The 117,585-nt window shown below is 48.7% G+C and overlaps 11 protein-coding genes across 14 annotated transcripts; 1 reads left to right on the top strand and 10 right to left on the bottom strand.

Moving 5' to 3' along the window:
* Positions 1-12,869: 12,869 nt before the first annotated feature.
* Positions 12,870-40,207, bottom strand: C7 (complement C7). 4 transcript variants are annotated; one of them, XM_086771268.1, is made up of 19 exons: positions 40,098-40,207; positions 39,750-39,805; positions 38,931-39,006; positions 37,819-37,960; positions 36,852-36,993; positions 35,889-36,027; positions 35,118-35,252; positions 33,703-33,946; positions 32,975-33,088; positions 32,387-32,553; positions 31,165-31,393; positions 30,437-30,608; positions 29,981-30,068; positions 28,596-28,728; positions 27,387-27,578; positions 21,886-21,982; positions 16,870-17,054; positions 14,924-14,994; positions 12,870-13,061 (listed from the first exon to the last, which is right to left on the bottom strand). In XM_086771268.1, exons 1-19 carry the CDS (start codon positions 40,101-40,103, stop codon positions 12,984-12,986), a joined length of 2,466 nt encoding a protein of 821 aa, XP_086627394.1. In that variant the 5' UTR covers positions 40,104-40,207; the 3' UTR covers positions 12,870-12,983. The 4 variants fall into 4 exon arrangements, with proteins under 4 accessions (XP_086627394.1, XP_086627395.1, XP_086627393.1 ...); XM_086771269.1 differs by lacking the exon at positions 12,870-13,061 and adding an exon at positions 13,083-13,612; XM_086771267.1 differs by lacking the exon at positions 12,870-13,061 and having other exon boundaries at positions 13,644-14,994.
* Positions 40,208-56,124: 15,917 nt separating this feature from the next.
* Positions 56,125-58,951, top strand: RPL37 (ribosomal protein L37). Its single transcript, XM_086771182.1, has 4 exons — positions 56,125-56,245; positions 56,959-57,094; positions 57,494-57,578; positions 58,837-58,951. The coding sequence occupies exons 1-4, from the start codon at positions 56,243-56,245 to the stop codon at positions 58,904-58,906; spliced, it is 294 nt and encodes a 97-aa protein (XP_086627308.1). The 5' UTR covers positions 56,125-56,242; the 3' UTR covers positions 58,907-58,951.
* A 4,260-nt stretch (positions 58,952-63,211) lies between these two features.
* Positions 63,212-64,500, bottom strand: LOC147596271 (E3 ubiquitin-protein ligase Topors-like). The gene is made up of 2 exons (XM_086770558.1): positions 64,367-64,500; positions 63,212-64,244 (listed from the first exon to the last, which is right to left on the bottom strand). Exon 2 carries the CDS (start codon positions 64,157-64,159, stop codon positions 63,212-63,214), a length of 948 nt encoding a protein of 315 aa, XP_086626684.1. The 5' UTR covers positions 64,160-64,244; positions 64,367-64,500.
* A 3,504-nt stretch (positions 64,501-68,004) lies between these two features.
* On the bottom strand, positions 68,005-69,293 carry LOC147596270 (E3 ubiquitin-protein ligase Topors-like). The gene is made up of 2 exons (XM_086770557.1): positions 69,160-69,293; positions 68,005-69,037 (listed from the first exon to the last, which is right to left on the bottom strand). The coding sequence occupies exon 2, from the start codon at positions 68,950-68,952 to the stop codon at positions 68,005-68,007; it is 948 nt and encodes a 315-aa protein (XP_086626683.1). The 5' UTR covers positions 68,953-69,037; positions 69,160-69,293.
* Positions 69,294-72,797: 3,504 nt separating this feature from the next.
* Positions 72,798-74,083, bottom strand: LOC147596269 (E3 ubiquitin-protein ligase Topors-like). Its single transcript, XM_086770556.1, has 2 exons — positions 73,950-74,083; positions 72,798-73,827 (listed from the first exon to the last, which is right to left on the bottom strand). Exon 2 carries the CDS (start codon positions 73,740-73,742, stop codon positions 72,798-72,800), a length of 945 nt encoding a protein of 314 aa, XP_086626682.1. The 5' UTR covers positions 73,743-73,827; positions 73,950-74,083.
* Positions 74,084-77,583: 3,500 nt separating this feature from the next.
* Positions 77,584-78,869, bottom strand: LOC147596268 (E3 ubiquitin-protein ligase Topors-like). Its single transcript, XM_086770555.1, has 2 exons — positions 78,736-78,869; positions 77,584-78,613 (listed from the first exon to the last, which is right to left on the bottom strand). The coding sequence occupies exon 2, from the start codon at positions 78,526-78,528 to the stop codon at positions 77,584-77,586; it is 945 nt and encodes a 314-aa protein (XP_086626681.1). The 5' UTR covers positions 78,529-78,613; positions 78,736-78,869.
* A 3,500-nt stretch (positions 78,870-82,369) lies between these two features.
* On the bottom strand, positions 82,370-83,655 carry LOC147596267 (E3 ubiquitin-protein ligase Topors-like). Its single transcript, XM_086770551.1, has 2 exons — positions 83,522-83,655; positions 82,370-83,399 (listed from the first exon to the last, which is right to left on the bottom strand). Exon 2 carries the CDS (start codon positions 83,312-83,314, stop codon positions 82,370-82,372), a length of 945 nt encoding a protein of 314 aa, XP_086626677.1. The 5' UTR covers positions 83,315-83,399; positions 83,522-83,655.
* Positions 83,656-87,155: 3,500 nt separating this feature from the next.
* On the bottom strand, positions 87,156-88,441 carry LOC147596266 (E3 ubiquitin-protein ligase Topors-like). Its single transcript, XM_086770550.1, has 2 exons — positions 88,308-88,441; positions 87,156-88,185 (listed from the first exon to the last, which is right to left on the bottom strand). Exon 2 carries the CDS (start codon positions 88,098-88,100, stop codon positions 87,156-87,158), a length of 945 nt encoding a protein of 314 aa, XP_086626676.1. The 5' UTR covers positions 88,101-88,185; positions 88,308-88,441.
* A 3,500-nt stretch (positions 88,442-91,941) lies between these two features.
* LOC147596265 (E3 ubiquitin-protein ligase Topors-like) lies at positions 91,942-93,227 on the bottom strand. The gene is made up of 2 exons (XM_086770546.1): positions 93,094-93,227; positions 91,942-92,971 (listed from the first exon to the last, which is right to left on the bottom strand). Exon 2 carries the CDS (start codon positions 92,884-92,886, stop codon positions 91,942-91,944), a length of 945 nt encoding a protein of 314 aa, XP_086626672.1. The 5' UTR covers positions 92,887-92,971; positions 93,094-93,227.
* A 3,501-nt stretch (positions 93,228-96,728) lies between these two features.
* Positions 96,729-98,014, bottom strand: LOC147596264 (E3 ubiquitin-protein ligase Topors-like). The gene is made up of 2 exons (XM_086770543.1): positions 97,881-98,014; positions 96,729-97,758 (listed from the first exon to the last, which is right to left on the bottom strand). Exon 2 carries the CDS (start codon positions 97,671-97,673, stop codon positions 96,729-96,731), a length of 945 nt encoding a protein of 314 aa, XP_086626669.1. The 5' UTR covers positions 97,674-97,758; positions 97,881-98,014.
* A 3,500-nt stretch (positions 98,015-101,514) lies between these two features.
* LOC147596263 (E3 ubiquitin-protein ligase Topors-like) lies at positions 101,515-102,800 on the bottom strand. The gene is made up of 2 exons (XM_086770542.1): positions 102,667-102,800; positions 101,515-102,544 (listed from the first exon to the last, which is right to left on the bottom strand). The coding sequence occupies exon 2, from the start codon at positions 102,457-102,459 to the stop codon at positions 101,515-101,517; it is 945 nt and encodes a 314-aa protein (XP_086626668.1). The 5' UTR covers positions 102,460-102,544; positions 102,667-102,800.
* Between the last annotated feature and the right edge of the window lie 14,785 nt (positions 102,801-117,585).

The following is a 117,585-nucleotide window of genomic DNA, read 5'->3' as shown; positions in this document are numbered from 1 at the left end:
TGTATCATCCAGGCAGGCAGACTTCAGCATCACTGCACATTCCCTCTGACACCTAATCAGGTCAGGAAGGAGGCTACCTGACTGGGCCCTCATGGTATAAATTCAAGGAGAAATACAAAATACTGAACCCACAAATATACAATGATTGAGTGAAATCTTCAAAACAATGAGATTTTAAATCAGAGTAATTTCTACTTCCAGCCAGTTTAACTCCTTCTTGTAGCTGGGCCTTCTTGCCCTCCATGCCGGATCATTCCTGGGTCACAATTCACCACTGCTGAGCAGTTACAATTAGAATTTCCCCTTCAACACTCAGAATTTTATAGAACTAAGGATTGCAAACCTGCCTTCCAAGAAGGGGAAAGCTGAAAATCACTTTCTTTCACCAGCAGTCAGTAGAACAATGAAAATCTGGAAAAAAAGGCATGAGGAGTGTCCATTGATGAATAACCTACCCTAAATATAAGTGTCACACCTCGTGAGGGGCTGGGCAGAGTCACTTGGGAGCTGGGAGTGAGCTGGATGTGAAATGGTTGTTTTTCCTCCAAGGACATATCAAACCCCTGAATCTGGGATGTTGCCAAGCTTCCTAAATCTGCAGCTAGTCTCAACTGGATGGAGCCCAAGGAAAAGAGGCAATTAATCTTGCTGCTAAGTACAATAAAGTACTATGTTTTCTAGCTCAAAATATGATTATAAAAAAAACCTGGGATAGATATGCCTTTGTATTTCTATAGCCCTTTCCTCCAGCTTAAGATATATGCTAATACGCAGGTGATGGTCTAGGAGAGGGTTGCAAATTTAATTGCCCCCAGATTGCTTTTCAGTGCTCTTATTTCTCTTTGCTGGTTGGATTCTATGGGGGTATAATGACTGAGAATGCCTATGTATTCCTTCTGCATCCTCAAAAAGCAACGAAGATTTCTTGCTCCTGGCCCTCTATCCTTCATAGAATCACAGAGTCATAGAATACTTAAGGTTGGAAGGGACATTTAAAGGTCCAACCCCCCTGCAAGGAGCTGGGACATCTCTAACCAGATCAGGTTGCTCAGAGCCCCATCCAGCCTCCCCTTGAATGTTTCCACGGATCCACCACCTCTCTGGGCAACCTGTTCCAGTGCTTTACCATCCTTCATCTAAAAAACTTCTTCCTTATATCTAGTCTGAATCTACCTTATTTTAATTTAAAACCAACACCTCTTGTTGTATTGCTACAGACCTTACTAAAAATTCTGTCCCCTTCTTTCTTATAAGCCCCCTTTAAGTGTGGAGAGGCTGCAATACAGTCTCTGCAGAGCCTTCTCTTCTCCAGGCTGAACTGCCCCAACTCTCTCAGCCTGTCCTCACAGGAGAGGTGTTCCTGCCCTCTGATGATCTTTGTGGTCCTCCTCTGGACTTGCTTCAAGAGGTCTATGTCCTTATGTTGGGGGCTCCAGAGCTGGACGCAGTACTGCAGGTGGGGTCTCACCAAAGCAGAACAGGGGGACAGAATCACCTCCCTCAACCTGCTGGCCACACTTCTTTTGATGCAGCCCAGGATGCGGTTGGCTTTCTGGGCTACCAGCGCACATTGCCAGCTCCTGTCCAGCTTCTCGTCCACCAGCACCCTCAAGTCCATCTACTCAGGGCTGCTCTCGATCCATTCTCCGCCCAGCCTATATTTGTTCTTGAGATTGCCCCGACTCAGGTGCAGGACCTTGCACTTGGCCTTGTTGGACTTCATGAGTTTTGTGCGGGCCCACCTCTCCAGCCTGTCAAGGTCCCTCTGGATGGCATCCCTTCCCTCCAGTGTGTCAACTGCACCACACAGCTTGGTGGTGTTGGCAAACTTGTTGAGGGTGCATTGAGTCCCACTGTCCATGTCACCAACAAAGAAGCAATCTTAGAATCATAGAATCTTTAAGATTGGAAAAGACCTTAAAGTAACTTTAATACTAGCTTTTCATTACAAGACTCTGATTCCAATGTTACTATCTAGCAATTTTCTGATAGGAGCAATTTTTTTCCCTGACATTTCTCACCATTATAAATTGCCAGATGAAGCTATTTTCTGGTAAACAGAAGGCGGCCAAGAGGTCCCTGTGTGCCCTCATATCTCCAGCACCTCTGGTCTCAGAATGGTTGTGTGTTGTGTGAGCACCCGTGTTAAGACTTGCATTGTTCTCTCTTGCTGACGGGGATAACTCCTGTAGTTTCTGTTTTACAGTTGAGCATTATGGCACAGAGTGGAAACATCCTCTCACTAATAAGATGGTGATTCAGACATAAACTGAATCCAGAGGAAATCTTCAGCTTGCTGAAATTAGTGAGTTTTGCTGTTGGTTTCAATAGGGTCAGGACTGTACTCACAAGGACTTTGGATTTACTGCTATGCTCTGCCACAGGGGTCCCCAACCCTCACATCAAAGAATACAGCTCTTTAATGGTTCCTGCAACATCTATATTTTCTTGGATAAGCTCTCCTCTTCTACTGTGATAACTTGTATTAGGCAATGATAGAGTTTTCTTGTTCACTGGTGGCAGGAAATGCTGTCCCTTGTTTGCTCTTGTAAGCTCCAAGTAATGTTATCTGGCTTGATGGATCATTGCATTGGGTCATAAATTATAATTGGGAAGATGAAGTAAAACTGAACTGAATCTGTCAGGGCAAGAAGGGTCACAGAGACCTTACCAGTTCTCGAAGGACAGGTTTCTCATAATGCGGCTTCTCTACTGCACAGAAAAATCCCATCTATTTGTTCTTAACATCAGAGAGAAGGTATTACCCAAAATGAATATAATGAGCCTTTCCACTGATGTAAAGCTCCATACAACATCCCAGCATATCTAATTTTTCACTAGCACAAGAATATGTTAAGTGTATGTAGAATACCCTTACTGCAGTGAGACAGCTGAGGCACGATTCAACGGCTGGACAATTAGCAGCTGCTGTTGTGGGCTTCTGCATAAATAGTTATTGCCACTGTAACACAGAACGCAAAATTTGACCAAATATAGAAGAGAATTGAATATACCATAATATATGTAGTATCTGTTATAATGTTCATCCTTATGCACCCTCAGAAGGCAGTAATCCAGAGCTTGCTTCAAGGGTTTGAAGATAAGGCACATATATATGTTTAAATATTAACCACCAAACTTTTGCCAATGAGCCACTGCTTAGTTAGAGCAATTACTGTTTCCTGTTACAGCTATGAGAGAGAACATCTTGTATAAAATGTTTGAGTCCTGATGTCTTTTTTCAGCTGCTATGTGAAAGGTAAACATCTCTTAAGAATTTGGTTCAAAATATAAGTGTAACTATTAAATGCACAGTTGCACCAGAGAAGATGGGTAGCAGAGCTTTTTGCTTGTGCTTCCTTCCCAGTGAGTGATAAAGCCAGAGGCGATCTCAGACAAGTTTTCCCACTGGGTTCCTGCAGAGCTCATGGCTATCCAAGGCACTCTTGGGCTTACTTTCCAGGGAGTGCAGGGATGTATCTCCAGCAGCAGCATAATTTGTCATATTCGTGATAGATCCAGCTCAATGTTTACGTATTTAGAGGAAGAGGTCCATCATGTTTCTTCCCACACAGCGATCCCTGAGCAACAGGCTAGTTGTTTCAGAAAAGGGAAGGCTTCAGCTATAACTATAATAGAAATGACTCAGCTCTGCTGGTAGAGATGCTACAAATAGCATTATTTATGAGTTAAAACTTAAATGGATTTAATAAACTCTTTGTTCAGAAGTGTTGGTTTTACTATCAGGGATCTTTTAACTATCTCCCAGGGCCCTGTGTGTTTGTGTGTGAGTAGATGTGAAAGTTTCCAATGCAAGTGTGAGTAAGCTGATCTTCTTTCCTTGGTTACCAGGAGTGAGATGCTCCTAAAGGTGTATGTGTCACCCAAGCTAATAATCTTTGGCTGTCCTTTTAGTCAGTGGAGGGGAGAAACAGTCCCTTAGAGGATGGGATTTCTGTCTTCAGTAGATATCTAAAAACAGGCTGAATGAGTCTAGCCCTTAAGGTGACTGTCCTCCTCTGTTGACTGTGAAGGGAGCTGGAGGATGACTAGGTTGGATACAAATATTTATGCTATTGATGCCTAAAATTGGATTAAATTAATCCTACGTTTTCTGTTTTTAAAATTGTGTGAAGATATATATATATATATTTTAAAATACATGAATATATATACATATACACTCCTAACATTGAATTTCCAGCGGTGTTTTGTCTTCTAGATCAGCGCTACTTATATTGCCACTTTTCAGGAATAACTGACTCCATCCACAAAGGGTAAAGGGTGTTTTGGGGCTCAGCACTGCGATAGCTCAAGGTTAGAAACTGGCTCCCAAAACGGTGCTGAGGACCAAAGGAGGTGCCTGTGCTTCCTTCCCACCACCTGGTCTGTAAACCAGAAACCATTGACCATTATTCACTTGTGGGTGGAAGAGACAAGCGTGCCTGTATGAGACACAGCCAGCCACCAGCCACACGGTGATGGGATGGTTTCAGTGCATTGCACCCCACTCAATACCCTATGGAGTTTAGGGCCCAGTTGTTCCAGGAGCTGCAATAGCCAAAACCAGAGCAGAAAGGACTTGATTCTAACATGTTGCTTTTTAGATGGAACTCCTGCCCCTCACACCTTCCTAGAGTCCCATTACCTCCTAAGTTAAAAGTCAAGGGTCTCTAGCCTGACACAAACAAGCTTTTTGGAAGCTGTTGCTCCCATAACTTGCAGAGCAGCAGAACCTTTCATCCAACATCATTCTTAGGTGATGAAATAATTTACCTAGAGCATATAGGGTATCTCAAGTGTCAGGGCCTGAAGGCACCTGCCACACTTATGGCCCAGACCAACCTTGTGCAGGCCTCCCCACCCCTGCCTATGGCCCAGGATCCCATTTCAGCATCCTGAGGCCATCAAGTCCTGTCCTGCCTGGCCATGGGCCTCGTTGATTGGGACCCCTGCCAAGGTACCAGCCTGGCTTGTTCTGTCCCCATCCCCAGGGAGATGCCCAGGGCTGCCCGGATCTCTGGGTGTGAGGTGGGACAGGCCTGGGCTTCCAGGCACTGCCTGCCACCCTGGGGGGAACCCAGGGAGCCCCCAGCCCCTGCAACACCCTGACAGGACACTAAAGAAGTGCACATTTAGCTGAAAGTCATAGACATGCCAGTAAGTGCAAACTTCTAACGGTGTTTTCTTTATTGGGCATAAAACCTGGTTACCAGGGACTTTCTCCCTCTACTGCTCTCTCCTGCTGAGATCTTGCTAAAATAATAAAAATGGTCTTCCTCTTTTATCAGATCCTCCCACGAGCATAATGCAAATAGCGCAGCTGATAGGAGAGCCTTAGTTTTCCCGTGGTGGTATCTTACTTTACAGACAAATCAACTCCAAAAGCTATCACACATGAGTGATTGCGAGTAACTGGGCACCAACTGGGAATTTCAGGCCCCTGATGAACAAGTAGGTCTTGTCAATGCTGTCTTGGAGACTCCAGGCGCTGGTCAATGTGACCCATGTGTTAAAAACCACTCAGGGAGAAAATAAAGCTGATTATCTGTTGTTACTTCAGCTCACTGGCTGTTTACTTGTATCTCAGGAAGGCTTTCTGACATGGCACTGCAAAGCAGAGGAAATGTAACTTCATGCTACCAGTCTGGAGAGAGAGCTCCAATAAACAGCAGAGCAGAAATTAGAAGATCTGTTCCCGGAAATCAGCTTAGCTAGAGACAATTGAAACTTACAGGACAATAAGCCATAACTGGTTGAAAACACTTGAATTTTTTTTTCCTACTGCCCACAATTAGTGTTTACGATGCACACATGGTAAGTGTGACGCAGGTTATAGTAAGTCAGTGCCATAGGTGACATTGCCACAGTCTCTCTCCAGAAAGGAGCCACTGAACATGCCACCAGCCACTCTGAGGAAGGCCCTGACCACACTGAGACCCACTGATGTTCCCTGCCTGGAGCTGCGGTGTTTCCTGCCTGCCACCTTCTGCAGCCTTTTGGGGAGCTCAAGGGATAATTGTATTTTTGGACGAGGCAGGTTGGATCCCAAAGTATCTGTATGACTACAGCTGAGGACTGTAGGTAAGAATATGTGGGGAAGTTTGCTGTTTCCATTCCCTAAGATTATTATCACTTGGGCTAAAAACAACCAGAAGCCCTGAAATGGCTGTTCTAAAATAACCTGTTAAAAGTGATCCATACTTACAGCCAGGGTCAGGTGATTTCAAACTTGAATATGTGCCAGGTAGTGCTAGATTGCATTACAGAAAAATGGTGGTCTTGGTTCACCAGGGCCATGCACCAGGAAAAATATCTATGCAAAATAAAAGTGTTCAAGGACTGCAACAGGAGCAGGGACAAATAACCACGACACACTGGCCAGGCTGCTGGATTCAACAAGCTCGCTTTAGATTTCAGGAGGCAGAAGTGAACTGGACTTTTATCGAGTTTGGGGACTAAGGATTTTTTCCACTTCATTTTAAGTTTTTCTCTTTTGATAGTGACAGCTCTGGAGATAGTGACTCTGGAGACATCTGTGTCCTTGTCAAAGTTGCAGAATAGAAGAGAATGAAGCCACATTGACATTATTTGGTTAAAAATGTCTAAACAACCAGTAACTCCTCTTTCTATGTCCTGGTCCTTGTAGTAGTAACATCAGCATTAATTGGGTTGTTGAAAAGATAAAGTCTTCAGTGACGACTGGAAGGAAACAACCCTGCAGCTATGACTGCCTGCTACCGCTGGGAAATGCATTAGGCGTAACTTTCAAATGTCTTGATTTAGATCTCGCAATTTCAAAGCTGAATTGGTGGTCAGGCCTTGGATTCACAAAAGTTCTGTGATTGCTGGTTACAAAGCTTTGTACTGCATGTAATGACTTGCTGATTGCATTTGCAGAGGTTTGAAAGGTAGAGGTAAGTACTTCTCTTGTTAAACCATTTTGGGAGCTACAGTTATTAACAGTGACCATCCAAGAAGTAAAAATGATCTAGCAAATGAACAGCACTTTAGAGTTAGCTCTTAGCAATGGGCTACTTTTCTGGAATTATTTAAGAACTATTAATAAACCAGTTCTGCTTAAAATTTCATTGTTCGTGTAAGTTCAAGACATTTTGCAAGCGGAGTGGTTTTATTCCAGTGTCCCCAGAAGCAGCAGAGTGGGGTCACCGTAACACTGCAACCATTTCTGTCCTCGGTTGAGCAGCCTGGATGTCTCAGTGCTGCTTAAACAAAAGATGACCAGGTCAGGCGCCTCAGGAAAGGGCATATGATAATCTTCTCCGTTGAATTATTTAACGTGGTTTCGGTCTGTGCTACCTAGTCCTCCCTCAGAGAGCACTTGAGACCAATTCAACCTCTCACATGGGCCAAGGACTGTTTCCAGCAAGACAACTGGTTTTGTGGCAGGGGATTAGCTGGCTGGATGTGAGCTGACCTATAGCCCTTTGCCTCTGGGACTGCAAAATGAAGCCTGCCCAGTTTTATTTATTGTCATAAGCACTGATTATGTGCTCTTTCCCAAGAATTCCTAAACTTGATTTACTTTATTCACATGCCTGTATCTGTTTTGAAACTCTCTAGCACGAACTAGGGACAGACAACAGTCCAAAGGGTCACTGTTCAGGGTCAGAGAAATGTTCCAGTTTTTGAAGTATAAATGAAACTTAACAGAAGTGTTTCAGTCATCTGAGATCTCTAAATAAGGCTGGGAAATTTTAAGAAACCAAGATCTTTTTTTCAGTATTGGCCAAAACCTCAAGCAATACTCTGTATGTTCCTTCAAGCTCTCTTAAGTTAAACCTGCATAGTACAATACCTGATGGTATCAGATGATTTATGGTAATCATCTCAGATCCTTGGTTTAGTTCTCTAGGGAATAATTCCTTAATAAGTACATGTGAAATCCCAGGCTATTTTGTTAGCATCTGTGAATACACGGTTGTCTTGTCTGTGAAATTCCTCTGAGAGTTACTGGAATGTCAACACTTGTTGTGCAATGCTTTTACTGTGTAACAGGGTGAGAATAGCAGTGGTTTTCCTGTAAATGTGAATTTTTTCTTGGCTAACACAGTGTTCAGAGCCTTGTGAAGAAAAAGCTGGGTAGCGGCTGCATTCCTTACCGGCTTGGTGGGTGCCTTGGGTCTATGTGTGGGTATGTGTCTGCACACATGTGCAAAACCACACATTTACTGGAGGGGCTGAAAATGCTTTAGCACTGACCAACACCCACACATGCTCTCATCATTGATATAGCCATGGATGTTGCAGTCCCCATTTAAGCTGCAGCTGGCTTGCATGTGGAAGCATGCATGGCAGAGAGACTTCACCAAAGAGTTAATCATTTTTGCCCCTCTAGGTACAAACTCAGTGGCAGGACTTCGGCTTACATTTCAGCCTTACGATACATGTCCTCTCTTTCTAATGTCAACAAGACTTGTAAACACTGTGGAACATCTTGGGTGCAGCAGCAAAACAGCACAAGCAGTCGGTCCTTGTCGGATGCAGTTGTGGCTGGCTCTGTATTTGTGTATCTGTGTATTTTCAGCCTAAAAGCTGGCTCTAGTCTCAAAGCACTGCTTTATGCTTAAGTTAATCCATCCTGATTTCCCCAGGGCTGATTAGCTCAGCCACTGTATTACCCTAGCACAGCTACATGGTCCCCAGATCGGGCTATCTTGTGTCTAGACATCTTAAAGAGCTGGGAGACTAGATACGCGTAGCCTAAGGCCATGTTTGGGACTTACAGGGATTTGGCCTTCTTGGAAAGGCATTTTGTTGGTAAGCTTATATAAAATCTGGTAGAGGAAACAATATATAGAGAAAAAAAGAGTAAACCTCCAACTATGCTGTAGATAATGCCCCCAATTTTTTCTCCCACTGGGAGTCACAATATCTCTTCCTCTTGCTTCAGCCAGTGTTCCAAGGATTAGAAGCAATGTGATTGCATCTTGGTGGGAGCTTCATGCAGAAAGATAATGTCCAGTGTTTGTGTGCTGAGAACAATGATATGTACTCAAACAAAGACGGCAATCCTGCTTTCAGGGAGGTATCAGCATGTACATGGCCTGGGAGATGATCCAAATAAATTCATTCTCACTTGAGAAATGCCAGCCTTGGCGTCTTTTTCTATTTGGAGAGGATTTGCAGCACGTGTGGTATGTGTGCCCAGACTAATTGCACAAGTAGAATGCTGTAACCTGCTTTATGCATGTGACTGTACTTATGTAGCTCTCCTGTTCATAAGATTTGATCACCTGAGTAACACTTTGCAAAATACAAGAATATTGCTTGTGTTTGTTGATTGTCTTTAGATCAGTAAGACCTGTAGTATGAGCAAATTCAGTTATCATCACACATGATAATTATCCAGGAAGCGAATACTACAATCACTGTAAAAGTCTCTGTGTAATTGCTATCAACAGTAAAATATACGTTTTATGCAGCAGCTCTGACTTTGCTTTACCAGAAGCTAGTGATCAAGTCTAGTTAAACTACCACTCTGCTCAAAAGCACCATTTGCAACTGTTTGTCACTGCTTCCCTCTTGCTAAATTTTCTATGTATATTTACATTTAATAAAGTTCTTAGAGGTTTGAGTATTATAAAAATCCATTGGCAGAAGTGCCAAAATTAGTTGACAGTTTTCTCTTGCCCGCTGTGTGGCAGGACTCTGCCCACTGGCCCCTGACCATAAGAAATGAAAACAGCTGCCTAAGGAACATGTGCAGAAGAGCAGGATCTGGAGGCTGAGCCCCGAGTAGTTAACATGTCTCCTGAGTTTGACCAGAAGATCTGGGGAGCCAGCACCATTCTCCTGCTGGTCAGAGACAACTCTTCTGTGTTTTGCAGTAGAGAGAGAAAGAAATCAATAGCAGTTTGTGTTCCTGTGCCTCCTGTCATATGCAGTAATGGCTCTGCTGTTACTTCAAGTGGTGGCTTATCACAGTGAGCTCAGTCACAGTGTGATGGAAATGGAGCTGAGCTGTAACAACCTTATGCATATATAGATACAATTGCTTTAGGTGGTGACAAGACCAGGGCAGGTTATTGATTAAGGTTCTATTGGGGCTGGAGAGAGAAGAAACAAAGAAGCGATGCCACAGCTTCCAGGTTGGAACATACTGGGAAAATATCAGGTATAAAGATCTGTCCCCAAAGAAATTCCAAGTGTGTTTCATCAGGTTGTGAACTAGCAAGCGAGAGACAACAGAAAATTAAGGCCTATGAGAAGATGGGTGGAATAGTGGAAGTGCTTGACTGAATCTGTCTAGAGAAAACACTAACAGAATAGGAGAGAAAAGGAACTTCTCAGTGGTGAGGAATATATCCATTGTAAATGTTATTTGCACCAGCTCTTTAAGGTTTTCAAGTAAAGCTTTTCTTCAAAATATTTTTTTTTTTAGTTAGTGATATTTTGTTTTAGGCAGGGCACTAAAGTGCCCATCTGCTGTCACCTGGGAGGTTCCTGGCCAGGGTTGAACGTCAGGGAATGCTTCAGGATCCACAGCCTCCTGCTCCGTGTGTCTCTCGCCTTGAGAGGTGGAGGATACCTATAGGTGTCAAGGGTGGGCTCTAGGAGCCATGAGAAGCAAACCAGGAATGTTTAGTCTCCAGTGAAAAAGAGATTTGCAAATGATAGCTTATACTATGAGTGCTACTGTTATTAGTTTAACAATAGCAGCCTGGTGGACATTACTCGCTCTCCTTCAGTTAGTCTCCAGATGCTCTGGTCCCAAATCTTTTTCCATGCAGGCAGGCTCCCTTTTGGGAGGAAGCTAGGAAGCTTCTCCCATGTCACTGTATAGGAAGACAGTGTGTCACTCTTCAGGTGTTAATTTGCTACTCCCAGATTAGGAAATGGTACAGCAGAAAAGTTTTACTCTTTCCTAAGTTTCTGCCAGCTACTTGTCTGTTCTGCTTGGAAATATTCCAGATCTTATGCCTAACCTGGGGCCACTACTGCCCTGTGCCAGTCCCCCTGTATCCTTCCCACCTTTGCTTCTGGGGCATCTCCTTCTTCCTCTTCCAGCTTGCCATTTTGCAGAAAGGAAGCCTGTAACTGGGCCATTTGAGCAGGAGTTTATTTAATTACATATCTTGTCCCTTCAACAGTATTTGAATCTGTTGTCTACATTTTAACAACACATAACTGAAGGTCAGATGTCCCAAAGGTATTGATTCTTTAGTATCTTTCATGAAAATAGGCAGCTGGGTAGAGGAAGATATCTCCTGTGTCCCCAAGGGAAAGGACACAGTGCAGATTTATCTTATTCATTATAGAATCTGTTAAAAAAAAAAAAAAAACCTAGAAAAACAAGTCTTGATAGTGGTTGCTGCTCAGGTTCCTTCATTGCAAGGAAGCAACTAAGGCTGAATTTCACTCCATATGCTGGTACTGTTTACCAAATAATGTTAACTAGAACAAATTTTTTCAGTGCTATTTTTTTGTAAAGGTCCCTCCACTCTGTCCTTCTACCTGCTGATCTGCACCAGGCAAGCCTTTTTACTGAGCAGTTTGTGATGATATCTTCCAAGTAACTGACTCCAGATGATCCCATGAGTCTGGCTCATCAGTATGGATGACAAGTTTACGTCATTGCGATCTGAGTTAAATTTCATCTGCCACAGCATCGCTCAATGTCCCAGTTGCTTTCTGTCTCTCAGCAGCTTCTTACAGGGTAATATTATTTTTCAGTTGAATATCATTTGCAAAAATTTACCAGCTTATTGTGAGTTTTCTCCTTCATTCTTTCTCCTCTCTTCTTACAATATATGAAACTGTTGGTCCCTCTATGGATCCCTGGGAGGGTCTCATGTCATCGATAACAGGGCCAATATTTACAATACTGCATGAACATCAACATGAAGGTGCTCCCCCTTGGGACATGTACGCATTGTAGATCTCATTGAATCTGGCATCATAGACTGGGCAGAGTGATGCTCTCAGCAGCTTAAAAGAGCCCAGTTCCTGTCAAAGCCTGTTGTCTGCCATGGAAGTGTCCTGCAGCTCTCTATTACTGCTCTACACAGCTCAGCTGCACAAAGTTCAAATTCCTCCCAAGTATCCTGACACATAGTGATGGGGCAAATGCTCACTCAATGCTCAAGTAAAACAAAAGGGTTTACCACTCTCTGCCAGCTAATTTTGCTAAACTGATTGACTCCACGGAACCATGGTCCCCTCTTTGTTCTTTTCATCTGATGCTAGTTCAGCCGACTTTACTTTCTCACCAAGAGAAAACATGCTGCAGTTGCTTGTAAGGTTGACAACAGCATGGTGAAGAGGTGGACCACAGTGACTGGGAATACTTCTGTACTGAAAGGGACAGCAGATATGTGCACCATAGGGATGAATGAATGATTGGACATACCATCCTCCCAGCCACTGGTCCTACATGAACATGGTTTTCCTTCATTACACAGTCCTATAGCTTTGAAGAAGACTACTCATCTTCTTCTCCCTCCCTTCGAAGCAGCATTAGACAGTTGGTTTTTTGTTTGTTTGTGTTTGTTTGTTTGTTTTAAAAGGCATCATGTCTGTTCTAACATGCTGCTGGTCCTCAGATTTTGAGAAGGGATGATGGAACTGAAGAGCTTTCTGACCTGAGCAAATACAAGACTGAAAACAGTATGTGGCAGAAGCCAGGCAGTGCTACAGCACGAAGGCAAGCAGACCCTCGCTGGACACCCACCGGCAGGCGGCTGGGAGAGAAAAGGGTCTACGAGGTATTTATGAGGAAGGAGCTGGCTGGGCTGAGAAGTAAGAGGGGAAAAGATAGAGTGGGTAATTACAAAGAAAAAGCAGGGAAAAAGGATCCCTGCAAAGATCTAGATGGGCAAGTAAGCAATGAGATGTAAGAAACTGGATGAAGCATTTGAAACGTATCCTTTAATATTTTGTTTGTCTTATGTCAGATTAATTTATTTTACAGACATGGAGATCTGTTCCTGCTGATGTATCAAGATGATCATCAGGCAATCTTATTGATTTTTTGAACTGTTTCTCAGGCAGGAATTCTCAGTGTTTCTTGATGTCTTGTGTTGGTTTTCTACGTTTCCCTGTGTTTGAAGACATGAATCACCAAGTCACTATTATTTCTGTGCTATCTCTCACAAAATTTCCAGATTACTTTCTTTTGCTTCCAGCAGCTACAGAGGCTTTTGCTACCCAGTGAGCTAACAGTCAAATCACATGTGGTGCCAGCTGCCCTGAGAAAAAGACTAGAAGTTTTGGACAAGAGAGTTGAGAGTAACCAAGGGGCAAATATCCAGCTGCTCTCCAAACATACTACTCCTGAGCAAATAACTCAGAGCAAATAACTGATTAAATTCATTGTGCTTTTATTCTACCTGCTTTCATCTATAAGCTGTCTGCAAAAACATCTACAATTTGCTCAAATATGAAAAAGTGCCATTAAGTGCCAGAGAACATGAAGGTCAGGAAGACCTTTCAGTCAGTGCAGTGGCAACCTTGCCCTTCAAAACAGCTGCCTCCAGGAAAGGGAGTCTCCAAGAGAAAGCATGCCACTCCTGTTCTGGTTTAAGCCTCATTGCCAGCACCATAGAAAGCAAAGTTTTTTCCAGCCGAGGGTAAGGTTTCTGTGAGGAAGCTACAGGTACAAACATGAAAACCAAGGGAGATGTTTTATCTGGCAGGTATTTATTTGTAGTAAGAAGTAAAAACCTGTCACTTAAAAAGCAAACAGGCTTCCTGCTCATAGTACAGCACTTGCTTGATCATCCACTTGCTATCCAGCCCTTTGTCCTTTTTTGCATCTGAGTCCAGGAGGGACTGGACTGCCAGGACAGGAAGCCGAACGGACATGCAAGGTACACCGTATGCAAGCAAAGGCATTGCTGTCTGACTACACTTGACAGCTTGCTTAGCTGTGTAAGGAAAGAGTGTAAGAGACTTCTTTTATTTAGGAACAGTCTGAGGAGATGGTCCAAAGGTATCTGCAAGGGAACTGCATGTGTAGTGTCTCCATTTCTGTAAAGATACACTTTCCCCAATAGCTGCCTTTGAGAAAGTCTTGCTGTGCTGGAAGGCCTCTATGTGCAATGGCCTGTAAGCAAACTGGTGTCAGCACAAAGATAAATGCATGTTGCAAAACCAACTGAGTTACCTGCACTTACAAACGTAGCTTATGATGATAGCTATGACAGTGTAAAATGGCGATATTTCATAAAGTGTTTCTGTGTATAAGAAGCTGCAAGCATAGAAGTCTTCTCATTACTTTAAGCTAGCTTTACTGTTAATGCACATTGTTTTGACCTTTAGCAGCTTCAGGCTCAACGACAGACTCAATGCTGGGCACACTGTTTGCTTAACTGAAAAGGCACAGTAGAAAAAAGCTACTTTATTAAAAGAGGTGCCTACTTTTACTTTTTTTTTTGCTGTCTGAATCTACTCAGTGCATGCATATGTTTGTGTGGCTTTAAGAAAAATGTATTTACAATATCAGACGCTGTAATCCATCACTATACATGCTACTTTGGCAATTGCACTTCAGCAACATTTTTTAATTCTGATGGAAATGCGAAGTAAAGCTGCCAGTGCTAAGTCTGGGGCCAAAGCAAGAGCCCTGTCATAAGCAGCAGCGGTGAGTGCAGCTCTGCCTAACAAAGAGCCTCAGGCCCTGATTCAGAGCTGAGCAGAGCTAACGCACACAGTCTCATCAGCCACAACGGACTTCACAGCAGAGTTTACATTCAGTAGAGCAAGGTTTGAAGTATGTCCTGTCCAGGAGTTGACACATTTTGACATATCCCATGGCAATAAGCAAAATGAACCGTAACACATCTTATTTGCTCTGTACGTCGCAGGGCCTTATGCTGACAAGGGTGACAGCCTCCCCCTGGCATTTGAGCCGCCCTGCCTCACACTCAGTCATGGTCCGACGGGCAGTAGAGCCACTAACTTCGGCACAGATCTGGATGCCTCCCTCCTTGCATGGACTGTCTTCGTCACAAACACAGCTGTTGGATTGCACTAAGCAAAAAACAAGGAAAAACATTCAGGATGGCATCCAACTCAACAAAAAAATAGACTAAAATGTTTCCAGTGAAACTGTAGGATTGACAGCAATTTTCTGGAGCTTTCTCAGTACAAGAAATACATGGACCTGTTGGAGTCAGTCCAGATAAGAGTGACCAAAATGATCAGAGGGCTGGAGCACCTCTCCTTTGAGGACAGGCTGAGAGAGTTGGGGTCATTCAGCGTGGAGAGAGAAGGCTCCGGGGAGACTGTATTGCAGCCTTTCAATACTTAACGAGGGTTTAAAAGATAGATGGAGACAGACTTTTTAGCAGGACCTAAAGTGATAGGACAAGGGGTAATGGTTTTAACTACCAGGAGGTAGATTCAGACTGGATATAAGGAAGACCTTTGTTAGAATGAGGGTGGTGGAACACTGGAACAGGAGAGGTGGCTGATGGCCCATCCGTGGAAACATTCAAGGCCCCATTGGATGAGGCTCTGAGCAACCTGATCTGGTTGAAGATGTCCCTACCCCTTGCAGGAAGGTTGGACTAGATGACCTTTAAAGGTCCCTTCCAACCCAAACCATTGTATTATTCTATAATTCTTTTGCTAACCTGAAGTAACATTAGCTGATATTCAGGTTCAGTGGAAAAACTAGCGGTGGAAACAACTGGTGAGTTGCTGGAGCTTCCTCTGCTTGGAGAGGTGGATTATACTTGTGGCAAAAGCTTGCTCAAGGTGCCAGAGATACTGCTCTCAAAGACTTCTCTGGTGTTACTGCTTGAACCGGTTCATGTATCTACCGCTCCAGGACCCATATAACATGGAAGATGAGAGGTCTGTCCTTGGACAGCCACAAACTGATCATGCAAACACTTTACACTGGTATCTTTTTTTTACATACAGGCAGTTTCACTAAAGATCTACTCCTACAAATAAATATGCATAGTTGTATCAGTGAAAACAGCTAAATAATCAGATAAGAAGAAGGTCCCATCTGAGATTTATTTTTCATAACTGTGTCTTTGTTTTCATGTTGTATGGGTTGGTTTTTTTTGACTATGTTTGTCTCTGCTGAAGCTCTAGTCAGTATTGATTATCTTTTTGTTATTATTTTTTGTTTGTTCAACCCTGTTAGACGAAACAGATGAACCCCTATCAAGCAATCTTTTTAATTTTTAAAATACGACAATAACAGCGCCTCTATCTGGGGCACTTCTAAAAAGCTAATTTACTTCTTTATCTTCCCATTTCTGGCAGCCCTCCATTAAATGCAATGTAGCGTAAGACATTCAGGGAAATTAGATCAGGGAACTTGAAAACTTCCACTGCAGACAGATTGCCAAAGACTGGGACTATTCCCTCTGAGGGAAGAGACAGTCACCTTTAATCATATGAGAAACTGGGGATAGGCAGTGAAATACAAACAAAAGTAAGTGGCTTTCCTAGACAACATAGAATAAGATATTAAATTCCTTGCTGGAGAGACTGCTCAGCAAATTTCAGGAAAGTAATGACTACCACAGTTACTGCATTAAAGAACTGAAAATAGGTGGATACAGTGAAAATAGAGTAGGGCAAGGGTTTCACTCAAAACTTCCAGAGGAGCACCAGGGGAACCCCCTTAATAGGAACTAGAAATAAGCTTTTCCTGCAGATAGTACATGTTGTTATGATATCCTGCAGCATTTTCGTTTCCGTGGTTGAAGTTTCCTGCCATGTTTGGACACCAAACACTGGGCTGATGGTTTGAAGAGCTTAGCAGTGCCTGCTGCTTCTGTGAGATACTGTATGAGGACAGACCTACAGCTAACACATAACTAGGGACAAAGCATTTCATTGCTTATATAGCAATTTTGCTTACAATTGTGAAGAATCTCTTACCATTGCATTTTTCCCATGAACGGCATGATCCACATGGTATTTCAGCTGCCTGAAGTATTTTACAGTTTTCCACATTAGTAAGAGAATATTTTCTGCCCATACACTCCAAGGCATGCATCTTGCAAACAGTTAAAGGTGTGTTTCTCTTAGTTCTCTGATCTGTAGCACAGGTGTCCAGAGAAGGACTGAAAATGAAAGCAGAGATTGTGCTATTTAAATGCATTTTATCTCGGTACCTCTTACAAAGAGCTGAAGGACTGTGACATATTCAGGGTCCGGTTCCAATTTCCCCGTTCATTGAAGTACATAATAAGAGTGCAGCATGGGAACTCAAGACATAGACACGTAAATAATTCGGTCTTCCTTTTCCACGGGTTGCTGCATCAGAGCCAGGATCTGTCTCCTCCGAAGGACAGGGATATTACTGGGCATGTGCCATTGAACTCAGCAGCAGTGAGAGTGACACTTTAGTTAAAAAGAGTTCAGACCTCAATTATTCTCTAATATGTTTACACATGCATGCACCTAAGTACATACACAGAAGACATTCCATTAAAATATTTTATAAGTATTTCTTAATTATGAGACATTAGAATACACTTAAAGACTTTTTCTCTGCTGTCCCTTAAAAGCCTCAGCTCTTATTAGGTAAAATATTGTTATCCAACATCAGAGACCAAAGATATTTCTGGAAATGTGCATACATCTCCACAGAAATTTTATTAAAACCCCAATATTTATCCAGGGAATTTGCTTGTTTATTTTTAAAAATTTGGATATTGTTCTAACACCCACAAAAATTAGCCTGTAAAAGTAGTAACAACAATTATTAGACAACCTTAAACAGTATTTGCTTTGGGGACAATTCCAGTAAGTTGTTATCATTTGTATTACATGCTGTAAGTGTAGGAGGGGAGGAAAAAGCCCTTCCATTTTTTTCTGGATTTTCATCTCAACCCCCAGACTTGTTCTCAATGCAATCAGTGGCATCTTTGTGGAGTAAACAAAACATGTGCCTCTCCAGAGTAGGGCATGCCCATACTCTCCTGGATCTAGTTTACAGCCACAGATAAGGTGCTGCGCAGGCTACAAGAGAGCAGAGGCATGCTCCCAGGGGACAGAGCTTTGAAACACAGCACCAAAGACCTATTTTCAGCACAGCTCCTCCTTCTGAGCTCACAAACGCTCCCACAGAAACTTTTAGTGTCTAATGGGTCAGTTCTGAAGGTCAGCCTCAGCTGAAGAGTTGTTTGATGGGGAGGAGAGGCCAACAAGGAACGGGACAAATGGCCCTAACAAGCATCATGAGGCTGCCCAAAGGAGGTGGTAACAGTCCCTGTGAAAGTGGCTTGTCAGAGCAGGGAACAGGAACTGGGAAGAGGGAAGGTGTGGTACGAAAGTCCTGACTCAAACCTGGCTCACTTGCTGGCCAAGTGTAAAGGTAATTTTTCTTTTTTTTTTCTCCTGGGAATTAAGAAGTGGTTTTTGGTAGTTCTATAAATAAGGCACTGAAGAGAAGTGCCCACTCCAAGCTTTGTGAATGGTTCTTTGAGAGATTGTTTTGAAGCCTCCTAAAAGACCTGACTTTGCAGAAAGTTTAAGCTATCTGTAACATAGCGCACCTTTAAAATATTTAAAACTTGGCATAGAGTTCATCAGCTGAGCCTGAAAACTTCCCTGGATCTACCTGCAACCAAATATGTCTTCAAAGCTTATTAACTGTATTACATCTCCTACTTGAGTTAGCATCCTCCGCTGCAGTGCTGTGCTTAGTCAAAATACCAGCCACTAAATCCTTAGTAAAGTCTGTTGCCTGAGTTTTCCTTAATGCTTTTTTTTTGTTAACATTAGGAATGAGTTTAACGCTCTTATTCTGAGGCACAGCAAGAGGACAGACCAATGGATACACAACATTGAGCAGTTGATACAGGAAGCCAGAGCATTTGTCTGCATTCTATTGTTTGATTGTCTGGCTGCACAGCCTGTGAGTTGGTGGTACGCTGATTTACAGTGTGAAAGTTGCCTTTACAGACAGAGGTATAAGGAAAACTTAATCTTTAAATATAATCTTAAATTTGGAAGAACAAAGTGTGATCAAGGGAAAGCATCTAATCTGTAACTAAGTTGTTTATTATGTTTTAAATTGTTTAGAGGCCTTCTTTACTTGCCTGAATGACAAATCTCAATATCCAAGTCTTAATGTCAAAAACTTGTACACGAAGCAGCTTAATTTAGCTGAAAAGATTAAGGCCAGACAGAAGTGCACTAATTTCTCTGCTTTGCACCACTTTAGCAACACCCAAAAGAGGGGAGGGAGGCTGATTTAACCTTTAACCAGCTGCTGAAGGTTGAACCCAGGGAGTTCATGTTCCATGTTGCCGATCTCTAGCAACAGCATAATCCCTCAAACTGTCCTGAGAGCACTTCATGTGTTTGCTCTATAGCTAGGAGAAAGCCAGTGGAACTCAACATGTTCAGGTGCATAAGAAAAAGGATGAAGAATCTGTACTCATAAGAGAAATCAATAATTGGCACTTATTGCTGAGAAAGGTTATTACTGGGAGCATCACAGCGGTGCAATAAAAATTATTAGAGGCAAGAAAGAGTCCTTGTGTAAAGTAAATGTGAGAAATTCAATACCTTTTACCTGAAGAAAAAAGAAGGTTTGGGTAAGAAAAAGCTTATACTAAAGCATATATTGTGAGAAGTTAAATAGCAGATGTAAGTCAGCAAATACCTTATCTGTCGTTCACCTGTAATGAGAGGCAGACAACTTTCAGTGAAACGAAAAAGTGAAAAATCCATCATGCTGGAAATGATTTTAACTTCTTAAAATTATATTCAAGACCGTAAGTTTTAATATAACACAGACTAAGAACTCTTTTGAGAGACATAGATGCTATGTAAATAAATGTGGCAGGGTGGGGGGAGAGGGTATAGTATTAAAAATTATCAAATCTCATGTTTCATTGTGGAGATAATCTTTAGCTACTGGATGCTGAGGTTTCACATGTTTTAATACACTAGCTGTTCTCTGCCCCTTTCCATGCACTAGGGCCAATTCACACAGAATAGCCAGTGCCCATACTGTTAAACTCTCTTTGCCCCTGAGAGATGGGGACTGCACCAGACTGGAATGACTCTTGACTCCTCTTGGAATTATCCAGGATCATTCCCTTGCTCTAATTGTTGAGGACAGATGTAGCCTGAAGCACCACATCACAAGGGACAAATTACCCCTCACCAGCCTGCTGTGGGGTTCTCGTGCTGTCCCTGGAAGTCTCTGTTGCTAGTCTCTTGGAAATGGAAAGGATGTAGATGGAACTGAGATTATGGTGTTCCTGAATTCCCACATGAACTGTTCCCAGCTCTCTTCTGAGCAGAGGCTCCTGCTGAAGTCACTGCCAAAGAAAGCCAAGTTACTTCTGATCTCTGAGGAAGGACCAAGATCTGCTTACGTGCCTTACTCCTACAGCCTTAACAGGCTGGCAGATTAGTCTGCTTTGACAGCTCATGATTTATCCTTCTATTATTAGATGTGTTATTTCAAGACAGAGAGAAAAGATGGCATCAGGTAACAGAAATGACTGTTATCTATCTTCTTGCCATTTTGAATGTAATTTTGAAAAATAGAAACAGGCAATTAGTAGATTAATTATAACTGAAGCCTGAATGCATAACTGAATGTAATTCATTTAACTTCCAAGGTTATTGTGACTCTGCTCAAGGCCTTCCCTAGCATTGTGGACTCCCCTTGTCTTCTATGTACCTAATCTCAACACACCCATGATCCAGAGGAGGCATTGTTGCCTCACTTTAACAAGTATTGAGAAAAAAAAAAAAGAGTAGGAACAGATTATTTAAAATATTTATGTGTTTAAGGGTAAGAATAGAGTCTTAGGAGAGTTGTAACAAACTTGTCGCTTATCTTCACATGCAAGAAAATGGCCTCAGATCCTAGTGAATTCCCCAGTGGGCCTACGAAATCTGAATTAAGCTCACCAATATTAATTTTGAGCTGCTAAAAGTGCGCTCATGTGGACTTAGAATCAGAGTCACTGTGCAGGGTACTCTTGAACTATGTGGCTGGTGGAAAGTACATCTACTCCACTGAGGTTCTGCTACCTCAAAATAACTTGAGATGACTTAAACATTTCTTCTGCCTACTACACGAGAAAGAGGCAAATCTAGTCTGTTACCCTAGAATTTCCAAACTGCTCAGCTCCTGCTGTGGCATAAACCTGGCCAGATTTCATATCCAAAGCTCACACTCACTGTGATGACTTCATAGGTGACTTCATCCAGTTTATGAAAACCAGCCCAGATGCTGGAGTGCTGAGCTCCAGCACATCTGGCCCTCAGCACCAGGTGGCCTCAGGTGTCTTCTTGCTACTTCTCTGTTTTGATTCTATTACCTCTGTGTTTAACAGAGAACTGAGAGAGCTACTCACTTCCTTGCATTTCTCCTGTATTGCATAATGCAGTATATAGGCTTAGATCAAAAAGGAAACAATAAACTCAGGTCTGTAAGTTATGAGGTCAGGAAAGGTGACGTGACTGGCCTGTGAAAACTGCTGTGTAAATGGGAGATTACATTATTGTGCCTTTCATAACTCTCCAGTCTCTCAGCAGGGAAAAGAAATCTGCTTTATTTCACTAGCTTACTGCTTTGATGGTTTATGTCCCAAGGGTCTCTGCTCTAACTTTTTCTCAATCTTCTAAATCTTCAAAATACCATTTTATCTTTTTCCATCTATTTCACAGATCAAGTGGAGCTGAAATTATCCCTTCACCTTCTGTCATCCAACCGAATTCCATCATTGCTAAAACCCACTGACAGCTCTGACAAGGCAGAGTGATGAACGGGACATTGATAGAGCTGTAAAGCAAACAAAGTACAATGCCTTCTTCTCATATGAGTAAAGCTTTCTCATCTGTCATGGACTGAAGACTTAAGAAATTTAATTAGTCTTGAATAAAGTGAGAAAGTCATTGCCAAATTCAGCATGAACTTACCCACACTCATAGGGCAGTTTGCACACACATTGTGACTGATGCACTTTCTCCCATGGCTGACATTTAGGGTCTGTCACTTCTGGTTTCACACTGGGCACTGAAGTAGAAGAACACAGACAGTGCTATTAAGGGTCAGAAAAACAAGGGCTGTTAAAGGTCTATGCAGAAATTATCCTATCAGTTGAGCTTAAAAGGCACTGAATTATACAACCATGACATAGAGTCACGTCCTGCATGTTCAATAAAAGTATCTACTGCATGGAAGGAATCAACACTATTAAAAATATATGATACACTTTGCAAAGTTACCATTCAGTACTTTATCCATAGGTCATCAGTCAGACGGAAGGAGTCAGGTACTATGTTCAAGCTTAAACATTCATCTCATTTCTGCACCAGCTGTTTGTTTCTGTTAAACTTAGCAGTGCTGAATCACAGCCAGCAACACCTTCATCATTAGGTTTCAGAGTTACTGGCTTCACTATTAGCACTAGAAAACCTAGGGGTCCAAAGTCCTGTGTAGAAATGTGAACCTGAATATCTTATACACTGAAGGTAATGAAAGCTACAAGTTCCATCCTTAGTCCTCAATCTGCAATAACTTTAAAAATAAAAGCAATAGTGATTCTTGGGGAATTTTCATGATCGCAGATGTACTGTTCCTTGAGTGCTGAGTTGCATTCCAAGCTTGAAAATGAAAGAGGCCTTTGCTAAACATTCCTCTGGAGATTTCTGTATCAAGTAATGACAAAACTTTGCTAAATCTGTATGGACACACTTTCTGAGAAAGCTTTATCCTGATCTGTTTTGTAGATTAGGTGTCTGTAGTTTCCTACTTTAACATGAAATTTTAATACCCCCAAACATTGTTGCTTTTAATTTTTTCTTTTTTTTAAATCTCCCTTATAGATTTTTGCTGGGCAAAACAGACAGGCAGAAATTGCCAGAAAAGAAAACAAAAGAAAGTAGCAGTGCATTGCAATACAAACAGCAGACATAACCCTGTCTTCCTGCAGAGGGGAGATTTCCATTAAAAAATCACTGCATTGTCTCCACCCCGGCCATGTTGGTTGTGTAGTTGACTGTTACCGACACTGTTGCTGACTAAATACTCTCATCCAAACATGTGTGTGCCACTGTGTCTATGTGTTTACATCTTAATTTTTACCGTTCTTATCTCATACTCTTTGTTTTTCAAACTGTTATTCTAATTGTTATTCTAGTCTAATTTTTGTCCCTTTTTTTTTTTTTAAACTTTTGTACTAATGTAATGCTCCCATACAGCCAGGCACTAGCTGTTTCCAAAGATGGAAACATTTGAAACTGGTTCTAATTATTACTGTCTCCAAAAGGGAAACGGATACTTGCCCAGGATTTGGCGGGACTTATAGAGAGAGCTTTAAACTAGACAGGAAGGGGGAAGGGGATAAAGCCAGGCCTGCTAGAGATCGGCCTGGGGAAGTGGTATTGGGATTAGGAGAGAGGCGAGGGGCTCAGCTGAGGTGCGTCTACACTAATGCATGCAGCATGGGGAACAAGCAAGAAGAGTTGGAAGCCATAGTGCGGCAGGCAAACTATGACCTAGTTGCCATAACAGAAACGTGGTGGGATTGCTCCCATCACTGGAGCGCTGCAATGGATGGCTACAAACTCTTCAGGAGGGACAGGCAAGGAAGGAGGGGTGGTGGTGTGGCTCTCTACGTTAGGGAATCCTTTTCTGCTACTGAGATTGTGACTGGGGATGATAACATTGAATCCCTATGGGTAAAGATCAGAGGAAGGGCTGACAAGGCAGACATCCTGGTGGGTGTCTGTTATAGACCGCCAAACCAAGATGAAGAGACAGATGAGGTATTCTACAAGCAGCTGGCATGAGCTGCACGGTCGTCAGCCCTTGTCCTCATGGGGGACTTCAACTTCCCTGACATATGCTGGGAGTACAGCACAGCACAGAAGAAGCAGTCTAGGAGGTTTTTGGAGTGCATAGAGGATGCCTTCCTAATGCAGTTGGTCAGAGAGCCCACGAGAGGAACTGCCCCGCTAGACCTGCTGTTTGCAAACAGGGAAGGTCTGGTGGGAGATGTGGAGGTTGGGGGCTGCCTTGGACAGAGTGACCATGAAATGATAAATTTCTCAATTCATGGTGGAGCTTGGAGGGGGAATAGTAAAACTGCTACCTTGGACTTCCGGAGGGCAGACTTTGAATTGTTCAAGATACTAGTAGGGGGAGTCCCCTGGCATTCAGTCTTAGCGAACAAAGGGGTCCAAGAGAGCTGGTTGCTCTTCAAGAAGGGAGTCTTAAGGGCGCAGGAGCAGGCGGTCCCCCTGAGCCACAAAATGAGCCGGCGGGGAAGAAGACCGGCGTGGATGAATAGGGAGCTATTCTTGAGGCTCCGGGAGAAAAAGAGAATCTACCGCCTGTGGAAGGAGGGACGGGCAACTGAGAATGAATACAAGGAAGTCGTTAGGATGTGTAGAGGTGAAATCAGAAAGGCAAAAGCCCAGCTTGAATTTAACCTGGCCACTGGGGTGAAAAGGAATAAGAAACTCTTTTATAAATACATTAACAGTAAGAGGAGGACAAAGGAGAATATCCACTCTTTGCTGGACGAGGCTGGGAATGTCACCACTGAGGATAAGGAAAAGGCGGAGGTTCTGAATGCCTTCTTTACGTCTGTCTTTAAAGGTCAGACCAGTTATCCTCAGGGTACTCCTCTCTCTGACCTGGTAGTCTCGGCTGGGGAGCACGCTAACCCCTCTGTGATTCTGGAAGAAACGGTCAGAGACTTACTACTCCAACTGGACTGCCACAAGTCCATGGGGCCGGATGAGATCCACCCAAGAGTGCTGAGGGAACTGGCGGAGGTGATAGCCGAGCCGCTTTCCATCATCTATCAGCGCTCCTTGTTGACTGGTGAGGTCCCGGAAGACTGGAGGGACTCCCATTTACAAGAAAGGTTGTAAGGAGGATCCGGGGAACTACAGGCCTGTTAGCCTGACCTCGGTTACAGGGAAGGTTATGGAACAGATAGTCTTGAGGGAGATCATGCGGCATGTGCGGGATGGCCGGGGGATCAGGCCTAGCCAGCATGGGTTCATGAAGGGCAGGTCCTGTTTGACCAACCTGATCTCCTTTTATGATCAAGTGACCCATCTGCTGGATGAGGGAAAGGCTGTTGATGTGGTCTACCTAGACTTCAGCAAAGCCTTTGACACTGTCTCCCACGGTATTCTCCTGCAGAAGCTGGCAGCCCATGGCTTGGATGGGTACACTCTTGGCTGGGTAAGGAGCTGGCTGGAGGGCCGAGCTCAGAGAGTGGTGGTGAATGGAGTTAAATCCAGCTGGCTACCGGTCACAAGTGGTGTTCCCCAGGGGTCGGTGCTGGGGCCTGTCCTCTTCAATATCTTTATTGATGATCTGGATGAGGGCATTGAGTGCACCCTCAGTAAGTTCGCAGATGACACCAAATTGGCTGGGAGTGTGGATCTGCCTGGGGGTAGCGAGGCCCTCTAGAGGGATCTGGACAGGCTGGAGAGCTGGGCTGAAGCCAATGGGATGAGGTTCAACAAGACCAAATGCCGAGTCCTGCACTTCGGCCACAACAACCCCAGGCAGCGCTATAGGCTTGGGGCGGAGTGGCTGGAGGACTGTGTGGAGGAAACGGACCTGGGGGTACTGATTGATGCTCGGCTGAGCATGAGCCAACAGTGTGCCCGAGTGGCCAAGAAGGCCAACGGCATCCTGGCTTGCATCAAAAACAGTGTTACTAGCAGGAACAGGGAGGTAATTGTCCCCCTGTACTCGGCACTGGTGAGGCCACACCTCGAGTACTGTGTTCAGTTTTGGGCCCCTCACTGCAGGAAAGACATTGAGGCCCTGGAACGCGTTCAGAGGAGGGCTACGAAGCTGGTGAGGGGTCTGGAGCACAGGCCTTATGAGGAGCGGCTGAGGGAGCTGGGATTGTTCAGTCTGGAGAGGAGGAGGCTCAGGGGAGACCTTATAGCTCTCTATAACTTCCTGAAGGGAGGTTGTAGTGAGCTAGGGGTCGGCCTTTTCTCTCGTGTAGACAGTGATAGAACTAGAGGCAACGGTTTCAAGCTGCGCCAGGGGAGATTCAGGCTGGACACTAGGAAATATTACTTCTCGGAAAGGGTAGTCAGGCACTGGAATGCACTGCCCAGGAAGGTGGTGGAGTCACCGACCATGGGGGTGTTCAAGAAACGTTTGGATGTTGTGTTGAGGGATATGATTTAGCTGAGAAGTATTGGTGATGGTTGGACTGGATGATCTTTTAGGTCTTTTCCAATCTTGATAATTCTGTGATTCTGTGATTCTGGAATTTGAATACATGGTGTAACAAAAAAAATGAAAATCAGTCACTGAGGCTAAGCCTAAGGAGTAACTGGCAACAGTGCTTCAGCAGTGGTATTTTAGCTCTTCAGCAGCAGTGAGATGTTTATGTACAGCTATGTTATTCCTTCTGAAATCCTTGCGCTTCTTATGCACGTGGATATGACGCAGCGGCAGACAACTTACACTGGGAATCTCACAGGACCGATGCCTTTTGAGGTCTAAGCCTGACTGTCACCTGTCTCTTCGCTGAGGTCAGGCAATCTCAGGCAGCAGTCGGCTGATAAGGAGAGAACAGATGTGAAACGTAGGAGGCACGCCTCATCTTCCACAGCAGTGACTGTTATCCCCAAGCAAGGGTCTCCCCAGGGATATGAGAATATCTGGGTCCTCAGGTGAGGATGTGACTGGCCTGAAGCAGTAAACTGCTTCGACGTCTATATGTGACTGAGCAGCATCAGAGGAGTGCACAAGAGAAAGCCCTGTCTGCCTTCCGCAGCTGGAAAAGATGACTTAAACAGAGCTGCTGTGTGCTATAGCCCATTTCCCTCTCTGCCAGTGCCTGCCACTATCAACCCAGAGCTTAAACAGATGTTACCAGGAACTTGAAGCAGCATTTCCCCCTTGCTTCCAGTTCCTGGAGGTTTACTCCATATCAGCTTTGTGTCTGTCAGAGGAGCAAAAGGAGTCATCCAGCCCTGTCCTTCTCTTCCATGAGAGGCTGTGTTGCATTGAACAGCTTCCAGATAGAAAACTCTATGATGCAGCTTACTTGGCTGGTGGTGTTACACAAAATCGGTGGAAAAAAATCTGTGGAAAAAATCTGTGGAAAAATCTGCCACTTGGGTGGCAGAACAGGCAGCATACATCCCAAACAATCTTTTAAAATATTGTTAGTGGCAATACTTGATAGCAATAGGGGAGTAGGAAGCAAAAAGCCATAAGGAAACCTCACAAGAAATGTCTTAAGGCATCTTGTTTGAACAGCTCAAACCTATGCTCATGTTTTCTGCACGTCCTGATGGTGATACAAGTACAGCTTCTCTCTCACTGTATCAGCTATAGGTCTCTCTATATCTTATCTACATCAACCATGCTCTGTCCAGGAAAGAAACACCTGCACTGCACTTGGAGGACTGTAATGGCTTACCTGGTTGCTTGCACTGGATAGTCTTCATGTCAGGAGACCACTTGAGACTGGGCTCACACAAAAGGGAGCGTGCCCCTTCTAAGTGCATGCCATGTGGACAGGACAGAGTTATCCTCTCACCAATCTCATACACAGGTTTCCATGGCTCTCCTTGCAAACCCCCCTCCAAGATGGGGAGGAGACAAGCAGTTTCTAAGGACAGAAGCATTTGAGATAGCCACAGTGAATCAGTGGGTTGCAGAAAGCAGTCACATAATTTATCTTATCTAAAATTCTTTAATAAACTGAAAGGTAAGATGAGCTGATTTTCCTGTAGAAAAATATCAATCATGTTAGCACACGATATTAACAGATCACACTAGCAAAACATATGCAATACAAAGGACAGAGTGACAAGATCTTCTCCTACTCCATATAGGTCCAGCCCTAACTTGAAGATGGCTTCTCTGTTTTTAGGACCCATGCTTCTGTTGAGGGTTCATACTACAGAGTAACATCCTAGTAGAGAGAGGTCATACCTACAGAACTCTGGGAGACCATGTACTAACTCACAAAGAGATGGCATTTAAACAGTGTGGACTAGCATTTGTGGGCAGTCAGTCCTGTTTGGAAGAAGGAAAGGATGGTGTTGACCTACAGGTTCAAAAATTCCCAAGTCTATCTGATCACACTCAAAGTTGACTCACAAATAAAATGCGCAGGGAAAAGAAGAAACCCTAATAGTTACTGACTGGGTTAGAGAAAAAGACTGAAGTAGGGAGATCATGCAAGATGTAAAGTGATCCCTGGAGTTGTGTTCTTATGAGAAGGTGGTTATTTGAGAACTTTGTGGTTGCTCAGTGCTGTCCACTGGACCTTTTCCTCAGTTTGCTTTAGACATAGACCCAGATCATCCTCATGGTTCTTGGATATAGCCACAGGACTGAAATAAGGAATTAAGATTGTTTCCACAGGAAGTAATTCCAAGATTGGAATTTAGTCTCCCTCACTTCCAGCCTTCCATAAAACCAGACTTTATGAGTATACTCATAAATACTTCAGTATTACAGTATCTGGTTTGAAAAGTCAATATAGACTTGATCATGTCTAGGGAACTGGGAAACGCAGGTGTGTCTTTTTCCTCCATTTCTGGAAAACAGGGGTTCAGAGATGTTTCACTGGAATTCAGGAATAGAGTTGTAGTTCAAAACAAGAATCAATTAGACATACCCTGGCAATATCTGTCTCCAACTTGCCACTGTAAATTACTGCCACACTTAGCAACAGGGTCACCAACAAGAGAATATCCATGTCTGCAAGCATAAACAATGGTTTTCCCAACAAGGTATGAGTTTTCAGCATTCTGAAAGAAAAGGAACAGCTGTAATTTTTATATACAATCTGAGAACCACCAGCAGTGTTGAACTCTGTTTAATTCTGGGATGCAGGAGCTGAGGACGGTGAGAAGTATTAATGTCACTGATGAGAGTGTGTGGAGTAGCAGGGGCAATTCTGGTTATCAGTCTGGCAGTAGTACGTCAGTGATGGAATAGTGCTGTCCTGCCAGTGTATAAACTGACTGCAAATATGGCTGTTATCAAGCATTGAGGGGGGAACATAGCTCTTGAACAGCCTTCCAGAGGGATCAGTGGAGAGCATATGGCTTTGCTAGATCTTAGATCACATGTTATCAGCTTGCTAACAGTTAATGTGATATGGACCTGGGCTTGAGGACGCAGGTCTTTTCTCATTTTGTATCCCATTCTATTCTAAGAAGAGTGGGATATAAAATGAGAAATTGACACCATTTCACAAATTGCAAGATTTTACCTTTAGTTTGCGAACCAGCAATATCAATATGGGAGACAACTATTGATTACCAAAACCAAATCACTGGCAAAAGAGGGAGCACAAAACTTTGGATCTTGCCTCAGGTTGCAGTTGTGCTGATATAAGTAATGGATTTTGAACTAATCCTTTTATCTATTTATTGAGCAAAGAGTCTCTAGACAGCCTTATAACATAGACAAGGCATAATCCATTCCTCCAAGGGAGGAATTTAGTCTCACTTGTTAAATAGGCCCAAGTTACAGTCAGCCAAATACCTTGCCAGATCATATATCAGCAGGAAACAAGGAAGTGTAATGGCAAGCCAGAGGGTGTAGAGTGAAGAGTCCTAAAATATGTTTATAATTTTGCTATAGACTTGCTGAATGACCTTAGACAGCTTATTTTCTATGCTATTTTTTTCTCTAGTTTCCTGTGCTTTAATATGTAATTCATGTGGCACAGAAAAAATTTAATATGTGTATAGGGTAAAGGCCAAGTAGCTTACATTTTTCTGTAGGTACCATGGTCCAGAAAAGGAAAAATTTTGTTCCGGTTTGGCAGCTTTTTGTTTGTTTGCTTGTTTTCTTTTAGTTTTAGTAAGAACTCTTTGCTGATGTAATGTAAGCTTCAGCCACGGAGAAATGCTGAGAGAGCTGCTATACAGTAGCTCTAATACTAAGCTTACCAAGATAAACACAAATTTGCAAGTGAATATCTGTATTAACTGTAATAGAGACACTGCAGGTAGGGATAGGACAGATAATAGAGTACTACAAATAACTTACTTTAACAAATCCATTTTCCAAAAGAGGAGGAGGTGAACAGAATTCTGTAGGAGTTATGGATAAATCAAAACAGTGTGGTTCAATCACGCTATGAAGCAAACAAAAGTGCAATTTAGTTTGAATTTAGTCTCCTTTTCAAAACTCTGCATTTCTCGGTGAAGCCTATTTTCAAGGCTATTATGCGGCCCATTTACATCACAATTATTCTTAAATCAGGCACTGTCAGGCTATCAGAGAGAGTGCTACATAGAATGGTGTTCCCTTTACTGGCTTTTACTCCATTTTCTGGTCTTACCTTATATCACATTCATAGCTTCTGAATTTCATGCTGTTTCAACTTAAATATGAAAGCTCAGTAAGTGATCTTCTCCTCGAATTCAATAGCATAGGCACCCTTCTGAAATAATTTTTTAAATCTTCCCATAGTCGTGCTCCAAACAGTTTTTTAGTGCTTACCGAAAATGCTGCAGCTCTTCATCTTCACACGTTCTGCTCTCACGCTGCTCTCCTATGCAGGCCTTCCCACCACCACGCGGCGAGGGGTTGTTGCAAGTTCGACTCCTTGATTTCCTTCCCCCTGAACAAGAATTCCAGGAAGACCAGCAGCTCCAGTGTCCATCAACAACACCTATGCAACATTTGGGAATATTTCACATTAAACCACTCTGTAGGTGGTTTAAAGGCACAGGCTGTTCAAAGCAAGTGATGGTCCAAACTGTGCCCTTACAGACAATTCCAATTACAATGATCTAATCTTTCACCTTTCCCAAACTTGCCTTTTACGTAAGTGTAATTCCACCAAATCAACATGTTACCAATCTGAGAGAACATAAAAATAGCTATCAGATACAACTAATAACAAAATTAAAAAGCAAAAATTTTTGAAGTTATTGACACTTGTTCATCCAGTATATATACTTACTTACAGACAGTCACATTTTAAGTGGTTAGTACTGTCCACTGCCTTTAACAATAAGAATAAAATGAGTTATTTATGTTTGGACATGTTAAGCAGAGACTTAGGCTCAGCATGGCTCTCCCCATGCTCTGTGTCTGCAGCAATATCTGATTCGAGCAGCCACTGCGCATCAGCCACACGTTCAGGTGGTGCAGCGGGACAAACAGACTGGAAGCAGGAGACACTTTGCCACTTCTAAACTCTCACAGGTCTAAAGACTGCTGACCTGGCTGGTCTTGCACGAGAGTCCCCAGCTCGCAAGCTGCTCCAAAGGTGTAAGGCTTGCAGTAGCACACACACTGAGTTCCTTCCACGGCCGCCTCACCACCGTTCTGGCAAGGCTGGCATTTGCAGGGATCATTTTCTGCCAGATATTCTTCAATGGCTTGTTTCAGGTAATGCTTTTTGACTGAGGAGCAGGGCACTTCCTTTACCAGCTCATATAATGGTGTTAGCTATGCACAGGAGAAAAACATTTATATTAAATAGTTATAATTGGGACATAAGAGTTTGTAAGCACATTTCATCACGCACAAATAATTTGTGATATATGCTCCTGCACATGGGAGTTGACAGATGCTCTAATTCGCTAGCAAGATAGCTAAAACCTTACGTTAGTATTTAACATTATCCTTTTTCAGAAAAGTCAGCTCTGCTTAACAGCATCCCTTAAAACTAGTGGTTTAAACACATTTGAGCTGTGAGATTATGGTTGAGATGAAAGTGTAGTACAGACCACCAATGTACAGTAACCTGAATTCTCACCCTGCTATTCTCATCCTAAAAAGCTGGACATTTAAATAACCCATTTCGGTATTTCATTGAGCAGTGATTGAAGGTAACAGCAAGTGAAAATATTCTGCATTTGTATTGCCTATTTTATAATATTCTGTGTGCTTACATTTAATTGAAAACTTTCTCACAGAAACCTTTTGGGTTTATTTGACCCTTCAATATGTGGGCAGTTCCCAAAAGGGACTTAGACCCATGCCCACCTTTGAAGTGTCTGGCTTCCAGAATCTCCAGTTATGCTGAACTTCTGGAAGCAGAGACAAGGAGGAGGGATAAAGGGGATACACAGAAGCTGGCAAGCTGAGTGGAAGCCACACAGAACTGTGAATATGAATCTCAGGAAAGGGGCAATCTCAAATTGGCTTTCCCCTGTGCAAGGATGACCCTCTATTCTTAAGGAGAACTCCACTAAAGTCACTGAAAGCTGGGAAGATCGTAGGTATTGACCTGCCAAAGGACTTAGATATGTGTTGCAGCTGATCACCTTAGATTCATGGCATTTTCTTCCTGTAAACTCTTCTTTTCTTTTTTGTAAAGTAATCTGAAAACAAAATGATTGCAGACTACAGTCGGATTAATGACCAGCTATAGCGTAATCATTTCTCCCCTTGAGGTGATCTCATCTGCTCACCTCTGCTTCAGGAAAACAGCCTTACCTTTTGTTTAATTACTCTGGGATAGTCTGTCACTGATCTGGCCCAAAAGGAGTATCTCTGACTGTTCCCAGCAGGATTATTCAGCTCTAGATAACTAAGGCCAGCAACAGCACCTGGGCTTCCTCCTTCGATGTAGGGGTCTCCTTTAATCTTATTACCACTGCTTTCTGTAGATTCAGGATAAGAAATACAGAAAATACCAACATAGCTGTATTTACAAATGTAGATAGAAACAGTACTTGCAAAAAACTATGCTAGCAAGTAGTGAAAGGGCTCATTAGTGCAGAGCAACCACCTATGCCTGTATTAAGAGCTCCTACATTGATAATATATTAAGTATCTGGTTTTGGCAGTGTCTTTGCAGCCCTGACTTAAGGTGTCCAGAAAAGTACTAGCTACTGGGAAAGCATGAGCAATGATTAATGAGTGTTGGAGAGCCTATTAAACCAGGCACTTGGTGTCTGGGTTCAGCATGTTAAGATAGAGTTCAACAAAGCTATCAAAACCTGCTCCTCATTTTGGCAGCTATTTAGCAGGAGATGAAAGATGGAGACATGACAACTGTACAAGTCACTATTGAATATTTACCTGAAGAAGTCTGTAGCAGTTCATCCAGTTTGGAGCACTTTACTGTCTTCTTTTTCACAATGAATGCATTCCAGCCTGATGTGGTGCACTCATACATGTCTGTTATGCTCATACCTGCAGATAATCGATCCATTAACAATACTGTACACGCAAAGTGTGTTGGATAATTTTTCAGTTTGTCCCGTGACTTGACATGTCATGAAGTATTATGCCTAAAATAGAAGGCAACTTAGTACCACATCCTGTGGGAAGGTCCACGTGCTGCTAAAGCCTATAGATGGAGGCTGAGAGATGGGAGGTGCATCTGGAAAAGGTTATTGTTTCTTTCATATCTTTTCTCAGCAGTCCCTAATCCTTCATCACTGCTCCACACTGAGTACCATCACATGTGTCACTTTGGTATTTGCTCTGCTCCAAATTACTTTTAAGCTTTAACATTATTTGAGATTTAGTCTGGGAATAGAATTCAAGTTTAGCCTGATAAGAACCTGAACCAACTATCAAATTCTTGCTACTCAGAGCACTGCAGATCACAGATGTGGATCTATAATGAAATGTTATGGTTTGAGCACTTTTTTCTAATCCTCTTTCTTTTACCTGTGAAGATAATGTAGTGACTAGTAAAAGTCTCTTACTTGATTATAGATATTAGCTGGGAGAAGATGCAAATAAATTTTTATTCGTGTATATTCACTTTGTTTCGTGTAACAAACACTTTAGTACTTTACCTTCTGCTTTCATTTTGTCAGTATCCATATAAAAAATAACTTTGTAATGTCCTCCTAGAGATCCAGAGTGTAAGAAATGAGTCCCAAAATGTTCAATAAGTCTTCGGTAGGCGTTGTACTCGTACACAACAGGAAGGTTGGCCAGTTCCTTCCAGAAGGGCTCCGCAAGAGTGAGAAAGTCTGGGCGGTTGTTAATAAACTGAGCAACTTCCACACTGTTCTCGACAACCATCAGCTGCCTACTCTGGGGGAAGGAAAAGACATCAGTCATGCTCCATGTCACTATCAGGGTGGTTCCTACTAGCCAGATGGCACACACGTTATATCGGCTGCCAACTAACAGCTTTATAGAGCTGTTAGATATGTCTAAGCAACTCGGTGAATACCCTGAAGTTAGGAAATATCTTTTGGACCTTTATTTATGATTGCTATAACAGCTGTGTTTTCCTTGTGAGTACCTGAAAGCGAGCATAAGGACAAACAAGAATGGAAAATATCATTCTTCCAAGATAATGGTGGTTTGCAATACCAGAAGCCTGGCCGTAGCAGGTTAACAAGCCTTTTCTGAAAGCAAATCAGAGGCACTAGAGAGGTCTTCTTTGCACTCTGTTTTGTCTAGAGAAGCCTTTCTTTGTAAGAGGCTCCAGCCATTTTGAGGATGCTGCTGAATTACAGAATCCTATATGCCCATAAAATATTGTTCACCTTAGCCTCTCAAAGTTGCTTTTGAACTTCGTTATGCTAAGTCTCAAAATACGTCATTGTTAGCATGGTAAAATGAGGTTGTCCTCTCTCAGCCTGGGGGCCATAAAATGTATAAATTTGTTACTTGATTTTAGTTTAGATAGAGGTTGTACTTCATAATTGAGAGTTACTCTCAAATTATTTATCTAATGTTCCTTTTTAAGTAAGTCAAATGCAAAAGCTGTGACCTGGCTGTTTAAGACACCGTATCTCTCTTTTAATGGATTTCTACTAGTGGAAAATTTATTATAAAATGAATTAACTTTTATCACAGAACTACTTCTTTTTTTTTTTTTTTTTTCTCCAAGACACTTACAAAGGTAGTAGAAAAAAAAAGAGCAGTAAATTATTAGAAGAAAATGGAAAAGAGTAATCAATTATGAGAAGAAGCCAATGTTTTTCTTCCTCAAACAGGGAGGAAACCAATTAGTAAATAAATAAATTACTAATAATGAGGTAAAATGGAGAAAGTAAAAACAGCAGCCAACCCTTCTTAATTGATAACCAAACCAGTGATCTCTTTGCAAAGGTTTTGTGGATTTTTTGTCATGTACTTTGTGCCAAATGTATATAGATGAAATAAATATTTGCATCTCTCTATAAAAGCACATGAAAAAAACGATGAAAATGTTCATGCAAAATACTAAACCACAGTGACAACTTATACATACCTTTTGACTGTGTTCTAGAATTTTATTCTGTGAATTACTGTGTCCACTATTTGAACTTTCATACCTCTCTCGGTGTTTCATGTAAGACCAGCTGCTGTTGAAAAACTCGTGACTGAAATCATTCTGAATTTTAACCTAGAAGACGAAACATAGAATTCTGTATACATGGCTTCATGAAGGATGTTGAAAATTTTGACTTAGAGAGTAGAGCAAGTTCTTCCTGATGCAAAAAATCTGATGTGGTTTTGAGGCTGAATCCCTTTCAGATTTCATAAAAAGTTCTGAACACTACTGGAAAAGCATTATATATAGATATATATTTTTATATGTATTTGTATATTAAGTATTTATGTTATGAAGTAAAGTACATTAAAGATTGCTTCGCATGCTTTTGATAAAAGTGAGACAAACCAAATCTCTGAGACAGTTACTTCAAACAAAGCGTAAAGCACCTCAAAGCCTTGTGCACATAACATAGCTGAGGGGGATTCTGGCCACTGCTTATGCTAAGGAGGTGGCTTTATATTCACACTAACTGTGAGAGAATTAGAAACAACATCCAAGGAGTTACTTTTTTTTTTTCTCCCTTTCACTTTGGCAAGATATACAACAATTTGTATTTCAAAATAACAAGCATTTGCAGAGAAGGAACAGGTGTCATTCAACTGCGTTTAGGGAAACCTGTTTGCTAGAAGACCCTACAAGATTTGCATCATTCTTCCAGTTTTAATTATGACTCTAAATATAAAGCTGTGCTTAAGGGATACGTACCTGGAAAGTATAAGCAAGAACACTTTCACTCAGCCTGTAGTATTCTCTCCCATCGCCGCTAAAAACCTTTCTGCATTGTCCTCCAAAACTTTTTGTATGAATGACTCTTCCCCTAGTCTCACCAGTAATGGCATCAAAGCTATCAGAAGAAAAACATCAACGATCATTAAGACAGAGAGGTAGTAAATTATTTTACAGGAGGTCAAAATTACAGGGCCATTATAACTGAATGCCGTGTCTGCAGATTAAGAACATAAGCTGATTTACCCAAGAAAAGGGGATATCAACTGATAGACTTCTATACCTGCAGAACTGCACATGTTACAATACGGAAAGCAAAGTGTTGCCCTTGATTTGTCAACAAAAAATTAACACATCTCAGTATCTCTTAATCTTACAACATTCATATCTATCACAACTGATTTTATTAAGTTTTACTGTTCCAGCAAGTAATGCAACTCAGAAACAACAGGGCATCCATTCCAAAATGGTTTTTATATTATATCTGAATTACATTGCATACCAAGTGATACAACTACACTAAAGAAACTTAAGATAATTCTTTTTCTAGGTTGCAGATGGGATGTATAAACAGAAATCCATATGGATCCACAGTACTAAGTGCAATAGCAGTGAACAAAAAGAACGAACATTGCTCCCTCATTTTTTCCATGATGATGATCATGTGTTATTGGTTGACATTTAATTCCATATCTTAAAATATGTTTTTCAATAGCAGGAATGAAAGATAAGCTTTTTTTCTGTGCTTCAGATCAAAGGGCCTCGACCTCCTGGCTGCACTGAGCCACTACCATGATGGAGTCCATTGTACTGAACACTTTTGCATACGGGACGTTTTACCATAGGCCCAGGAAGCCTATATGTACAGCCAGAGTTTGTAAATACAACAAAAATGTAAATGCATTTCGCATCTGTACTGCCGAGCCTGGCACAGAACATTACCCTGTTCCTGTAAGTTCTGAATTCGGAGGTGTTTTATCAAGATCACATACAGTTGTCTTCTCTTCACACCGATCTTCATCTGCGCCATCTTCCTCACAATCCTGATCTCCATTGCACACAAGAGATCTGCTAATGCACTGACCTAAATCAGAACACAAAGGCACGGGGAAGGGAGGACCACTTGTTCATTTAAAAATAAATCACCTAAAATCAAAGAAGAAGTCCCACTTACCTACTACATTAATTAGCTTATTCACTCCCACAATGAACAGCCTATGCCCAGGAGGGCTTGTGAGACAACAGTAAATGTAGACATAAAGAAACAGGGTATAGTACACTTGAGGGAACCAGAGCCATTCAAGGCTTATGATATATTAATAAAACAGTAGACTTTAGATTAATTTCCTGAGCTTTCGTCCTTTGACCCTATCACTTGTGATTAACTGTGATTATCTCTCTGGTAGCACCAAAACATGTTTATCATATTGCTCTGTGATAAACATCTACCTACTGAGATAAAGTACTTTTTTTTTTTTTTGTGAAGGTAACGGAATCTGCTTAGATACGAGGGCTGTTTTAGGGAGCATTAATTTCCATGACCCAGGTGATTTCCAAGATGTTTGTATCTTGGAAGCAGCCTAGAACTGCTTTGAACAATCACATCTAAAGGTTGCATTCCTTAATTACCTTCCTGTAATTAAAAAAACCCCTGTACTCTGGAGCAAATTAGCAAGGCTGAATGACTCAGGGAGGCTACGAGGGCTACAGTATATTATCTGCAAAGCTCTGCAACACTCCAGATGAAATTAAAAACATGCATAGTTGAGGCTGGAAAAAAAGAAACACCTCTCTAAATCAAATTTATCTGGAGGGCAAAACCATTGCCCATTTACTAAAATTCAAAGATAACAAGGTTATCTTCTTAACTTTATAACTGGAAAATGGTGAAAAAGATCTTGGATGGTACCTGAGAAACACCTGAAGCGATCACCACAGCCATCCTCTGTTGGGCATCCCCTTGTGGGGGTGCAGGGTCTTGTTTCAGAGGCATCCCCAGAGCAGGGGTTTCCCCCATACTGGCCATAAACTGCAACTGTCCGTCTCCGAATCTGAATGCAAATGAAGGGAGATCTTAGAAAATAAAAATGCGAAGCAGGAATGGTTTACTCCTATCAAGACAATGCTACCGCTCTACTGCTGTAATGAAATGAGACATTCATTATTTTTCCCGAGAACAACCACACTTGGTATTACCACAACATGGTAACAAACTCTCAAGTTAATAGAAAGGCAACTATTTTAACTACAAGGTCTTTAGACTGATGCATAAGCTTGGCTGGTTTGTTCAAAAATCCAATATTGAACTGAAACTAAGAGAAAGTTGCTGACAAATTTCAGTTTTGTTTTACATTTTTAATGGACCAATCATGCTTGATATGAATTTGCTGAAGCTCTTCAAAGTAAATAATGTCATTAAGGAAGACGATAAAATCTAAAATTAAGTGGGCTACTTTTTGCTTGTAAACCGAATAAGTACTGTCTCATGGTGCATCTTTAATTTTGACTAATCCCTCCCTAATTGATGTGACATCAAAGTAAATGAGAAGGAAAATCAAAAGCAAGTGTCTTGCACATCAATACAGTTGCACTGTAAAAATTGTCAACTTGATTTCACTGAAGATAATATTTTACAACCAAGTTTTCTGTCCTTGAGACATGACTCCACTGATGAAAAATCAACAGAATTGGTACAAACCAGCATCAGAGGAAGAATGTCTCAGTTTACCAAGCAGTTTGATTGAGCTTTTGGAACTGTCACCAAAAAAAAAAAAAAAAAAAAAAAAAAAAAAGTGCACAAATTATTTTACGACATGAATATCATGCTTTGAAAGGGAACATATTTGGGACAGACCAGATGGTTTCCCTTCTGAGTTCTTTGTTCTTCAGCCTTCTCATTCTGCTGAGGCTTTTGTCTGACATCTGATTTGGGGTTTTAAAGCTATAGCTGCCCCTGAATTACCAGGAAAAAAGCACATGCTTCTGAGGTCATGAGTACAGGAAAGGTCTGTCCATCTATACCTGTTTTTGAGTACAGCCATCACACTCGGACCAAGGGCCAAAAGAATTCCAGCGGCAATGAACTGGAGAGGAAGGGCTGCTCCAGTAGTAGTTTTTGCATATTAAAAAAAAAAAAAAAGAGGAAAATCATCAGGGATTTCCATCCATAAGGATTAGTGCAAAACTTTAGTAAACAGCAAAGCAGGCCTTCAGTAACAATTAGGAGTATGATCAGGCTCCCTCTAAAACCATTTAGAGATTTGCTTTTCATGTCTAAGAATGAAATCAATCCCAGCTTGGGCTTTCTGGTGAGTGAAAAAAAAGAAACTAGATACATTCACCTATCCTGAAGATCAGGAAGGACTTTATGCAACCATAATACAAGCTTCAAAGACCAGCTTCATGTTGTGAAGCAGGGAGAGGCCAGACCACATCTGGAGATTGGCAGGGAGCTGCCAGGGGCTGCATGTGCCGTGGTGGCGTGCCGCAGACCTTCCTGCAGCAGCTCTCAGACAGCCAGTTAGACAATGCGAGGCACTGAGGATGCTGCCTGCCCTGCGATCAGAGCTGGCTCAGGGTAAGGTGTGCTGTGTTTCGCAGATGTGCGCTGCTGCAGCTCACACCATCACTGTGTGCACTTCTCCCGAAGGGCAGAGGTAAAGGACACCACAATGCCTCACTCTTGTCACCACTGATGGCGGTGGCAGCACTGACACAAAACAGAGTCTCCTCTCCCAGGAAATATATCTTTAAGCCCTGTCCTCTGTCACACACCAGAAGTTGTCTGTTAAATTAAACATGCTTAGTCTTCAGCATGGAATTTACTACAGAAATATTTACCCGGAAAAAACGGAAAAGAACCTTGAAACTTCCAGCAACAGAAAAATCCCCAGCACCTGAAAAAAGAGGAGCAAAAGCAAACTTACTTTGCTTTTCTGCTTTTTCTGTTAGCTCATACAGCTTTTCTAACTTTCAGCAATCTTTACCCTAATCAGCTTAGGAAATAAAGCAGAGCATCACTCTGATTTTCCTCAGCTTTATGGTGCAAGCTGTTGTTTTTCAGTTTTCTCCTGTCTTGAGATACTGCCCAATTACATTTTCAGCTAAGTATTTTTCCATATAAATTAATATTTCATTGCACTTGCCATATTCACTTATCAGTACAAATTAAGTAAGCAATTGTCTTACCTTCATGTTAGATCAAAAACTCAGATATCCAGCAATTACCAGGGAAAATGCACTTCCACTCAATTCAGCAGCTGAAGGAGTCTGTCAGTCTGTCTGCTACTGTATGTGTGTTCTCACTCTGCCTTGCTATTCAGCTTTTCCTTCCCTAAAAAGGCTGAATACTGCCAAGGAATTTTAATCTTAACCCATCTAGCCCTCTCCAGGGACACAGCCTGCTTTGGGAGCTGCTCAGTGTTTTTAAGACATATAAATCAAGGCTTGGATGTACTGACTGGCGCTGGCATAAAGTTGTGAACAGCGTTTACTGGAAGAAAAATAATCTTTTCCTTATCTTCTCTCTCACAGTTTCTTTCCTCAGAACAAGACTTTTCAGAGATCCCAGGCCAGTCCTGGTGTCACATACACTGCACCACAGCTGAGTCCCCAGCTTAAATAGGAAAGAGCTGCTCTAGAATTAAGCTGATGCTGCTAAGGTTTAATATTGATCATGAATCTTCAGTCTCTACTTCTGCAGACATGTTGATTTCTGCGTATCAGTTCTTGCACTAAAAAATCAGCTTACAGATCTGGATGCAAGTTTTGACCAATACTGGCATGGTCCTACCTACAAAAGAGTTCTGAAATCGTACACAGCCCTTAGTTTTAATGACACATCAACAGCTGGCTTTTTGTCGGGATGCTCTTACAGAACCAAGAGGACTCCATTTTCTCTTTCCTCACCCTGTCATGCCCTCTTTTTTTTTTTTTTTTCTTTTGACTTTATTCACTTTCCAGAGCTGATCTGGTCCAGTCACAGCAAGAAAATGCCACAGCTGGTGAAATTCACATAAATTTATCCTAGTGGATAAAGTGGCTCAAAGAAGCCTTCATGGAAAAGCAGCACCCCTATCAGGAAACTCTTCATATACTACATCTCAGATACTACATCTGTTTTGAACAGTTTAACACAGTTCTCAGAAAACTAAGTGCTTCATGTCACTGCATCAGTACATGGTGACTTTTAAACCCTCCACTCTGTTGGCATGGTCTGCTTTCTTTAAGAAGATGCCTAGATCTTGGGTCACATTACTCCACCCATGTGAGGGATGCCCATGCCCACTCCTCAGAAGTTAGCAACCCCAGAGTCAATCTACCTAAGCCAGAGACTGTCTTTGGGAGTTTCTAGGTTTAGTAACTATGAATCTTTAGGTAATGTAATTTACATGCTTTCATCACTTCTGTACATATTTTATTGCTTTTGATCGAAATCCTCATGCTCCTTTTAAGTTTTATGACCAATTTTTGCAATATTGTCAGTGGCCATTTGCCTGTGAAGGAAATTATTAAAACTGAGTTAAGCCCTTTAATAGCTGGCCCAGAATATGAGAATTCTGAAGAATATTTTATCTCTCCAGACACGTCTTGAACTTGCAGTTAGCTGTTTTAATGGCTTAGATAGCAATCTCACTTTCTGTAAGTATATCATTAGCTATAATAACCCTCAAGATAAAGACATACTCTGATTTGCTCACAAACAAAACATGCAAATAAACATAAAAGAGGACAAATACAACTGGCAAAGAAAGTATGTATGTATGGTGGTGGTGGGGAGTCTGCTTTTAATTAATGGGTAGTAAAACTATTGACAGTAACAGGTATCATAAAAATGAGTTCACATTGATGGAATGTCTTCTTGCAAGAAGCATTTCAGCAAGACAAAAGTGTTCCTTTGGCAGACGCTGTACAATAGTTCTTTTAGCACACATTTTCAGGTACTTCAGCCTAAAGACTTTACCTTCCTTCATTTGGAAGCAGGATCTCACTGCTTTATTGATTCTGGCTTCAGCAGTGACTAAGGCAGAGACTGAACTGTCATGGTGCAAAATGGATGGGGATTAGAGCTGGACTTGCATCGCTCGTAGGACTGCAAGTCCACAGGTCCCACAGCACGTTACTGGTTTGCAACAAGTGGATGTTCAGCCTCTTCTACAACAGGGGGATTGTGAACAGTTGATTCATTCCACAGGGTACTTATAGTAACTTCTTCCTACTCAGCATTCAGACTCTGGACCATTTAGATAGTTTCGTACTTTCATGTGTTATTGATACTTAGGGCTATGTGCAGTTGCATGATAATCTACTTACACTGCAATTTTGTGACAAGGGACTATGCAGCACCTAGCAGGGTCCCAGTCTCGCTGATAGGCACTTCTGCAATAACATGGATTATAATAAAAGGCCTGACTGAAGGAGCTCCCCAATTACTTCCCATGACTGCATGGTAAGGAGGGACAGAGTGTAACTCGCAGAGAAGATGGGGCTGATTTTCCCTCACTGTTTGTGAAAATGGCAACAATCTACTATACCATTTTGCAGTTAAAAATGTGTAGAATCATAGTAGCTTTAAGTTCCTGCTAAATATTTCTACTGTCTATTCAGAAATAAACTCTCTTTAGGCTTAAAACCAATGTTTTAGGGGGATAAAAGAGGAGTAGTTTGAGACATACAAGGGGTTAGCCATAAGGAAAGGCATTTCTTGTCTTGCACTAAATGATAATTCTAGCACAAGAATTATTAGTGCAATGCTTCACTTGCTGGGCTAATGATATCCTGCCTGGTCTGGAGACGGCATAAAATGGTATTGTCTGTATTTTACTTCACGCTAAGGTCAGCCAGAATATAATTATATCAGCGATATTTCCCTGGAGACTTCCAGCCTTTTATAGGATTGATGCTAAGGTTATTCAATAGTTTACCAAGCTTTAAATAGTTTTGCGTCTTCATTGTCCAAGTTCATTATGTTTTACGGCCCTAAAGACAGTCCATGCTCTGTGACTGCTGCAAATGCCAAGGATCCAGTGACAATTGAGTGGAGAAAGAACATCTTGTCATTATGGTTTTAAATTGTGAAACTGACTTGGAGAGGTTTTGGATTTGTTTCTGCTTGCTAATGCCATCTCACTTTTATTTTTTTTTAAAGCATTTTAATTGCCTGTTTTGCTTTTAATGTATTCGTCACGTTCCAAGGATTAATGACAATGCCTTGGGAAGTGTCTCTATGAAATATGACAAATAACATTAATGCTGCGCTAATTGTAATGCAAATAATTCTCTCTCGGGACATCATGGAAGGATATTGCCTTAGATACAGGAATCCATATGCTGCAGAAACTACGCCAAACAAATAAGGCCTGTAAGACTCCTGGTTTCAATGAACTGGGTTGGAAGATAAGAGCTCATGTTATAATGCAAAATTCAGAGAACTTTAGTAGTATAAAGGTAATAAATCAGACTTGTCTAGAGCATAGATATTTCAGCCTGTGTGTGCACAGAGGACTTCACTGGGCAAACAAATAATTACTGTTCTTTAGAGTTAGCGTCTGATCTTAGGACACAAGACATGGTGAACAAATTCAGCAGCTTGAAACTGCCCAAAATGGTGAGTTACTGTTCTGTTTCTTCCACATCTTTCCCTGCTTTCACTTCCACTCCCCACCATGTGTTCCTTCGGCACATTGTACTGGCTTTGGCATGTATCAGTCCTCTCTGTAAGCCAGTTTAATTTATTACAATGACAGAAAATAAATCCAACAAAAAATCTAGGTGGTTGTGTGCTGTTTTAATGAGTTGGATCATCTCCCAGGGAGGCCTGGTGGGCAACCAGCAAGAGGGTAAAAACATACAGCCATAGAAGAGACAGAGGGGAGAAAAGAGCCAGGAAGTGTGAGAGAAGGGAGGGCAGCGGGAGAGCCTTCTCCTTGGATGTGCAGCCAGCCGCTGCATCTGCTCAAGTGCCAGTGAACCACCAGCTCGTACAAACTTCTAGTTGCTCCTCATCCTAGACCAGCAGCTACAGACCACCATACTGCTCACTGCTTCACAGGACTCTCCTGGACAGGATGGCGGCATCCAAATTCACCATACTGTCTAGTGACTCGTTGCCCAGACAGGCCTGCATTAGGTGTTCATTGAAGCTGAATATTATTTTTCATTTCTGCCATTACTGGTACTCACCTGCCTGAGACATCCCACTTTCAGGCTAAAAAAACTGCTAAGGTTCAGATCATCAGTCTTTGGAGATGACTGTAGCCAAAGTATGGATATTAAATATAAATGAGATTTTCAATGGCTTTCATTACTGAGGGCTAGGAGCAGGCTTAGGTCCACCTTGAGTCTTCTGGACCTGAAAATCATGCCCACAGAGCTTATAGCGTCAGGGCTTACGCACAAACTCTTCTGAGAGCTCACCTGCCAGCTGTGTGCAGAAGCGGAGGTGCTGTGTCTGCCACAGATCTATACGTTCTCACATGCCTTCCCAGCAACAGAGGCTCACACATACATAAAACAGGTGAATTTAATGAACCTGAGAGCTGGTCTCATGATTTTAGCACTTTAAATAGGCTAACACAGACAGAGTCATCTGAAATGGGCTAAAGAGGGAGTATGATTGCATTTGTGTCAATCGTGACACAAAGCCATACACAGTGTACAAAGGGGTGTATCAGAGGTTAAACCACATGAAGGACTGCAGAGCCTATTCCAAGCAATTGACATGCAGAGCCAGACAAGGTCAATTTTTGACAAGTATTCAATTATTTAAGTTTTTGATGATTTTTTTCTTGCATTCTTCTACATTGTTTAACTGCAAATTTAATTCATACAGTTCAATAAATTCATAAGCAGCTTTATATGACCACCTGCGACAGCAGTATCTTGAGCTGATGATCCAGAAGGTTTCTTTTAGCCTTGCTGCTTTTCAAAATATCATCTCTTTCTGATTGTTCTTTGTAGAGTGCACAGAAAATCAAACGTCAGCCGTTAGCAACATTCCCTATGCTTTTATATTTCTGTTTCTTTCTGAATCAGTGGTATATGCATGTTATATATTTTAGAATTATTATTGTAACTAGTTGGAAAGCTGAAATGCTTCAGACAGCAAACTTTGAACAAAAATCTTTCATCAAAGGCCATCAGTCTCTCTCTGAAAATTTCCCCGTATCTTGAGATTAAAATCTAAAAAATGTTTTTCAATAAGCAGGACAAAGACTCCTCTCCTATAAAGGAGAGTTAGGGAAGAAAAATGAAGGCAGGACTTCAAAGAAACATCTTATTAGGATGTCTTTTCAAACGACAACATTTTTAGGACCATCTGATATTCATTAAAATTTTGTCAGCGTACTTGAGAAATCAGTAATTAACCCTAACTGCTACTGTGAAACTTTCTGGAATGAGCTTCTGTAGATACCTTCCAGATGGCACCAAAATTCAATAAATAAAGTAAGCTTTTGCAAGCTTTCATAGAGACAACAGAGATGCAGAAATGACACAGCGTTGACTTTTGCCCTCACTGATTCTGGGCTGGCTATGCATACAACCACCATCAGACTGCAATAAATGAAAACACATACCAGTAACAAGGAAGGGCTGATGTAGTTGCAGGGATTCACCTGAGCTCCAGAGAAAATTATGTGTGCTCAACATTTGTTACTTCTTCTATCATAAGCTTACAAGCCCTTAAATTTAATGTGATGTCCTTTTGCAAGTCATTCTGGCTTCTGTCTGTCCTTGCAGTAGTGCTGCAGCACAGGGTCAAAGTACTCCCTTAATATACATATTTCTGTGTGTGTGCGTGTGTGTGTAGGTGAATACATAGCTCCTTCTGTGCCTGTATTAATGCCATAGTTTGTTATTTCCAGATATAAAACTCTCAGACAATTTCTGCCTATCAAGCCATGCAATTACCGGTATGTACAAATTTTTATATGTATGGAAAAAGTTGATTTGGAGTTGTCTAAATCGGAAATGTTTTCATCTGGTAGTGGCGACCATATAGAATCATAGAATCATAGAATGGCTAAGGTTGGAAGGGACCTTCAAAGGTCATCCAGTCCAACCCCCCTGCAAGGAGCAGGGACATCCCCAACTAGATCAGGTTGCTCAGAGCCTCATCCAGCCTGGCCTTGAACGTTTCCAGGGACGGGGCCTCCACCACCTTTCTGGGCAACCTGTTCCAGTGTTCTATAACTCGCATCGTAAAAAAATTTTTCCTAATTTCCAATCTAAATCTACCTCCCTCTATTTTAAAACCATTACTCCTTGTCCTATCACAACAGGCCCTACTGAACAGCCTCTCCCCATCTTTCCTGTAGGCCCCCTTTAGGTACTGGAAGACCGCTATCAGGTCTCCCCGTGGCCTCCTCTTGTCCAGGCTGAACAGCTCCAACTCTCTCAGCCTGTCCTCATAGGAGAGGTGCTCCAGCCCTTTTATCATCTTCGTGGCCCTCCTCTGGACCTTCTCCAACTGGTCCGTGTCATTCTTGTGTTGGGGGCTCCAGAACTGGACACAGTACTCCAGGTGGGGTCTCACCAGGGCAGAGTAAAGGGGGAGAATCACCTCCCTCAACCTGCTGGCCACGCTCCTCTTGATGCAGCCCAGGATGCGGTTGGCCTTCTGGGCCACAAGGGCGCATTGCCAGCTCATGTTGAGCTTCTCATCCACCAGCACTCCCAAGTCCTTCTCCTCAGGGCTGGTCTCAATCCATTCTCTGCCCAGCCTGTATTTGTGCCTGGGATTGCCATGACCCAGGTGCAGGACCTTGCACTTGGCCTGGTTGAACTTCATGAGGTTGGCACAGGCCCACCTCTCCAGCCTGTCAAGGTCCCTCTGGATGGCATCCCTTCCTTCCAGCGTGTTGACGGCACCACACAGCTTGGTGTCATCGGCGAACTTGCTGAGAGTGCACTCTATCCCACTGTCCATGTCGCCGACAAAGATGTTGAACAGGGCTGGGCCCAGCACAGACCCCTGAGAGACGCCACTCATGACCGGTCTCCACATGGACATTGAGCCGTTGACCACCACTCTCTGAGTGCGGCCATCCAGCCAACTCCTTATCCACTGAGTGGTCTGTCCATCAAACCCATGTCTCTCTAGTTTAGAGAGAAGGATGTCATGCGGGACAGTGTCAAAAGCTTTGCACAAGTCCAGGTAGCTGATTTCTGTTGCTCGTCCCTTGTCCACCGATGCCGTCACCCCGTCATAGAAGGCCACCAAATTGGTCAGGCACGATCTGCCCCTGGTGAAGCCATGTTGGCTGTCACCCACCACCTCCTTGCTCTCCACGTGCCTTAGCATCGTCTCCAGGAGAAATCACTAGATATCTTTGAAAGATTCTGCATTTATGGAGACGGCACTTGTTCTTAATTAGCCTGTAAATGCATTCCATTCTGTGTTTATTTGGTTGAAAGACCACCATGAGTGTGATTAAAAATATGGTGTTTCTAATATGGGCAGAGGTTCTGCAGAAAAATTAATAGCTAGGAAAAAGTATTCAGCAAACAGAAATGTCTGGAATTTTCAGAGGTAGCACATGGCTTTGAGATTTGTATATATTATAAAAAAAAAAAAGATATAAATACTGATCATGCCAAGGAAAGAATGTAAAATGTTACCTTCATGGTGAGAGAGGTACACTCCTCTGCCCATTTATTGGTGACTATATATTGTGTCTTCTGAGACAGTAATTAAGGCAGGGCTGGGAAATACTGCCATGTAAAAAAAATGCATCAGCCATGAGAAAGGTACCTTGAAAAAGGCTGGTGGCCGGTTTTGACTGAAGTCAATAACAAACTTGTAAAATGGTTGAGAGACTCAGCAGAAAAAGTCAATTACCAATATTGTTGCTTCAAGGGTTACCACATTTTATTCTGCTGTTAAAACACAGTAAGACAGAATAAGTAGGCTTGGACTTGTCACAGTTTTGTGACCTTTTTACAGTGCAACATTCCTTCAGGCATTTTTTCCATCTCAAGCAGCCACATTTTAGGCTACACCTCTCCCTAACATATGCTCAAGCACAACTGAAAAACATTTCTTATTTAAAGCAATTAGTTAACAAGTACTAACTAACACAATAAACCAAATCTAAAACTGCCATGTTCTGCACCTTTTGGGTAAGTGCTGGCCAGGCTGAGTTCACCCTGCTTCATCGAAAGGCAACCTTTCAGAGACAGAAAGGTGCTAACATGTAGCTCCCATTATAATAATGGGAGCTAGTTAACTGGACATTGTGGAAAACCTTTCTGTGTGTCTGCTGCCTCGGCAGGTAGAGCAGTGACAGCATCTCCCTGTGCCTGGCTGGCTGGTGCTCAGCCTTCCCCTCCAGAAGACTGTGGCCGTGCTGCACGTGCTGGTCTAAGGCAGGTCTTGTGGCCATAGCATCCTGACCTCCCTGTCGTGATCAGATAAGAAAAAGTTCAAAAAGCTCCGTTTCTTTTCTGTGCCCTCTTTGCACACACTAAGCCCAGGCACTGTTTTGTCCTCTGGTTTTATTAAAGTGCAATAGCACAAAAGGGAAATTGTGCATGGGTGTTAGGGGAATTTCCTGATGGAGCCAGTATGCCTCAGTTCCAGTAAATGCAAAGCTGAAAATGCCTGATACAGGGAAAATACATTCCAGAATAAACAGAAGATAACATTTGTAATTGCAGAGTTGAGCTGACCTTTGTTAGCAATGCATTTGTACTTGGGGAAGGTTCTCAGCTGGTGAAAATAATAAAATGCAACAGTGATTTTGACAAGGAAGGTGAACTTATTTTACCAGGGGAAATAGGCTTTATCTTCAATAAATATAGAACTTATGTTTGTCCACTTCTTTCCACTGCAAAGCCTTTTTTCCCTGCAGTTTGTGTCTCACATCTGAATATTAAAGGTAAGGCCCACAATTCTATACAGGGTAAAGAGTTCTATGCAAGTGATGGCTTTTTCTACTTTAAAGTGAGCTTATATTTTTAGTTCTAGAGAAGAGACAGAGTGACCAGGGAAAGCAGTAATTTACCATAGTTCTAGAGCAAGATAAATATAAATTCTTTAGAATGCCTGAAGTGAAATGTGAGATAAAGTAAATAAATAACAAATAATATATTAAGCTTATTTGCTGATTTTCAGGTTTAAAAAGTGCCCTGCCTTTCTCCAGTGTTTTCTTCTCTGACTTTCTACTTTACCACAAATATTATTTTCGTATTTTTTCCCCCAAATGTTAAAGTAAAACTTGAAATGTATGAAGAGTAAATATTTGTGAGAAGTAAATACATATTTCTGAAAGAAAATCAGATATATTTACCTAACGCACATTTTGTGCACAGCTTTGTATTTATTCATGCACTTGGATACTTCTAATTGCAACATGCAGAAAAAATTTGGAAGTGTACTGTACCATGTACATGCTGTATCAGTGCTTTTAACACTAACAGATGCCAAACCAGGATGGGTCCTGTAAAACTGAATTACCTGTTTACCCTAGGTAAGCTGTGCCTAGAGACAGAAGGCACTACAAGGCATGCATGTCTGTTTCTCCAGCTACCTGGAAGTATTCCAGGAGGAGAACAACATCAAGTAATTTCTAAGGAATGGCTGGTGAGAAGGAACATCATGCACCTACTTTTACTAAAGATAAAATCATTCACATATACACTTGAAGCATAGCTGAGTAACACATGGAGGGAATGTGATGGCAAAGATACACGTAGGCAAGTGTGTAATTCCACACAAAAAGTGAGAAAATTGAGAAGGTAGTATAGCAGACTGTTTGAGTCTAACTTTACATTTAAGATGGCTTCCTTTCCTGAGCTTCTGACAAGGACTTTTATTTCAACATTTCTGCAGGAAATGTATTTTTTCCAACCAGTTGAAATTACATTTCTTTTTGAAAGACTATGCCCATGTATCATTCATACCAGACATCTGGAAGTGTAACAGAATTGACATTGTAAGTTATGTTTAGACACTAGGCTTACAAGTTAGCAAATTTCAGCCATAATCTCTAGGCTTACATATAGGCTGTGTCTACATACGAATCAGACAAGATTGTGATAGTTTTTTTTTTTTAGTAAAAAAAGAAAAGGAAATAAAACATTGCTAGTACTGCTAAGTGTGTACCATCCATGTGGATGTGCCTGCACAGAGATACACACATGCATACACATATGACTGGGCGACATTTGCTTTTCTTTTGTACAACAGTAAATCTTTTGAGTTTAATGTGCTTCAGAATAATTCTGAAAATGCAAGCCAGAGACCTACATTACCCTGGGGAAGGACAGATGTTTAAAACACAGGCCTGTCAGTGCAAGACAAGCTTGTAAAGCAGAGGCCATAGCATTTATTTGGCCAACCATCATAATGGGAAAAGCAGACAAAATTTGAAGGCAGAATTTGAGAAGACCTGACCTTTTCTTCCCAAGCATAAAATCGGTCAAATATGTTTGTCTGAGAACAGGAAGATTGGAGATACAGTTATGTTTTTATACTTAGAGGCCTCTTATGAAATGACAGCATTTCAAAAGTTTGGCTGGGAGGAGCCTCAGAAGATCATCCAGCCTATTTGTCTTCCCACTACCAGACCCCACTATACCAACCCATTTCAGATAAACATTTGCCCAGTCTTTTAACAAAAATTCCAGAATTGTCTGAAGAAAAATCAAGTCCAGTGCTTTGCAGTTTGTACTGGTACAAAGTTTTTCCTAACAACTAACTAAAATATTTTCTGCTGCAATGCAAGGGGAATATGGTCAGAAGCAAGGCCTTACCACCTGGAATGCGATGCAGACTACAATTCCAGACTGCGGTGGCTCAAATGCTTTTTGTGTGTTTCCAGGGAAATTTTGTTCTAGTCTTGTGTGTGCACACATTTGTGCTTGAATAACCACAGAATCATAGAATCATAGAATAGTATGGGTTGGAAGGAACCTTTAAAGGTCATCATGTCCAACTCCCCAGCAAAGAGCAGGGACATCTTCAACCAGATCAGGTTGTTCAGAGCCTCGTCCAACCTGGCCTTGAACGTTTCCAGGGATGGGGCACCCACCACCTCTCTGGGCCACCTGTTCCAGTATCTCACCACCTTCATTCTAAAAAATGTCTTCCTTACATTAAGTCTGAATCTATCTCCTTCTATTTTAAAACCATTACCTCTTGTCCTTTCACATCAGGCCCTGCTGAAATGTTTCTCCCCATCTTCCCTGAAGGCCCCCTTTAGGTAGTGGAACGCCACTATAAGGTCTCCCTGGAGGCTTCTCTTCTCCAGACTGAACAGCCCCAACTCTCTCAGCCTGTCCTCAATGCACCAAAGATTTAAGACAACAGTATTAAACAAAACAAGATCAATATAGGTTGTTTTTTATCAAAATAATACTAACAAGACAAGAATGTTTAGTTATTATACAACTGAGAAAAAAATAACTGTCACCTTGTAAAGGAACGTGTGGCTTTCTCCTATGCACCCCTTTCGGTGCTCAGCCCAAATTGCCACGCAATCACCTCTGCAAGCTGGAGGCTAGTCAGTGAAAATCCCTCTGAGATTTACTGCTTTGGTGCATTACAACTCTCTAATGTATCTAAGTATGAGCATAAGAAAAAACTTCGGGAAATTTTAAAATTCTGAATTATGCTGTTGCACTGTCTAACAGGTGTGTCCCAGGTTTGCAGCTACCTCTGCTGTAGAGAAGTATGCTCCCCCTGTTGCCCTAGCTAGACAGAAAAACAAATAAAGATTTTAGTGGGATTTCTGGTGGGGACCCAAGATGTTCTCCAGCTATCCTAAGGCAAAGGTTAAAGGCAGCTGAGGAAATGACTGGGGAGCTTTTGCTCCTGCTATGTTTGTGATGGTAGTCGTGCTTCAACCATCATCAGCCAACTATTAGTGCCACTCTCCAAGCACTTGCCAGTGGTCTGAAGACTATTGTCTGGTTTCTCTCTCCAATGCTAAAGAGTGGTAATAAAAAAATACTGCTCTTCTGATGTCACATACTTGTATGAACATTGCTCATGAGCATTGTAGAAGAGATGTTATGTGATCATCAGTATGAACATATCAATGCCATCATAAATAGAAAGGATGACTGACTATGACAATTTCTAGATCAGTATTGAGAAAAATACTTGGAGACTTCCTTTAATGTGAGTTTGAATAACTGATTTTTATTATTAAACTCTGGCATTGATTTCTGTGTGCTACATGTGAGGTCATGTTTTGTCCTGATTTTTATGGAGGAGTCTCAATGCGTGGAAACAGTATCTAGCTGTGATAAAGGGACTCTTCCCTTCCCATTCAGGACTGGTTTTAGGAAGCAACAGTGTCACTTTTATACACATGGTACAAGCTCTGTTATACAAAGGAGTTGTTTTTTTTTTTTTTTAATAATTTCCACTTTATTTTAACAAGCAATTTCACGGTAGTGACAACTGGTTTATTTTCTTATATCCACTTTCATCTTAAACAAATAGAAAGCCTTTTGTATTATACTCATTAGTTTCTTAGCAGGATGCAACAGCCTTTTTCATAAGCATTGCTGTTTGCCCATATTTTCTGCTATTGTCATAGAGATTTGAGAACTGTACAGAGAACATTGTTTTAAATTTATTAAGCTAATTTACTGTTACTGTTTAGAGAGTTTTTACAGAGTTGGTTAGGATAAAATTTTTAGTTGAACTATACTGTCATCTTGTGGCGACAATGTTTCTGGTTCAAATTCAAACATGACAGTTTTCTTTTAAAACTGAAGAATCTGGATACTCTACAAATAAAGTTATTTTTCTTGTGCCTGCTTCGTAACAGATACTCAGTGTAGTTTCTTCCCCACTAATTCCAACAAAGGTGTCTACCTCTGCAAATCAGTACGATATCCAGAAACAAAGGCATCCAAACTGACTCTCATTAAAATGTTGCCCTTGAATGCCTCAGTTCTCTTGCAGCCTTCCGGAGACATTTTTACCTAGGTCAAAGCAATCAATATCCAAGAGATTACTGAAAGGCATTCCTTTGCTCTAAGAGATCACATTTAGAAATACAGACTTCAGCTTGTCAGCACCTCTGAGGATAATCGGTATCAAGCCCTGACTAGCTTCTAGTATACGTCAAGCTTGAATCTTCACTATTCCGATCCCTTGAAGTTATCCCCACTTGTGCAAAGGGCACTACACATGTGCACAAATAAGCGATGCCATATGATGACATAAAACAGAAACTGCTTGGATATCAATCTTGCATTTGCCACACACAACTCATTCCAGCAGTGTTCAAGTTGTTGAACCAGTACAACTGCTCTGGGTTTTGGAGCAAGTCCCACCATGGCCACATCAGGGACTGTATGGTTGTACTGCGTGCTGGTGACAGCGTGATGTAGTAGCACGACACCAAACCTACGCAAAACAAGTGCCACCGAGGTTATTTCGTGCTTATACTCACCTTCCTCTCTGCTGCCTAGCTAGTCCTGGTTTTGTTTTTCCTGCTGCTGGCTGGACTTACCTGTAAGATTGCTCTGCTATAGATGTGGGAGGGACTGGAAGTGGGTGATTCGCCACTTTCCTAGCAAAGTGCCAGGGCAGAGCAAGGAGGTCAGGAAGGCCTATGGCGTGCGGGTGGGATCAGCTTGAGGCAGAGGGGCTAGTACCCCACAGGGATGGAAGAAAAAATGGATGGGCATATCCAGTGCTGCATTTTGCTTCATTTTTTCAACCCCAACCATATCAGACAGGCTGCAGAACACGGTGCTAGGGGACATAGAAAGGCACCCGCCTCCACAGTATTCAGCAAATCCTGATCTAGACGCTCAATAGGATCTGTGTTTGCTGGCACAACAAAGAGCTTCTCCCATCACCAGATTTGGCTGGACCAAAAGTGGTGTGCGGAAGCTGCAATGGGACACCAGTTGCACTGATAGGCTGCTGTTTCCTACATCAAAAAGACAGTGCTGAAATCCAGATGCACCGCCTTCTAAATTTTGGACTACTTCCTATGCATCAAAGAAGAAGGGTGAATTAACAAGTGCTGAATTTAGGCTGGTGCATTCAGCAGCTGCCAGTACATTAGTCTGTGGGTTTTGAGCAGGCTGGGGCTCACTATGGGCAGTTAACTCTGTCCTCACCTGTGATATGCATGGGGGCTAAGAGCTTCTAAGATGGTACTGGGCCAGCCAAAGCTCTATCCATTCTCCCCCCTAAAAGGATCCAGTGTTCCTGAATACTAAAGACAACTGCATGATGATATAAAAAATGTTTCTTTCCTAACAGGTTTGAAGACATGTAAATTAACGAGATTATTTTTATCCCACAAAAGATAAGAATAATTCCTTTGGCAGCATATCCTTGCAGGCAGCTAAACCAACATACTTCCTTTGGAGGCTGTTGCCATGGCACCTGTCCAATGTCTTCACAGCATCTTCCAGATTTCTGAGATCTAACGAGAAAGAAAGAGGAAAGGAGGCACTAGTTAAAAGACACACAGCAAGGTTGCTGGGAGAAATATGACTCCAGTCCAGCCTGTAGGATATATTGATGGCCTTTGAATTAACTGAGATTTTTTTTTTTTTTTCTGTATGGCATTTCATCCATAGGACACTGAGTTTTCTCTTTTGATTTTTGGCAAGGAAGACAGAATTGCTATAAAAATACTTTCATTAAGTCAGTCAGGGCAAAACTCATTTTACCTATGTGCCTACCTAAGGAGGCTGCTTGGCTCCTGTTAGAATTAATGGAAGAGGAAGGGTTCCTCCCAAGAATAATTTTTCCAGCCTACTTTAGACATCTAGTTTAAGATGGGATGATTTACCCTTTGGAACCGTTTCTCTCTCTCTTTTAACTACAGTAGGAACATGGATGAACTAAATGCCTGTATTTTCAGGTGAGGTAAAATGAACATGAGCAAAGACCTCTGCCTTAGATGTTATTCTGGTGATAGAAACTGTCAACCAAAAGGAAAAAGCTGAGTGAATAGCCTGGGCCACATGTTTGTGTGTCTGGAAACAATACAGCTAAAGTAAAAATGGCTTTTCGCCCCATCCCTCAAACTTAGCAGAGGTCAAAAGCCTCCCAGCACATAAATTACTGCCAAAGCAGCAAGAGGCCATGGTCATGAAACAAGTGAGGATAAATTAACAGAGACAACCGTACAAGGCTGGTTTGTCCACGAGTGAAAATGCAGCAGCTGGACACAGCTTCACTGCTTTGGGGGTTGTGCCATGGGATGATCTGGTTTTTCTGGACAACAAACTCCATATCACAGGGACTCAACTGTCCACACTTTCCTTGTGGGAGGGTTCCTCACAGTTTCCTGGCTTCTGGTAGGCCCAGACAGCTGCATTTTGGAATAACTGCATTTTTAGTCATTAAACCGGAAGCAGGAGTGAGATCTAGCCTGCCAGATAAATACATACTTTTGTCAAGTGCTGTTAGACAAGGTTATATAATTTTACAATCAAGGATAAATGAACTGGCTTTATCATCAATTTCTGGCTTTGTTTGAGATGAGAAGGTGTTGAACTGGTGACAAGACACAAATGATTTCTTCATTTTCTCTCTGTATATGTTATTTCCCCAAAATTAACCCTTCTAAGATAAAACTGCATCTAGATTGTGAGTCTACTGAAGATGTGTGTTAGGCTGGCATGTGAGAATTTAAGTGGTGCACCTGAATAAACCAAATTTTGCATTCATGGTGTCCCTTGTGATGCTTTCGACTGCAGGCAGACTGCCACGTTGCGTGCGAGGCCGGAGGGGTGGGGCAGCAAGCGCAGGAGGGGCTGCCTGTCTTTTACAGCAGATCCATTTGAAAGTATGTGTAACAGCCAAGAGTACCCTGACCCTGACTTAATTTAATGAAAATCATTTTCACTGACAGTGTTAAGCAGAGCCAGGACTTGACTGAGCAGCCTGAAGCAGAGGTGTGAACAGCAGCACGGCCACGACGGCAGAGCGGTGGCATTAACGTTAAAAACGACGTGGCAGTATGGCAGCTTAGGGGCACTAACCACCTTCTTCACCAGGCAGAGCCATATTCACACAGATATCCCTCAGCCGCCATTTCCAGCAGCTGCCGGGCCATGGCCTAGGACACACGGCGGCAGCCCACCCACCGGAGCTGTCACCGGGGGCATCCCAGTTTTCCGGGCCCGGGCCTCCCAGGGTTTCACCCGGGACACGAGAGCCTGCGTGGGCCTGGTCTGTCCCAGCAGGCCGGGCCTGGCGCGAAGGGCCCACGCAGCGGACGAGCTCCCGGACACAACCAGGCCGCGTCGGGCCCCATGCTCCCGCCGCGCCCCCGGAAGCAGTTGCGGGGCCATAGCGGAAGCGGGGCGGGGCCTGGTCTCTTTGGTGCTGGCGGCCGGGGAAGATGGTGAGCGCTGGGGAGCGGGCTGGGAGTATCCGCCGCCATCCGCCGCTGCGCCGGGCCTAGCGGGGCCGCCAGCCTCCTCTGGGGCGCAGGGCGGCCCTGTGCCCTCTGCAGCCGGGCTCGGCGGGGGGACGGCGCTGCGGGGCCGGGGCCTGAGGGCCTGGCGGCGGGTGCCGCCGTTTCTGGCCCGGGTTGGGGACCTGGGCGTTTCGCCTCGGGCGGGAAGGCCGCCGTGGGGTGCGGAGCCGTGCTGCCGCCCGGGCGCCTTTGCGGTCTCCTCCGGGATCTCTTCCCGGCTTGCTGCGGGCCGGGGCTCCCCCCGTGGCTGATAACGTAGCAAGAGGCAGTTTGCGTGATCTGCGTGAAGCAAATAAGTTTCCTTCGGGAAGGAGCGGCTCGCTGTTTATCAGTGAGGAGAGTGGGAGATGAGAAGGGAGCTGGAGATAACCGTTCCGTGGCTTCGTTTAATTTCAGCACAGGGCGGTGGGGCGGGGGAACAAGGAATAGTGACGAGAGGCGTAAGGAAATGGTTTCTAAAAATGGTGGCTACCTGTAGGCGAAATTGAGGTGGTGTTTCAGAGTTCACTGTGCCTCTGACGTGTTTATTGGGACTTTGTGGGCTTGTGCCTGTTTTGTAGAGGAGCTTATTCTTCTTTTGCATGACTTGCAAGTGTTAGTGATATTTCCAACATGCCATGTCTTGAAACACTTTTCAGACGAAGGGTACCTCGTCGTTTGGTAAGCGACGAAATAAGACGCACACGTTGTGTCGTCGATGTGGGTCCAAGGCGTACCATCTGCAGAAGTCTACCTGTGGGAAATGTGGTTATCCTGCTAAGCGTAAGAGAAAGTGTGAGTAACAAACTTTTAACTGACTTAAGTATAAAAACTTGTGTTTCTTTACCTTCAGTAGTCTGACTTTATTCCAACCAAAGAGAAATACTGTGTCATCTTGCAGTGTTTGGAGTTTTATTCAAATTAATGCTGATTTAACTATGTTTTTGCTAACGTGCAGTATTACTACATAGAAATTGATTTAATTTGCAGTTATTATTTTGCTTCTGTGCCCTGGTTTCGGCTGGGATGGAGCTCATTTTCTTCTCAGTAGCTGCTGTATTTTGGATTTAGTATGGTATTTGATATGTGAAGAATGTTGATAATAGACTGATGTTATGAGTTCTTGCTAAAGAGACCAAGGACTTTTTCCAGCTTTCCAGGTGTTGCTAATATGCAGTAACTTTTATGTTTTAGATAACTGGAGTGCAAAGGCTAAAAGACGCAACACCACTGGCACTGGTCGCATGAGGCACCTGAAAAAGGTCTACCGTCGATTCAGGTATAACGTTTTATTGCAAACTAGTGTGATGTGAAATCCTGCATAGATATCACTTAATTATAAAATTCATTATTCCAAGCTAACTTTATTTTAGTACACTTAATATGGTATGGCCTTTCTTCTTTATATCTTGAAATAAATGATGCCTTATATAATTGGCTGCATATTCCTCTGAGTATAAAAAAATCTCACTTCCTGTTAATACATAGGGTGTGTAACAAGCTGTGATGTTTCTATTAAGTGTAGATAGTGTAGAACACAGAGGTTATTGCGATAAAATGCCCACATTTAAAAATACATGCTTTGTGTAGTATTGCCTCTATTTGTGAGTCAATTAAATTGCCAGTTGCACTTAAGTGTGGGTTTTGTAAGAGACATGTCTTGAAATGTGTTCCAGTCCCGTTTTGCCCACAAAAAAAAAAGTTGAGGACTGGAGCAACTTCAGTAGTCACTCTGTTACTTGGAGTTCAGTTAGCAGTAAGTTGCTATAACATCATGTTCTGAATTACAGTTTTGTAAAACTTGCTGCAAAGCTTTGAGTTGCACTTAGAAGTTAACAGTGGGGATATGGTACTGTTAAACTCTTTCAGAATTCCTTTTGTATGACCTCCGTGTTCCAAAATTGAACTCCATAGCTGCTTGCCTAATACACAAGAAAGCTGGATGAAAAATACCAAGTAATTCAAGCATCTTGTGAAAATTTAATAGGATTTAATGGTGAAAAGTTGGAGTCTTTTAAGTCCCAGACCTGGGTGTAGTTGAGGAATGTATTTGTCTCTTTTGGTGAGTGCAGTCTTTCCCAGCAGTAGCCAGAAAATACCTTACAATGCACAGCTGTAGCCTGCTTTCCGCTGGATATTGCTGAAGGAGAAGTGTCATATCCAAAAGCGAGCTTGGGCTGACTCTTCTCTTGTCATGCCTGTCTGCTGAGTTGCTTAGGAGGAATGAACATAAAGTAAGACGTGCCCTCAGCAGGTGTGCTGTATGTGATGCAGACTTGCAGTGCTAACTCAGTTACTGGAATCTTCCAGTTTGAGGAAGTCAAGTTTAGCTCAGCAGAGAGAGCGAAAACCTACTGCTTATTCCAAACACCTGTTAATAAGATGTTTCTTATTAAAAATGTTGGAACGTAATGAACGTTGGTGCATTACTGAGATAAGCTGAAAACTTGGACTTAATCTAAAACATTACTTGTCAGAAAATAACCTGGAACAGGAATTGTCCTTTCAAAAAGTGGTAATCATATTTCTACTTGTAGGAATGGATTCCGTGAGGGAACCACTCCGAAGCCCAAGAGAGCAGCTGTTGCAGCCTCCAGTTCATCGTAAAGACTCATCACTTTGTTAAAATAAATGGTCTTATCCCGAAAATCTGTCACCTTTTATATGTCTTTTACCTTACTGAAATGCAGGATTCCTGAAAATAGCATATATTTACACACACAGTTTCTTGATGCTATATGTTGTAGCAACTCATTAAAAACAATTCTTTGATTGACTTTCATTTGCTGGCACCTCTGTATTGAAAAGGACCATTATCTCTGCGCTTGTCTTAAAAAGAGGCTTGTATGTGTTAATCGAAAGAGCTCGCCTGTAAAAGGAATGGAATAGTGGCACTGTGGATTTGGCCCGGTTGCCTCTGAGTTTTGTTGTGCCCCAGCATGGAGAGTCAGAATTTACCTGCTGTTGTGGGAGGCAATAGTTAAACAGGCATTTCCAGTCTTAGCCATTTTTCACTGCTCTGTAGTGCTGAAAGGTCTGCAAAAGTATTATGTATTCAGTGGGTCATTGCTTCTTGGGCAAAAAGAAACTCCCAAGCCTGGAGCGTACATACATACTGCCAGACACAAAGGCATTGCAGAACTGCTGCAGTTGGGACAGAAGTTGCCCAAACAGTCTGGAATGGTCAGTGTGGAAAGCTAATGCACAGAAAGATCTGAGTTAACTGTGCTGGGTGTAAACAATAAATGGTAGGTAGTATAGTACAAAAGTAAGTCACGTGGAGGTACACATGAATTGATGCCTGATGAATTTGTACTCTGCAGGATGTGTTTCTGGGCTACTCAGCTGGCTTTCAAACTCACCTTTTAACAAGTGGTCATAAGATGCCATTATGAAAGTTTAGGGAATTGCAGTAATGACTGCAAGAGTTTAGAGGGTTTTCAGATGCCTTGAAGAGAAAAATACTGAACTACTGAGGCTGCTCTTGTGATTCCTTCGGTTTCATCATGAACTACCAGAAGCAGCACGCCGCTTTGTAAGTAGTAGAAGGATCAGCAATTAAGGTATCGACTTGTGCAAATCACTGATGAAATTTTCAAGCAGGTTTGTAGTTGGAGTGCAGCTGACTGCATTTTCTTACGTTTTTAAATGAAGTAGAGTTAATGCTTTTGGATACTTACTTTGAGTGTTTCTAAACAAAAAAGTCTTGCCCTGCTGTTCTCTTAGTGTGTTACAGAAACACTGTACTCTGCTTTCAGATGGTCCTTTTGAGACAAGAGACTGAAAGTAAGGGGTGGTGAAGTTATTAAAATACACTGCGTATACTGTGTATATCCATGTGTTCCCAGGCCACAGGACTGCATCTGAAATGTGGTTTTTCGTGATACACTGGGAAACACATGTAGGAGGAAGTGATCATAAAAAGGTCTTGCTCTGACTCTCACTGTGAGAATTGCCCCTCAAAACAGCAAGTCTGTAAGGGCTTGTGGAGCCGTGGTACAGTTGCACAGTGGTACAGCAGGTATTCTGGTGATGGGCAGGAATGAAAGCCTTTGGGAAGCTGTACATGATATTTTTGAGCAGCCTGTTACATTGACCTGCAAACATGATACAAATACTGCAAGGGCAAGTGCTTAGCTATTTGCTTCTGCTACCTATTTGCTCCTCAGCATGAATTACACTCCTGAAAAATAAGAATTTGTGTCATATGTAACATATCAAGGTAATCGTGATTGAAACTTGCAGTGGCTTGCAGGTAACTTTGAAAACTTATAAACTTAATTTCAGGGGGAATTTTACCTACAGCAAGATGAATTTTATGTACAAGCAATTTGACAGCCACTGCATTTTCAGCAGCTTAAAAATTCTTGGTGAGGAGCAGGAAATCAGTTAGTTTGGGTTTGTTAGACGTGTTCACAAAGCTCAGGTGTCTCTTGTGTCAGTCATAGTTGGACTAAAAGCTTTACTGGATATAGATTCTGAAGGTTTTCAGCTCTGTCATGTTGAAGTGTTGAAAGCTAGACTGCCTTGGTGTTTTTTCAGTTTATAAGTCTTTTGCTGAGAACTTGATACAAGAATCTTAACTCAAGGGTTTATCAGTTGGAATTGAGTGTCTATTGGCAGTTTAGATGTAGCCCTTTTATGTGTAGAACTATTGCCGTACACAGTCAGACAGATATTTGATTTTTGCATCCTTCAGACTGATACATATGGCACAGTATATATATATATGTGCACACCACAGATGGTATAGTGTAAATTACATCAGAAATTATTGCGTTTCTTACTGTTCACTGTAGCAAGTCTCACTTTTTAGACCAAAGTGTATGAGATTAAGGTTTTTCAAAGGCAGGGAGGTGTTTGAATGACTGGTGGTGGAATATCGATCACCTTTGGTATGTCTAGCTCTAAAAGTGCAATGACATGCCTCAGTTTAAAAAGGAAAAAAAAAAAGGATCCTTGTCAGCTTCACTTGAGAGTCAGAGCTACTTTTTCAGTCTCAGACTTGTAAGTGGGAATTCTGCTTATTGCCATGGAGCAGTATTTAATCTGTGTTGGTTCATATTGAAAGGATGACAAGACCTAACCCAGCTGTTCAAAGTATAGCCGCAGGTATTGGGCAACTAACCAATCCCTCAAAGGTAATTTAGACTTCTACATCCTGCAAAGACATGTGAATAACAGTACCTGAGTGTAAACCAGCAAGCCCAAGAGCTACACCTTGTCAATATGAGATTGTTGACCCCACAGCAAGAACAGGGGGAGAAAGTGTTTCGTGCTTTCCGACTCACATCTGTTGATCATAGAATCAGAATCATAGAATGGTTTGGGTTGGAAGGGACCTTAACATCATCTAGTTCCAAACCCCCTGCTCTGGGCAGAGACGCCTCCCACCAGACCAGGTCACTGAAATCCCTGTCCAGCCTGACCTTGAACATTGCCGGGGATGGGACATTGTAGTTTAGCCCCGCTAGGGACCAGACTATGCAGTCTGTCTCTGACTTCACCCATCCTCTGAGGGAGTAGGGAGAGATAATATAAGAAAAAAAAGGCTTGATGTTTGAGATAAGGCCAGGGAGAGATCCTTAAAATTACCATTAAGGGCAACACAGACTTGACTTTGGGAAAGCTGTTTATTATTAAAAGCAAAGCAGGATAATGAGAAAGAGAACAAGATAACTTCCCCCAACCCCTCCCTCTTCCTAGACCTAACATTGTCACTTCCTCCTTCCCCCCGCAAGCAGCACAAGGGGGAAGACGGAATGGGGGCTGTGGTCAGTTCACCACTTTTTGCTTTATGCCCCTCCTTCCTCCTCAGGGGAAGAACTCCTCACATTCATCCCCTGCTTCAGTGTGGGGTCCCTCCCACGGGCTGCAGTCTTTCATGAACTGCTCCAGGGTGGGTCATCTCTTCCAACGGGGTGCAGTCCCTCTGGAACGGCTGCCCCAGCGGGCCCTCCCGGGGCTGCAGGTGGATCTCTGCTCCTCCGTGGGCCTCCATGGGCTGCAGGGGCACAGCCGGCCTCACCATGGGCTGCACCACGGGCTGCAGGGGAATCTCTGCCGGGAGCAGCGTTACTGCTCCCCCTCCTTCTGCACTGACCTTGACGTCGGCAGCCATTCCTCTCACCAGAAATTCTTCACAACTGGCTCAGGCAGACGCCTCTCAGGTTCCCTTCACATCTCATCTGCTCTCCACTTGCACCGGGCCAGGCTGAGTCGGGCCCAGTCGGCCGTCCGATTGGAGGCCAGAGGGTGAGGGCTGAAAATACCACAAGGCTCGAGCCTGTCCTCTCTGCCTTCCGCTTCAGCTTCTTCACATCTTCTCCATTTTTTTTTTCCTGTTTTTCCCTTCTTAAATAAGTTATTGAAGAGGCATTTTGCTACCAATGGCTTGGCACTGGCCAGCAGTGCACCTGCCCTGGGCCCGGCCGAGTCCACGGGACAAAGGGGAAAAAAATTCTAGAAGATGCTTGTAGAAGCTGCCACCATAGCCTTCCCTTATCAAATACAATCAAGAACCTGGGTCACTAAATGTCATCTCCTGCAGGTGAATCAAATGTGAAATTAGCATTTATTCCAGAAGAGATCAAAAAACAAAGGATTCTGGGCGCAGCAAGTAGCAGGGGCCAACAGACACGTGAGGAAACTGTGGGTGTAGCAGCAGGAGAAGGGGCAGAACGCAGCACAGGTGGGGAATGCAATGCCACCTGCATTGTTAGTAACACTGAGACTTTTTCTGCAGTTCTGCTGCCTTTAATTTATTTTATTGCACATGAATTAGATGCGGGAGTCCAAGATCTCTTGAGGACCAAATTGAGCCGGAGCTGCAGGCCCGAGTCCCAGCTGCCGGCCCAAGTGCCAGCTGCCATCCCAGCCATGGTTTAGCCAATCCCTGAGGCTGTGCCAGTGTCACTGATGGCGGGGTGGCTTCTTGCGGGGCTGGGAGGGGTCCTCAGGGCTGCCAGCCCTCCTCTTTGGGGCTCGGCGGGGCCCCCCACGGGAGCGTTGGCTGCCCCGGCTGCGAGTGGAAGGCCCGGGCACAGCTTGCTCTGGGTCCTCCTGTGGCTCTTCTCGCTCGCCGTGGGTGGGAACGGGGTCGTTGGTGGGGCTGCCGGCATCCCCATGAAGGGCTAGGCCCCCAGCAGGAGACCCTTCTCGAGCGGCAGCGTGGCTGGGAGCAGCCTCAGGGCTGCCCTCCCGCTCCTCGGCACCACGGACGTCCTCGAGGCCCAACCGATGTTGCACCTCCCTGCTGCACCGGCGCACGGCAGTTTCAATGAGCTGCTGGACAAAGCTCCTCGTGTGCCTGCCCAGGGAGACGCGCAGCAGCTGGATCAGAGCCTCCTCGTTTAGGCCAATGTAGCGCAGGCTGCCTATGACCAGCCTCTGCGCTGCTGCTGCTTGCTGGGCATCCTCAAAGAGTTGCCCCAGCTCCTGCTGCAGCCAGGGCAGCAGGGGATGGAGGACAGCAGGGTGGATGCGCAAGACGAATGCCCAGACGCAGGCATAGAAGCCGCCCACTGCAGGCATGGGCAGCGGCCCCGCGGCTGGTGGCTGGGGTGCTGCAGGACCATGGACGATGTGGGCAGCTGGCTGTCCGGCAGCTCCTCTGCTCAGGCGGATGACGAGCGGTGGTGCTGCAGGTGGTGGGACAACATGTTCCTCAAAGTCCCGGTCCCCTCCCACCGAGTGCAAGATGGATCTCACCCTCGTCCTGCACAGGGGGCACTCAGGCTTGCTCTCAGCCCACCGCACGATGCAGGGGTAGCAGAACTGGTGGCGGCACGGCAGGACGTAGCTGACCTCCTGCCAGCTGTCCAGGCAGATTGGACAGCGGTTCTCCAGCTCCGTGGCCATGCTCTGCACGGGCTGCGCTGGGCTCGGGGGAGCTGGGGATGTCGAGCCGCTCCCTCTCACAGGCGCTGCAGCAGCAGGTGTCACGCTAGAAAAGGAAGAGAGGCCACCGTCATTTGCTGCTCCAGGGAGGGGTGGAAGAAATGTCCAGGCCCCTCAAGAAGGAAACCCTCCCAGCTCCGCAGGGTGAGCTTTCCCTGCACAGCTCACCTCTGCGGCTGCGAGCGCGCCTCCTGGCTGCCCCGGCTGCCTGAACCTGGCAGGGCCGGGGAAAATCCTTCAACGGCTCTGGGGTCGCGCACTGAGAGTTGCAAGGAAGAACTCCCTGAGCACGACCTCAGCTCCAGCAACAGTCTCACTCCACACTCCAGCCTCGCGTACTCGCTCAGCTGCCGTTGGGCGTGAGACAACTGGGGAACCCTGGGTGCCTGGATACAAGCAGCAGGGGTCACAATCAGGAATCTCATCGATCATCACCTGGAGATGTCACAGTCCATCCCTTGGCGATGCCAGAACCCATCGCTAGGTGATGTCACCGTCCGTCACTCGAGGCTGTCTGCAATTGGCTGTCCTCACCCGCGCTGCCCGCACCTATGCCCAGCGTTACCGCAACGGCACTGCCCACTCCATTCCCCAGTCTCTCGTCTTGTGCTCAGCATGGCTGTTTCACGCCAGTCACCGAGGCCTCGGCCCTGTCTTCCCTGGGCCCTGTCAGGTGCCTCTGACCATGACTGACATCTCCAGGCACGTGTGGCAAGAGAGCCCATTCCATAACACCTCGTGCTCCCTTGGAGGCTGCAGAACAATGTCCCACAGGCTCTCGCCACAGCCCGGCACTGCTGGACAGCCCTCTGGGCTCCCCTGCCTCCCCCCACGGCGCGTTGCAGGCTCGCTCTTGGGGATCTTGTGCTGCCCAGGGTGGAGTCAAAGCGTGTGGCTGCTTCCCGCCCCAAGCCCTGCATGTCCAGTTGCCAAAGGTGGCTGCACCGCACGCACCCTGGTGCAGACAGCACAGGCCGCGGTCACTTTTCCAGAAGGGTTTTTGCATTCAGTTCCTGACGCCCCTTGGGCCAGGCTGGGGCTGGCTGGGGCCCAGCCTCCCCTTCTCAGAGTTTGCAGGCTGACGGGGAACAGAGCGCCAAACAGCCCCAGCGTCTCTGCTTGCCGTGAGCCATCCGAGCAGGCTTTGGGAAGAAGGTGGAGCCTTTTCCGTGTCAAACCTCAGCTTGGTCTGGGCACTCTTGGGCGGGAAGTGCTGGTAGTGCCCTTGGAGACAGGAAAGAAGACGGCCCTGTGCCGTGCCAGCAGCGTCCCTCCTCCCTGCCCGTGGCCGCTGTCCTCGGGCCTGGCCAGGCCTTTTCTGGGGGCTCTCCAGGCCGCCATAAGCCCCACCACAGCTGCCGCCCTGCGGCATGCCTCCAAGGCAGTCTCATCGCCCGGGACCGGCACTGCCACCAAGACGTTTCAGCATATGCTCGGGAGAGATCGGTATTTTCCTGAGTTCCAGCCAAAGCTCTCTGTTCAGTCAGGCCGATCTTCTTGCCCGCTCGCTCGTCTTTTGGCACATGGGGACGGCCTGCTCCTGTCGTCCTTTAAGATTTCCTTCTTGAAGAACGTCCAGCCTTCCCTGAGGCCTGCCTCCCAAGGGACTGTGTCAACCAGGCCTCTAAACAGGCCAAAGTCTGCCCTCCAGAAATCCAGCGTAGCAGTTCTGCTGACTCTCCTCCTGACTTCTACAAGAACTGAGAACTCCATCCTTTCACGGTCGCTGGGCCCAAGATGGCCTCCAGCTCCTCAACCTATTTGTCTCCTCCTGGAGCTCTGCCACTGAGCGCAGGGGTTCCTCTCCCTGGGCGCACCTCCCGCAGGTGTGCTCCCTGCAGCCGGTGGCACTGGCACAAGAGAGGGGCACGCCTGCAGCCGGACACACGTGGGTCGCAGCGTGTTCCCATCGGAGCTCTGTCTGGGAAGGCGCGTCAGTCACGGCGGGTGCAGAGTTTAGAGAGGATATGGCCTTCTGGCAGGTGGAGGCCATTGCTTCCTGACAGAGACGGCAGAGCTGTGGCACCGTTCCTGCAGGAACTGCCACACAAACTGCCGCACCACACCCTGGCATAAGATGGTCAGCTGCCCACCCGTTCTGCACGGCCCTTTCACTTACAGCCAAAGATGCATAAGACATTAAAGGCCTCACCACACCACTCTTGCTTTTGTCTAGAACAAAAGCCAAAACAAAATCCAAAAATTCACAGGGCTGAAAATGAGGCTGTATTTCCTCACTGTTACAAATTGCTTGGCCAAGCCCTGAGTGGATTACACCTCAAGTGGAGTTCTGCAGCAACGGGAACTTCCACGTTGCAGTTCCACTTGCAAATTCCACATTAGAAAGACATCTGCTTGCAGATGCACAGGTCCTGCCAAGTCACGGGTCCTGCCAAGTGCCTGGTCCAGCATGGGGCCCTCCCCTGGTAGTTCTGAAGTCAGAACAAGAACCCCAGGAGATTGAGGCTAGCCTGGTACTTGGGCCACCTGGATGTGCCTCCTCTTCGGGCCCTGATCCTTCAAGGGGTTCCACGCTTTTCATGGCAGACAGAGCTGTTCACTTCCACTGAACTCCTAGGAACAAGACAAGACAAAACCAGGGATTACCTGGCTCACTAAATCTCATCTCCTGCCCGTGCACCAACCGTGAAACGAGCATTTATTGCGGAAGAGCTCAAAGAACATCCTCCAGCCACTACGGAGCGTGCCTTCAGGACTCAAGAGCAAATGAAAGGCCTGTCACCAAGTGCAAGCTCCCAGGCCCCAGTCAACCTCCCCCAGGCAGCGGCCACCAGGAAAAAACTTTGTAGACCTGAAACAGAGGGCAGTGATAGAAGAAAAAGGAGAAACAAGGCAATTCTGAAAGTCTCAGAGCCATCCCGTCTCCAAAACTCATGCACTCGCGTAACTGTTTGGCCCTGTGCTGGGAATACCAGACCCTGCACAGCTCTGCACACAGATTTGCTCCTCCATTCTTGCTTTGAGGGGGGTTTTGGGGCTGTCCTTACAACCGTTCTGTAGTGACACCAAAGAAACTCCATAGCAGGTGCTGTTCCTTGTCTCAGACTCTCCCCATAGCAGAGGCAATGCCGAGACGAGCCCCAGATCTCAAGATGCACCAAAAAGATCTACTAAGTTTTCTTCTGGGAACAACCCTAATGGCTGGTAAAGCTCTGTGGTGACTGCATTATAGCGGCTCAGCAGGCGGAAATGCCCCTGAGCCCTGAAGGTGACTGAGTAAGACCAGCCAGACAGCTGAAGTGATTCTTGATTAGGCCTTTGGACTCTGTGCAGTTTTCCTCTTTTCTGACACCCAGTGGACAACGGGCTGACATGAATTAGGGAACGGGAGCTCTCGTCCCGTCTCTTGCCCCTGTTCCTGTACTCCAGGGAGCAAGAGGACCCACAGCGGGTCCACCCTATCCCTTGAGCCCCACAGGCCAGGACCACGGCACTGTTGTTGTTAGTACCAAAGTGCAGGCTCTGTCCTGAGTTTGCAAGGCTTCTGGGCGCAGCAAGTAGCAGGGGCCAACAGACACGTGAGGAAACTGTGGGTGTAGCAGCAGGAGAAGGGGCAGAACGCAGCACAGGTGGGGAATGCAATGCCACCTGCATTGTTAGTAACACTGAGACTTTTTCTGCAGTTCTGCTGCCTTTATTTTATTGCACATGAATTAGATGCGGGAGTCCAGGATCTCTTGAGGACCGAATTGAGCCGGAGCTGCAGGCCCGAGTCCCAGCTGCCGGCCCAAGTGCCAGCTGCCATCCCAGCCATGGTTTAGCCAATCCCTGAGGCTGTGCCAGTGTCACTGATGGCGGGGTGGCTTCTTGCGGGGCTGGGAGGGGTCCTCAGGGCTGCCAGCCCTCCTCTTTGGGGCTCGGCGGGGCCCCCCACGGGAGCGTTGGCTGCCCCGGCTGCGAGTGGAAGGCCCGGGCACAGCTTGCTCTGGGTCCTCCTGTGGCTCTTCTCGCTCGCCGTGGGTGGGAACGGGGTCGTTGGTGGGGCTGCCGGCATCCCCATGAAGGGCTAGGCCCCCAGCAGGAGACCCTTCTCGAGCGGCAGCGTGGCTGAGAGCAGCCTCAGGGCTGCCCTCCCGCTCCTCGGCACCACGGACGTCCTCGAGGCCCAACCGATGTTGCACCTCCCTGCTGCACCGGCGCACGGCAGTTTCAATGAGCTGCTGGACAAAGCTCCTCGTGTGCCTGCCCAGGGAGACGCGCAGCAGCTGGATCAGAGCCTCCTCGTTTAGGCCAATGTAGCGCAGGCTGCCTATGACCAGCCTCTGCGCTGCTGCTGCTTGCTGGGCATCCTCAAAGAGTTGCCCCAGCTCCTGCTGCAGCCAGGGCAGCAGGGGATGGAGGACAGCAGGGTGGATGCGCAAGACGAATGCCCAGACGCAGGCATAGAAGCCGCCCACTGCAGGCATGGGCAGCGGCCCCGCGGCTGGTGGCTGGGGTGCTGCAGGACCATGGACGATGTGGGCAGCTGGCTGTCCGGCAGCTCCTCTGCTCAGGCGGATGACGAGCGGTGGTGCTGCAGGTGGTGGGACAACATGTTCCTCAAAGTCCCGGTCCCCTCCCACCGAGTGCAAGATGGATCTCACCCTCGTCCTGCACAGGGGGCACTCAGGCTTGCTCTCAGCCCACCGCACGATGCAGGGGTAGCAGAACTGGTGGCGGCACGGCAGGACGTAGCTGACCTCCTGCCAGCTGTCCAGGCAGATTGGACAGCGGTTCTCCAGCTCCGTGGCCATGCTCTGCACGGGCTGCGCTGGGCTCGGGGGAGCTGGGGATGTCGAGCCGCTCCCTCTCACAGGCGCTGCAGCAGCAGGTGTCACGCTAGAAAAGGAAGAGAGGCCACCGTCATTTGCTGCTCCAGGGAGGGGTGGAAGAAATGTCCAGGCCCCTCAAGAAGGAAACCCTCCCAGCTCCGCAGGGTGAGCTTTCCCTGCACAGCTCACCTCTGCGGCTGCGAGCGCGCCTCCTGGCTGCCCCGGCTGCCTGAACCTGGCAGGGCCGGGGAAAATCCTTCAACGGCTCTGGGGTCGCGCACTGAGAGTTGCAAGGAAGAACTCCCTGAGCACGACCTCAGCTCCAGCAACAGTCTCACTCCACACTCCAGCCTCGCGTACTCGCTCAGCTGCCGTTGGGCGTGAGACAACTGGGGAACCCTGGGTGCCTGGATACAAGCAGCAGGGGTCACAATCAGGAATCTCATCGATCATCACCTGGAGATGTCACAGTCCATCCCTTGGCGATGCCAGAACCCATCGCTAGGTGATGTCACCGTCCGTCACTCGAGGCTGTCTGCAATTGGCTGTCCTCACCCGCGCTGCCCGCACCTATGCCCAGCGTTACCGCAACGGCACTGCCCACTCCATTCCCCAGTCTCTCGTCTTGTGCTCAGCATGGCTGTTTCACGCCAGTCACCGAGGCCTCGGCCCTGTCTTCCCTGGGCCCTGTCAGGTGCCTCTGACCATGACTGACATCTCCAGGCACGTGTGGCAAGAGAGCCCATTCCATAACACCTCGTGCTCCCTTGGAGGCTGCAGAACAATGTCCCACAGGCTCTCGCCACAGCCCGGCACTGCTGGACAGCCCTCTGGGCTCCCCTGCCTCCCCCCACGGCGCGTTGCAGGCTCGCTCTTGGGGATCTTGTGCTGCCCAGGGTGGAGTCAAAGCGTGTGGCTGCTTCCCGCCCCAAGCCCTGCATGTCCAGTTGCCAAAGGTGGCTGCACCGCACGCACCCTGGTGCAGACAGCACAGGCCGCGGTCACTTTTCCAGAAGGGTTTTTGCATTCAGTTCCTGACGCCCCTTGGGCCAGGCTGGGGCTGGCTGGGGCCCAGCCTCCCCTTCTCAGAGTTTGCAGGCTGACGGGGAACAGAGCGCCAAACAGCCCCAGCGTCTCTGCTTGCCGTGAGCCATCCGAGCAGGCTTTGGGAAGAAGGTGGAGCCTTTTCCGTGTCAAACCTCAGCTTGGTCTGGGCACTCTTGGGCGGGAAGTGCTGGTAGTGCCCTTGGAGACAGGAAAGAAGACGGCCCTGTGCCGTGCCAGCAGCGTCCCTCCTCCCTGCCCGTGGCCGCTGTCCTCGGGCCTGGCCAGGCCTTTTCTGGGGGCTCTCCAGGCCGCCATAAGCCCCACCACAGCTGCCGCCCTGCGGCATGCCTCCAAGGCAGTCTCATCGCCCGGGACCGGCACTGCCACCAAGACGTTTCAGCATATGCTCGGGAGAGATCGGTATTTTCCTGAGTTCCAGCCAAAGCTCTCTGTTCAGTCAGGCCGATCTTCTTGCCCGCTCGCTCGTCTTTTGGCACATGGGGACGGCCTGCTCCTGTCGTCCTTTAAGATTTCCTTCTTGAAGAACGTCCAGCCTTCCCTGAGGCCTGCCTCCCAAGGGACTGTGTCAACCAGGCCTCTAAACAGGCCAAAGTCTGCCCTCCAGAAATCCAGCGTAGCAGTTCTGCTGACTCTCCTCCTGACTTCTACAAGAACTGAGAACTCCATCCTTTCACGGTCGCTGGGCCCAAGATGGCCTCCAGCTCCTCAACCTATTTGTCTCCTCCTGGAGCTCTGCCACTGAGCGCAGGGGTTCCTCTCCCTGGGCGCACCTCCCGCAGGTGTGCTCCCTGCAGCCGGTGGCACTGGCACAAGAGAGGGGCACGCCTGCAGCCGGACACACGTGGGTCGCAGCGTGTTCCCATCGGAGCTCTGTCTGGGAAGGCGCGTCAGTCACGGCGGGTGCAGAGTTTAGAGAGGATATGGCCTTCTGGCAGGTGGAGGCCATTGCTTCCTGACAGAGACGGCAGAGCTGTGGCACCGTTCCTGCAGGAACTGCCACACAAACTGCCGCACCACACCCTGGCATAAGATGGTCAGCTGCCCACCCGTTCTGCACGGCCCTTTCACTTACAGCCAAAGATGCATAAGACATTAAAGGCCTCACCACACCACTCTTGCTTTTGTCTAGAACAAAAGCCAAAACAAAATCCGAAAATTCACAGGGCTGAAAATGAGGCTGTATTTCCTCACTGTTACAAATTGCTTGGCCAAGCCCTGAGTGGATTACACCTCAAGTGGAGTTCTGCAGCAACGGGAACTTCCACGTTGCAGTTCCACTTGCAAATTCCACATTAGAAAGACATCTGCTTGCAGATGCACAGGTCCTGCCAAGTCACGGGTCCTGCCAAGTGCCTGGTCCAGCATGGGGCCCTCCCCTGGTAGTTCTGAAGTCAGAACAAGAACCCCAGGAGATTGAGGCTAGCCTGGTACTTGGGCCACCTGGATGTGCCTCCTCTTCGGGCCCTGATCCTTCAAGGGGTTCCACGCTTTTCATGGCAGACAGAGCTGTTCACTTCCACTGAACTCCTAGGAACAAGACAAGACAAAACCAGGGATTACCTGGCTCACTAAATCTCATCTCCTGCCCGTGCACCAACCGTGAAACGAGCATTTATTGCGGAAGAGCTCAAAGAACATCCTCCAGCCACTACGGAGCGTGCCTTCAGGACTCAAGAGCAAATGAAAGGCCTGTCACCAAGTGCAAGCTCCCAGGCCCCAGTCAACCTCCCCCAGGCAGCGGCCACCAGGAAAAAACTTTGTAGACCTGAAACAGAGGGCAGTGATAGAAGAAAAAGGAGAAACAAGGCAATTCTGAAAGTCTCAGAGCCATCCCGTCTCCAAAACTCATGCACTCGCGTAACTGTTTGGCCCTGTGCTGGGAATACCAGACCCTGCACAGCTCTGCACACAGATTTGCTCCTCCATTCTTGCTTTGAGGGGGGTTTTGGGGCTGTCCTTACAACCGTTCTGTAGTGACACCAAAGAAACTCCATAGCAGGTGCTGTTCCTTGTCTCAGACTCTCCCCATAGCAGAGGCAATGCCGAGACGAGCCCCAGATCTCAAGATGCACCAAAAAGATCTACTAAGTTTTCTTCTGGGAACAACCCTAATGGCTGGTAAAGCTCTGTGGTGACTGCATTATAGCGGCTCAGCAGGCGGAAATGCCCCTGAGCCCTGAAGGTGACTGAGTAAGACCAGCCAGACAGCTGAAGTGATTCTTGATTAGGCCTTTGGACTCTGTGCAGTTTTCCTCTTTTCTGACACCCAGTGGACAACGGGCTGACATGAATTAGGGAACGGGAGCTCTCGTCCCGTCTCTTGCCCCTGTTCCTGTACTCCAGGGAGCAAGAGGACCCACAGCGGGTCCACCCTATCCCTTGAGCCCCACAGGCCAGGACCACGGCACTGTTGTTGTTAGTACCAAAGTGCAGGCTCTGTCCTGAGTTTGCAAGGCTTCTGGGCGCAGCAAGTAGCAGGGGCCAACAGACACGTGAGGAAACTGTGGGTGTAGCAGCAGGAGAAGGGGCAGAACGCAGCACAGGTGGGGAATGCAATGCCACCTGCATTGTTAGTAACACTGAGACTTTTTCTGCAGTTCTGCTGCCTTTATTTTATTGCACATGAATTAGATGCGGGAGTCCAGGATCTCTTGAGGACCGAATTGAGCCGGAGCTGCAGGCCCGAGTCCCAGCTGCCGGCCCAAGTGCCAGCTGCCATCCCAGCCATGGTTTAGCCAATCCCTGAGGCTGTGCCAGTGTCACTGATGGCGGGGTGGCTTCTTGCGGGGCTGGGAGGGGTCCTCAGGGCTGCCAGCCCTCCTCTTTGGGGCTCGGCGGGGCCCCCCACGGGAGCGTTGGCTGCCCCGGCTGCGAGTGGAAGGCCCGGGCACAGCTTGCTCTGGGTCCTCCTGTGGCTCTTCTCGCTCGCCGTGGGTGGGAATGGGGCTGGTGGGGCTGCCGGCATCCCCACGAAGGGCTGGGCTGGGGGCAGGAGACCCTTCTCGAGCGGCAGTGTGGCTGAGAGCAGCCTCAGGGCTGCCCTCCCGCTCCTCGGCACCATGGACGCCCTCGAGGCCCAACCGACGTTGCACCTCCCTGCGGCACTGGCGCACAGCAGTTTCAATGAGCTGCTGGACAAAGCTCCTCGTGTGCCTGCCCAGGGAGACGCGCAGCAGCTGGATCAGAGCCTCCTCATTTAGGCCAATGTAGCGCAGGCTGCCTATGACCAGCCTCTGCGCTGCTGCTGCTTGCTGGGCATCCTCAAAGAGTTGCCCCAGCTCCTGCTGCAGCCAGGGCAGCAGGGGATGGAGGACAGCAGGGTGGATGCGCAAGACGAATGCCCAGACGCAGGCATAGAAGCCGCCCACTGCAGGCACGGGCAGCGGCCCCGCGGCTGGTGGCTGGGGTGCTGCAGGACCATGGACGATGTGGGCAGCTGGCTGTCCGGCAGCTCCTCTGCTCAGGCGGATGACGAGTGGTGGTGCTGCAGGTGGTGGGACAACATGTTCCTCAAAGTCCCGGTCCCCTCCCACCGAGTGCAAGATGGACCTCACCCTCGTCCTGCACAGGGGGCACTCAGGCTTGCTCTCAGCCCACCGCACAATGCAGGGGTAGCAGAACTGGTGGCGGCACGGCAGGACGTAGCTGACCTCCTGCCAGCTGTCCAGGCAGATTGGACAGCGGTTCTCCAGCTCCATGGCCATGCTCTGCACGGGCTGCGCTGGGCTCGGGGGAGCTGGGGATGTCGAGCCGCTCCCTCTCACAGGCGCTGCAGCAGCAGGTGTCACGCTAGAAAAGGAAGAGAGGCCACCGTCGTTTGCTGCTCCAGGGAGGGGTGGAAGAAATGTCCAGGCCCCTCAAGAAGGAAACCCTCCCAGCTCCGCAGGGTGAGCTTTCCCTGCACAGCTCACCTCTGCGGCTGCGAGCGCGCCTCCTGGCTGCCCCGGCTGCCTGAACCTGGCAGGGCCGGGGAAAATCCTTCAACGGCTCTGGGGTCGCGCACTGAGAGTTGCAAGGAAGAACTCCCTGAGCACGACCTCAGCTCCAGCAACAGTCTCACTCCACACTCCAGCCTCGCGTACTCGCTCAGCTGCCGTTGGGCGTGAGACAACTGGGGAACCCTGGGTGCCTGGATACAAGCAGCAGGGGTCACAATCAGGAATCTCATCGATCATCACCTGGAGATGTCACAGTCCATCCCTTGGCGATGCCAGAACCCATCGCTAGGTGATGTCACCGTCCATCGCTCGAGGCTGTCCGCAATTGGCTGTCCTCACCCGCGCTGCCCGCACCTATGCCCAGCGTTACCGCAACGGCACTGCCCACTCCATTCCCCAGTCTCTCGTCTTGTGCTCAGCATGGCTGTTTCACGCCAGTCACCGAGGCCTCGGCCCTGTCTTCCCTGGGCCCTGTCAGGTGCCTCTGACCATGACTGACATCTCCAGGCACGTGTGGCAAGAGGGCCCATTCCATAACACCTCGTGCTCCCTTGGAGGCTGCAGAACAATGTCCCACAGGCTCTCGCCACAGCCCGGCACTGCTGGACAGCCCTCTGGGCTCCCCTGCCTCCCCCCACGGCGCGTTGCAGGCTCGCTCTTGGGGATCTTGTGCTGCCCAGGGTGGAGTCAAAGCGTGTGGCTGCTTCCCGCCCCAAGCCCTGCATGTCCAGTTGCCAAAGGTGGCTGCACCGCACGCACCCTGGTGCAGACAGCACAGGCCGCGGTCACTTTTCCAGAAGGGTTTTTGCATTCAGTTCCTGACGCCCCTTGGGCCAGGCTGGGGCTGGCTGGGGCCCAGCCTCCCCTGCTCAGAGTTTGCAGGCTGACGGGGAACAGAGCGCCAAACAGCCCCAGCGTCTCTGCTTGCCGTGAGCCATCCGAGCAGGCTTTGGGAAGAAGGTGGAGCCTTTTCCGTGTCAAACCTCAGCTTGGTCTGGGCACTCTTGGGCGGGAAGTGCTGGTAGTGCCCTTGGAGACAGGAAAGAAGACGGCCCTGTGCCGTGCCAGCAGCGTCCCTCCTCCCTGCCCGTGGCCGCTGTTCTCGGGCCTGGCCAGGCCTTTTCTGGGGGCTCTCCAGGCCGCCATAAGCCCCACCACAGCTGCCGCCCTGCGGCATGCCTCCAAGGCAGTCTCATCGCCCGGGACCGGCACTGCCACCAAGACGTTTCAGCATATGCTCGGGAGAGATCGGTATTTTCCTGAGTTCCAGCCAAAGCTCTCTGTTCAGTCAGGCCGATCTTGCCGCTCGCTCGTCTTTTGGCACATGGGGATGGCCTGCTCCTGCCGTCCTTTAAGATTTCCTTCTTGAAGAACGTCCAGCCTTCCCTGAGGCCTGCCTCCCAAGCGGCTGTGTCAACCAGGCCTCTAAACAGGCCAAAGTCTGCCCTCCAGAAATCCAGCGTAGCAGTTCTGCTGACTCTCCTCCTGACTTCTGCAAGAACTGAGAACTCCATCCTTTCACGGTCGCTGGGCCCAAGATGGCCTCCAGCTCCTCAACCTATTTGTCTCCTCCTGGAGCTCTGCCACTGAGCGCAGGGGTTCCTCTCCCTGGGCGCACCTCCCGCAGGTGTGCTCCCTGCAGCCGGTGGCACTGGCACAAGAGAGGGGCACGCCTGCAGCCGGACACACGTGGGTCGCAGCGTGTTCCCATCGGAGCTCTGTCTGGGAAGGCGCGTCAGTCACGGCGGGTGCAGAGTTTAGAGAGGATATGGCCTTCTGGCAGGTGGAGGCCATTGCTTCCTGACAGAGACGGCAGAGCTGTGGCACCGTTCTTGCAGGAACTGCCACACAAACTGCCGCACCACACCCTGGCATAAGATGGTCAGCTGCCCACCCGTTCTGCACGGCCCTTTCACTTACAGCCAAAGATGCATAAGACATTAAAGGCCTCACCACACCACTCTTGCTTTTGTCTAGAACAAAAGCCAAAACAAAATCCGAAAATTCACAGGGCTGAAAATGAGGCTGTATTTCCTCACTGTTACAAATTGCTTGGCCAAGCCCTGAGTGGATTACACCTCAAGTGGAGTTCTGCAGCAACGGGAACTTCCACGTTGCAGTTCCACTTGCAAATTCCACATTAGAAAGACATCTGCTTGCAGATGCACAGGTCCTGCCAAGTCACGGGTCCTGCCAAGTGCCTGGTCCAGCATGGGGCCCTCCCCTGGTAGTTCTGAAGTCAGAACAAGAACCCCAGGAGATTGAGGCTAGCCTGGTACTTGGGCCACCTGGATGTGCCTCCTCTTCGGGCCCTGATCCTTCAAGGGGTTCCACGCTTTTCATGGCAGACAGAGCTGTTCACTTCCACTGAACTCCTAGGAACAAGACAAGACAAAACCAGGGATTACCTGGCTCACTAAATCTCATCTCCTGCCCGTGCACCAACCGTGAAACGAGCATTTATTGCGGAAGAGCTCAAAGAACATCCTCCAGCCACTACGGAGCGTGCCTTCAGGACTCAAGAGCAAATGAAAGGCCTGTCACCAAGTGCAAGCTCCCAGGCCCCAGTCAACCTCCCCCAGGCAGCGGCCACCAGGAAAAAACTTTGTAGACCTGAAACAGAGGGCAGTGATAGAAGAAAAAGGAGAAACAAGGCAATTCTGAAAGTCTCAGAGCCATCCCGTCTCCAAAACTCATGCACTCGCGTAACTGTTTGGCCCTGTGCTGGGAATACCAGACCCTGCACAGCTCTGCACACAGATTTGCTCCTCCATTCTTGCTTTGAGGGGGGTTTTGGGGCTTTCCTTACAACCGTTCTGTAGTGACACCAAAGAAACTCCATAGCAGGTGCTGTTCCTTGTCTCAGACTCTCCCCATAGCAGAGGCAATGCCGAGACGAGCCCCAGATCTCAAGATGCACCAAAAAGATCTACTAAGTTTTCTTCTGGGAACAACCCTAATGGCTGGTAAAGCTCTGTGGTGGCTGCATTATAGCGGCTCAGCAGGCGGAAATGCCCCTGAGCCCTGAAGGCGACTGAGTAAGACCGGCCAGACAGCTGAAGTGATTCTTGATTAGGCCTTTGGACTCTGTGCAGTTTTCCTCTTTTCTGACACCCAGTGGACAACGGGCTGACATGAATTAGGGAACGGGAGCTCTCGTCCCGTCTCTTGCCCCTGTTACTGTACTCCAGGGAGCAAGAGGACCCACAGCGGGTCCACCCTATCCCTTGAGCCCCACAGGCCAGGACCACGGCACTGTTGTTGTTAGTACCAAAGTGCAGGCTCTGTCCTGAGTTTGCAAGGCTTCTGGGCGCAGCAAGTAGCAGGGGCCAACAGACACGTGAGGAAACTGTGGGTGTAGCAGCAGGAGAAGGGGCAGAACGCAGCACAGGTGGGGAATGCAATGCCACCTGCATTGTTAGTAACACTGAGACTTTTTCTGCAGTTCTGCTGCCTTTATTTTATTGCACATGAATTAGATGCGGGAGTCCAGGATCTCTTGAGGACCGAATTGAGCCGGAGCTGCAGGCCCGAGTCCCAGCTGCCGGCCCAAGTGCCAGCTGCCATCCCAGCCATGGTTTAGCCAATCCCTGAGGCTGTGCCAGTGTCACTGATGGCGGGGTGGCTTCTTGCGGGGCTGGGAGGGGTCCTCAGGGCTGCCAGCCCTCCTCTTTGGGGCTCGGCGGGGCCCCCCACGGGAGCGTTGGCTGCCCCGGCTGCGAGTGGAAGGCCCGGGCACAGCTTGCTCTGGGTCCTCCTGTGGCTCTTCTCGCTCGCCGTGGGTGGGAATGGGGCTGGTGGGGCTGCCGGCATCCCCACGAAGGGCTGGGCTGGGGGCAGGAGACCCTTCTCGAGCGGCAGTGTGGCTGAGAGCAGCCTCAGGGCTGCCCTCCCGCTCCTCGGCACCATGGACGCCCTCGAGGCCCAACCGACGTTGCACCTCCCCGCTGCACCGGCGCACGGCAGTTTCAATGAGCTGCTGGACAAAGCTCCTTGTGTGCCTGCCCAGGGAGACGCGCAGCAGCTGGATCAGAGCCTCCTCATTTAGGCCAATGTAGCGCAGGCTGCCTATGACCAGCCTCTGCACTGCTGCTGCTTGCTGGGCATCCTCAAAGAGTTGCCCCAGCTCCTGCTGCAGCCAGGGCAGCAGGGGATGGAGGACAGCAGGGTGGATGCGCAAGACGAATGCCCAGACGCAGGCATAGAAGCCGCCCACTGCAGGCACGGGCAGCGGCCCCGCGGCTGGTGGCTGGGGTGCTGCAGGACCATGGACGATGTGGGCAGCTGGCTGTCCGGCAGCTCCTCTGCTCAGGCGGATGACGAGCGGTGGTGCTGCAGGTGGTGGGACAACATGTTCCTCAAAGTCCCGGTCCCCTCCCACCGAGTGCAAGATGGATCTCACCCTCGTCCTGCACAGGGGGCACTCAGGCTTGCTCTCAGCCCACCGCACGATGCAGGGGTAGCAGAACTGGTGGCGGCACGGCAGGACGTAGCTGACCTCCTGCCAGCTGTCCAGGCAGATTGGACAGCGGTTCTCCAGCTCCGTGGCCATGCTCTGCACGGGCTGCGCTGGGCTCGGGGGAGCTGGGGATGTCGAGCCGCTCCCTCTCACAGGCGCTGCAGCAGCAGGTGTCACGCTAGAAAAGGAAGAGAGGCCACCGTCATTTGCTGCTCCAGGGAGGGGTGGAAGAAATGTCCAGGCCCCTCAAGAAGGAAACCCTCCCAGCTCCGCAGGGTGAGCTTTCCCTGCACAGCTCACCTCTGCGGCTGCGAGCGCGCCTCCTGGCTGCCCCGGCTGCCTGAACCTGGCAGGGCCGGGGAAAATCCTTCAACGGCTCTGGGGTCGCGCACTGAGAGTTGCAAGGAAGAACTCCCTGAGCACGACCTCAGCTCCAGCAACAGTCTCACTCCACACTCCAGCCTCGCGTACTCGCTCAGCTGCCGTTGGGCGTGAGACAACTGGGGAACCCTGGGTGCCTGGATACAAGCAGCAGGGGTCACAATCAGGAATCTCATCGATCATCACCTGGAGATGTCACAGTCCATCCCTTGGCGATGCCAGAACCCATCGCTAGGTGATGTCACCGTCCATCGCTCGAGGCTGTCCGCAATTGGCTGTCCTCACCCGCGCTGCCCACCCACATGTCCGGTGTTACCGCAACGGCACTGCCCACTCCATTCCCCAGTCTCTCGTCTTGTGCTCAGCATGGCTGTTTCACGCCAGTCACCGAGGCCTCGGCCCTGTCTTCCCTGGGCCCTGTCAGGTGCCTCTGACCATGACTGACATCTCCAGGCACGTGTGGCAAGAGGGCCCATTCCATAACACCTCGTGCTCCCTTGGAGGCCGCAGAACAATGTCCCACAGGCTCTCGCCACAGCCCGGCACTGCTGGACAGCCCTCTGGGCTCCCCTGCCTCCCCCCACGGCGCGTTGCAGGCTCGCTCTTGGGGATCTTGTGCTGCCCAGGGTGGAGTCAAAGCGTGTGGCTGCTTCCCGCCCCAAGCCCTGCATGTCCAGTTGCCAAAGGTGGCTGCACCGCACGCACCCTGGTGCAGACAGCACAGGCCGCGGTCACTTTTCCAGAAGGGTTTTTGCATTCAGTTCCTGACGCCCCTTGGGCCAGGCTGGGGCTGGCTGGGGCCCAGCCTCCCCTGCTCAGAGTTTGCAGGCTGACGGGGAACAGAGCGCCAAACAGCCCCAGCGTCTCTGCTTGCCGTGAGCCATCCGAGCAGGCTTTGGGAAGAAGGTGGAGCCTTTTCCGTGTCAAACCTCAGCTTGGTCTGGGCACTCTTGGGCGGGAAGTGCTGGTAGTGCCCTTGGAGACAGGAAAGAAGACGGCCCTGTGCCGTGCCAGCAGCGTCCCTCCTCCCTGCCCGTGGCCGCTGTTCTCGGGCCTGGCCAGGCCTTTTCTGGGGGCTCTCCAGGCCGCCATAAGCCCCACCACAGCTGCCGCCCTGCGGCATGCCTCCAAGGCAGTCTCATCGCCCGGGACCGGCACTGCCACCAAGACGTTTCAGCATATGCTCGGGAGAGATCGGTATTTTCCTGAGTTCCAGCCAAAGCTCTCTGTTCAGTCAGGCCGATCTTGCCGCTCGCTCGTCTTTTGGCACATGGGGATGGCCTGCTCCTGCCGTCCTTTAAGATTTCCTTCTTGAAGAACGTCCAGCCTTCCCTGAGGCCTGCCTCCCAAGGGGCTGTGTCAACCAGGCCTCTAAACAGGCCAAAGTCTGCCCTCCAGAAATCCAGCGTAGCAGTTCTGCTGACTCTCCTCCTGACTTCTGCAAGAACTGAGAACTCCATCCTTTCACGGTCGCTGGGCCCAAGATGGCCTCCAGCTCCTCAACCTATTTGTCTCCTCCTGGAGCTCTGCCACTGAGCGCAGGGGTTCCTCTCCCTGGGCGCACCTCCCGCAGGTGTGCTCCCTGCAGCCGGTGGCACTGGCACAAGAGAGGGGCACGCCTGCAGCCGGACACACGTGGGTCGCAGCGTGTTCCCATCGGAGCTCTGTCTGGGAAGGCGCGTCAGTCACGGCGGGTGCAGAGTTTAGAGAGGATATGGCCTTCTGGCAGGTGGATGCCATTGCTTCCTGACAGAGACGGCAGAGCTGTGGCACCGTTCCTGCAGGAACTGCCACACAAACTGCCGCACCACACCCTGGCATAAGATGGTCAGCTGCCCACCCGTTCTGCACGGCCCTTTCACTTACAGCCAAAGATGCATGAGACATTAAAGGCCTCACCACACCACTCTTGCTTTTGTCTAGAACAAAAGCCAAAACAAAATCCGAAAATTCACAGGGCTGAAAATGAGGCTGTATTTCCTCACTGTTACAAATTGCTTGGCCAAGCCCTGAGTGGATTACACCTCAAGTGGAGTTCTGCAGCAACGGGAACTTCCACGTTGCAGTTCCACTTGCAAATTCCACATTAGAAAGACATCTGCTTGCAGATGCACAGGTCCTGCCAAGTCACGGGTCCTGCCAAGTGCCTGGTCCAGCATGGGGCCCTCCCCTGGTAGTTCTGAAGTCAGAACAAGAACCCCAGGAGATTGAGGCTAGCCTGGTACTTGGGCCACCTGGATGTGCCTCCTCTTCGGGCCCTGATCCTTCAAGGGGTTCCACGCTTTTCATGGCAGACAGAGCTGTTCACTTCCACTGAACTCCTAGGAACAAGACAAGACAAAACCAGGGATTACCTGGCTCACTAAATCTCATCTCCTGCCCGTGCACCAACCGTGAAACGAGCATTTATTGCGGAAGAGCTCAAAGAACATCCTCCAGCCACTACGGAGCGTGCCTTCAGGACTCAAGAGCAAATGAAAGGCCTGTCACCAAGTGCAAGCTCCCAGGCCCCAGTCAACCTCCCCCAGGCAGCGGCCACCAGGAAAAAACTTTGTAGACCTGAAACAGAGGGCAGTGATAGAAGAAAAAGGAGAAACAAGGCAATTCTGAAAGTCTCAGAGCCATCCCGTCTCCAAAACTCATGCACTCGCGTAACTGTTTGGCCCTGTGCTGGGAATACCAGACCCTGCACAGCTCTGCACACAGATTTGCTCCTCCATTCTTGCTTTGAGGGGGGTTTTGGGGCTTTCCTTACAACCGTTCTGTAGTGACACCAAAGAAACTCCATAGCAGGTGCTGTTCCTTGTCTCAGACTCTCCCCATAGCAGAGGCAATGCCGAGACGAGCCCCAGATCTCAAGATGCACCAAAAAGATCTACTAAGTTTTCTTCTGGGAACAACCCTAATGGCTGGTAAAGCTCTGTGGTGGCTGCATTATAGCGGCTCAGCAGGCGGAAATGCCCCTGAGCCCTGAAGGCGACTGAGTAAGACCGGCCAGACAGCTGAAGTGATTCTTGATTAGGCCTTTGGACTCTGTGCAGTTTTCCTCTTTTCTGACACCCAGTGGACAACGGGCTGACATGAATTAGGGAACGGGAGCTCTCGTCCCGTCTCTTGCCCCTGTTACTGTACTCCAGGGAGCAAGAGGACCCACAGCGGGTCCACCCTATCCCTTGAGCCCCACAGGCCAGGACCACGGCACTGTTGTTGTTAGTACCAAAGTGCAGGCTCTGTCCTGAGTTTGCAAGGCTTCTGGGCGCAGCAAGTAGCAGGGGCCAACAGACACGTGAGGAAACTGTGGGTGTAGCAGCAGGAGAAGGGGCAGAACGCAGCACAGGTGGGGAATGCAATGCCACCTGCATTGTTAGTAACACTGAGACTTTTTCTGCAGTTCTGCTGCCTTTATTTTATTGCACATGAATTAGATGCGGGAGTCCAGGATCTCTTGAGGACCGAATTGAGCCGGAGCTGCAGGCCCGAGTCCCAGCTGCCGGCCCAAGTGCCAGCTGCCATCCCAGCCATGGTTTAGCCAATCCCTGAGGCTGTGCCAGTGTCACTGATGGCGGGGTGGCTTCTTGCGGGGCTGGGAGGGGTCCTCAGGGCTGCCAGCCCTCCTCTTTGGGGCTCGGCGGGGCCCCCCACGGGAGCGTTGGCTGCCCCGGCTGCGAGTGGAAGGCCCGGGCACAGCTTGCTCTGGGTCCTCCTGTGGCTCTTCTCGCTCGCCGTGGGTGGGAATGGGGCTGGTGGGGCTGCCGGCATCCCCACGAAGGGCTGGGCTGGGGGCAGGAGACCCTTCTCGAGCGGCAGTGTGGCTGAGAGCAGCCTCAGGGCTGCCCTCCCGCTCCTCGGCACCATGGACGCCCTCGAGGCCCAACCGACGTTGCACCTCCCCGCTGCACCGGCGCACGGCAGTTTCAATGAGCTGCTGGACAAAGCTCCTTGTGTGCCTGCCCAGGGAGACGCGCAGCAGCTGGATCAGAGCCTCCTCATTTAGGCCAATGTAGCGCAGGCTGCCTATGACCAGCCTCTGCACTGCTGCTGCTTGCTGGGCATCCTCAAAGAGTTGCCCCAGCTCCTGCTGCAGCCAGGGCAGCAGGGGATGGAGGACAGCAGGGTGGATGCGCAAGACGAATGCCCAGACGCAGGCATAGAAGCCGCCCACTGCAGGCACGGGCAGCGGCCCCGCGGCTGGTGGCTGGGGTGCTGCAGGACCATGGACGATGTGGGCAGCTGGCTGTCCGGCAGCTCCTCTGCTCAGGCGGATGACGAGCGGTGGTGCTGCAGGTGGTGGGACAACATGTTCCTCAAAGTCCCGGTCCCCTCCCACCGAGTGCAAGATGGATCTCACCCTCGTCCTGCACAGGGGGCACTCAGGCTTGCTCTCAGCCCACCGCACGATGCAGGGGTAGCAGAACTGGTGGCGGCACGGCAGGACGTAGCTGACCTCCTGCCAGCTGTCCAGGCAGATTGGACAGCGGTTCTCCAGCTCCGTGGCCATGCTCTGCACGGGCTGCGCTGGGCTCGGGGGAGCTGGGGATGTCGAGCCGCTCCCTCTCACAGGCGCTGCAGCAGCAGGTGTCACGCTAGAAAAGGAAGAGAGGCCACCGTCATTTGCTGCTCCAGGGAGGGGTGGAAGAAATGTCCAGGCCCCTCAAGAAGGAAACCCTCCCAGCTCCGCAGGGTGAGCTTTCCCTGCACAGCTCACCTCTGCGGCTGCGAGCGCGCCTCCTGGCTGCCCCGGCTGCCTGAACCTGGCAGGGCCGGGGAAAATCCTTCAACGGCTCTGGGGTCGCGCACTGAGAGTTGCAAGGAAGAACTCCCTGAGCACGACCTCAGCTCCAGCAACAGTCTCACTCCACACTCCAGCCTCGCGTACTCGCTCAGCTGCCGTTGGGCGTGAGACAACTGGGGAACCCTGGGTGCCTGGATACAAGCAGCAGGGGTCACAATCAGGAATCTCATCGATCATCACCTGGAGATGTCACAGTCCATCCCTTGGCGATGCCAGAACCCATCGCTAGGTGATGTCACCGTCCATCGCTCGAGGCTGTCCGCAATTGGCTGTCCTCACCCGCGCTGCCCACCCACATGTCCGGTGTTACCGCAACGGCACTGCCCACTCCATTCCCCAGTCTCTCGTCTTGTGCTCAGCATGGCTGTTTCACGCCAGTCACCGAGGCCTCGGCCCTGTCTTCCCTGGGCCCTGTCAGGTGCCTCTGACCATGACTGACATCTCCAGGCACGTGTGGCAAGAGGGCCCATTCCATAACACCTCGTGCTCCCTTGGAGGCCGCAGAACAATGTCCCACAGGCTCTCGCCACAGCCCGGCACTGCTGGACAGCCCTCTGGGCTCCCCTGCCTCCCCCCACGGCGCGTTGCAGGCTCGCTCTTGGGGATCTTGTGCTGCCCAGGGTGGAGTCAAAGCGTGTGGCTGCTTCCCGCCCCAAGCCCTGCATGTCCAGTTGCCAAAGGTGGCTGCACCGCACGCACCCTGGTGCAGACAGCACAGGCCGCGGTCACTTTTCCAGAAGGGTTTTTGCATTCAGTTCCTGACGCCCCTTGGGCCAGGCTGGGGCTGGCTGGGGCCCAGCCTCCCCTGCTCAGAGTTTGCAGGCTGACGGGGAACAGAGCGCCAAACAGCCCCAGCGTCTCTGCTTGCCGTGAGCCATCCGAGCAGGCTTTGGGAAGAAGGTGGAGCCTTTTCCGTGTCAAACCTCAGCTTGGTCTGGGCACTCTTGGGCGGGAAGTGCTGGTAGTGCCCTTGGAGACAGGAAAGAAGACGGCCCTGTGCCGTGCCAGCAGCGTCCCTCCTCCCTGCCCGTGGCCGCTGTTCTCGGGCCTGGCCAGGCCTTTTCTGGGGGCTCTCCAGGCCGCCATAAGCCCCACCACAGCTGCCGCCCTGCGGCATGCCTCCAAGGCAGTCTCATCGCCCGGGACCGGCACTGCCACCAAGACGTTTCAGCATATGCTCGGGAGAGATCGGTATTTTCCTGAGTTCCAGCCAAAGCTCTCTGTTCAGTCAGGCCGATCTTGCCGCTCGCTCGTCTTTTGGCACATGGGGATGGCCTGCTCCTGCCGTCCTTTAAGATTTCCTTCTTGAAGAACGTCCAGCCTTCCCTGAGGCCTGCCTCCCAAGGGGCTGTGTCAACCAGGCCTCTAAACAGGCCAAAGTCTGCCCTCCAGAAATCCAGCGTAGCAGTTCTGCTGACTCTCCTCCTGACTTCTGCAAGAACTGAGAACTCCATCCTTTCACGGTCGCTGGGCCCAAGATGGCCTCCAGCTCCTCAACCTATTTGTCTCCTCCTGGAGCTCTGCCACTGAGCGCAGGGGTTCCTCTCCCTGGGCGCACCTCCCGCAGGTGTGCTCCCTGCAGCCGGTGGCACTGGCACAAGAGAGGGGCACGCCTGCAGCCGGACACACGTGGGTCGCAGCGTGTTCCCATCGGAGCTCTGTCTGGGAAGGCGCGTCAGTCACGGCGGGTGCAGAGTTTAGAGAGGATATGGCCTTCTGGCAGGTGGATGCCATTGCTTCCTGACAGAGACGGCAGAGCTGTGGCACCGTTCCTGCAGGAACTGCCACACAAACTGCCGCACCACACCCTGGCATAAGATGGTCAGCTGCCCACCCGTTCTGCACGGCCCTTTCACTTACAGCCAAAGATGCATGAGACATTAAAGGCCTCACCACACCACTCTTGCTTTTGTCTAGAACAAAAGCCAAAACAAAATCCGAAAATTCACAGGGCTGAAAATGAGGCTGTATTTCCTCACTGTTACAAATTGCTTGGCCAAGCCCTGAGTGGATTACACCTCAAGTGGAGTTCTGCAGCAACGGGAACTTCCACGTTGCAGTTCCACTTGCAAATTCCACATTAGAAAGACATCTGCTTGCAGATGCACAGGTCCTGCCAAGTCACGGGTCCTGCCAAGTGCCTGGTCCAGCATGGGGCCCTCCCCTGGTAGTTCTGAAGTCAGAACAAGAACCCCAGGAGATTGAGGCTAGCCTGGTACTTGGGCCACCTGGATGTGCCTCCTCTTCGGGCCCTGATCCTTCAAGGGGTTCCACGCTTTTCATGGCAGACAGAGCTGTTCACTTCCACTGAACTCCTAGGAACAAGACAAGACAAAACCAGGGATTACCTGGCTCACTAAATCTCATCTCCTGCCCGTGCACCAACCGTGAAACGAGCATTTATTGCGGAAGAGCTCAAAGAACATCCTCCAGCCACTACGGAGCGTGCCTTCAGGACTCAAGAGCAAATGAAAGGCCTGTCACCAAGTGCAAGCTCCCAGGCCCCAGTCAACCTCCCCCAGGCAGCGGCCACCAGGAAAAAACTTTGTAGACCTGAAACAGAGGGCAGTGATAGAAGAAAAAGGAGAAACAAGGCAATTCTGAAAGTCTCAGAGCCATCCCGTCTCCAAAACTCATGCACTCGCGTAACTGTTTGGCCCTGTGCTGGGAATACCAGACCCTGCACAGCTCTGCACACAGATTTGCTCCTCCATTCTTGCTTTGAGGGGGGTTTTGGGGCTTTCCTTACAACCGTTCTGTAGTGACACCAAAGAAACTCCATAGCAGGTGCTGTTCCTTGTCTCAGACTCTCCCCATAGCAGAGGCAATGCCGAGACGAGCCCCAGATCTCAAGATGCACCAAAAAGATCTACTAAGTTTTCTTCTGGGAACAACCCTAATGGCTGGTAAAGCTCTGTGGTGGCTGCATTATAGCGGCTCAGCAGGCGGAAATGCCCCTGAGCCCTGAAGGTGACTGAGTAAGACCAGCCAGACAGCTGAAGTGATTCTTGATTAGGCCTTTGGACTCTGTGCAGTTTTCCTCTTTTCTGACACCCAGTGGACAACGGGCTGACATGAATTAGGGAACGGGAGCTCTCGTCCCGTCTCTTGCCCCTGTTCCTGTACTCCAGGGAGCAAGAGGACCCACAGCGGGTCCACCCTATCCCTTGAGCCCCACAGGCCAGGACCACGGCACTGTTCTTGTTAGTACCAAAGTGCAGGCTCTGTCCTGAGTTTGCAAGGCTTCTGGGCGCAGCAAGTAGCAGGGGCCAACAGACACGTGAGGAAACTGTGGGTGTAGCAGCAGGAGAAGGGGCAGAACGCAGCACAGGTGGGGAATGCAATGCCACCTGCATTGTTAGTAACACTGAGACTTTTTCTGCAGTTCTGCTGCCTTTATTTTATTGCACATGAATTAGATGCGGGAGTCCAGGATCTCTTGAGGACCGAATTGAGCCGGAGCTGCAGGCCCGAGTCCCAGCTGCCGGCCCAAGTGCCAGCTGCCATCCCAGCCATGGTTTAGCCAATCCCTGAGGCTGTGCCAGTGTCACTGATGGCGGGGTGGCTTCTTGCGGGGCTGGGAGGGGTCCTCAGGGCTGCCAGCCCTCCTCTTTGGGGCTCGGCGGGGCCCCCCACGGGAGCGTTGGCTGCCCCGGCTGCGAGTGGAAGGCCCGGGCACAGCTTGCTCTGGGTCCTCCTGTGGCTCTTCTCGCTCGCCGTGGGTGGGAATGGGGCTGGTGGGGCTGCCGGCATCCCCACGAAGGGCTGGGCTGGGGGCAGGAGACCCTTCTCGAGCGGCAGTGTGGCTGAGAGCAGCCTCAGGGCTGCCCTCCCGCTCCTCGGCACCATGGACGCCCTCGAGGCCCAACCGACGTTGCACCTCCCCGCTGCACCGGCGCACGGCAGTTTCAATGAGCTGCTGGACAAAGCTCCTCGTGTGCCTGCCCAGGGAGACGCGCAGCAGCTGGATCAGAGCCTCCTCATTTAGGCCAATGTAGCGCAGGCTGCCTATGACCAGCCTCTGCGCTGCTGCTGCTTGCTGGGCATCCTCAAAGAGTTGCCCCAGCTCCTGCTGCAGCCAGGGCAGCAGGGGATGGAGGACAGCAGGGTGGATGCGCAAGACGAATGCCCAGACGCAGGCATAGAAGCCGCCCACTGCAGGCACGGGCAGCGGCCCCGCGGCTGGTGGCTGGGGTGCTGCAGGACCATGGACGATGTGGGCAGCTGGCTGTCCGGCAGCTCCTCTGCTCAGGCGGATGACGAGCGGTGGTGCTGCAGGTGGTGGGACAACATGTTCCTCAAAGTCCCGGTCCCCTCCCACCGAGTGCAAGATGGATCTCACCCTCGTCCTGCACAGGGGGCACTCAGGCTTGCTCTCAGCCCACCGCACAATGCAGGGGTAGCAGAACTGGTGGCGGCACGGCAGGACGTAGCTGACCTCCTGCCAGCTGTCCAGGCAGATTGGACAGCGGTTCTCCAGCTCCGTGGCCATGCTCTGCACGGGCTGCGCTGGGCTCGGGGGAGCTGGGGATGTCGAGCCGCTCCCTCTCACAGGCGCTGCAGCAGCAGGTGTCACGCTAGAAAAGGAAGAGAGGCCACCGTCATTTGCTGCTCCAGGGAGGGGTGGAAGAAATGTCCAGGCCCCTCAAGAAGGAAACCCTCCCAGCTCCGCAGGGTGAGCTTTCCCTGCACAGCTCACCTCTGCGGCTGCGAGCGCGCCTCCTGGCTGCCCCGGCTGCCTGAACCTGGCAGGGCCGGGGAAAATCCTTCAACGGCTCTGGGGTCGCGCACTGAGAGTTGCAAGGAAGAACTCCCTGAGCACGACCTCAGCTCCAGCAACAGTCTCACTCCACACTCCAGCCTCGCGTACTCGCTCAGCTGCCGTTGGGCGTGAGACAACTGGGGAACCCTGGGTGCCTGGATACAAGCAGCAGGGGTCACAATCAGGAATCTCATCGATCATCACCTGGAGATGTCACAGTCCATCCCTTGGCGATGCCAGAACCCATCGCTAGGTGATGTCACCGTCCATCGCTCGAGGCTGTCCGCAATTGGCTGTCCTCACCCGCGCTGCCCACCCACATGTCCGGTGTTACCGCAACGGCACTGCCCACTCCATTCCCCAGTCTCTCGTCTTGTGCTCAGCATGGCTGTTTCACGCCAGTCACCGAGGCCTCGGCCCTGTCTTCCCTGGGCCCTGTCAGGTGCCTCTGACCATGACTGACATCTCCAGGCACGTGTGGCAAGAGGGCCCATTCCATAACACCTCGTGCTCCCTTGGAGGCTGCAGAACAATGTCCCACAGGCTCTCGCCACAGCCCGGCACTGCTGGACAGCCCTCTGGGCTCCCCTGCCTCCCCCCACGGCGCGTTGCAGGCTCGCTCTTGGGGATCTTGTGCTGCCCAGGGTGGAGTCAAAGCGTGTGGCTGCTTCCCGCCCCAAGCCCTGCATGTCCAGTTGCCAAAGGTGGCTGCACCGCACGCACCCTGGTGCAGACAGCACAGGCCGCGGTCACTTTTCCAGAAGGGTTTTTGCATTCAGTTCCTGACGCCCCTTGGGCCAGGCTGGGGCTGGCTGGGGCCCAGCCTCCCCTGCTCAGAGTTTGCAGGCTGACGGGGAACAGAGCGCCAAACAGCCCCAGCGTCTCTGCTTGCCGTGAGCCATCCGAGCAGGCTTTGGGAAGAAGGTGGAGCCTTTTCCGTGTCAAACCTCAGCTTGGTCTGGGCACTCTTGGGCGGGAAGTGCTGGTAGTGCCCTTGGAGACAGGAAAGAAGACGGCCCTGTGCCGTGCCAGCAGCGTCCCTCCTCCCTGCCCGTGGCCGCTGTTCTCGGGCCTGGCCAGGCCTTTTCTGGGGGCTCTCCAGGCCGCCATAAGCCCCACCACAGCTGCCGCCCTGCGGCATGCCTCCAAGGCAGTCTCATCGCCCGGGACCGGCACTGCCACCAAGACGTTTCAGCATATGCTCGGGAGAGATCGGTATTTTCCTGAGTTCCAGCCAAAGCTCTCTGTTCAGTCAGGCCGATCTTGCCGCTCGCTCGTCTTTTGGCACATGGGGATGGCCTGCTCCTGCCGTCCTTTAAGATTTCCTTCTTGAAGAACGTCCAGCCTTCCCTGAGGCCTGCCTCCCAAGCGGCTGTGTCAACCAGGCCTCTAAACAGGCCAAAGTCTGCCCTCCAGAAATCCAGCGTAGCAGTTCTGCTGACTCTCCTCCTGACTTCTGCAAGAACTGAGAACTCCATCCTTTCACGGTCGCTGGGCCCAAGATGGCCTCCAGCTCCTCAACCTATTTGTCTCCTCCTGGAGCTCTGCCACTGAGCGCAGGGGTTCCTCTCCCTGGGCGCACCTCCCGCAGGTGTGCTCCCTGCAGCCGGTGGCACTGGCACAAGAGAGGGGCACGCCTGCAGCCGGACACACGTGGGTCGCAGCGTGTTCCCATCGGAGCTCTGTCTGGGAAGGCGCGTCAGTCACGGCGGGTGCAGAGTTTAGAGAGGATATGGCCTTCTGGCAGGTGGAGGCCATTGCTTCCTGACAGAGACGGCAGAGCTGTGGCACCGTTCTTGCAGGAACTGCCACACAAACTGCCGCACCACACCCTGGCATAAGATGGTCAGCTGCCCACCCGTTCTGCACGGCCCTTTCACTTACAGCCAAAGATGCATAAGACATTAAAGGCCTCACCACACCACTCTTGCTTTTGTCTAGAACAAAAGCCAAAACAAAATCCGAAAATTCACAGGGCTGAAAATGAGGCTGTATTTCCTCACTGTTACAAATTGCTTGGCCAAGCCCTGAGTGGATTACACCTCAAGTGGAGTTCTGCAGCAACGGGAACTTCCACGTTGCAGTTCCACTTGCAAATTCCACATTAGAAAGACATCTGCTTGCAGATGCACAGGTCCTGCCAAGTCACGGGTCCTGCCAAGTGCCTGGTCCAGCATGGGGCCCTCCCCTGGTAGTTCTGAAGTCAGAACAAGAACCCCAGGAGATTGAGGCTAGCCTGGTACTTGGGCCACCTGGATGTGCCTCCTCTTCGGGCCCTGATCCTTCAAGGGGTTCCACGCTTTTCATGGCAGACAGAGCTGTTCACTTCCACTGAACTCCTAGGAACAAGACAAGACAAAACCAGGGATTACCTGGCTCACTAAATCTCATCTCCTGCCCGTGCACCAACCGTGAAACGAGCATTTATTGCGGAAGAGCTCAAAGAACATCCTCCAGCCACTACGGAGCGTGCCTTCAGGACTCAAGAGCAAATGAAAGGCCTGTCACCAAGTGCAAGCTCCCAGGCCCCAGTCAACCTCCCCCAGGCAGCGGCCACCAGGAAAAAACTTTGTAGACCTGAAACAGAGGGCAGTGATAGAAGAAAAAGGAGAAACAAGGCAATTCTGAAAGTCTCAGAGCCATCCCGTCTCCAAAACTCATGCACTCGCGTAACTGTTTGGCCCTGTGCTGGGAATACCAGACCCTGCACAGCTCTGCACACAGATTTGCTCCTCCGTTCTTGCTTTGAGGGGGGTTTTGGGGCTGTCCTTACAACCGTTCTGTAGTGACACCAAAGAAACTCCATAGCAGGTGCTGTTCCTTGTCTCAGACTCTCCCCATAGCAGAGGCAATGCCGAGACGAGCCCCAGATCTCAAGATGCACCAAAAAGATCTACTAAGTTTTCTCCTGGGAACAACCCTAATGGCTGGTAAAGCTCTGTGGTGACTGCATTATAGCGGCTCAGCAGGCGGAAATGCCCCTGAGCCCTGAAGGTGACTGAGTAAGACCGGCCAGACAGCTGAAGTGATTCTTGATTAGGCCTTTGGACTCTGTGCAGTTTTCCTCTTTTCTGACACCCAGTGGACAACGGGCTGACATGAATTAGGGAACGGGAGCTCTCGTCCCGTCTCTTGCCCCTGTTCCTGTACTCCAGGGAGCAAGAGGACCCACAGCGGGTCCACACTATCCCTTGAGCCCCACAGGCCAGGACCACGGCACTGTTCTTGTTAGTACCAAAGTGCAGGCTCTGTCCTGAGTTTGCAAGGCTTCTGGGCGCAGCAAGTAGCAGGGGCCAACAGACACGTAAGGAAACTGTGGGTGTAGCAGCAGGAGAAGGGGCAGAACGCAGCACAGGTGGGGAATGCAATGCCACCTGCATTGTTAGTAACACTGAGACTTTTTCTGCAGTTCTGCTGCCTTTATTTTATTGCACATGAATTAGATGCGGGAGTCCAGGATCTCTTGAGGACCGAATTGAGCCGGAGCTGCAGGCCCGAGTCCCAGCTGCCGGCCCAAGTGCCAGCTGCCATCCCAGCCATGGTTTAGCCAATCCCTGAGGCTGTGCCAGTGTCACTGATGGCGGGATGGCTTCTTGCGGGGCTGGGAGGGGTCCTCAGGGCTGCCAGCCCTCCTCTTTGGGGCTCGGCGGGGCCCCCCACGGGAGCGTTGGCTGCCCCGGCTGCGAGTGGAAGGCCCGGGCACAGCTTGCTCTGGGTCCTCCTGTGGCTCTTCTCGCTCGCCGTGGGTGGGAATGGGGCTGGTGGGGCTGCCGGCATCCCCACGAAGGGCTGGGCTGGGGGCAGGAGACCCTTCTCGAGTGGCAGTGTGGCTGAGAGCAGCCTCAGGGCTGCCCTCCCGCTCCTCGGCACCACGGACGTCCTCGAGGCCCAACCGACGTTGCACCTCCCCGCTGCACCGCCGCACGGCAGTTTCAATGAGCTGCTGGACAAAGCTCCTCGTGTGCCTGCCCAGGGAGACGCGCAGCAGCTGGATCAGAGCCTCCTCATTTAGGCCAATGTAGCGCAGGCTGCCTATGACCAGCCTCTGCGCTGCTGCTGCTTGCTGGGCATCCTCAAAGAGTTGCCCCAGCTCCTGCTGCAGCCAGGGCAGCAGGGGATGGAGGACAGCAGGGTGGATGCGCAAGACGAATGCCCAGACGCAGGCATAGAAGCCGCCCACTGCAGGCACGGGCAGCGGCCCCGCGGCTGGTGGCTGGGGTGCTGCAGGACCATGGACGATGTGGGCAGCTGGCTGTCCGGCAGCTCCTCTGCTCAGGCGGATGACGAGCGGTGGTGCTGCAGGTGGTGGGACAACATGTTCCTCAAAGTCCCGGTCCCCTCCCACCGAGTGCAAGATGGATCTCACCCTCGTCCTGCACAGGGGGCACTCAGGCTTGCTCTCAGCCCACCGCACGATGCAGGGGTAGCAGAACTGGTGGCGGCACGGCAGGACGTAGCTGACCTCCTGCCAGCTGTCCAGGCAGATTGGACAGCGGTTCTCCAGCTCCGTGGCCATGCTCTGCACGGGCTGCGCTGGGCTCGGGGGAGCTGGGGATGTCGAGCCGCTCCCTCTCACAGGCGCTGCAGCAGCAGGTGTCACGCTAGAAAAGGAAGAGAGGCCACCGTCACTTGCTGCTCCAGGGAGGGGTGGAAGAAATGTCCAGGCCCCTCAAGAAGGAAACCCTCCCAGCTCCGCAGGGTGAGCTTTCCCTGCACAGCTCACCTCTGCGGCTGCGAGCGCGCCTCCTGGCTGCCCCGGCTGCCTGAACCTGGCAGGGCCGGGGAAAATCCTTCAACGGCTCTGGGGTCGCGCACTGAGAGTTGCAAGGAAGAACTCCCTGAGCACGACCTCAGCTCCAGCAACAGTCTCACTCCACACTCCAGCCTCGCGTACTCGCTCAGCTGCCGTTGGGCGTGAGACAACTGGGGAACCCTGGGTGCCTGGATACAAGCAGCAGGGGTCACAATCAGGAATCTCATCGATCATCACCTGGAGATGTCACAGTCCATCCCTTGGCGATGCCAGAACCCATCGCTAGGTGATGTCACCGTCCATCGCTCGAGGCTGTCCGCAATTGGCTGTCCTCACCCGCACTGCCCGCACCTATGCCCAGCGTTACCGCAACGGCACTGCCCACTCCATTCCCCAGTCTCTCGTCTTGTGCTCAGCATGGCTGTTTCACGCCAGTCACCGAGGCCTCGGCCCTGTCTTCCCTGGGCCCTGTCAGGTGCCTCTGACCATGACTGACATCTCCAGGCACGTGTGGCAAGAGGGCCCATTCCATAACACCTCGTGCTCCCTTGGAGGCTGCAGAACAATGTCCCACAGGCTCTCGCCACAGCCCGGCACTGCTGGACAGCCCTCTGGGCTCCCCTGCCTCCCCCCACGGCGCGTTGCAGGCTCGCTCTTGGGGATCTTGTGCTGCCCAGGGTGGAGTCAAAGCGTGTGGCTGCTTCCCGCCCCAAGCCCTGCATGTCCAGTTGCCAAAGGTGGCTGCACCGCACGCACCCTGGTGCAGACAGCACAGGCCGCGGTCACTTTTCCAGAAGGGTTTTTGCATTCAGTTCCTGACGCCCCTTGGGCCAGGCTGGGGCTGGCTGGGGCCCAGCCTCCCCTGCTCAGAGTTTGCAGGCTGACGGGGAACAGAGCGCCAAACAGCCCCAGCGTCTCTGCTTGCCGTGAGCCATCCGAGCAGGCTTTGGGAAGAAGGTGGAGCCTTTTCCGTGTCAAACCTCAGCTTGGTCTGGGCACTCTTGGGCGGGAAGTGCTGGTAGTGCCCTTGGAGACAGGAAAGAAGACGGCCCTGTGCCGTGCCAGCAGCGTCCCTCCTCCCTGCCCGTGGCCGCTGTCCTCGGGCCTGGCCAGGCCTTTTCTGGGGGCTCTCCAGGCCGCCATAAGCCCCACCACAGCTGCCGCCCTGCGGCATGCCTCCAAGGCAGTCTCATCGCCTGGGACCGGCACTGCCACCAAGACGTTTCAGCATATGCTCGGGAGAGATCGGTATTTTCCTGAGTTCCAGCCAAAGCTCTCTGTTCAGTCAGGCCGATCTTGCCCGCTCGCTCGTCTTTTGGCACATGGGGACGGCCTGCTCCTGCCGTCCTTTAAGATTTCCTTCTTGAAGAACGTCCAGCCTTCCCTGAGGCCTGCCTCCCAAGGGACTGTGTCAACCAGGCCTCTAAACAGGCCAAAGTCTGCCCTCCAGAAATCCAGCGTAGCAGTTCTGCTGACTCTCCTCCTGACTTCTACAAGAACTGAGAACTCCATCCTTTCACGGTCGCTGGGCCCAAGATGGCCTCCAGCTCCTCAACCTATTTGTCTCCTCCTGGAGCTCTGCCACTGAGAGCAGGGGTTCCTCTCCCTGGGCGCACCTCCCGCAGGTGTGCTCCCTGCAGCCGGTGGCACTGGCACAAGAGAGGGGCACGCCTGCAGCCGGACACACGTGGGTCGCAGCGTGTTCCCATCGGAGCTCTGTCTGGGAAGGCGCGTCAGTCACGGCGGGTGCAGAGTTTAGAGAGGATATGGCCTTCTGGCAGGTGGAGGCCATTGCTTCCTGACAGAGACGGCAGAGCTGTGGCACCGTTCCTGCAGGAACTGCCACACAAACTGCCGCACCACACCCTGGCATAAGATGGTCAGCTGCCCACCCGTTCTGCACGGCCCTTTCACTTACAGCCAAAGATGCATAAGACATTAAAGGCCTCACCACACCACTCTTGCTTTTGTCTAGAACAAAAGCCAAAACAAAATCCGAAAATTCACAGGGCTGAAAATGAGGCTGTATTTCCTCACTGTTACAAATTGCTTGGCCAAGCCCTGAGTGGATTACACCTCAAGTGGAGTTCTGCAGCAACGGGAACTTCCACGTTGCAGTTCCACTTGCAAATTCCACATTAGAAAGACATCTGCTTGCAGATGCACAGGTCCTGCCAAGTCACGGGTCCTGCCAAGTGCCTGGTCCAGCATGGGGCCCTCCCCTGGTAGTTCTGAAGTCAGAACAAGAACCCCAGGAGATTGAGGCTAGCCTGGTACTTGGGCCACCTGGATGTGCCTCCTCTTCGGGCCCTGATCCTTCAAGGGGTTCCACGCTTTTCATGGCAGACAGAGCTGTTCACTTCCACTGAACTCCTAGGAACAAGACAAGACAAAACCAGGGATTACCTGGCTCACTAAATCTCATCTCCTGCCCGTGCACCAACCGTGAAACGAGCATTTATTGCGGAAGAGCTCAAAGAACATCCTCCAGCCACTACGGAGCGTGCCTTCAGGACTCAAGAGCAAATGAAAGGCCTGTCACCAAGTGCAAGCTCCCAGGCCCCAGTCAACCTCCCCCAGGCAGCGGCCACCAGGAAAAAACTTTGTAGACCTGAAACAGAGGGCAGTGATAGAAGAAAAAGGAGAAACAAGGCAATTCTGAAAGTCTCAGAGCCATCCCGTCTCCAAAACTCATGCACTCGCGTAACTGTTTGGCCCTGTGCTGGGAATACCAGACCCTGCACAGCTCTGCACACAGATTTGCTCCTCCGTTCTTGCTTTGAGGGGGGTTTTGGGGCTGTCCTTACAACCGTTCTGTAGTGACACCAAAGAAACTCCATAGCAGGTGCTGTTCCTTGTCTCAGACTCTCCCCATAGCAGAGGCAATGCCGAGACGAGCCCCAGATCTCAAGATGCACCAAAAAGATCTACTAAGTTTTCTCCTGGGAACAACCCTAATGGCTGGTAAAGCTCTGTGGTGACTGCATTATAGCGGCTCAGCAGGCGGAAATGCCCCTGAGCCCTGAAGGTGACTGAGTAAGACCGGCCAGACAGCTGAAGTGATTCTTGATTAGGCCTTTGGACTCTGTGCAGTTTTCCTCTTTTCTGACACCCAGTGGACAACGGGCTGACATGAATTAGGGAACGGGAGCTCTCGTCCCGTCTCTTGCCCCTGTTCCTGTACTCCAGGGAGCAAGAGGACCCACAGCGGGTCCACACTATCCCTTGAGCCCCACAGGCCAGGACCACGGCACTGTTCTTGTTAGTACCAAAGTGCAGGCTCTGTCCTGAGTTTGCAAGGCTTCTGGGCGCAGCAAGTAGCAGGGGCCAACAGACACGTAAGGAAACTGTGGGTGTAGCAGCAGGAGAAGGGGCAGAACGCAGCACAGGTGGGGAATGCAATGCCACCTGCATTGTTAGTAACACTGAGACTTTTTCTGCAGTTCTGCTGCCTTTATTTTATTGCACATGAATTAGATGCGGGAGTCCAGGATCTCTTGAGGACCGAATTGAGCCGGAGCTGCAGGCCCGAGTCCCAGCTGCCGGCCCAAGTGCCAGCTGCCATCCCAGCCATGGTTTAGCCAATCCCTGAGGCTGTGCCAGTGTCACTGATGGCGGGATGGCTTCTTGCGGGGCTGGGAGGGGTCCTCAGGGCTGCCAGCCCTCCTCTTTGGGGCTCGGCGGGGCCCCCCACGGGAGCGTTGGCTGCCCCGGCTGCGAGTGGAAGGCCCGGGCACAGCTTGCTCTGGGTCCTCCTGTGGCTCTTCTCGCTCGCCGTGGGTGGGAATGGGGCTGGTGGGGCTGCCGGCATCCCCACGAAGGGCTGGGCTGGGGGCAGGAGACCCTTCTCGAGTGGCAGTGTGGCTGAGAGCAGCCTCAGGGCTGCCCTCCCGCTCCTCGGCACCACGGACGTCCTCGAGGCCCAACCGACGTTGCACCTCCCCGCTGCACCGCCGCACGGCAGTTTCAATGAGCTGCTGGACAAAGCTCCTCGTGTGCCTGCCCAGGGAGACGCGCAGCAGCTGGATCAGAGCCTCCTCATTTAGGCCAATGTAGCGCAGGCTGCCTATGACCAGCCTCTGCGCTGCTGCTGCTTGCTGGGCATCCTCAAAGAGTTGCCCCAGCTCCTGCTGCAGCCAGGGCAGCAGGGGATGGAGGACAGCAGGGTGGATGCGCAAGACGAATGCCCAGACGCAGGCATAGAAGCCGCCCACTGCAGGCACGGGCAGCGGCCCCGCGGCTGGTGGCTGGGGTGCTGCAGGACCATGGACGATGTGGGCAGCTGGCTGTCCGGCAGCTCCTCTGCTCAGGCGGATGACGAGCGGTGGTGCTGCAGGTGGTGGGACAACATGTTCCTCAAAGTCCCGGTCCCCTCCCACCGAGTGCAAGATGGATCTCACCCTCGTCCTGCACAGGGGGCACTCAGGCTTGCTCTCAGCCCACCGCACGATGCAGGGGTAGCAGAACTGGTGGCGGCACGGCAGGACGTAGCTGACCTCCTGCCAGCTGTCCAGGCAGATTGGACAGCGGTTCTCCAGCTCCGTGGCCATGCTCTGCACGGGCTGCGCTGGGCTCGGGGGAGCTGGGGATGTCGAGCCGCTCCCTCTCACAGGCGCTGCAGCAGCAGGTGTCACGCTAGAAAAGGAAGAGAGGCCACCGTCACTTGCTGCTCCAGGGAGGGGTGGAAGAAATGTCCAGGCCCCTCAAGAAGGAAACCCTCCCAGCTCCGCAGGGTGAGCTTTCCCTGCACAGCTCACCTCTGCGGCTGCGAGCGCGCCTCCTGGCTGCCCCGGCTGCCTGAACCTGGCAGGGCCGGGGAAAATCCTTCAACGGCTCTGGGGTCGCGCACTGAGAGTTGCAAGGAAGAACTCCCTGAGCACGACCTCAGCTCCAGCAACAGTCTCACTCCACACTCCAGCCTCGCGTACTCGCTCAGCTGCCGTTGGGCGTGAGACAACTGGGGAACCCTGGGTGCCTGGATACAAGCAGCAGGGGTCACAATCAGGAATCTCATCGATCATCACCTGGAGATGTCACAGTCCATCCCTTGGCGATGCCAGAACCCATCGCTAGGTGATGTCACCGTCCATCGCTCGAGGCTGTCCGCAATTGGCTGTCCTCACCCGCACTGCCCGCACCTATGCCCAGCGTTACCGCAACGGCACTGCCCACTCCATTCCCCAGTCTCTCGTCTTGTGCTCAGCATGGCTGTTTCACGCCAGTCACCGAGGCCTCGGCCCTGTCTTCCCTGCGCCCTGTCAGGTGCCTCTGACCATGACTGACATCTCCAGGCACGTGTGGCAAGAGGGCCCATTCCATAACACCTCGTGCTCCCTTGGAGGCTGCAGAACAATGTCCCACAGGCTCTCGCCACAGCCCGGCACTGCTGGACAGCCCTCTGGGCTCCCCTGCCTCCCCCCACGGCGCGTTGCAGGCTCGCTCTTGGGGATCTTGTGCTGCCCAGGGTGGAGTCAAAGCGTGTGGCTGCTTCCCGCCCCAAGCCCTGCATGTCCAGTTGCCAAAGGTGGCTGCACCGCACGCACCCTGGTGCAGACAGCACAGGCCGCGGTCACTTTTCCAGAAGGGTTTTTGCATTCAGTTCCTGACGCCCCTTGGGCCAGGCTGGGGCTGGCTGGGGCCCAGCCTCCCCTGCTCAGAGTTTGCAGGCTGACGGGGAACAGAGCGCCAAACAGCCCCAGCGTCTCTGCTTGCCGTGAGCAATCCGAGCAGGCTTTGGGAAGAAGGTGGAGCCTTTTCCGTGTCAAACCTCAGCTTGGTCTGGGCACTCTTGGGCGGGAAGTGCTGGTAGTGCCCTTGGAGACAGGAAAGAAGACGGCCCTGTGCCGTGCCAGCAGCGTCCCTCCTCCCTGCCCGTGGCCGCTGTCCTCGGGCCTGGCCAGGCCTTTTCTGGGGGCTCTCCAGGCCGCCATAAGCCCCACCACAGCTGCCGCCCTGCGGCATGCCTCCAAGGCAGTCTCATCGCCCGGGACCGGCACTGCCACCAAGACGTTTCAGCATATGCTCGGGAGAGATCGGTATTTTCCTGAGTTCCAGCCAAAGCTCTCTGTTCAGTCAGGCCGATCTTGCCGCTCGCTCGTCTTTTGGCACATGGGGATGGCCTGCTCCTGCCGTCCTTTAAGATTTCCTTCTTGAAGAACGTCCAGCCTTCCCTGAGGCCTGCCTCCCAAGGGACTGTGTCAACCAGGCCTCTAAACAGGCCAAAGTCTGCCCTCCAGAAATCCAGCGTAGCAGTTCTGCTGACTCTCCTCCTGACTTCTACAAGAACTGAGAACTCCATCCTTTCACGGTCGCTGGGCCCAAGATGGCCTCCAGCTCCTCAACCTATTTGTCTCCTCCTGGAGCTCTGCCACTGAGAGCAGGGGTTCCTCTCCCTGGGCGCACCTCCCGCAGGTGTGCTCCCTGCAGCCGGTGGCACTGGCACAAGAGAGGGGCACGCCTGCAGCCGGACACACGTGGGTCGCAGCGTGTTCCCATCGGAGCTCTGTCTGGGAAGGCGCGTCAGTCACGGCGGGTGCAGAGTTTAGAGAGGATATGGCCTTCTGGCAGGTGGAGGCCATTGCTTCCTGACAGAGACGGCAGAGCTGTGGCACCGTTCCTGCAGGAACTGCCACACAAACTGCCGCACCACACCCTGGCATAAGATGGTCAGCTGCCCACCCGTTCTGCACGGCCCTTTCACTTACAGCCAAAGATGCATAAGACATTAAAGGCCTCACCACACCACTCTTGCTTTTGTCTAGAACAAAAGCCAAAACAAAATCCGAAAATTCACAGGGCTGAAAATGAGGCTGTATTTCCTCACTGTTACAAATTGCTTGGCCAAGCCCTGAGTGGATTACACCTCAAGTGGAGTTCTGCAGCAACGGGAACTTCCACGTTGCAGTTCCACTTGCAAATTCCACATTAGAAAGACATCTGCTTGCAGATGCACAGGTCCTGCCAAGTCACGGGTCCTGCCAAGTGCCTGGTCCAGCATGGGGCCCTCCCCTGGTAGTTCTGAAGTCAGAACAAGAACCCCAGGAGATTGAGGCTAGCCTGGTACTTGGGCCACCTGGATGTGCCTCCTCTTCGGGCCCTGATCCTTCAAGGGGTTCCACGCTTTTCATGGCAGACAGAGCTGTTCACTTCCACTGAACTCCTAGGAACAAGACAAGACAAAACCAGGGATTACCTGGCTCACTAAATCTCATCTCCTGCCCGTGCACCAACCGTGAAACGAGCATTTATTGCGGAAGAGCTCAAAGAACATCCTCCAGCCACTACGGAGCGTGCCTTCAGGACTCAAGAGCAAATGAAAGGCCTGTCACCAAGTGCAAGCTCCCAGGCCCCAGTCAACCTCCCCCAGGCAGCGGCCACCAGGAAAAAACTTTGTAGACCTGAAACAGAGGGCAGTGATAGAAGAAAAAGGAGAAACAAGGCAATTCTGAAAGTCTCAGAGCCATCCCGTCTCCAAAACTCATGCACTCGCGTAACTGTTTGGCCCTGTGCTGGGAATACCAGACCCTGCACAGCTCTGCACACAGATTTGCTCCTCCGTTCTTGCTTTGAGGGGGGTTTTGGGGCTGTCCTTACAACCGTTCTGTAGTGACACCAAAGAAACTCCATAGCAGGTGCTGTTCCTTGTCTCAGACTCTCCCCATAGCAGAGGCAATGCCGAGACAAGCCCCAGATCTCAAGATGCACCAAAAAGATCTACTAAGTTTTCTTCTGGGAACAACCCTAATGGCTGGTAAAGCTCTGTGGTGACTGCATTATAGCGGCTCAGCAGGCGGAAATGCCCCTGAGCCCTGAAGGTGACTGAGTAAGACCGGCCAGACAGCTGAAGTGATTCTTGATTAGGCCTTTGGACTCTGTGCAGTTTTCCTCTTTTCTGACACCCAGTGGACAACGGGCTGACATGAATTAGGGAACGGGAGCTCTCGTCCCGTCTCTTGCCCCTGTTCCTGTACTCCAGGGAGCAAGAGGACCCACAGCGGGTCCACACTATCCCTTGAGCCCCACAGGCCAGGACCACGGCACTGTTCTTGTTAGTACCAAAGTGCAGGCTCTGTCCTGAGTTTGCAAGGCTTCTGGGCACAGCAAGTAGCAGGGGCCAACAGACACGTGAGGAAACTGTGGGTGTAGCAGCAGGAGAAGGGGCAGAACGCAGCACAGGTGGGGAATGCAATGCCACCTGCATTGTTAGTAACACTGAGACTTTTTCTGCAGATCTGCTGCCTTTATTTTATTGCACATGAATTAGATGCGGGAGTCCAGGATCTCTTGAGGACCGAATTGAGCCGGAGCTGCAGGCCCGAGTCCCAGCTGCTGGCCCAAGTGCCAGCTGCCATCCCAGCCATGGTTTAGCCAATCCCTGAGGCTGTGCCAGTGTCACTGATGGCGGGGTGGCTTCTTGCGGGGCTGGGAGGGGTCCTCAGGGCTGCCAGCCCTCCTCTTTGGGGCTCGGCGGGGCCCCCCACGGGAGCGTTGGCTGCCCCGGCTGCGAGTGGAAGGCCCGGGCACAGCTTGCTCTGGGTCCTCCTGTGGCTCTTCTCGCTCGCCGTGGGTGGGAATGGGGCTGGTGGGGCTGCCGGCATCCCCACGAAGGGCTGGGCTGGGGGCAGGAGACCCTTCTCGAGCGGCAGCGTGGCTGAGAGCAGCCGCAGGGCTGCCCTCCCGCTCCTCGGCACCATGGACGCCCTCGAGGCCCAACCGACGTTGCACCTCCCCGCGGCACTGGCGCACAGCAGTTTCAATGAGCTGCTGGACAAAGCTCCTCGTGTGCCTGCCCAGGGAGACGCGCAGCAGCTGGATCAGAGCCTCCTCATTTAGGCCAATGTAGCGCAGGCTGCCTATGACCAGCCTCTGCGCTGCTGCTGCTTGCTGGGCATCCTCAAAGAGTTGCCCCAGCTCCTGCTGCAGCCAGGGCAGCAGGGGATGGAGGACAGCAGGGTGGATGCGCAAGACGAATGCCCAGACGCAGGCATAGAAGCCGCCCACTGCAGGCACGGGCAGCGGCCCCGCGGCTGGTGGCTGGGGTGCTGCAGGACCATGGACGATGTGGGCAGCTGGCTGTCCGGCAGCTCCTCTGCTCAGGCGGATGACGAGCGGTGGTGCTGCAGGTGGTGGGACAACATGTTCCTCAAAGTCCCGGTCCCCTCCCACCGAGTGCAAGATGGATCTCACCCTCGTCCTGCACAGGGGGCACTCAGGCTTGCTCTCAGCCCACCGCACGATGCAGGGGTAGCAGAACTGGTGGCGGCACGGCAGGACGTAGCTGACCTCCTGCCAGCTGTCCAGGCAGATTGGACAGCGGTTCTCCAGCTCCGTGGCCATGCTCTGCACGGGCTGCGCTGGGCTCGGGGGAGCTGGGGATGTCGAGCCGCTCCCTCTCACAGGCGCTGCAGCAGCAGGTGTCACGCTAGAAAAGGAAGAGAGGCCACCGTCACTTGCTGCTCCAGGGAGGGGTGGAAGAAATGTCCAGGCCCCTCAAGAAGGAAACCCTCCCAGCTCCGCAGGGTGAGCTTTCCCTGCACAGCTCACCTCTGCGGCTGCGAGCGCGCCTCCTGGCTGCCCCGGCTGCCTGAACCTGGCAGGGCCGGGGAAAATCCTTCAACGGCTCTGGGGTCGCGCACTGAGAGTTGCAAGGAAGAACTCCCTGAGCACGACCTCAGCTCCAGCAACAGTCTCACTCCACACTCCAGCCTCGCGTACTCGCTCAGCTGCCGTTGGGCGTGAGACAACTGGGGAACCCTGGGTGCCTGGATACAAGCAGCAGGGGTCACAATCAGGAATCTCATCGATCATCACCTGGAGATGTCACAGTCCATCCCTTGGTGATGCCAGAACCCATCGTTCGGTGATGCCACCGTCCGTCACTCGAGGCTGTCTGCAATTGGCTGTCCTCACCCGCACTGCCCGCACCTATGCCCAGCGTTACCGCAACGGCACTGCCCACTCCATTCCCCAGTCTCTCGTCTTGTGCTCAGCATGGCTGTTTCACGCCAGTCACCGAGGCCTGGGCCCTGTCTTCCCTGGGCCCTGTCAGGTGCCTCTGACCATGACTGACGTCTCAAGCTCCCCAGTGGTATATGTGAGAGAAGTGGGAAGAAATGAAAACTCCACTGTGTGGATGAATACAGTTTACTAGAATAGCAAAGGAATATTACAATAATGACAAAATGTAAGGATACTAAAATATACAAAATGAATAATGGATCATTTCTCACCATGTAATGTCCCAATGACCAATACAGCCTGTCCCAAGCATCGGTCACGGAAACGACTCTGAACAGCAAGCAAGGCAGCTAGTGAGGGGGAGAGTGATGCCCCCCTCCCGCCCCCGCCAACCCGCACTTATATACTGAGTATGACGTTTATGGCATGGAATACTCTCTTTGGCCAGTTTGGGTCAACTGTTCTGGCTGTATCCCTCCCAGCTTCCTGCACCTGCACATTAACAAGACTTGCAAAGCCAGACAGTGTCCTTGGTCTCATTAGCAACAACTCATAACATCTGTGTGTTTATCAACATTCTTCACACACAGGAAATCCAAAACACATCAGCTACTGAGAGGAAAGTTATCTCCGTCCCTGCTCGAACCAGGACAGTAACCATCAGTCAGCACTGGCACTCTTCTCCCCTGGAACCGTGTGTGATGTGGCCTGGAGACGCTTCACTGCAAGCCCTGAGAAGGATCTGCCAAGGTGATCTGCAGGGAGGTGACAACAAAAGGCACCCTGTTAGCATCCCTATTTAAGCAGCACCCATGCAGTCAGCCATACAGCTGATACACAGCATAAGTCATAAATTCAAATACAATCAAGAGAACTCAGAGAAATCTCTGTACTAGTCTGGTGTACTCTAAAAATTATCTAGTGGGTAATATGGGCATGTGCAAAGGAGAAGCTATGAAATTAAAAAGATAATTTAGAATAGATTAGACTGGACTAGGCTAGACTAGAATAGAATATTTCAGTTGGAAGGGACCCAGAACAATCATCTAGCCCAACTGTCTGACCAGTTCAGGGCTGACCAAAAGTTAAATCATTTTACTAAGGGCATTGTCCAAATGCCTCTTAGACACTGACAGGCTTGGGGCATCCAACACTTTTCTTGCAAGCCTGTTCCAGTGTTTGACCACTCTCTTGGTAAAAAAAAATGCTTCCTAATGTCCAGTCTAAACCTCCCCTGGTGCAGCTTTGAACCATTTGCACACATCCTATCACTGGATACCAAGGAGAAGAGACCAGTACCTCCTTCTCCACCTCCACTCCTCAGAAAGCTGTGAAGAGCAATGAAGTCAGCCCTCAGGTTCCTTTTCTCCAAACTAGACGAGCCCAAAGTCCTTAGCCACTCCTCATAGGACATTCCTTCCAGCCCTTTCCCCAGCTTTGTTGCCCTCCTCTGGATACATTCAAGTCCCTTCACATCCTTCTTAAACTGTTGGGCCCAGAACTGCAGACAGCGCTCAAAGTGACACCGCACCAATGCTGAACACAGCGGGATGATCACCTCTTGTGACCGGCTGGTTGTGCTGTGTTTGATGCACCCCAGAATGCTGTTTGCCTTCTTGGCTGCCAGGTCACACTGCTGACTCCTGTTGAGCCTGCTGTCGACCAGCACCCCCAGATCCCTTTCTGCAGGGCTGCTCTCCAGCCATTTCTCTTCCAGTCTATACTTGTGCCCAGCATTACTCTGTCCTAGGTGTAAAATCTGGCATTTTGACTTGTTAAATTTCATCCCATTAATGATGGCCCAATGCTTCAATCTATCTAGATACCTCTGCAAGACATCTTGTCCCTCAAGAGAGTAAACAGCACCTCCAGATTGATATCAACAGCAAACTTGCTAATGATGCATGTAACTCTTGTGTCCAGATCATTGATAAATACATTGAACAGAACAGGCCCTAGAATTGAACCCTGAGGAACACTACTGGTGACTAGTCACCAGCCAGATGTTGCCCATTCACTACAACCCTTTGAGCACTGCCCTTCAGCCAGTTCTTCACCCAGCACAGTGTGAACCTGCTGATCCCACGGTGGGACAATTTGTCCAGAAAGAATGCTGTGAGGGACAGTAAAGCCTTACTAAGATCCAGAAAAAATATATCCACCACCTTCCCTTCATCCACTAGGTAGGTGACCTTATCATAGAAGGATATCTAATTAGCTAAACAGGACTTTCCCTTTGTGAACCCATGTTGACTGTGCATGATGATTACATTATTCTTTAAATGCCTTTCAACAGCACCCAGTAAAATCTTCTCCATAATTTTGCCATTAACTGAGGTTAAACTAACCAGCTCCCTGGGTCTTTCCTCACATCCTTTTTGTAAACTGGATTCCCAACAACTTTGGTAGGTGATCAAGAAGGGTCATAGAATGATAGAATCATAGAATGGTTAGAGTTGGAAGGGACCTTCAAAGGTCATCTAGTCCAACCCCCCTGCAAGGAGCAGGGACATCCCCAACTAGATCAGGTTGCTCAGAGCCTCATCCAGCCTGGCCTTGAACGTTTCCAGGGATGGGGCTTCCACCACCTCTCTGGGCAACCTGTTCCAGTGTTCTATAACTCGCATTGTAAAAAAATTTTTCCTAATTTCCAATCTAAATCTACCTCCCTCTATTTTAAAACCATTACTCCTTGTCCTATCGCAACAGGCCCTACTGAACAGCCTCTCCCCATCTTTCTTGTAGGCCCCCTTGAGGTACTGGAAGACCGCTATCAGGTCTCCCCGGAGCCTCCTCTTCTCCAGGCTGAACAGCCCCAACTCTCTCAGCCTGTCCTCATAGGAGAGGTGCTCCAGCCCTTTTATCATCTTCGTGGCCCTCCTCTGGACCTTCTCCAACTGGTCCATGTCCTTCTTGTGCTGGGGGCTCCAGAACTGGACACAGTACTCCAGGTGGGGTCTCACCAGAGCACAGGGGCAGAATCACCTCCCTCGACCTGCTGGCCGTGCTTCTCTTGATGCAGCCCAGGATGCAGTTGGCCTTCTGGGCCGCAAGGGTGCATTGCCAGCTCATGTTGAGCTTCTCATCCACCAGCACTCCCAAGTCCTTCTCCTCAGGGCCGCTCTCAATCCATTCCCCGCCCAGCCTGTATTTGTGTCTGGGATTGCCATGACCCAGGTGCAGGACCTTGCACTTGGCCTGGTTGAACTTCATGAGGTTGGCACAGGCCCACCTCTCCAGCCTGTCAAGGTCCCTCTGGATGGCATCCCTCCCTTCCAGTGTGTCGATGGCACCACACAACTTGGTGTCGTCGGCAAACTTGCTGAGGGTGCACTCTATCCCACTGTCCATGTCTCCAACATAGATGTTGAACAGGGCTGGGCCCAGCATGGACCCCTGAGAGACGCCACTTGTGACCGGTCTCCACATGGACATTGAGCCGTTGACCACCACTCTCTGAGTGCGGCCATCCAGCCAACTCCTTATCCACCGAGTGGTCCATCCATCAAACCCATGTCTCTCTGGTTTAGAGAGAAGGATGTCATGTGGGACAGTGTCAAAAGCTTTGCACAAGTCCAGGTAGATGATATCTGTTGCTCGTCCCTTGTCCACCGATGCTGTCACCCCGTCATAGAAAGCCACCAAATTGGTCAAGCACGATCTGCCCTTGGTGAAGCCATTTGGCTGTCACCAACTACCTCCTTGCTCTCCATGTGCCTTAGCATGGTTTCCAGGAGAATCTGCTCCATGACCTTGCCAGGCACAGAGCTGAGGCTGACCGGCCTGTAGTTACCCGGGTCTTCCTTGTTCCCCTTTTTAAAAATTGGGGTTATATTCCCTCTCTTCCAGTCATCGGGGACCTCACCAGACCGCCACAGCTTCTTAAATATGATGGCCAGTTGCTTGGCAACTTCATCCGCCAGTTCCCTCAGGACCCGCGGATGGATCTCATCAGGTCCCATGGACTTGTGCACCTTTAAGTTCCTCAGATGACCCCGAACCTGCTCTTCGAGTACAGTGGGCGGTTTTTCATCCTCGCAGTCCCTGCTTGCACCTTCTACAGCTTGGGTGGTGGAACAAGAGCCCTTATCGGTGAAGACTGAGGCAAAAAAGTCATTGAGTACCTCAGCCTTCTCTATAGGTCCTGCCATAACATTTGCTAACTCCTTCAGTACTCTAGAATGAATCCCATCAGGCCCCATGGACATGTGAACATTCAGCTGATACAGCAGGTCCCTTATAATTTCAGTGTCCAAAATGGAAAGCCACTATTCCTACACTTGTGTTTCCCCAGCTCGGGGGACTGGGCAGCCCAAGGTCTGACTGAAGCACAAAAAAGCATTGAACACCTCTACTTTTTATTCATCACTATTAGTCAGATGACCATCTTCAACAGGTATTGGTCCAATGCTTTATTTAGACCTCCTCTTGCTGTTAAAGGGCTTTAAAAAGCCAGTCTTGTTATCTGACAAAACACTGGCCAGTTTCAACTCTAATGGAGCTTTGGCCTTTTCTGTCTTCTCCCTGCATATACAGACCACAGCTCTGTAATTCTCCTGTGAAGCCTGACTTAACTTCCAGAGATCATACAATTTCTTTTTCCTCTTGAGCTCCATAAGGAGTTCCCTGTTCAGCCAAGCTGGTCTTCTACCCCACCTGCTTGACTTAGGACACAATGCGATTGTCTGCTCCTGTGCTTCTAAAAGAAGGTTCTTAGAGATTGACCAGCACTCGTGGACTCCTAAGTCCTCATAAGAAGATTCCCAGCTTCCTGAGTTTGCTCTCCTAAAGTCCAAGGTAGCAACTCTGCTGTTATTTTTCCTCATTACTCTGAGAATTTTAAACTCAACCATTTCATGATTACTGTGGCCAAGACAACCACCTACCACCACATCTCCCACAAATCCTTCTCTATTCACAAACAGGAAGTCTAGGAGGGCATCTTTCCTAGTTTTCTCACTGAGTGCTTGTGACAAGAAGTTATCTCCTACAAACGTCAAGGATTTCCAATACCTGCCCATCACAGCAGTATGGTATTCCTAGCTGATGTCTAGGAAGTTGAAATCTCCCATAAGGACAAGGGCTCCCCATCCAGAAATTTCTCCTGCCTGCCTGCAGGATGACTCACCAGTGCTAACATCCTGGCTGGGCCATCGATAGTACACACCCACTACAACATCTCCTTTGTTTCCCATCCCACTAATCCTCACCCAGAGGCTCTCAGCCACATCATCACTAACTGCACAGCCTTGGTTGCAAGGGCTGTACAATCAAACACCTTCTTTACATTTAGAGCGACACCTCCACCTCGCCTGCCCTGCCTATCCCTCCTGAGCAGCCTGTAGCCCTCCATCCCAGCCCTCCAACCGTGGGAATCATCCCACCAAGTCTCTCTAATATCAATGATATTGTAGCTCTGGGAGCTGATCAACGCTTCCAGTTCATCTTGTTTGTTTCTCATACTGTGTGCGTTGGTGTACAAGCATTTCAGACAAACTCCTGTGCACTCCGTGCACCCAGGAGCAGTTTAAGTGTTCCCACGAGCATTGCCACCCTCAGGTGATGCCATGCCAATCTCTGGCTTACTTCCTGCAATCCTGTTGGTATTCTCTTTCCCCACTGATTGTAATTTAAAGCTCTCCTGATCAATCAATCCTGCCAGCTTACACCCAAAGATGCATTTTCTCCATCAAGACAGAAGGATCCCGTTAGGCCCCAGCATACCTTCTGCCTCAAAGGCTCCTCCATGGTTTAAATCCCAAAGTTTTGGTGGAGGCACCAGTCCTGGAGGCAGGTATTGATATCCTGGGCTCACCTGTTTCTTCCAAAGTCTCCCCCCATTACTGGGAGGATTGAGGAAGACACTACCTGTGTTCCTGAATATTTTAGCATTCTTCCAGGGCTCTGAAATGTCTTTGCTTGACCTCAGAATTTTTGCTGTGACATCGTTTCTACCCATGTGAAAGAGCAGGAATGGATAGTAGTCTGAAGGTTGAACTAGGTTCTTCAGCCTTGTGGTGACATCCTTAGTTCAGGCCCCAGGGAGACAGCAAAAGAAGGTCCAATTTGTAAACAAGTCCTTCCATTCCACACAGGAGGGAATCACCAATGACCATAACTTGCCATGGTTTCTTCTCGGAGCTGATCTTAATGCAGGTTTCGTTGTGAGGAGTTGGTCGCTCTGACCTTGGCAAGACTTCTTGTGCAGGTTTCTCCTCTATCTCATGACGCGTTTCATCTATCATACCCAGGGCCTCATACCTGTTCTGTAAGGATATCTCGAGGGTAAGTGTGAGAGAATGAATTACAGGACTTTTGTCTCAAAGCTTGCTTGCATATGAGAGATTGAACTGTAGAGTTTTTGTCTCAAAGGATTGCTTAGTCAAGTGAGAAGTTCCTCCAACTACTTGATAAGATGTCCTGGTTCTGGCTAGGATAGAGTTAAAATTCACCTGAACTGGGAGGAGAACTGGAGCTGGTGGCCCCTATGGCTGGGGCACCCAGCTGGGATAGTTAACTAATTAGGTAACAGCTGGGGTTAATTTACCCAAATTAGCCAAAGGGCTATTCCACCCCATCTGACATCATGCCCAGTATAGAAGTGAGGAGGGTGCTGAGGAGAGTCTCCTGCTATGTGGGAAGAAACTGTGTATACTTTGTTGTAAACCATTGTACTGTATTTGTTTTCCATCACTGTTTTGTTTTCTTCTGTTATTGCTGTTAAATTTATTTTTTGTTTCATCTCAACGCATGTGTTTTTGCTGTCTTTTGTTTACCAGTTCTCCCTTCTGTCCCACTGGCGGGTGGGGGGAGTGAGAGAGAGGCTGTGTAGTCTGGTCCCAACCAGGGCTAAACTACGGCATAAGATAAGGACAACTGCAAGACCACAGAGACCCCTGGTTTGGAATTGTTTATCTAAGTGGGAGATTCCTCCAGCTTCTAGACAAGATACAACTGCAAGGCTGCAGAGATGCCTGGTTTGTGATTTATGTAACAACTGTGTGAACAGCAGGGCCAGGGTTGTGAAGTGTGTACATGCAGCTGGTCAGAAGCCGGAGGCCTTGAGCGGCGATAAAAGGACTATTGAGTCAAACACTGATGTGATCACCCACCACCAAAGACAAACACTGGCGTGATCGCCCACTGCCAAAGCCAAACACCAATGCAATCGCCCACTGCCAAAGCACTGAGATATATGGACCCCTGGGACACCAGCACAATCGCCCACTGCCAAAGCACCGAGATATATGGACCCCTGGGCCACCAGTGCAATTGCCCACCGCCAAAGCACTGAGATGTATGGACCCCTGGGACACCAGCACAATTGCCCACTGCCAAAGCACTGAGATATTTGGACCCCCAGGATGCTGCAGATCCTTGGTGCTGACTATTCTTGCAACTCTGTCCTAAATGCGTTCTTAATTTCTACCTTTTCTTTTCACTCTGTCCTGTCACTATTATCATTCACCTTTTTATAATAAAACTAAGTTTGGTTGCACAGCATTTGACCTCATTTGTGTCTTAATCTCACTCGAAGTGATGGAACCTGCAGTGAGAGGTTGGTCCAGCTGCCCCTAGCCTCCCAACCTTGTCTGAGGTCGGCTAGAATGCAAGGGGACCTTCCTCCCATCCGAAACTGGATCACAACAGTAAGTCAGAGGGTAAGAAGAGTAAGGAAGGCATTCTCTTACCGCTCTGTGCTGTAACCTTCTTCCGCCCCTCTGTATACTTTGTGATGCTGCCTTTTACTACTTTTGCTGCTTTTGCACATTGCTGTATAAGAAAGAAAATATCCTCTGAATGTTTAAAATGAAGTTTTTTACATAGGATACTCCTTGCAGTAACTGATCTGCATCATGCAAATTGAAGACCAGACAAATGGTGAGGAGTTCTTCCCCTGACCACGAAGCAGCGGCGTGAAACAACGCGTGATGAACTGACCGCAACCCCCATTCCCTCTTTCCCCCTGTGCCGCTCGGGAGGGGAAGGTAGTAGAGATAATGTTAAGCTTGGGAAGAGGGAGGGGTGGGGGGAGGTTGTCTTGTTCTCTGTCTCATTATCCTGCTGTTTGTAGTAATAAATGAATAGTTTTCCCCAAATCGAGTCTGTTTTGCCCATAACGGTAACTTTAAGGATTTCTCCCTGTCCTTATCTCAAACCTCGAGCCGTTTTTCCTTATATTTTCTCTCCCTGTTCTCTCGGAGGGTGGGGGGAGTGAGAGAGAGATTGCGTAGTCTGGTCCTGATCAGGGCTGAACTACGACAGTTGGGTAGACATGAACCTAGTTTTCACTAAGGGACTGGAAAACATGTCTCTGAGTATCAGCAAAATGTCATTCTATAGTTGTAGGTGACGCACCACTGATTGCCAAAAGCAGATTTGTAGCAATTGTGGACATCAAAACTACTGAGATGTTTGCAGATGTCAGTGCACTGCTGGGCTCAAAGAGAACAAAACGTAATTTCAATATTGAATTCATAGGAAAGCACTTAAATAAAGAGAGCAACAGGTCTCTGTGTGTGCTTTGCATCCTGCATGGTGGTTAAGGTAACAGGGCCAGGTTCTAGCCATAAGGAAATGTCATTTCATTGAGTCAGAAAGACTGGCACAGGGTACTCTGAACCTGTTTAAAACCTCATCTTTAAGAACTTCCAGACATATTGAGGGATGAAAAGTCCAAGGACCATTAGGCAGGAAGACACTTTCTCCGGTTGCAGAGGTCTGAGTCCATGACACTCAGAAGCTAAGACTCAATGGAAGAAAGACTGCGAGCTACTTGCTGTGTTCTTCTGGTCTTTCCCCATGTGCTGCTGTCAGATAGGACACTGGCTTGCATGGGGCTTTGGTCTTGGTAGTAGTAGTACAGCTACCAGTTTTTCCTTCTCAATGCACTGGAACAGGTTGCCCAGAAAGGTGGTGGAGGCCCCATCTCTGGAAACGTTCAAGGCCAGGCTGGATGAGGCTCTGAGCAACCTGACCTAGTCAGGGATGTCCCTGCTCCTGGCAGGGGGGTTGGACTAGATGACCTTTGAAGGTCCCTTCCAACTCTAACCATTCTATGATTCTATGATTCTATGCTTCTCATCAGTCCTTGGGCCACTAAGGCCATGGTCTCAGGCACACTTTCTCTCCTTAGTTCATGTAGCTTTGTAACAAAAGACAGGACAACTGATTTACTTTTCATCCTCACCTTGGGACCAAAGGCAATGGTATGCAGAGAAGCTGAATCTGAAAGACATTTTCCTTCTGAAGAGATTGCAGCATCTCTGCAGTTCTGAGACTGTCACATTTCCAAAATGCGAAGAACAGAGGGATTTCAACCCCAGCTACAAAACACTTCAGCAGCTATGGGCTCTCTCTGTTCCCCCTCTCCCATTTTACTGGATTCTTCCTTAAACCCGGAAGTGACGGCATTGAAGACACTGAGGAAGACCCTGGAGAGAAATGGAATGCCTAACAGTGGAAGGAGGAAAGCAGAATCCAGCATTTCCATAATTAAAATTGAGCGCACTAATGTGAGGAGACTCTTAAAGTCTTAATTTTGCTCCTTACCACAGACTGTGTGTTGATTTCCCAGAAGAAAACAGCAATTACTGCAACAGAACTGTTTGAAGAAAACAAAAAAGAAAATTTAGAAGGAAATTAAATACCCCGAGTGCTCCTACCACTTGGTTATATTGTCAAGGCCAGAAAAAAAACTGTGACTTGACTGCAATAGGTAAATGATTTGTCCAAACTTGACTTAGAAGGAGGGGTTCTAGGTCACTGAAGCTTACCTAATATTTGCTTGCCAAGATTGTGGTACAAGCAAACCAAAAATAAAGAGAAGTCTCCAGAGGAAAACTGGAGCAAGTAGACATGGAAGACAGATTATGACTCCTTTCAGTTTTACTGCTGATTTCTTCCCATCTGAAATGTTGCATCAGGAATGTTGATACCACCAACACCCAGAGCAGCTTTTCTAGTTGCTCAATATAAAATGGCATGAAACCATGGGAAGTAGGGAACAGTGGTTGCTATCATATGATGGACAGCTACATATCAACTAGATTTGCACTTCAGATTGAAGAAGATAGAGACAAATCTGTTACAGCACTCTCTGTGAGACTAAATTTACACTGGTAATTGGAATATTTCAGATGGAGATGTTAATGAATGCATTCGTCAGATCACTACAGTCCTGCAGGCTCCTGAGGAAGTGCCAGCCTGGCATCAGTGCACATGCATCCGGATTCCCACCACTCTTTAAGTGATGCATTTTTAATGATAAGATGTAAAACTACTGACTTAATCCACTAGGCCAGAGGAAAGATCACTCCTATCCATATCTGCTCTTGCAGGCAACGATGGGATGGGAAGGAGCACCTCAGGTACTTTCTGAATGAGCTCTACCAGTTTCCTTCACTTCCTTCATGGAAGTAACTCACAAAAAAAAGGTAAGGTCTAAAATTATAAATGCAAGGATTTGTCTCAATATATATTAGGTTGGAATTGGGATGTTGGGGTCTCTTTCCATAAGTATCTAGAACACAAAATTTCCATAGCATAAGAAATCCAAACAGGTGGAAAGTTTAAAATTACTTATTTTTAAAGAAGCAGCAAGATATTGCTGTAACTGTTAGCACTTTCATAAAAAAAAAAAGAATGCTTTTTGGGTCAGGGAAGGAAGGTAGGGAGAAGGGAGCAGACTGTGGACAGCTGCCATACGTATTTCCATGAGCAAGAGACTGGGAAGAATTAAAGATAAAATGGTTTTATTACAAAATACCTGTACTAGCTAACTGGGCTCAAAACTACGATTTTGAGATACTTTCCTGTAGTGCAGTCATCTCTTGGTGATACCCATTATTCATGCAGAAAAACTTAACGAAGTCTAGAAATTGTGCATTTATGCCTAGGAGTAAGAGAATAAGGGAAAAGGAAAGAAGCTGATTCCCTCTTCACGGGTGCTGCAGGCTATGTTCAGGCAACTCCAAAGCTGTCTGGGGTACCCTAGTTAGTGCTAAACACAGAGTCTTCCTTGAAATTTCATGGATAGCATTATCAGGGTGTTTTGTTTAAGGAGAATAATGGATTTCACATTGTACCATGAAAGGGTACATCTTTTGAGGTACAGGAAGAACCTGCTGTCTGCCTGGTAATCTGGCATCTTAGGATGTCACTCTGTTAAATCCAGCTTCAGCTTATCCTTTGGTCAGAAACCCACCTATACGGGAACCGGCAGCTGCTCACCTTGCCTCTGGCTCCAGAGACACAAACCAGGCATTCAAAAGACTTGCACTGCAGTTGCTGTTGTCCACCCTATTCCTTGCACCATACCAGTGGCTGCAATTCCTCAGCACTCCAGAATCTGTCATTTACAGGAATTTTCTTTATTCATTATCTTCTGACAAACCTCTTCAGAGTAGTTTCCTTAAAATTGCTGTGCATATACTTGAACTATCTTAGACCAGCTTTCCTTCACTGTACTTGGATTTTAGCAAAACTTTTGATACTCTCTTTCACAGTACCCTTCTGGACAAAACATCCAGCACAGAGCTAGACAAGTTCATAATATGTTGGGTGAGCCACTGGCTGATGGGTCGGGCTCAAAGAGTTATAGTAAATGGGGTTACATTAGTCTAGTTGCCAGTCACCAGTGGGGTTTCCCAGGGCTCAATTTTAGGACTAGTACTCTTCAATGTTTTTATAAATGATCTGGATGCAGGAATCAAGTGTACATTAAGTTTGCCAATGATACTAAATGAGGGAGAGCTATAGACCCCCTCGAGGTTAAAGAGGTCTTACAGAGGGATCTGGAGAGACTGTTTTCCCAGAGCTGGGTACAAGGAGAGCGGTAAGTAGACGGAACCTTTCAGCTGTCCTTTCCATTGGGAAGCTGAATTACCTTAGTGCACAGCATGGAGAAGGAAGAAATAAAGAGATTCTTCATAAAAGAAGGACTTCCTGAAGTAGTGCTCTCCTTAAGGGTGCATAGTTTATACATCATCCTATAGATATTAAGTCACAGACTAATTTGTTGGAGCTTGCAATGTAGAAACACGTAAACTCTTTTTCAGATGAGTCTTGTGTAGAATGGACTGTAAAAAAAATTGTAATGGTTTACCTGTTCTTGTTTTCTTCTTTTTGTTTGTTTGTTTGTTTGGTTGGTTGTTCTGGTTTGGTTTTGGCTGTTGTTTTTTTTTTTTTTTTAGGATGGTAAGCCAGTTAGACCAGGAGTAACCATGACAGCTCTTGCTGTCATGAATAATGAGAACTTTAAATTGCCTTTGAACATTCAAGCACGATTGGCACAATGATTTATATTTTACAGAAAGAAGGTAATGTTGATAGGAACTGATTGGATGATACATTGTCTTGCTGATGTAGATACCTGCTGGCAGGAACAAGGTACATGGTGTGCAGGAATTTTTGTGTATGTTTTAAAACGTACATCAAAACGGTATGCAGTACTAATCCAAACTACTGCATCACTGTTATTTTTGTCTTTATTCAATGGTATGTTTGTTCACATTATACCTGTCAGTACAGTTGAGAGATGATACAATGTACATTGTGCAACATGTTGGCCCTGGTGTGAGCAGAAGCTTGGACCAGATGACCTCCAAAGGTTCATTCGCACCTATATCATTGTACGATAATAATGATTGAGACTAATGATTGAGGTTGCTGTTGTTATAATATCTACTAAAATCAGATCTGGAAAGGGGGGAAAGCCCTTGCTTAAATCAAAGAATTTCACATTTTTTTTTTCAGAAATGTTTGTGAGGACTGAATTCTTCATCATACTTATGTATAGTTGTAAATGTTTTGTCTGTATTTGAAAAATGTAATAACCAGTTCGGAAAAATATTTTAAATGTATGTTAAACTCTAATTAAATATTTTGTATACATATGGAAGTATTTGCTGTTTAAGGTTATCTTACAGTGTTTTCTAGTATGGCAGCTTCTGCTTGATCTTTTTCATTTCCAATTTTATTAAAAGGACTTCCAGTAATTTCTAGTAATTTCCAAAGTCATTCTGTTATTTTTTGATTCCTTGTGCCACTGTTTTTTGCTGGTTTTAAGGGTACCTTCTTGATTATTATTTGATATTTTATCAGATCCTGAAAGTAAGAAGAGTTACAAGCTGACCATAAGCAGAAAGGGCTTTGGAGTGAGGATTTTTTTTTTAATAGATTTTGCTGATTTTCCTACATATACTTTGAAAATGAGGGTGGCCTTGTATTTGAAGTCACCTTATATTTTGGCCAGCACAACAGTTCTGGCTAAATCCATGCGAATAGCCAGAGTCTACAAGGATAAATCACAATGAGGTAGAGAAAGAAGCACTCAAAATTTGTTTTGGCAGAAATTGGTTAACTAAGTCTGTTTCACATTAGCCAAGATCTGAGCTTGGCCAGCTTACTATCCTTGTTAAATATGTGGCTTCCCAGAAGTAAATCTGGATGAAATGTCTTGGTGTTATTTAACTAATTTTTTCATAGGGAAAACACAAGGGACCAAAGAAACATATGTGTTTGCATTTTCCCATTAAACTCTCTTTTACAGAAAGAAGCAAACCCAAGGATAGAGTTGTTTGTTTTAGGTGCCATATTGAGGGAAATGGCAGTATTTTCTTTATGCTATGCCCTATCACTCCCAAAACTGGAGCACAGATTCAAACAGCAAAAGCTGAGTGTGATATATTAACAAGAGTGTTTTAAGAATATTGATATATCAAGAAGAACAAGCCAAGATCCTCTTCAGTGTCTCAAACAGATTTTGGGACAATTACCCCTCATAATCTTCCTAGCTTTAGCAGCTGTTTCTAGGCGTAGGTTAGGCAATATCTCTTCAGGTGTTAGTCAGATGATTGAAATAAATTTATTGAGGTTCATGGCAGTATTTTTGGACTGTAGAAAAATCTTTCCTGGAGGAAGAATATGATTCTGGGAAGCCAAATGGGCTAAAAGTGTATACGGAAGACTTCAGAGATACAGGAGAATGGACTTGGAGACATGCTAATTTTCTTCTCACCAGTATATTGCGTAGCCTACCTTTAACACACATTAGACTTAAGTAGGTTTGAGGTCTATTCTTCTTCCCAAATATAGGAATAAATTAATGAAAATGTAGAAATAATTTACATTTAAAGGAAACGAATGGTACACAGGGAACTTAACAGCAATTTTCTGTATCGAAATCTGATCCTAGAGATAATTTACAAAAATAATTTAGTCAATTCTGAGCTATTTTTTTTTGTTTTTTAAATTTCATCTGTTAAAAATAAAGGCATGCACATTGTGAAAAAACAAACAAGAAAAAGTGCTTTTAAAGTAGTTTATGGGCATTTCAAGGTAGAGAATGTAATGAAGAGGTTATCAGAAGGTAAGTCAGCTTAAAAGACTCAGGGACTAATTCCCCCGGTCTATGTTGTTCCTACAGCTATGCCAGAAGCTCAAAGAGCTGTCCTTCATGTGTGCCATGGATTTGTGTGGTATAGAGGAAAGGGCTGGGTTGTA

The sequence above is a fragment of the Chlamydotis macqueenii genome, chromosome Z, assembly GCF_036417535.1.
Source record: "Chlamydotis macqueenii isolate bChlMac1 chromosome Z, bChlMac1.mat, whole genome shotgun sequence".
Lineage (NCBI taxonomy): Eukaryota > Metazoa > Chordata > Aves > Otidiformes > Otididae > Chlamydotis > Chlamydotis macqueenii.
This window is presented reverse-complemented; position numbering and strand designations above follow the sequence as displayed.

Bases quoted from the DNA above. Each gene is read 5' to 3' on its own strand.
- LOC147596266 (XM_086770550.1), bottom strand. From the start codon at position 88,100: ATGGCCACGGAGCTGGAGAACCGCTGTCCAATCTGCCTGGACAGCTGG.
- C7 (XM_086771267.1), bottom strand. The intron at 30,069-30,436 runs GTAAGCACTAAA...TTTGCTTCATAG, and splicing joins GAAGAGCTGCAGCATTTTCG to CGTGATTGAACCACACTGTT. The intron at 21,983-27,386 runs GTAAGCCATTAC...CTTCTACTTCAG, and splicing joins TATCCAGTGCAAGCAACCAG to TGCCCAGTGTGAAACCAGAA.
- LOC147596269 (XM_086770556.1), bottom strand. From the start codon at position 73,742: ATGGCCATGGAGCTGGAGAACCGCTGTCCAATCTGCCTGGACAGCTGG.
- LOC147596270 (XM_086770557.1), bottom strand. From the start codon at position 68,952: ATGGCCACGGAGCTGGAGAACCGCTGTCCAATCTGCCTGGACAGCTGG.
- LOC147596268 (XM_086770555.1), bottom strand. From the start codon at position 78,528: ATGGCCACGGAGCTGGAGAACCGCTGTCCAATCTGCCTGGACAGCTGG.
- LOC147596271 (XM_086770558.1), bottom strand. From the start codon at position 64,159: ATGGCCACGGAGCTGGAGAACCGCTGTCCAATCTGCCTGGACAGCTGG.
- LOC147596265 (XM_086770546.1), bottom strand. From the start codon at position 92,886: ATGGCCACGGAGCTGGAGAACCGCTGTCCAATCTGCCTGGACAGCTGG.
- LOC147596267 (XM_086770551.1), bottom strand. From the start codon at position 83,314: ATGGCCACGGAGCTGGAGAACCGCTGTCCAATCTGCCTGGACAGCTGG.
- LOC147596263 (XM_086770542.1), bottom strand. From the start codon at position 102,459: ATGGCCACGGAGCTGGAGAACCGCTGTCCAATCTGCCTGGACAGCTGG.
- LOC147596264 (XM_086770543.1), bottom strand. From the start codon at position 97,673: ATGGCCACGGAGCTGGAGAACCGCTGTCCAATCTGCCTGGACAGCTGG.
- RPL37 (XM_086771182.1), top strand. The intron at 57,095-57,493 runs GTGAGTAACAAA...TTTATGTTTTAG, and splicing joins TGCTAAGCGTAAGAGAAAGT to ATAACTGGAGTGCAAAGGCT. The intron at 57,579-58,836 runs GTATAACGTTTT...TTCTACTTGTAG, and splicing joins AAGGTCTACCGTCGATTCAG to GAATGGATTCCGTGAGGGAA.